Genomic DNA, 125,680 nt, shown 5'->3' with positions numbered 1-125,680 from the left:
GCTTAAAATTGTCTGCAAACCATGTTGTAAACAGATATGATATCATCTGGGCTTTGTTCCATTTACAGCGGACAGAATAGACAGTATAAATCTCAAGGGCCCTGGGGTTTTCAGAATGGTAAGTTAGAAATGGCTTCATTGTAAAAGCCCCAGCTTCATTAAGCCCTAGCAAGAAAATTGGTCGGGCTTTTGAAGCTTTGATAATGGCATTGACATCTCTCTGGCTATAAAAGTCTGACACGGCATCTTCCAGTAGAAGGCTATTTCATCTGTGTTGAAAGCCTGTTGGCTGGTGTAGCCCCCTTCATCATTGATCTTTTCTAGACCTTGGGGATAACGTGCTGCATCTTCTGCATCAGCCCTGGGTGAGTCATTGTGCCCTTGTATGTTATGAAGACATCTTCATTCTCCAAACCAAATGAAGCAACCTCTGCTAGCATCAAATTCGCCTTCTGTGGGACCTTCACCTTTCTCAGCTTTCATAGAACCAAAGATAATTAAGGCCTTGTTGTGGATTAGGCTTTGGCTAAGGGGAATATTGTGGTTGTTTTGACTTTCTTTTCAGACCAATAACTTTCTCCATATTAATAACAGGGCTATTTTGGGTTGTTTTATTATCACTCACGTTAATTCCCTTCAAAAAGTTCTTTTCCATTGTGTTTTTTATTTGCAACTTTTAACAATAAAATAAAAAAAATCAATGTATCCTTTAGAAGTTTTCCTCCATCTTTACAACCCGATTAACTGGTAGAATGGGCATAGCTTTTGGCTTTCTTACCAATCTTAACTTTCCTAGCATTTGGTTTAAAGTTAGAGAGAGGAGATTCTCCTTTCATGTGGGAACTTAGGAGACCTCCATGTGTGAGCATAAGGGTTTCATTTTCGTTACTGTGTTTCAGGGGCTCTAGGGAGACACAGGTAAATGGACTAGTCAGGACACACATGATGCTAAGGGATTGGGCCTGCCATCTTACATGGGCATGATTTGTGGCACTCAGGAACAATTACAGTAGTAACATCAGTGGATACTGATCCCAAATTACTGTAACAGACATAATGAGAAAGTTGGAAATTCTGTGAGAATTACTAAGATGTAGCACAGATGCCCAGAGTGATCACACACTGTCGGAAAGGGGACCAATAAACAGACTTGCTCCATGCAGTTGCCACAGAGCTTTAGTTTGTCGGGAGAGAGAAAGCAATTATCTGGAAAGCCCAGTAAAACCAACCACAATAAAATGAGGTATGCCTAAACTGTACTTGTGCCACGAGTATAAATAACATAAACACTGTGACAGTTCTAGGCAACTGTACTTATGTTTTGTTTTCTCCCCTTGACAAAGTCCATACGACCTGGAAGTTTTCCATTAGGCTGGAAATTGCTTGGAGCAAAGGCTATTCTTTTCTTACGAGTCCTCAATTAGTACCAGTCAGGCTGCTTTTCAGTGAAAAGTCATTAATAAATTAAATATACAATTTTAACTGCTTATTATGATGTGGGTATGATCCTTGGCATTAAACAGTCATGCGTCTATCCATCCCTCCAGCCATCTATTCAAACATATCCCATACTGCATACTCAACATATTATAAACAGGCATACAGAAATGAACAAAGGAGAGATAAAGCTTAGGTACTCATGTATGTAAACAGATAACAGAGATGTGGAGTGGCTCAAAGTCTAGAGTAGGAGACAAATAAATGAGGGATTAATAGTCTCATAAAGGCTTAGCTAAAGTGTGCCCTGAGGAGCAAGCAGCACCTAACAGATGGAAGAAAATGAGTGTAGCTTTCTAGAGGAACTGCTGCTTGGATTTGCATCTATGAAAGTTATCATGGTATAAAATAGAGATATGAACGCCACAGCATGTACAGACAATGACATTCTACGTTGATGACCTTTTCCTTCTCAATTTCCAGCCCTTTGCTTTGACACATGGAAATCAGTTAGGGGCAAAATTCTCATCAGCTTCTCCTGAGGATACTGCTGCCTGCAGCTCTTTCTTCATCTTCATCCACCTCGTACATCATCCAGGGAGGAGGCAGCCATCTCTCTTGCTCCTGGTTGCTTCTAGACCACTGTCTTTCCCTTCTCTGTAAACATGCCAGGCCACCACAGTTCTGAGTTCATGCTCTGCGGGCTGATATCCTGGGAGTTGCGTTTCTCTCACTCATCCTCTTGTGAATGTCTAGAGATGAGATTGGTACCCTGACTTCTCAGTTCCTTCAGTTGCCCTCCAAACGGCTCTACTCTTCAGCCATAGAGCAGCTTACTGATGTTCAGTCTTCAATCCCTGTAATTTGTCAGTGTCTCCACCCTCCATATTTTTCCTAAAACTTTTCTATCTGTCCACATAGTCAGTCTTTCTAGCTTACTCTCTTGTTGCCCTAATTCTGATAGTTTTTTTGAGCTACAAGAAGTCTACTTCTTATTGGTCTTGAGGTTTTTTATGTTTTTGCATTTTTGAAATTTCAAAATAATTACATCATCCTTTCTCCCCTTCTCTTATCTTCCTTCCCTTATCTTCCCTTATTAACCTCTCCCATTCCTTCCTCTCAAATTCATGGACTCTTCCCCCACCCCTCTCTCTCCCTCTCCCTCTCTCTCTCCATATATATGCTGTGCAATAATCCTCTTGTACACTGTAAAGATTTGTCACTAGAATTGGTTTCATAAAATGCTGATTGGCTGCAAGTAGCCAGGCAGGAAGTATAGGCGAGGTGACTAAACTAAGAATGCTGGGAAGAGGAAGGGTGGAGTCAGGAGTCACCAGCCAGATGCAGAAGAAGCAAGATGAGAATGCCATATTGAGAAAAGGTACCAAGCCATGTGTCTAAACATAGATAAGAATTATGGCTTAATTTAAGTGTGAGAGCTAGTTGGCAATAAGCCTGAGCTACCAGCTAAGCATTTATAAATAATATTAAGCCTCCGAGTCAATCATTTGGGAAGCAACTGCTGGGTATTTGAGAGTTGCTGGTGGGACAGAAACTTCAGCTCACACACACACACACACATACACACACACACATATGCATGCATACGTGTTTATATATGTATATACACTTATATGTCTGTACATATGCACAAATATATAAATGCAATTTGGTCAGCCCATTTAGTGTTACTTGTATGTGTATGATTTCAGGGCTGGCCAGTTGGTACTGGATAGTCAATTAGAAGCTCATCCCTAGAGAAGACCATTTCTCCCACTCTTAGCCTATCTTAGTTGCCTATACCTCTTTGTTTAAAGGTGGGGTCTTGTGAGGACCTCATGTTAACACATCTGTTGCTGCTGTACTTGTCTGGGTCTTGTTTAGGCAGCACATTGTTGAGGTGTCATGAGTGACGCTTCCCTGCCATTTGTAGGATTTACAGTCTCACTTCTAGATTTCCTAGAAGTCTACATTTTCATCACCCCTCCCTTCCCTCATGTCCTTCTGTCCTTTCTTGCCCAGTTTGGACCCTTTGCTTTATTATAACAACTCTATAAGTCTGCTTAGTCTGCTTGTCCCCTTCTGTCATATGTACCTGGCAACATTAGTGCTTTTTCTGTGACCATTACCTGTAGTATACAACTCTTGTTGGCTGGCCCCCACCAGGATCCCTTTAAATTCATGTGTCCTGAGGTTAGACCTTGCAATGGTCCTGCTCTATCCATTCCTGATTCCTGAGGTTAGACCTTGCTATGGTCCCTCTGCTACATCCATTCCTGATTCCTGAGGTTAGACCTTGCTATGGTCCCTCTGCTACATCCATCCCTGATTCCTGAGGTTAGACCTTGCTATGGTCCCTCTGCTACATCCATTCCTGATTCCTGAGGTTAGACCTTGCTATGGTCCCTCTGCTACATCTATTCCTGATCTAGATCAAAGTCTTTGATCAGAGGGAACCTTGTCTTCCCTTCCATTACTTGGATACACTGTCTTTATTCTTAGAAAAAGACAATTCCTCTCTATCTGTTCCCTAGAAACTCACCCGAGTACATCATTCCAATGGTTGCTTCCTTCTTTCCCACAGCATCAGCCTGTCCTTTCATTGGCCTATTTCCAGTAAAATAAAATGTGCTATGACTTCACCTTTTTCTAGGAAACAATCTCTTCCCTCCCTTTCAGGTAAGTTCTTCAAAAGGTTGTCCAGCTTCTCTCTTAAAATTTTCTCCTCTCCTTCATTGCTGAACTTTCCATAAGTCACAGTACTGATTTCAAGGTCTCCTTTGACTTTCAGGATGTCACTGGAAGATTCTTGCTCATTACCTAGCTTGACTTTACATAACATTTAATAAAGTTGACCACTCTTTCCTGTTTGGATACCTCCTCAAATTTTCACAAAAGCAGATTGTTCCTCCTCCTCTTCCTCTCTGCCTCCTCATCCTTCTCCACCACTCTGGCCACTTCTGAGTTTCACTTGCCGGTTAGTCCTCACTACCTTTATAGATCTGCTCCTGGTATCACAATGGAAGCCAGTGAGGGTGAAGCAGAGTGAAAATGGTGTGTAGCATGAATCTTAAAGAGTCTTATTAATAAAATCAAACCTGAGCCAGGTATTGGGGTGAACTGCTGGAAGGTCAGAAAGACAGAACAAGCCACAGCTAACCTCACCTCGATGGATCTTCAGCTGGTCTTGTTTCCTCAGACTAGAGGCCTCTGTGTCCTCATCCCAATGGTTCTCAGCTGAACTGCTGCTCAAAAGCCTGAAGCTTAACCAGCCAAATGCTTAACCAGGCCAAATGCTTCTAGTTTCTGGTCCTCACGCCTTATATACCTTTCTGCTTTCTACCACCACTCCCTGGGATTAAAGGCTCGCTTTCTGGTTTTAAAGGCATGATGAGTCACCATGCTTGGCTGTATCCTTGAACACAAAGATTTCTGCCTCTGGAATGCTAGTATTAAAGGCGTGTGCTACCACTGCCTATCCTTTATGTTTACTATTGTGGCTGCTCTGACCCCAGATAAGTTTATTAGCATGCACAATATTTGGGGGAATACAATACCATAACAGTGGGCAGTTGAAGACGATTAAAATGTGAAGTGCTTTGAAGGGCATGTTAGGGCAAGGACTTGAGGTTTCTCTCTGCGTGAAATGAGAAACCATGGAAGGATCTGGAACAAAAACACTATTGGAGCTACTGAGGAACTTTAAGTAGGGTGTGTGGAAAATTATTTTGAGATGTGTTACATTTGTTTATGCTGCAGAGTATTTGTTATGCAAAGGTGTGTTGCATTCTTTTATGCTGCATTTGTTTAACTCAGTAAAGCTATGATACTTTGCCTGTAAAAAACACCTGATTGATCTAACTAAGAGCTGAACAGCCAATAGCTAGGCAGGAGAGAGAAATAGGCAGGGTTGGCAGGTAGAGAGGATAAATAGGAAGAAGAGAGAGAGGAGCAAGAGAAGAAGAGGAGGACTCCAGGGCCCAGCCACCCCGCCACACAACCAGCCACAGAGTAAGAAGGAAAGAAAGGAATATAGAATAGAGAAGGCAAAAGGTAGATGGGATAATTTAAGAAAAGTTGGCAAGAAACAAGTCAAGCTAGGGCCAGGCACTCAGAAGTAAGAATGAGTCTCCATGTATTTATTTGGGAGCTGGATGGTAGGCCCCCCAAAAGAGTAAAAGAGTAGGGGAGTCACATGATGAGAATCTTATTTTAGGGCAATCTTTCTCTTTGGAACAAAATAACAAATGTGACTTGTTAGGTAGGCAAGCCTGGGAAGTCGCATAGCTGTGGCCGTCTATGAGGCTCTACCATGCAGCCATTACAGAGACCGTACTCCAGCCTCTGGCCCATCTGATCATTTAGATCCTCAGCAGCTCTTGAGTCTATTGACAACCCTTGTTCCACACCTCAAGTTCTGTCCAACATTCAGCTGCTGGCTCACTTCTTTAATCTCACTCTGTACTGTTCTCCATATGTCCAACTTCTTTCCATTCCTGGAATCACTTACTGTGGCTCTCTAAACACGATGTCTTCTCTGTCTGGAACACTCATCTTTGCTCCTAACCACTGTCTGGCTAACTCCTGCTCGTTCTCACATCACATCTTTGACTTTCAATAGTTTGTATACCACATGTGTGCATATGATTGACTTTGTACAGGAGACAGGGAACACTTGTCAAAAACATTCACACACTGTTTCTGTTAGCAGCCTTGCAGGGGATTTAGTTTTGTGACTGGGGGCCTTCTAGACCTAAATCTGTCCCCAAATCATAGTTAGCAAGGTCTCACCTGATTTCTTCCTCTCGAGTCTTCTTGCAGAATGCTTTTCTTTCTCCACCTTCCATTTTTCTCCCATGGTTTTGTGTCCATCTGTGCTTCCCTAGATCTGTCTCTCCAGAACTTGTTTTATTAATATCATATTTTTATGGCCTCTTGGTACTTTCATGGAAATACTAGATTTTTACTTTATTTGGTTGTTTCTCATTATTATGGCTTGAAAAGATTCCTTATAACTTTCCATCTCCCAACCATGAGCAGAAGTCTTCCATTCTATCCTTAGTTTCTCTGATCTGCCCAAGGATGTTATTCTTCTGAATATATGCTTCCAACCAGCTCTGCTTAACCTTGTATTAGCTAATGCTATACTTGCCTGTTTGCATACATCCCCATTGGATACCAATTTAGGACAGACCGCCTTGATCTCTACTTAGATTTCAGCCCAATGTTTGCTGCATAGCAAACCTTTAATAAGTATTTGTTGATTATGACAATTAGACCTAATGACCTTGGTGCTTTCACATCTTTACCTTCCATGAACTCTCGACTTAGGTACAACTCACAACTCTGGGCGTTCAATCAGCCTTTCTGAGACACATCTTTGTCAGCCTGTTCTACCTCTTTAGAGCCAAGATGGGCTCCCAGTCAGAAGAGGGAGAATTCAAGAGTGGGTGAAAGAGTGAGACAAAAATCACCACTAGTCACTGCCTATCTATAAGTAAAGTGTTTGTGTGCGTATAAAACAGGATCGTCAACTTATGACTGTCTCAGCTGGTCAGCAGAAAGAACGGCTATTTCCGTCTGCCTTCTTGGATCTTTGATGAGTACTGCTCATCAATCATCCACAGTTCCTGGTATCAGTACCATTCTCACTTTAACACTAGAATTTCTAGCACTAATAAAAACAAACAAACAAACAAAAAAAACAAAAAAACAACCCCTAGCTAGAATTTTTGGCAAACTACCAGGAATCTCCTGACATATATGGTTTTGTGCAGACTTTCTCCCACTGGCAGAAAATAAAACATCGCCAGATTTCATTTACTCCCGTGAATTTTGGCAGTAAACTGAGACGATTATAATGAACACTGACTTTAAGGGTAGAGACTATATCTGTCACTCACATTTATTCACTCGATAAAAACAATCCTAAGAATTTTCAGCAGTTACTTTTGTTTTTGTATGTGATTTAAATTTAACTTTACCATGGATGAGTTCTTAGGTGGGAGAAAGGATGAGAAATGGGTTCCCATTTTTACTCTATTCCCTGCTTTAAGATGGAAGAGTTAGAGGTGCACAGATTGGTTCACAGTCACAGGAAGAATGGAATACCCCTTCTTCTTTTCCTCTCCTCTAGGCCCCATTTCTTGAGAGTGATGTAACCCTCTGTTGAGACTTGGTTAAGGGAAGGAATTACAGTCTAATCACTCCAGTGTGTCTGTCTTAGACTACTTCTGTTAAGTGATCTGGCTTTCCCAAGACAGCTCAGAACACTGGACTATAAATTTACATCCTGCTGGTGGGAGACTAGATTCTTCTCTAGAAACCCAATCACCTCAAGAGAAGGGGCCCACGGATATTTAGTCAGAAAGTCCCCAGTGAAACAATAGGGAGCCCAATGCTATTCTGAAACTTATATATATTTGGGGGCTTTGGAGGAAAAAAGTCTGTCTCATTTCTACTCATGGGGCTTTTATCTAAGGAGGTGATTAGGTGATGATACAAAGAAGTTATTGGTCAGCTGGCTACAGTCCTGTCACTCTACTGAGTAAGAATTGTAGGCTGGTGGGATGCTATTCTGGTGCTGGCAAACCCAGGTGAGTGCCCAAGGCCTACAGGCTGGACCAGCAGACCAGTGGCTTCCAGCTCTGAACCTTGAAAATTGGGGCTCTGGGTCTATGCTGCCAGGCTGAAGGCTTCCAGCCCTGGGGATTAACAACTAGGAGCCCTGGGAATTGTCAGCTTTGGCTTCAGGGAGCAGACAGCAGCGAGCAGAGGTGGGTGACATCATCTAGTGCTGCTCTCATATAGGCTGGGAATGTCCAGGAATAAGGACAGTGTTCCAGGGTGGGAGGACTCTTGGTTCTCAGGCCTGGAGATTCTCTGGAGCTCTTCGAGTGTTCGAAGCCTGACACGCCCACTCACCAGTTCTTCACGTGTCTCCTTTCCTTTGCTTCTGCCCCTCTCATCCTGCGCCTGCCTTATCAGTTCTCAGGAACTCCCCAGCTGCCTTGGCTGCTGTCCTTTCTCCAGGTCACCAGGCCATCCCACTCTGCTATGGGTGAAAAGCAAACACAGGCAAAAGACCTCTCTGGAGCCCTTCTAAGGGCTTCAGGTTGCACACCACGGGGCAGTACAAGAGGCAGTCTTCTGGCCAGCTCAGAAAGTAAGCCCAACAGTGCTTCCACAGTTAGAAAGGGGGCGCATGAACCAATCATAGAAATGATAGCCTGGGTTTGCACCACTTAGAGGCCTTCTGCTGAGCCGTTAAGGGCAGTATTCTTCCTCTGCTCTGGGCAGAAAAAGCAAACCTAGAGTTGATCAAGAGTTTTTTAGTGGCAGAAAGCTCTGTCCACGATGTTTAAAACAACTGTGACTGGGACAGGGCCTTCAGGAGTATAGTTCTGATTTAATAGCAAGCAGCTGTGGTTCCTGGCTAGCTTCCTCAAAGCATCCGTGTATTTTTCAAAGTGGCCATTGTTGGCATGAGGATAATCCAGCTAGCTGCTGAGCTGACGGTCCTTCGCTCAAGGCAGCCAAAGCACTAGGGAAGGATCAAACACTTGTCCATTAGGGAGTCAGACTTCCCTGGCCTCTAATCCCTTAGCTTAATTTAAAGGAGAAATAAGTATTAAAAGGGTGATTGCAATAAGGACATCATTAGCAACGTTGCAACAATGCTTAAGTCCTGCTCTGGGGCTCTGGGAGAGGTAGGTCTTAACCAAGAAAAGGAGGCAAGAGCTCCATGTAAGGTAGACACAAGGACAGTCCAGATCTTGTTCAGGAGACAAGGCAGTGTTGGAGCCTTTATTGAAGTTTTTCTTGTGAAGGCAAGGTGGGACAAACAGTTTAGGACTGACTAGCTGAAATAATTCTGGAGATCCTGAATCTGGCACCAGAACCACCCATTTGTTTGGAGTAGAAACGAGGTAGGCCTCGATCCCCAGTCTTTGCTTAGTTCTGCACACCTTCAAAAGCATTTAAATCTTCTTGAAAGAAAAGTCTACTTTAAAACAAGTCAGGGTATGATGCCACTATCAGCTGCTTTTAATCAACCCCTCCTGGCTTTTTCAGTAAATGACTCAGCACCTGGACTTCTCAAGGCGGTCAGGTTGTTTTGAATCACAACTTCATATAGTCATTTAGATGAATGAATTTAGTTCAACATCAACATTTCCTCTTGAAGCTTTGTTTCTGGACTTGAAAATATCCTTAGAGTTTTGCTATTACAGCTAAAAAAAAAAAAAGACTCGGCCAGAAGTTTTGAGTACAGCAGTTCAGAAAGAGGTTCTGTTTGCCAGCATGAGGCTCACTCTTCTCTCCTTCTTTGATTTCTGCTTTTATTTTGGTGTTAGGGACCAAACCTAGGGCCTTCGATGTGCTAGGCAAATTCTCTACAACTGAGCTACTTCCTGATGTTGAGAAGCAAGCACACACACACACACACACACACACACACACACACACACACACACACACACACTGTGGCTAGACATCTAATAGTCATTGGACAAAGGAACACACATTGCCGAGGAAACAGACATATTAAATGAAAGTGGGTCAACTGTCTCTGGAAGTCCACAGCAATATCCCATAGTTCCATTCAAGCATAGTGTTTCTCACTTTGTTTTTCAGACTAGATTCCATTAGCTTTCCTTATCTATTCTTCTTTAGTGCCCAAGCCTTGTCTCCTATGTTCCTGTGGTAGGAAAGGTTAAAGTACCCTGGTTTCCAACTCAACACCAGAGGTAAATCCTGAACCACATAAAAGCCACCAAGGAGAAAGACCCACCTGGATGTATTAACATTAGGAACTTAACTTTCTCTGCATCTCTTAACAAGGGCTCCAAATGCCACCATGTCTGAAGGCAAAAAGCCTTATTGGCAGCCCCACATCCCCTTCCTATTATGAAATTTTAGGGGCTGGAGGTGACAGATGTCAGGACACGTTAACTCAATGTCTGCTAGAGATATGTAAGCACATTTGATTTTGAGGTGTTTATTCTTCCAGGATCCAAAGAAATTGTCATTTCTAAGACTTGATAGTGATAATATGAAATTATTTCTCTCCTAGGCATTTTCCTTTAGTAGGTTTGAGGAGCATTGATCCAAGGTCCTGCTAAGATTATGTATCTTGGAGACTGTAGCATCTAGGTGGGATGATACAGAAAGGACTCAGTCAATCACACTTCACAGTTCCAGAACTGCTCCTCAAACATGAGTGTAATGTATTTGTCAGGCCAATCCAGGAAGTGGTCAAACCTTCTAAGCAGATGTACATATGACTTGCTGAAAATCATTAATAGACAGAGTAGAACTGCACATATATCTCAGTGAGGGATACTTCCACATCTGTTCTCCAAGAATAGGGTGTTTGGAGAGAATGCATGATCGAGCACTTATCACATAGCTTGAGGCACTAGTCTAAGGAGAATAATCTACAAAAAAATAATTGGCAATGTATATAAAACTCCCGAGTCTAAATATTACTGAAAAAATGATTTTTTTGTATGCTGGATATCAAAATGAGCTATAATACAATAACTATAATAAAATACATCTGCTCTATTTTAATGAACAAAGACTTTGCTTTCACGAGGATTAGTGAAAGAAAGACCAAGGACATATTAACATGAAGTTCATTAAAAAGCAACTTATTGTGGTCTGATTTAAACTTGATGTGAACTAAGAAAAGTAATTTCTTAAGATTAGAGTCTAAACAGAAACGAACCAAAATGAACAAATTTGGTTGTTTTCCACTTCTTTATCACTGTGGTAAAATTCATCATGAGTTGATTCTGGCTTACTTTAGAGGTTGTCTGGGACGGTTTTCTTTTGTACACTGTCTCAAAAGTAGAGATTTCCTAAAAGAGTATTAGAAAGCTCTTACTGGAGATGGCTGCAAAGATTAACCTTCATTTTGGCCAGAGCCTAATCTTGTCTGGATTTTGCTCAATGATAGGATGACAGCTGTGTTTATAAGAAAGATCAAAGTTTTGTAGTTAACCACTATCCTCAGCAAAGCAGCCAGCTGCGTTTGTCTTTTATTACACAGGAACAGAGACTCAATAAAGCATTCTAAATGCAGATGGGAGAAATGTTTATTTCATAAACAATAAACCTATTGAATTATGCGCACTGTTTTCAAAGGTTGAGAAACCTGGTGGCCTCCATTTTGCCATTCCTTGTTCATATGGAGTTTATAAGCTTACATAAGAGTTTGAGTTCCAAGGTCTTCTGTCAAAAATTACCCCAGAATGCAAATAATGACATGACAAAGGCATGCATGGAAATAAATTGACCCAAAGAAATTTCCAGACAAAATGTCACTTGTTCCTACTCAGAATGGCCCTTGTTTTTACCAGGTTAGTTATAGAACAGCTGAAAAGATCAGAAAGTAGATTGATGGTCTGGTTTTCCATAAAGACCATGTCCATGTGTGCAACAGAACAGCCCATGCTGAACATGGCAGTAAACACCTCAGAAAACATGCATTTTCCCTTTTATAAAGGAGATCTTCAAAATGATAGCTTAATGATTTTATTGTATTAGTGTGCTTAGGTAATAGCAAGGGTTTCTATTGCTGTGAAGAGACACCATGACCATGACACCTCTTACATAGGAAAAACGTTTAATTGGAGTGGCTTACAGTTTCAGAGAATTAGTCCATTATCATCATGGTGAGACATGGTGGCATGCAGGCAGACATGGTGCTGGAGAAGGAGCTGAGAGTCCTACATCTTGACTCACAGGTAACATGACCTCAAAGCCCACCCCACAATGACACACTTCTTTCAACAAGGCCACACCTACACCAACAAAGCCACACCTCCTAATACTAAACACAGGTAATAACTGTTCTTTATAAAGTCGTGTTAATTCAAAATGCCTGTCTTCATCTAACAAAAGCCCCAATAGTGGGCATAAGAAGTCCTCTTCTGAGTTGTTTGTCAGGGCTGTCAAATTATCCAAACATTATAGGCTATTACTATTGCCCTTACTGCCCACCAGAGGAGAAAGTAAGTCCCTGTTCTAGAAACAACATGCTCTGGTGGACAAAGGGCTCAGAGGACCTGAGAGGATTAACTTTCAAGGTACCAGAAGGTGCCATGTGAGCTTCCAAAGGAGGGAAGCAACCATCACTCTTAGCCAGTTATGATACCTATGAACCACCATGACCAGAATGGCATGGTAACTCTATGGGCACAATAGTGGCACACGTACCTTGGCGGTAACCAACAGCTCTCGACTAACCTTAGCTCACCACATTGGCGCAGCTTCCCAAGAGCGAGTCTTCCTGTCTAATCTGCGCCTTTATTGCCTTGCTGTTCTGCCTTCTCATTGGCTCTTAACCCAGCCACCTCACTTCCTTGTCACTGCCTGTCTATACAGACCTCCAGGTCTCTATGCCTGGTACTTGGATTAAAGGTGTATGTCACCATGCTTGGCTGTGTCCTTGAACACACAGAGACTCTGCCTGCCATGTGATCGAATTGAGGGTGTGTGCTAAAACGGCCTGACTTCTGTATATGGCTGACTATGAACTCTGATCTCCAGGCAAACTTTATTTATTAACACAAATAAAATATCACATTTCGGCACAGATAAAATATCATCACAGATAAGTGTAGTTCTCAGCCCTCACTAAGGAAACTTCTCTTAGCAACAGATGGAACCATGATAGAACACTACAACTGATCCAGATGCGCAGTTGTGGAGATCAGTTCCAACTGATACGTTATAACGTAACCCCCACACCTAAGGTTCAGGCGAACGTTGCAGAAAAGCAGGAGGAAAGACTGTGAGAGCCAGAGGATCAGGAGTTTGCTGTGAGATTGTGTCTCCTAGGAATGACAGAAGCTATACCCATAATGTCTCACCAACGTGACTGCCTCAGCATGAGCTGGACAAGGACCACAAGAGGCCAGGAGCCCTCAACCCTGCACAAAGAACTCCAGGTAACTAATGAATGCTGAGAGTGGGAGGAACAGTCTTCTCCAGGGAAGAGCACACCCACTGGTCCAAATGGTCAACCTCTAAAACATACACATACGAGTAACATTATGCAGACTGAAGAGGTTGTATTTATGTGTTTAGGGATGAAAAAGGAGTCTGTAAATTTGAAAGAGAGCAGGGGTAGGAAGTGGGTACATCAGAGGATTTGGAGGGAGAAAGGGAAGGGGTAAATGGCATAAATTTAGAAAAAAATATTTAAGCATAATAAAATAACAAACAAACCTGTGTGTTAAGGTTGCAGTTCTTTAAATGTACACTTATATTTAAAGATGTAGATGTTTTTGAATTAACAAGGTGTACTATTAAAGAACCTGCTTGCTCCTGTCCTGTTACTGAGCACACAGGTAGTGTTAAAGACACACCGGAGCAGAATGCCACCTCTAAGGACTCAACTGAGCTCCTATAAGGGAAACTGAGGATGCAGCAATCAAAACAACCATTTCCACTTTGCAAAACATGCTTCTGCTTAGAGCAAAGGTTATCACTGCTTGGGCCACATTGTTTTAACTATAGGAAATTATGGAAATAGTCTGGAATAACTATTTCTTAGTAACATTAAAAGGAGCTTGGGGATAATGATGTCTTATAACTCCCTCAGCATTTCTGGGGTAATGTCTGACTCTGGATAAATTAGAAGTAACCAAAACAACAAAAACAAACAAGCCACATATATGCAAAAAAGACTTCAATGTTTTTTTCTTTACTGATGAGATATAAAACATATCTAGGTCAGTGTCAATACATAGTCACAAATTATCAAAGTAAACAAACACAAGCGTGTGATACTGTGTTTTGGCATGAGACAGACACTGATATTTTCAACAACCAGATCATCAAAAGCAGACTCTGACCGCATCATCCTAAAAGAATAGGATTAGTTCTGACATCCTGCAGGCTTCTGAGATCCTGACTGCTCAACCATGCTGAACAACACAAGTTCTAACATAAAAGCACAACTTCTCTCTCTCCATGATGCCTATGAGTGAAGCTGTCTTGAGGGAAACTGAACTTCAAAAGGAGGAAAACCCTCTCGACATATTTATAAACAAAAACAGAAAACTAAACCTGGGAAACACAGTATCAGAACCCAAGTTACTTTCAAGAATTTCAAGAACCAGAGTGATGACTAACAATTCCCCAAGGACATTTCCTCCCATTTCAGTCCGTCTGACTTTTCTCTCTCTCTCTCTCTCTCTCTCTCTCTCTCTCTCTCTCTCTCTCTCTCTCTCTCTCTCTCTCTCTCTCTCTCTCTCCTCTCTCCCTCCCTCCCTCCCTCCCTCCCTCCCTCCCTCCCTTCCATTGACAAGGTCTAAGTCTGTAGCACAGGCTGGTCCAGAGCTATTGGCAACCCCCTTGGATTATGGCTTCGCCTAATGGAAACACATTTCCAAGAGCAGGCTTACCGAGGAAAGAGTGCCATGTTACTGTTGCAAAGACTATAATATGGTGTAAGAAGTAAGCAGTTGGAAAGCATCCCGCAACCTGTGTAACTAAGGGTAACAGGGAACTTTAATTCTTTCAACTAAGAGATCAAGGAATCCCTCTCATTTCTAGAAAATGTCTTATTGTATAGAAATACATAATTTACAATTGGAAACTGCATTTTCTTCCCTTATAGGTTAATAACTCCTGTGTATTTTTGGCAAAACTGTATTTAAACATCTACGCCTTTTCTCGATATAGTTACTTTTAAAACAGATGGCAATTATACTAGATAATTTCATTAGACCAATTTTACATTCTGGATTAATTTACTCTTGGCAACCCATCCTAGATCCCAACTTCAGCATACTCATGTCACCAAACTGGATCCCTAAATACAACAAACTTTGTTTTTACATCACTTCCTAAGCGTAAGATAACAATTTTCAAATACGGTGGTGCAGCTGATTAACCTTTGGGTTCCCAATGTTTTTATCTCTGACAATTAGGAAAAGGATATACACATTCAAAGTGTAGAAGCTAGGATGTACAGTTTCAATACTCCGTTAACAAAGTCTGTCGTTTGTTCCTAGTCCCCTTTTCTTTGGAGCCGAGCAGGTAAGTTCATTACACAATTCTTACAAGATGATCACAAACACTTGGGCATATGTACACATACATCTGGTATGCGACAAAGAACAACAAGAAAATATTTTTCAAGAAGTCTCCATAATTTTATTTATCAGAAAAGACAACTGAGACATTTTTAGATTTACAGTATATTTGATACAAAAATAAGGATTTCTCCAAAATATATACTAAAAATACAAAGCATAGGATCAAAAATTCAGAGGAAAATCATATTTCTGTCACCCAAAACAAGAGCTTGTGGTCTCCTCCAACTGCACATAGTGGGAGTGTTCTATGCCAGGAAAGACCAGATCCGACAGCTACAGAACCAGTGAGGATGGGCTGAAAACATGTGAAGAATTGAAGAAGCACAGTGAATTCTTAACTCAAAAAAGGAAAAACTACTGTCTTTTTTTTTTTTTTTTTTTAAGAAATGTGCTTTACATTTAATAACTGCTTGGTAAGTGCTGATAAAATAATCGTCATTATTATAGTAAGAGATGTCACTCATCAAACTATTATCTCCTGAGAGTCAGAGGAGAGATCTAAGAGTGCAACAGATGTGGAAGGAGTTCAGACAGACAGCAGAGCTGCTCCTCCCTCTGTAAGAACGATACATGTGCAGAAAAGTAACTACAAAGCGGTGGACTCTTTGCCAGCCCCTAAACTACTTTTATAAGAAAGAAATGGGGCTAGAGAGATGGCTCAGTGGCTAAGAGCATTTTAGAGGATCCACCTTCAATACCTAGCCCCCCCATGGCAGCTGTTCAAAACCATCCCTAACTCCAGTTCTAGGGGATCCAATGCCCTTTTCTGACCTCCACAGGCACCAGGCATGCATGTGGTGCACATATATACATACATGCAGGCAAAACACTCATAAAGTAAGAAATGTACTGAAAACTATGTTTGTAGTAGAAGCTTAATAATGATAAAATACAAATTATCTACTTGTACCTGACTTGAATGAAAACCTAAGCCACCTATGAATAATGGGTACAGTCCAGAATCAGATATTTTTGCAGTCTACACAAACAGAGCAAACAAAATTGATGTACTAAAATGAGAGATAAAACACAGATGGAATAATAAAATTTTATATTAATTTTGGAGAAAAATAATCTGTTGCTACTGGTGATCAAAAATTAAAAAAAAAAGCCTTTCTGTTTAGATAGCAGACATATGTAGTTTTAGTTACTAACTATAAATTTGGGAGCTATGGATAAAAAAAGTAAAAAATCCTGTTTAAAAAATCCCCCCAAAACAACTACCCACAAATGCTATGAAACATTTTCATATTACCTGAGAGTGTCCTAAATGATGAATTTGAAACTGACTTGCCATTTTGCCGGGATATCCAGTGGTTGCAAATAAGTTTTCACTGATTGCAGACCACCTAAAAAATAAGAAAGCATAACAATAAGCATTATCTTACAGGCAATTTTAAGTTTTCTAAGTTAGGCTATATCTGTCCATCTGTGCAAAAGCAATAATTTCATAATTCTAAGTGTTAATATGGCTTTCCATGTAGAGTTCCAGCTTATTTAGCTATGAATACTACCCTGTTCTGCATATTTCTTGAGTGCTCACTATGAGTCACAGGACTAAGTTCGAACATTATGCAAGGTTAACACAGTCTCTACAGATGGACACACAAGGCATCAGTCATGCAAAGATATTCTAAAGATCAAAACAGTTGTGATCTGTCACGTGGGTACTGAGATCAAACCTAGGTCCTCTGGAAGAGCAGCCAGTGTTCTTGCCGGCCGAGCCGTCTCTGCAGCCCTATTCGTCGACATTTCCTTTAAATTCACGCGCTACCTTTGTGGTTAGGTCACTTGGGAGGGCATAACCACTTCAGGTGCTCAGGCCTTCAGGTGTCTCCGGGGAAACAGATGTATTCCCTGCGTCAGCAAACGTTAGTGGGGACACGGCAGGTGACTAGGACTGCCAGGGTGGAGAAGGCACAAGGAAAAGAATTCTTTGACAATAAATGTCCACCTCAGACACTATTAACTGTCCAACAGCTCCCCTGTCCTTTGTCTACGCCAAGTGAATCTCGGCTCTGTTCTGTCAGTGTCCAACTCCAGGGGATGAGATATAATTGACACGAGAAAGCCACAGCACTCCCTAACAAATATGGACGTGCTCCGCGTTCTCCTGTGATCTTAGGCAGTGTGGCACCGGACTAAGATGTCTAGCCAGAGGAACACATCCAACATCTTCTATCAGTCTCCTGCCTAAAGACAGGGCATCTCACTGGGCCAGAAGCTCACCATGCCTTACAGGCTGTCAGGCCACTGAGCCAGGATCCACCTGTCTCCACTCTCCAATGCTGGGGAGGTGCTGGAGATTGGAACTCAGGTCTCAATGCCCGCACAGTGTTTTACCCACTGCACCATCTCCCTAGCATTGTCTGAGTTTTTAATGATATGGAAGGTGATTCTAACTCTTCTGAGAACTCTCTTTTCTTTAGCATTCTCAAAAACCATACATATTCGGGGCTGGAGAGATGGCTCAGAGGTTAAGAACACTAGCTGTTCTTCCAGAGGTCCTGAGTTCAATTCCCAGCACCCACATGGTGGCTCACAACCATCTGTAATGAGATCTGGCGCCCTCTTCTGGCCTGTAGGGATAAATGCAAACAGAATATTGTATACATAATAAATAAATAAATCTTTAAAAAACAAAACAAAACAAAACAAAACCATACATATTCATTGATTTAAAAACATATTTGCTCATATCTCTGAAATTTGGATTATTTGATAATCTATGGAATTTTAAAAATAGACAATTTATTTTTATGTTCATTGGTGTTTTGACTGCATGTCTGTCTGTGTGAAGGTGTCAGAAGCCCTGGAACTGGAGTTACAGACAGTTGTGAGCTGCCATGTGGGTGCTGAGAACTGAACCTGGGTCTTCTGGAAGAGCAGCCAGTGCTCTTGACTGCTGAGCCATCTCTCCAGCCCCTAATCTATGGAATTCTAATACTATGATGAATATATTTCATTCTTAATAATAATGGAGTCTCCATGATTTTATTAGGAATATTTCAGACTTGATTTTAAAAAAAGCACCAAATTTCAGATGTCTCCCTGTTTTCAGTCTGGTTATTTGCTTTTTCTATTACTTAAGCCTGCTTAATGACTATATAATGGAGTAAAATGACAAAAACCAAGAAATATTAATTTAAATGAAAAACAAAACAAAACTAAACTTCAGCATGTTAAAGATTCAACTAGTTGGCATGACCTTGTTTAAAATATAGTGATATTTGTATGTGAACATGGGTCTATGTATATTTGTATTTATCAGCACAGAACAAGGAGGAAGCACCATCTATCCCGACGTTGGGGTAGTACCGGTAGACTACATGTTCTCTGTGAACGATAACAACTTTCTAAGTATTTGAAAAGTACATTTCCTGTTTGCCTAAAGCCAGACTAAGCAACCACGCAGTAGGGAAAACAAGATAACCCGTATGAAGCAACTGCAAGGGCTGGTGAATGACTCCTGTAGTGGCATACCACCAAATCAAGGATTCATACAACCCCAACAAAACCAGTAAATTACCTAAATAAGTGTGCTCGATCCATGTGAACAGGTCTGGTCTCTTGAGGATAACTATAAAACAAGAGTTTGCACTTTGTAAATTATGTGTTAGACTCAAGTAGATAAACTTAAATAGAAGTTTTAAAGGTGTTTTCTCTTTGAAGCCCAATACATTTAAGCTACAACAAAATTCCAAGTAAGCACTCAATTGGAAATAGAAAACAACGGCTATGACTTTGAACCACTCTAGGGCACCACAGGGTTGGCATTTTTCTTTTTTCTAACACTCCCAGAACTCTTGCCCTTCTACAAGAGAGACTGGTTTTCATTTTACAAGGAGGCCTATATGTACAAGAATGACCCAATGGATCATTTAACAACATACTTATGTAATGTAACAGACAGATATACTAAATAGCTACCTGGACCGAGTGATATCCCAAATTATCCAGTCATTTCCTGCAACAGCACCAACTTTGAAGGTGTTTTTCAAGCACCAGTGTGCTGACATTAAGGGTATCTGTTCTGATTGAAGAGATAAAATTGCCTGTTGGGCCATTAGATCATAAAACCGGATCATTCCATTCTTCTCTGCAACCATCAGCTGTAATCCAGGGAGAAAGAAGGAAACTCCATGTTATCTCATTAGCTAAATTTGAGAAAGAAGCAGAGGTTCAATGTCATAAAAATAAACACACACACAAATATACATACATCCATACATCACAAACAAGTCAAATGCTTAAGAATTGAGAGGTTATGTAAAAGTATTGGCAAAAAGAAACAAGAAAGTTCAGCTAAATTTTACGGTATCAGCTTTGTCACTAGGAAGACCAGATTAATACTCTACGGAAAGCTACCTTTAAGTTAGTTATGAAAGGCCATTATGTATCTTTTGACACATCTCCACACAATTTAGATTTTCCCATAGACAAATGGAAGGCAGCATGGAACAGCCAAAGACAGACAGGTCTGGATAGTAAGGTGGCTGCTATTTCCACTTAAAAGTGAATAACTGCTATGTGACTGGCCGTTCCCTTACTTGTAAGATGGACCAAGCTGGGTACCACTGTGTCCTGAAGTTTACCACCTTTGTCCTACCTCTATAATGTCCACGAAAACAAAACAAAACCAAAAACGCTGAAGTTGATACCAAAGGAAATAAGGCCAAGCCACAGAGAAGAACCACATGTCCATCTGCTAAATTGGCTCCTGCAAAGTCAGGCCCCAAGCTTATAAAGGTCTTTACAAAGTATCCCCAGGAAAAAGCTAGTTCTGGCAAAGATGGAGCAACCGTCCAGAGCTTGCAGATGCCCAAACAGAAAAGGCTGATGATGCTGGAGGTACAAATGAAGCATGTGTACTCTTGGTAATTCTACTTCTGTTGGCTATAAAATTTGAAAAGCATATTTTAAAATCAAGTTTATAAAAATGCAATCTTCTCTTTTTAAAGCTATATTGCTAGCACACAGAACCCTTCACTGCTGTGGGGGAGAGAGCATGTGTTACTAACAGAATGTTCCCAACTAGACTGAGTACAGGAGAGAGAGAGAGAGAGAGCACCTCTCCCTGCTAGTTTTGAGACTTTCTCTTGATCACAGGATGAGGATTCCCTCACATGTACACACACGGTTACCTTAGTGAAATGCCTTGTGATGATGCAGGAAAACTCAAATTGATTTTTATGTCTTCTTCCCCCTCCACCATCAACATAGATTCAGTTGTCTTAAAGGCAGACACCTGCTGGGATCTGACCTTTTAAAATTGGCTTAGACAGCCCAGGAGATCTGGACTCTGCAGTGACTCACTGACATGCTGTTCCACCAAAGTACACTGGGTTTCTTTCTGGAATGTGCATTGCTTGTAAATCGACTGGTGGCTACACAATTTGAAAAGGACTCAGGTGGATCTTTAGATTGATATTTCTGCCATTTTCAATTGTCAACTTGACAGGGTGTAGAATCACCTAGGAGACACACCTCAAAGTGATCATCCACTCAGATTAGGCTAGATGAAGTGGGGGATCCATCTTGATCTTGGGTGGCATCATTGCACGTGTTGGGGTCCTGGACTGCACTAAAAGAAGGAAGCAAGCTGAGCACTGGCATTTATCATGCTCTGCTTACTGAATGCAGATGCAATGTGACCAGCAGCCTCTTGCTGTCCAGACTTCTCTAAATGATGACTGTCCCCTTGAACAGTAAATCAAAAGAAATCCTTTCTTTCTCAAGGTACTCTGGCCAGGGTTTGTTGTAACAATAAAGAGAGCAACTAATACACAACCTTAATGTGAAATGTCAATCCTCACTTTAACCTTCCCCATTCAGAACCTCAAGTATAGACTTTATTCAATTTTATGGTATCTTTCTAATTTTGATAGTTGATATATGAAGGGACTTTCAAAATTGTTGTATACTGTTAATGAGTGCACATGTCTTGTTTGAAATATCATGATGGCTCAGGAAATTCATCTTTAGTAAGCAACATACAAGCTCGCATGAAAAAAGTAGTTATAGGCTTGTTGTGCAAAAGCATCTAGTAAATACTGAATTCTTAAATCAAGAAAGATTGGCTGTTACCACCTAAATATTTCCTTGTTCTAAGATTCCAATAATTTTAGATGTTTAATAAACTAATTTTATCAATATATGAAATATGTAATCAAATGCATATTTATACAATGAATCCCAATTTTATAAAAATTACAATATGGAAGTTGTTTCCTAGACTCATGAAAACATGTCATTAGGATATCATCTGTAGTAGAAAAGATTGCTGCTACTGTGTTAGACATGGTATTGACAGCTAATGTCCAAAGAACGCGCTTCATTTCCTCTGTAAAGCTCTTTCTTTCTTTCTGAGAATGTTCTTTCAATTTCGATTACAGAAAGGTGAAGACACTCCTGGAAGTGTGAAGTAATAGTGTCAGAATGCAAAGAGTAGGAAGTGGCATCAGAAATCCTGAGGTCTAACATTTGGTGTCGTTGAGTGGCTTGGAGTTTGCTGTTGAATTATTTATAAAATGAGTAAACACAATTCACTATCGGAATGTAAGAAAGGTTGACATATATATATATATACACACACACACACTCAACAGGACTAGTTTCAAGAAATAAGTGACCGACAATGTGAAAACTGTCTCCGTTTAAGAATGAAGGAAAAACAATCTGCTAATGCATTGGAAATACCACTGGAAATTTGAGAGAATACTGGTAACTAATGAAACTCTGGAGTTAGACTAGGGATGAAATACAACTAAAGATAAAAGAGGGCTGACTTGGATGACCTAGACCTCCAGCATATATACACCTACCTATGAAAGTTCAAATCTAGGATCTGCACCTGGGAGAAAATACGAACCTCAGTCCAACTTATTTACTGAACACAGGTTTCAACTTCCGTCTACTGCCCTGCAAACGTTGTGACTTCCTTTCTCTCCGTAGCTGAACACTGAAGTCCAACTGTATGTACACCACATTTCCTTCATTCAACTGTTGATGGGCATCTAGGCCGCTCCATTTGTTAGCTATTCTGAATAGTGTAGCAGCGATCAGTAGACATATTTATGAAAACACACACACACACAAAGCTAGAAAGAGGGCCACGAGAAGTCAAGAAGCAGAGATATTAAGGGGAGGTAACAGAATACAAGTGACGCGGAGGAACAATGGAGGTGCTGACAGACAGGAAGGAGAGCAGGCTGGAAGGCAGGAAGACAACCGAAGGAGAGTGGGATACAGTGATCAACAAGAACAAACTATGTATACCACAATGAAATACATAAATTTGTATTCTCATTTTAAGAAAGCTAGAAAAAAGGAAAATATATCTAAACATCTAGAAATAAAATGTACAAAAGAGAAAGCTTAAAATTTAAGAAGTTGGAATAATAGAATTGTTAAGAGAAAAAGCTTTGCCACTGCACACTTGCTGGATTTAATCAACACTATCCTATTGTGCTAAACTGAGGACACAGCAATGAACTGAAAAAACCAGGAAGACATCGAGGCCTGTGAAAATGAGGTGCCAAGAATGAGTGTGGTACAGGAAATGCTGAAGGGTTAACTGTGAGATGAACGTGGTACTCGGATTCTACGGAAAACAAAACACACTGGCAAATGAGAAAGCTTGGTGAATGGTTCCCGTTTGCACCAGGAGTTAAGGCTGAACAGTAGTAGTAAGAACTTAGTGTATCCTTAGTATTTGAGGAAGCTTTAATTTGAACAGTAACTGGGTGCCACTAATCCAGAACAAATGTGCCTTATGCCACTGACACTTGTTTATATATGGCTCATAAGCATGGACTTAACTTTTGTTTTTTGTTTTTTAGACCACATACTGCTAACTAGATTGAGCACCAATTTTTTGGCTGTAATCTGCCAAAGGCCAGGAAAAGTATCTTCTGTATATATGAATGATGGTTATAGAAAGCTAACAATTTTAGAGAAACTATTCAAGTGTTGACTCTGTATTAACTCCAATGTGTTTGTGCTCATTTGTGTCTGAGGTGGAGTCACTGGGTCTTTCTCTACGGGGTGTAGAGATCATCCTTGCATGCCCTTTAGGCTTGGTAAGGGAAAGACAAGTTAGAGATAAGAACCTTAAACGTTTCCTCAGGGTGCCAGCACACACTCATTCCAGGAGAATGAAGAAGAAAATGAGCCGTCTGTTTTCCTTCCAAGCTCCAAATCCTAATAAAAGAGTTTGATGTTAAATATTCTTGATACGTCACTACCAAAAAATATAAATGAAACGTTGACAAACATATTCAAAGCCATTAACTATAGATTATTACGCATTTGTATTTGATAAACATCTCTGAGAAAATTAAAATACTGCTTTTGAAAAATGTCAAAGTAGCATAAAGAATTTAAGTTTTACCATGCTCAATTATGGAAACAGAGTCATATATTCTCTAATTCATCTAACATAACATTAATTATTTATGTATCCACTGTAAGCAAAATCAATGTTTCTAGGCCATTAATCAGGTTGAATGCCTACTTAAGGCATCTCAATGAACAATTATTCCCATCAAGGGTGCTTAACACACACACACACACACACACACACACACACACACACACACACACACACACACACACACACGAATACATATAAATCTCTACACACCAGCCTTTCCATTTTCAAAATAACATATGAAGAAGCAAATATGAGGTGACATGAATTTAGTGCCTAGCCATTCCATAGCGCTTATTCCTTCCACCTTTGGGCATGTCTCATCTCACACAAATTCTGAGCCGGCTGACTTCTCTAGTGTTTTCTTCCCAAAGCTGGCCATGCTTATTACTTACCAGAATAAGGATGGGCAAAAGACACAGGCACTTAGTTCTTTCTACCGCTTATCTATGAGCATCAGCTTACTCACAAATAGGTCTCTTCATCTCAGTGGCTTTTTAATCTCAGAAATCTCAGGCATGGCACTGTCCCCAGGAACTATGCGTTTTGGCTAGTTTATGAGTCTCACCCAGCCACTGTTACAGAGTGATGAGTAGTTAGCATGGCAGGAAACAGCAGTCTGATAACTGGGTGGCAAAGTGCCTCGGCATTCTGGTCTTAAAGTGTGCACATTCAAAGCTAAGGGGAGCGACTCAGTGGAGAGTTGCTAAGCATGCACAAGGCCCTGGATTCCATTCTTAACACCCCCCAATAAAAACCAATAATCAAAAGCACTCATTACTCCACCCCCCTTGTAGGTTTTATAGTTCCTACTTTCTTTAGGACTCTAAAGGAGTTTTAAAAATATGGGAATGTAAAGTAGGTAAAGTTTATTTGTAAAAAGTATAGGATGTCAAATTTGAAATATCATAGTAACATACGAACTAGCACACATTTTTAATTAATTTTTTTTATTACTTTTACATACCAACTACAGTTCCCCCTCCCTCTACTCCTCCAGCTCCCCTCCCACCTCCCCCAACCTCCCCCTCTTCACTCCTCAGAAAGGGTAAGGCCTCCTTCCATGGAGAGTCAACAGGGCCTGGCCCATTCAGTTGAGGCAGGACCAAGCACACATATGTTCAGGATCACCTACTTGATTAAATGTTAGAAGCAGATCTTTTCTTTTACCAACAGACACTTTTCATTTATTTTAACTATATGAAGGAGACAGTTTTGATTCAATTGAAAAAGCAAATCACTAAGAGTTTAAGCTTTTGTCCTTCAATATCTAGAATGAGATTTGACATTAAGGCAACTAAATCTTTCTTCTTTATTGCCATTTCCACAGTGAAGTATTGGGCTAGCATATATTTTATCACTATTGGAATAGTAGAAATTTGTCTTCTTAATTCAATGAGTCTCAATAGAGGGTGGACTAAAACATCCATTCTCTTGACTTTATTTTAAAATGAATTTGAGTTTTGTTGGCTATTATATAAATTGAGTAAATACATGCCAAAATAATATGGTGTTTTCCTCCTTCAAATAAAGAAGACAAAAGAAGTGAAAAATAGAGATAGTTATGAAAATAAGTCAATTAACTAAGTATATTGTGGTCTAATCAACCAAATTTTAGTCTAATTTCAGCAGTATTTTATCCTGATCAGAACCTGATGATCCTTAAAAAAAAAGAAAGCTAGCTCAAACATGAGGAGGGTCATATGGATCATATTTCAGAGGACTAGGATACAATGATTTATGGTTTGTAATTATACACTGATTCAATAATTCCCAAATGTTACATAATCCCAGTACTAAGTATGCAAAATACAACAAATTGGACTAAAATAAGTTATCCTAACTAAATTAGCTGCAGATGGTACAATTTAGGTTGTTATGTCTTATTTCCCTTTTTGATAGATTCCATAATTAAGCCCTCTGAAATCCTTTTGTGGAGCTCAACTCATTTTCAACCAAATGGTTCATCTAGCAAATATATTAAGTCCACCTGATAATCTCACATTTCTTTCTTTCTTTTTTTTTAAAAGTATATCAATCATGTGCACAAATGGTACATAAATCCTAATCACACAAAACACAGAATACACTAAAGGGAACAGCAGTAAAATCTGGAGCATTCCCACAGCACCACACATCAGCCACACTCTTTCCTAGCTGTGTTCCTCACTCTGACAAAGGGTAAAAAAGGCTCTAGTACGGCTTCTAATGAGGTAGCTTATTTTTAAATAGCATAAAAAGAAAGCCACATAGTATGTGCTTTTTTGTTTTGGCTTCTTTTACTCACCTTCCTGCTCTGTGAAAATGTCTAACACAATGCATACTGTTATAATTTCTCCATTCACTTCAGAACTCTCAGTTCAGTACACCACACCAGATATTCAGATTGTTCACAAGTTCTTACCAAAAATGTCACTGTTACCTTTCTGTACACATCCAACCTCAGTGAGTACAGACCTCCATATAACACTCCCCTGGCCCCCTCTGCAGCACACAGCTTCTCCCACAATCCCTACTGTCTGCTCAGTACACACCTAGGCATGGCACTGGTGGATCAGGTTTACAAAGGCATTTAGCTTCGGCAAGACAGACATCTGTCAAACAGTTTTCCAAGTTAGCTATACTATATTTTGTTCTTTTCTCACACATAGTTCCTTATAATTACTTTTGTAAAAAGATAAAACTTTCATCTTACGTTCTAATAAAAAACCATCACTTGTCTGAATGCCAAAAGCTGTAATTTTTCAGATGATCTAATTTTGTAAGACTGACTTCATTCTAGGATTATTATTATTTTTATTTAATTGTGTGTGTGTGTGTGTGTGTGTGTGTGTGTGTGTGTGTGTGTGTGTGGTGCCCGCAGAAGCTGGAAGCATCAGCTTTCTCTAGGTGGTTTTGAGCACCCTGAAGCGGGTGCTAAGAACGCAGCTGTTTTCTACAAGGCAGTATGTCCTCTTAACCATGCAGCCGTCTCTGCAGGCCCAAGACAGAGAGCTCTTCCATCACGGTCCTTTCCCTCTGCGTCTGACGTCACTTCCCCCATCTACGCATGGATCTATGTAGACAAAACGGAAAACGCCTTCATCCTGGCCGGTTGTTTGTTTGTTTGCCAATTTGACACAAGCTAGAATTATCTGGGAAGAGAAGCCTCAACTGGGGAAATGCCTCCACCCAGACTGACACAGGCGCGTCCATGGGACGTGTTCTTGATTAGTGACTGATGACTGAGTCGTGTAAGAAAGCAGGCTGAGCAATCCACGGAGAGTAAGGCAGTAAACACCATTCCTCCACGGCTTCTGCTTTTGTTCTTGACTCCAGGTTCCTGCCCTGAGTTCCTGCCCTGACTTTCCTAATGACGGAGTATGACCCGAGAGTTCACGCTTTTCTTCCCAAGTTGCTTTTGGCCATGGTGTTGCACCATGGCAACAGAACCCCCGATGCAGATAGGAGAGGCACAATATGCAGCAGATTCCTTATGATGATCCCTCCTATTTCCTTCCGTGAAATCCTAAGAGGAAGCTATTTCCTAATGTCTTCTCATGTGCAATCGTTGGATGCTTACCAAGATGGATTATGAGTGTTCTGCCTACAAAGCACTGTTTGTATGTGACTTAAACCTTTGCTTATTAGTTTAATTACTTAATTCTATAAACTGACAATATGAAACTGAAAGCTATTTAATGAAGTGATGTTGATGGCAACTAATTAATATTAAAAAAATCTAAATTAGGTATATGAGACAAGCAAGCACAAAGAAAATCATCCAATAGCCGGGTGGTGGTGGCGCACGCCTTTAATCCCAGCACTCGGGAGGCAGAGCCAGGCAGATCTCTGTGAGTTCGAGGCCAGCCTGGGCTACCAAGTGAGTTCCAGGAAAGGCGCAAAGCTACGCAGAGAAACCCTGTCTCGAAAAACCAAAAAAAAAAAAAAAGAAAGAAAATCATCCAATAGTGATGCATTCTGAACTGACTTTTTAAAAACATACTATTTATACTGTAGGTATTTTATTTTATTGTGGTAGTTGCTCACACAACCAGAGGAGAAAGGCATATATATGGAGGGAGAGAGAACATGATAAAGTCCACATAAGAGCAACAATGGTCCAATGGCAGTCAATGGACTAATAACCGAAGGAAGGGCTTTGACCTAGTATCAAATGACTCTTCATTCATGTGTTAGGTATTAAAATGAGTGGCAGGCATGATTTTAAGATGGGTTCCCAGCTTTCTGCTTTTCTAAAATCCATTGGTATAGTCCATCCCAGATTGGAGGGCTTCCCACAAGAAGACATTGAAATCTGGAAACCCAGGTCTTAATTAGTTCCAAATTTATTTGTCAACAATGTGTTCCTAGTCTTTTTCAAAAAAACTGGTCCGCTGGAGAACAAGAAAAGCTTTAGCCAGGAGTAGGGTCTCCCTGTCTTTGTGACAGAATACTTGTTTGCCACGTCTAAGGTCAGACACCCAGCACCTCAAAGGGCAAACAGACAAACAAACAAACAGCATTCTCAGTACACATAACCAAACTCATGGAAAGAAACAGGCAGTGTATAAAAGTATGTGTAAGCCGGGCGTTGGTGGCGCACGCCTTTAATCCCAGCACTCGGGAGGCAGAGCCAGGCGGATCTCTGTGAGTTCGAGGCCAGCCTGGGCTACCAAGTGAGCTCCAGGAAAGGCGCAAAGCTACGCAGAGAAACCCTGTCTCAAAACCCCCAAAAAAAAAAAAAAAAAAAAAAAAAAAAAAGTATGTGTAAATGCTGTCAGGTTAAATTACTGGGACAAAAAGCCAAAGTTGTATGAAATGGACAGGTGCATATATGTGAATGCTTGCAATTAAATTTCAGAGGTAAAGGTTTTAAGGTCCTTATCAAGAAGCTAATCTCCAATGAACCAAAAGGCACTAGAGAACTGGATGATACAGCACCATTTTCAAAGAGAAAGAAAACAGCAGTTTTTACCCAATTTGAACTATAACAAAGAATATCCTTTTCCAACACCATCCTGTAAACAGAAGTTAGATTTAGCTGTAACATGGAGAATCAAAGGTTAACTGGGTCTGAGTTTATGTAATTGTAAAGTAATTGCTTTAGTTTTTCTAGTGTCTTGCTGAAATCATCGCCTCATTTTAGGCTGATTTTCAACAGAATGTTAAATTTCCTTACCATATGGTATTAAAATGTAATTGTCTTACAATTAATTAATTAAAAGATCCCACAACTTGTGTGTTGGCATATGAAATACCATAGATATTTTCGAGGATCTTTTCAGTTGACAATTGGTGGTAGATACTCTGCTGGAGAACTCTAGAGAAATTTTCTGTATAACACACTGTTCTTTTCATTTGTTTATCCTCGACTTCAGCTGGCAGCTCATTGTCTGCTAGAAAGTGTGTCACAGGAGGACATTTCTGCTAGCAAATGTTTTTAAACAACAGACAAAAGAAGGGATGGATGACATTAAGTAGCACATCTGTATCCATTAAAGCTAAAATACAAACCACAGTGTTTCTAAAGACATGAGTAGATCACATGAATCGGTGTGCTGATTAATTAAATAGAAAAGAACAAAAGTAACAGGGCAGAGATGCAGTTGTATGGACGAGAAGGCACTTTCATAATGTTCCTGTGTGCAAGAATGGGACCTCCTGTGTTGAAAAGAAATACATTTTTCGTTGAATGTTGTGATAGCAAAATGAAGATTTCCCTTCTTACTTATCAACTGCCACGTAACTCATGTTAGATGATTAGAGAAAGCAATGGTGTACATCTTTACTGAAGAAACAATAAGAAAGGAGAGCGAGACAAAAGGACTGAGTGTTAACATATCTGGTCTGAGGGCAAAGTTCAGAGGTGGGACTCTTAAAATAGAAACCCCAGCTCTAGGAACTCAACTATCAAATCTTGAAGACAGGCTTTGTCAGTTACAGTGGTGTGCAACTTTGCTAGTTAATAGCTTGGATAGAAAAGTCTGACAGCTATGTAAAGCCTTCAAAGTAGAGACAACTCAATGGTATGATAACTTGAAGCAAAAGTTTTTTTCAAGGGTATATCAATATGTCAGATTTTCAAACATACTCTGAACTTAACATTAGAATTGATTTTTATCTTTTTTAAATACTGAAGTTTACTAAGCAAGTAGTATCAAAAACTTTAATATATTTGCAATATTAATGATGAAAGAAATGGATTGCTAGCCACAGAATAAGAATTAAAAGATTAAAAATGAGAATTGCCTATCTATGCTTCTATTTTATCTTTCATTAGCATTAATTCATTCACTGAATTAATAAGGATATGCAAATGTGATCCAGCTTGTATTTATTTCCTGAATTATTTAACTACAACATAATAATGAACAATACATTGTCCTGATTTCGCTCTATGCTGGGAATTAGGCACTGTCCATGTGGTCTTCAATATTGATTATTCTTAAAGAAATGTTACATTGGCCTATCTTCAGAAGGCTCAGTTTCCCCTTTGCTACTTCCATCAAGGGCTATCTTAAAATACTGCACATATTTTATGGTTCCAACTGAAGAGAGGAAGGGGAGAAACTCCATTTTAATAATGGGTCTTAAGAGACTTTCAAATGTATGTAAACAGATGACTATGGCAAGAGGTTGCTAGTGTGTGGTACACAGAGAAATGGGATATTCTTCTTCTCTTGTGACAGTCCTTTGAAAGACTCTAACCCTGGGTCAATGAACATCTTAGGTCATTCTTTAGTGTTCCTAACCAGTTGTTTGGTCATACTATAAAGACAAACAACAAAAGAGAGGGGCTAGAGAGACACCCAGGTTAAGAGTACACACTATTCCTGCAGAGAACCCGAATTCAGTTCCCAGCACCCACGTCAGGTGGCTCACAATTCCTTGTAATTCCCATTCCCGGGATCTAAAGTCATTTCCTAGACTCTGCAGGCATTGCACTCACATATGGAAATTCCCCACCCCACAAATACACAACATTAAAAATAATAACATTTTTAAATGAGTCTTATCTCTTAAAGAGAAAGTTATATTCTTAGCCAGAACATGACATCTTTAATATTTCATATTTTATAAAGTAAATGGTATATTACATGCCTCATTTGTATTAGTTTTAAACTAAGAATCTCCTGGTTTGTAGAAGTCAATTTTTCCTTCATTATAAATTTTATCCAATATTTTTAAAGGCTAAGGGGTAAGGAGAGAAAAAGGTTCTTTTTGACATTTTTTTGCAATTATAGTGAGCACCAAGTCTATCCCTTTTGTAGCCCCTTAAGTACTAAGTGTTTTCTATAATAATGCGTTTAATAAATAGTTGTTGATCCGACTTGTTCTTACAGAATGACACTGATTCTAATATTCAAGAACATCTGTGATCTGGCACTGACTACGAATGGGATGTTCTGCATTAATGAACTTTTAATAGGCTTAACCCATTGATCACTTAAACACAGGCTGGAGAGATGGTTCTCCAGTTAAGAGCACTTGCTGTTCTTGCACAGGATCAGAGTTTTGTTCCTGGCACGCAGATGGGGCTGTTCAGTCACCTGTAACTTAATTCCCAGAGAATCTGACACCCTCTACAGCCCTCCATTGGTATCTACTCATATGTGGAAATATACTTACACATAAGTAAGTGCATTTAAAAAAATCTTAAAGAACAACAATGAAAAACAGTTAAACTTGTGGCTGGAGATGGCTTGGCCACTAAGAGCACTTGCTACAGAGGTCTAGCACAGTCCAGCAACATGAGGCACTCAGGTACAATGAGGTCCATTTTTTTTCTTCTTCTTTTCTTTGTTGAGAAAGGGTCTTGGTATATAGTCTTGACTGCTTGGCTAATCAAATAGCACTTGAAGGTTTCAAATTCAATCTCCCAAGTAACCAATATAGGTGTGTGCCACCATACCTGGATTATATATTTTTTGGCCTAGTTTTGCAAAATTCAATTTATTAAAAGACTTAATCTAAATTCAAGTTTGTATTGTCTTTTAAAAATGCCTTTTCTTCCATAAGATGGTGGTAATAGAGTGTGAGAGAGCTCTAAATTTTTTATACTTGATAAAAATTTGTCAATTCTCATACTATTGGGAGAATTTGACTAGTCTACAAAAAAACCAACCAAACGAACAAAAACAAGACAAACCAAACCAAACCAACCAAACAAAACCACTCTGTAAGTCTAATAAGAAAAACACAAGTGTTATATGAAAGGAGAGAAGGTTGGCACACCCTTGACAAGGATGGAGGCAATTGGGAAGCATGTGCTTAAGGCACTGCCACCTACTTTGTGGCAACTAGCCACTGTTTAGAACCACTCAGGAACAGGAGACAAAGGTCCAGCTAGACATCTCTTACCACCAGATGAAACCTCCAGTGTCAGGAACGGGCTACATTTCATTGAATTGTTGGCCAAACAGGCCCATGGAAACCAGCAAACAATCCAGGATACTGCCAAGGTTATTGGTTGCTCTCTACAAACTGATGGTAAGGTCCTATTGCTGAAGACAACCCCTCCATAGCTCATCATGTAGGTGTGGACATGGAGAAGCAAGTTGATGCCTACAGAGAGCCATCACTGTTACTGACTAATAATATCCATAGTACTGTAAGGAACTGCATACATACTATCGGAGAAAGACAAACACTAATCCAACTACAAACCTTTCAATCTATGGTGATCTGCCCTCAAGACATGCTGGTACAGCAGTGGAACAAAAGATGTGTGAACAATGAATCACTATCTAATTGGATGTAAGGACCATTCCAAGAGATGGAACCCATGCCTATACTGCTCAGGTAGCCTAGAATCTGAGACTAGACAATCCATGTACCTAGGGACTACTGTTCTGCCCAAGGGACACCACAATAAAATGATTCCTAATGACGTTCTGCTTTACTCAGAGATCAGTGGTTTGTTCAGCCATCAACAGAGAAGCTTCCTCCTGCAGCAGATGGAAACAAATACAGAGACCCACAGCCAGATAATATGCAGAGAGCGAGAGACCTTGAACACACAGTCCTAAATGGGACGTCGCCATCAAAATGTCTCTCCTCGGGGCTCAGGGCACTCTGTGGAGTAAGAGGTGGAAAGACTGCACAGGGATGGGAGACACCAAGGGGAGGAAGCCTCCAGACACAACAGGACCAACACACGTACAAACAGAGACTGTGGCACCATGGAAAGACTGCACAGGGATGGGAGACACCAAGGGGAAGAAGCCTCCAGACACGACAGGACCAGCACACATACAAACAGAGACTGTGGCACCATGCACGAGGCCTGACGGGGTCCCAGAACTGAGAGGGGGAGTGAACACAGCTCCCTACCCCTAGACCAAAAAATTTTCTCCAGCTGATAACTGGCCACAAAGGAATAATTTTCTCCGAGGTTCAAAGGAGTCTCACTATGCATACAAGCCACAATAAAGGGCAGGTCCCAGGCACGACAGCACAAAATGACTCAACGGTGGTTTTGGAGGTCTTTTTCTCATCACACTTTATTTAGACATTTTCTCTCTCCCTGTTTATATATTTTTATGTATGTTTTATTTTAGATATATTATTAAATACACATAAAATATTCTTATATATTATACACAACATATATTAAATAAAATATATAAATATATTAAGTATAATTATAAAATATAATTAATATATATTAATATATATTTAGGTTTACCTTGCAGGCCTTTTGCGTATATATTAAGGTTTCTGGTTTTGTGTTTTTATGGGATTCCTGTGTGTGCCAATGTGTATGTCTGTGTCTATATGTGTTTCTGTGTTTTTCTTTGGCTCTTTATTTTTTTCCTGTTCCTTTTTGTCCTATTTCTTTTTATTTTATTAGCATTGTCTGTTTGTTTTATAGTGAGAGAGCACAAGAAAGGGTGTGAATGTGGGTGGGTGGGTGGGATCTGGGAGGAGTTGGGGGAAGGAGAAACCCTTATCAGAATATATTGTCTATTTTTTTCAATAATACAAGGAAAAACAAACACATGAATAAAACCTAACCAAATCAAATCGAATAGGAAAAAAAAAATCTTTAGAGGAACCAATCACAGACTACTGAGTATGCCTAGCTGCCATCTGCTAGTCACAAGTTTCTCCTTGGCTGGCAAAGACATTGATTTCTTCCTCTTTCAAGTTTCATTTATCCTAAATGCTTTTGATTAGAAAAATCATGTTTTATAGAACTTAATTATCAAATTTTACTTCTACTTTCCTATTATTTTAAATGATCTGTTTACTATTTAGGCCTCTATACAAACGGGTTAGTAAATACTTGGGGCTCTAGGTTTTACGGCTACAAACCTTTCATGTCCCTCACAAGGAAATTTTAGCAGGTGGTACATAGACACAATAGCCTGTAGCTGCAACTGTACCTTTAAGACTGACTGTAAGTCATATGAAGACAGAATATTTAAGAGGGAGCTGGTGGTTTACTTTCAGGGTGCAGTACTACATACTTGGTAGTGGTGTAGACACGTGTGCATTAACAGGGACGGCTCTGAAAGTGTCACCACGCAGAGCACACCCCGTGAACATTTGTTCCGAGTACTGTCAGAGCAAATGAAGCAAGTGACACTTTGCTGACTCCCTCATTTTACTCTGTAGTCTTAGCTCATTTCTACCTTTACCATTGTTCTTCATTTTAATGATTTTTTTTTTTTTTTTGGTTTTTCGAGACGGGTTTCTCTGTGTAGCTTTGCGCCTTTCCTGGAACTCACTTTGGAGACCAGGCTGGCCTCGAACTCACAGAGATCTGCCTGCCTCTGCCTCCCGAGTATTGGGATTAAAGGCATGCGCCACCATTGCCCAGCTATTTTAATGATTTTTGATAGTCTACAGATTTGAACATTATCACAAAGTTATACATATCCCATTCATTCTAAACTGGGAAAGGAGGCCATGGGGGACACACATCATACTGAAGTGTATCCACTGAGAACTTTATACAGACTTTAGGATTTGTAAAAATACTCAAGTTTCCCTCTTAGGCAACACGTGATATTCACAGTTCATTAATAAACACTAACCTAATGAGCCTACTGTGCTTGCTTAATATTGGAGACTTTGAGTCAGCGGTATACATAGGCTTATAAATATGCAAATCCAAAAGAAGAGGGCAAGAGGTACTCAGGGACCAGCAAGGGGAGTGCCCATTAACTGTATGAAAACTTAATTTATTGGTTCTGGAATATTTGTGCCATGTCTATAATTTAGACACAGATTTCATTGACGATATTTCATGGAGCCTATACCGACTACAATTTCCTAATTTTTAAAATGTTTATTAAAATAAAATGACAATTCACAAATGTGGCTAAAACACAAGCAACATACCTGCAGGTGTGGTCATCACTTACACTTGCAATTTCATGGCCTTCCTTGGGATGGAACACCAAGTCATTAATGAAATCTGAATGACCCTCCAAAACCTGGAAGAGAGAGATCAGTAAGGAAGCATGGGTACAAACTACAACATCCTTATCGAATAGTTTTACTCTGTAGTTCTTTTCTTTTTCTTAAGTTTTTTTTTTTTTTTTTTTTTTTTTTGAGACAGGGTTTCTTTGTATGGTTCTGACTGTCCTGGAACTCTGTAGACGAGGCTAGCCTTGAACTTGAGTGCAGCACCACCACCTGGAATACTTTTCTATAAATATATTTCAAGAAATTTGCCCCTTTAAAAGTATGATTTATCTCGCCACTTTCCTAGAAGGTTATCTGGGAAAGACGTCAATCATTCACCACAGTCTTTCTTTTCTAGTATGTATTTCTTATAGAAACACACTATTCTTTTAACTGCACCTGTCCTCATAGCAACTCTGCGCTCAGTGATTATAGAAAGCTCAAATAAAAACCAAAGTTGGGCTTCCTGAGATAGTATTTCTAGGTTTTCATCATGTATCTGTTGCTTTCACATTTACAACCACCTAACAAATATATATATAAATCACGTTCTCCTCTAACGTTTGCAGTCATTTGTTCAACGTGAGTGACAGCACTGGAGACAGCTAATATTCAAGCCCATAAGCCTCAGTCAACACAAAATTCCTCTTCTGGCCCTTAAAGGAACAAATGGGAACTTGCAATGGTCGGTGTTATTCTCATAAGAAAACATGACACAATTTCAACTCAACGTGAGGGCAGCTACTTACTATTAATAGGATATATATATATACACATACACATATATCATTTATGTATCAAGTATTATTCTTTGTTCTAAAGGTCTTTTATGAATTAGCTCACTCAGTACTCACAACCCAGAGGCAGATACTGTACTCGCTGCAGGTAGGACTGAGTTTTGAATGCAAGGAGTGTGATTCTTGCATCTATTTCTCTCTCTCTCTCTCTCTCTCTCTCTCTCTCTCTCTCTCTCTCTCTCTCTCTCTCATTGGCTTCAAGCCTGGTCATTTTATTTATTTATTTATTTATTTATTTATTTTTATTTTATGTACATTAGTGTTTTGCCTGCATGTATGTCTATGTGAGGGTGCTAGATCCCTTGGAACTGGAGTTACAGACAGCTGTGAGCTGCCAGAAGAGCAGTCAGTGCTCTTAACCGCTGAGACATCTCTCCAGTCAGCCCTGCATCGGTTTTCTTTTTTTTTTTTTTAACTTCCTTTTTATTTATTCTTTGTGTTTTTCACATCATGCCTCCCGATCCTACCCATCTCTGTCCAAAAATAAAACAAAATAAAATTTAAGAGGAAAAAAAGAAAAAAACAGGGAAAACCTAGTCATGGAGGCTGAAGTGTGACACAGTGAGTCACACAGTAAACCCTGTTATCCATGTATTTTTCACATGAGGCATTCATTGTAAGGTCTGGTCCGAGGCCCCTGGTCCCTGCTGCACCCTCAACGCTGGGCCATCACAGGACTGCCTGCACACCCCCTTCTGTCCTGCGTTGTCTCATCTGTTTTCTTAAGGAGGTCTGCATTTACTTTTCTAAAAATCTACTTCAGACTTTTCCACCTTTATTGAGGTCCATTAAAACACTTATATATTTAAGCAGTACATACACACTGTAAAATGATTATAGCAACAGAGCTAATCTACCCATTGTCAGTTTTTAGTTCACCTGCTTCGCTTTCCTGATGTGTACTGTGAGAACATCTAGGACCTACTTCCTCAGCAAATTTTAAGAATACGGTCTATTATCTTTCATTTTTGTAATTATCAATGCAGATATCATGCTCATACTCCTTCACCAGCACTCTGTAATCGTGCCTAGGCTACTCTGTACTCAGTATTTGTCCCTTGAAGTTCTATTTCACTTCATCCTTACTATATCTAGCTGCAAACTCCTCTCTTACTTGCTGTTCCTAGCATCTCTAAGTGTTACATTTACTAACTAGCTTCTTCTAACAACCTAGTTACTAGGGAGTGTAACATAGAAAATGAAACCTAAACTACAGACTGTAAAGAGATGGTGAATGATCATCGCCAGCTTGACTGGATCTTGAACTAACTAAGACCCAGGCCTTTGAACTGAAGGGAGAAGACCTTCCTCAGAGTGGCTGGCACCAGACAGAAAACGGTCCCAGGAGAACCAGTGTTGCTGGTCAGCCTGCCGTCACTTCTTGCTGCTGTGTCCAGCCTGCTGTTGCTGCTGTCCCTATTCTTTGCTGACATCAGAGTGCCCATGTGACCTCAGTGAGAAACTTCCAGGCCTTCAAGACCACACTGACTGAACAACAGGGTTCCCAGCCTCTTCAGCATGCAGACTGCCACAATTAGATGACCCAGCTCCTATTAATAATGCCAGTCAATCAAATAAATCCACTTTTATAAATTATATTCATTCTATTGCTTTTGTTCCTCTAAAGAATTCTTGACCAATCCAATGGCCAAAGGTCATTTTAAATCATAATAAGTACAATTTAATAAGCAAAGAAAATGAACAAACTTTAACATATCAATTTATTGTACTTGTCAATATACCTTATATTCATTTTTATCTTGAAGATCTGAAGTAAATAATCTAATTTTCATATCAGCAGCTGAAGTACAAAATCTGAAGAGAAAAAAAAAGCCATTTTTAGCCTTTGTAAATTAAAGTCCTCCCCCATGCCACCTCTGCCTCTAAGTCATCAAATCTTGTCATAAGTCGGGATTGGTGGTGGAGGTGGCGTTACTGTAGTTTGCATTAAAAAATATTATAGCCATTAAAGAAGGTAGGAGACAAATCCAATGTTTTATTGTGGAACATATAAACGCTAGTACATTCTGGATTTCTGTCTTCAACTATAAACACAGGATTTCACAGTAAGTTGGCATGGCAAACTTTGCATTCTCTACCTTTCTCTGAAGTTTTGCTACTTTCAGAGTTTCCCAATCATCCTTTAAGAAGAACAGAAAACCTCAAAGAACTGAAATAAGATGAGAAATCTGCTCTTTACTATGAAAGAAAAACAAGCAGATTAAAAGTGCAAGTCAGGAAGAGAGCAACCAACCAACCAACCAACAACACACTGCATTACCAACCAGACTTCTTTTTAACTATAAACTAAAACTTACAATGAGAGATTCTAAGTCATACCGTAGCCATTTACAGAGCCCACTGTGTAGTCACAAAGAACATTCTATTTATTTCAGAATACTATTAAAAATAAAGCAAAAAATAGACCATATGACTATAATCATATCCAATTATATATAAATCAGGGATATCCAACTTCTTGGCTTCTTTTAGCTCTACTGGATGAAGAACTGCCTTGAGAAAGACATTAAATATATACACATTAGCAAAAAGCTAATGGGTGAACAAGCCTGTGCATAACTTTTATGATATCTGCTGCCACAATAAGCAAGAAGTCTTCACATAATAATCTAATTCTGAAGCATCTGCTTGGAGGGTCTTAAACCCATCAAGCAGGCCCACGTTCGTCACCACTCATGAAGAAGATGGACGTATCTAAGTAACACAACATCGTTTTCTTTTTACATTACGAAAGTAAAAGGGCAACAGTAAATAAATGGACACTTGACATCGCAGTTGAGAAATCATTGAGTCAGTATTTGGTTTGAAGGAAGTAGTTACAATTCTCAGTGTATTATCAAGATGCTTGCCAGGTAGTTTGGCTTGAATTTTACTATTGGTGTTCTATATCTTTTAAAAATAGTGTCCCACAAACATAGATGCTGCCAAACAGTGATGACATGAACGGGTGTAAAGCAAGGGACATTTGTCGCTGGAAAGATGAGACTTACAAAGTCTAGTTAGAAAAAGAGGCTGGCAAAGAGACATGATCACATTTTTACTGAATGTCAGATTGCAACTCTGTGTACTCCATATGTTGATGTACTCTTTCCTGTCGATTTGGTGGAATCAGAATTACCAACGAAACAAATTGGTGGGCATGACTGAAGGTGCTCTAGATCACCAAAGAAGCATAGCTACTCCTCTATCACAGTAACCCCAAATGTCCATTGTCTGCATGGGAACTCCAAACAGTGTTGGCCATCACTGTGTTTCACTCTCTAAGTCACTCTCAGCACATTAACATCTGATGGGGCCAATTCGACTGTGCTTGGAAGACAATACATTAGAAGCCACACCACTGTAAAACTGAAGTCATGAATGCATAGAAATAGTAAGAGCATACACACATTCATTTAGTGACAGTATGACACAATGTTGTCATCCACAAAGTCCTTCTTAAGAACTGCAGGGCCGAGTTACCGGTCCCTCATCCATAATGTTTTATGAGTTTGTGTTGGGCCTACTTCATAGCTATCCTGGGCCACGCACAGCCCCTGGACTGTGGGTTGGTACTCCTGTGAGCAATGAAAAGAGTTTTGATATAAAAATAAGTTTCTCTTTTATATTCCTGATCCTTCTAAATTTTACACATTAAGAATATACTATCTTTATAATAAAATGTGTAATTTGTTTGAAAACAATAAATTTAAGCTGTCAGCTTGCTCTAAAATATTCTTCAAATTATATATATATGTATATGTGTGTGTGTGTGTGTATATATATGTGTGTGTGTATATATATATATATATATATATATTCCAAAAAGGATTAGAGGCAGCTTACTAAAAAACAAGACATAAACAAAATCCCTCAAAAAAAAAAAAAAAGGTAAGCGATTGCAAACCTACTGAAATTTGAAGAAAGAAGTAACAAAGAATGAAGTGAGTGAGTGTCTGATGCAGTAGACTAGGCTACGAGAAACGTCACAAAATCAAACACAAACTGTGGGAACAAGACTGTTTCTATTACTTGCTGTTGTCTAGGTACAGATACTGTGAATTTGCCTTTTAATACAAAGACAAAAAGCGTACCAGCTGTCTACAATCACTTATGTGTGCTGACAAAAGATGCTGGATAGATCATTCAATGTTAGATCAAAGTTGTAAATCTGCTGGGCATAGTGGCACATGCCTTTAATTTTAGCACTTGGGAGAGACAGCCAGGAGGATTTCTGAGAGATCAAGGCCTGTGGGAGCTACATAAACTGTCTGGGAGAAAAAAAAAAAAAGGCTGTAAAATCTAGAAAAAAAGAGAAGATCTTCAAAGCCTTGTAGGCAAAGTCATCTTATAGAGAAAACAAATCACAAAAGGGCTGGAAATTATTAGTCACAAGGGAAATGCCATATCTTAATGACATCAGAAAACCTCAGACCTGAACTAGAGCCATTACAATTCAATATACTAAATGTGGGGAGCAGAAAGAGCAATGTGAACACACACCATTCACTGGAATACACAATGGTAGAAATGCTTCAGAAACGGGACCCTCGTCCCAGGCTTTGGACTGCTCGAGACAGAACACAGCGCCTCAGGCATGTTAGGCGAGTGTTCTACCACTGAGCCTCATCCATAGCCCCAGAATCTGGCACTTTCTTTCTTATTTAATGTGTTGGCTTTGCATGCATGTATGTATGTATATCCCATGCACAGCTGGTGCCTGCTGAGGCCAGGAGGGTTGTGGCCCATCCTGTGGGTACAAGGAACCAAACCCAGGCCGCCTGCAAGAGCAGTTAAGTACTCTTACCTGCTGAGCCACCATCTCCCCAGCTCCCGTGCTTCCTGAATATTAAACATGTATCTCTTTGTGACCCAGCGATTCTACTTGTCAGAGAATAAAACTATATATCCACTAAAGCTAGATAAAGGTATGCACATGAAACTGGAGTTATAATAGCTCAAAACTGGAAACTGTCCTGGTATCCATTACAGAAAAACGGATAAACAAGTTAAAAAAATACAAAGAATGCAGTAGAATGCAAAGGAGTTGAGGCTCAGAAGCCTCGAGCCTGTCACAAAGAACACGTTCTGTATGATCCATCGATGAAGTAACCATAGGTAGAACTAAGTTCTGGTCACAGAACTCCAATTCATGGCTGCTGTGGCGGGAGCAGGGCTTAGGTACTAACCAGAAAAGACTCTGCAGAGCTCCTGGGGGATAGAGAAAGGTTGTGTATTCAAAGAATACAGGTTATGAACTACATGAAGAGCTGGGGTTGCGGCTCAGCTGGTAAACACTGCTTGCTTTGCAAGTGTGAAAAGCTGAATTCAATTTCCAGAACTCACGGAAGGCACGAGTTAAACATGCCAGGCATAGTGATGCGTCTGTGCTCCCAGTGCTGGGGAGGCGTAAGGAGGAGGGTCCTTTGCACTATTTGGCCAGGGAATCTGGCCTACTTGGTGAGACCCTGAGTTTGATGGCATTACTGAGAATGACGTATAAAGTTGTCCACCAGCAACTGTACCCATGCATGTCACACACACACACACACACACACACACACACACACACACACACACCACAGAGCATATGCACTTGTCAAAACTTTATAAAACTGTACTTACAAACTTTCTTACTTTTAGTTATGTGTACGAGTGTGTCAGTGTGTGGGTGTGTCGGTGCCTGTGGAAGCCAGTGGCATCAGATCCTCCTGGAGTAGGAGTTACAGGTGGTTGTGAGCCACCTGACATGGGTCCTGAGAACTGAACTCTGGTTCTCTGCAAAAGCAGTCTATGCTCTCAATTCCTGAGCCACTCTTCAGGAATCAAACTGTACTACGAAGAGCCCATAGTTTCATTAGATATAAATTGTCCCCTAATTACAATTTTAAGTTAGTTCAATAATAACTAGCTTAAACTTATTAAGTACTGTTTTCCAAAAGACAAATTTTTTAGCTTTGACATTTGTAGGAAAGAAGATCAGGGATTTGTAGCACACCTTAAATGACATAATAAGGTCTTAGCAGGCATTAGTACTTGATTTTTCTCAAAGGCAACTATTATTTTTTAAGAACGCTTTCATCGGAACTGAAACCCATTGCCTAAACTAGTGATTTATGTTCCGCTGAACATGAAAATATGACCTTGGTTCACATCTGGGGTCAGAAAGACTGTACTACTGTTTAAAAAAAAATGTTATTTTAGCAAAGTAGCAACTTATCGCCTTTACATTTATTTTGTGTATGTTTGTACACACACACTGGTGGCTGTGTGGAGGTCGGAGGACCGCTTGCTGGAGTTGGCTAGTTGTCCTTCCATCAAGTGGCTCCTGGAAACGGGACTCAGGCAGCCAGGCTTGGCAGCAAGTCCTGCTGCCCACTGTGCCATCTTGCTGCTCTGAAATAGCACTTTAATTCAAAGTACAGATTCTGTGATGACTTTGAATGATCCTGACCAAACTCAGGAAAACAGACTTGGAGTGTGGACCAAACACACGACCAAGGCATCCATCAGCCACAGTCACAAACCTAAATTGCAAGGATGATAATCCAAAAATTATTAAATAATAGCAAATATCAAAATATCTAATCACCTAAGGCCACGGAAAATAGGCACGGAGCACCTGGGATCACTTGACATGAAGGACATTAGAATGTCTAAACTTACTTGATTACTGGAGGCAGTGAATCAAGTCTGGTCTCTGGGCTCCAGGCTATGCCATCAACTCGGACTCCATGGTGAAATGTCCGTAGGGTTTTGTACTGAATTCCTTCAATGTCTGTTTCTTCCTCCTAAATGTATACAGTGAATGTTTTAATGTTATGAAGACAAACAATAAAATACTCTGAATTTCATCTTAATCAAAATTTATCATGAGGCACGCATATGCTTTGTGAAGATAACTAGATATTGAGATCATACTAGTTTAAGAAATTAAAAAGAGGGCTGGCTGTTCTTCCAGAGGTCCTGAGTTCAATTCCCAGCAACCACATGGCGGCTCACAACCATCTGTAATGAGATCTGGCTCCCTCTTCTGGTGTGCAGGGAGAACAATGTATATATAATAAATGAATAAATAAATAAATAAATAAATCTTAAAAAAAGAAATTAAAAAGAATATTGAGGGCTTGAGATGTAGCTTTAGTATTTGTCTAATATGTACAAGGCCCTAGGTTTGCTCCTCAGTACCCTGGGGGAGGGGCAAAAGAAATGTAAATGAACAAACAAAAAAGGTGTTAAGCCTCAGTTACAAAGACAAAGTACCTTTAGTTAGGTAAAACAAAGCAGTAAACATGTTATACTTCACCTAGGAGACATTTTATTTTTAACAGTAAATACACTGTATAACAATTTTTAAAAAAATGAGGTTTTAAAAATCAGTTTTCCTGGGAGAAAGAGGCAATGAGGGAAGACACTTAGGGGTCATCCAAAATAGTTGCTCATCTAATTCTTAGACTTGCAAGAATCTATTTTATATATTTGATTATACAGTTTCACAGTATATTCTCATATATCCTTATGCTGAATCCCAGGAGATGTATTAATTTTTTCAAGACAGCTTTTGAGATCCTAGCAAAGTCATTTCTCAGGCATCCTACCCATGTCTTTATAAATTCAAACACCATCTTAAAGTAACTTTAAATTTCAGGTAAACTTGAGTTAACAAAAAGATTTCCCATTAACCAAAGAAGTGAACAGAAATACACTTAGTGAGAAAAGGAAAAAAATTGACAAATTTTGTTACTTCATAATCTGTGTACATTACAACTGTTCAGCTAACAGATATGTCACGGCAGCAGCCACTAACTAAGCAGTTTAAAATCAAGAGCCTAATCACAGCTGACTTCACAGTCTGACTGAGCTCTAGTTTTCCATACTTTACAAACCTAAAAATGAATTTTTATATAAAAATGCACATTATTTCGCTACTGTAACAAGAGTGATGAAAAGCAGGTCCTGTATTTGTTACTCAAATTAGATATGGAATTACTGAGTGGTCAGAGGGATAATGAAATCATAGGGACTGCATAGACCAAGCTTTATGTATTAACAGGAAGCCTTGCCCTGCCCCTGGCATTACTGGCTGTTACTGAGCCAGCCGATGAAAAGAGCAGTGTGTGTGTGGTATAGACAGAGACGACTGCTATTTTTGGTTCAGTTCGGGGTGTAGGCAGTATTGTATAGGCAGGAAATTAAGAGACTTTGGAAAACTTGCTGTAATAAAAATGATTATACAAGGCTCCAGCAATTTGAGGTTGAGGAACAGCCCAGTTGGTGGAAGGGCTACTAAAGGGTTTTAAAGTGGTAGACCTTTCTACCACACCCAGTTAGAGCCGCAAGCAGAATTTCAGTAAATTAAAGCTGGCTTATCTAATGCAACTCTTATTTAGTGCTTTCATTTTTACTCAAACATCTGAAAAAAAAATGTTAAAAAAATAATAGCTCCTTAAACACTTCCAATGAGAAAGAAATAGCTGCTTTTGGGAGTAGATTCAGTAGTAGAGTTCCTAACATTAAGGCAGAGTGTCTCCATGTAAATTCTACTTAATGCCCGAGTCTATCTCTGGAAGTGTGGAGAATAAGCTTAATTTAGTGATGGCAAGCCTTGCTACAGCAATCCCGCCTAGGTGAATGAACACATTCAGAGCATATTTAGTACCCGTCTTGAAGCAACAACTGCAAACCATTGAGGTGGTAAGTCAAGCTTTGCTAGTCTAATACCTCTTCCATGATTTTTTTTCAAATACACTATCTCCTTTTAATCAGAGTACAATGCTGAGAAATAAAGATTATATAAAACATTACCAATTTATAGAGAACTGTGCTGTCTGATCAAGTAGCTACTAGCCATATAGAACTTAAAACATTTGAAATGCAGCCAATATGGACACTTTATAAGGTATAAAATATATATCAAGATCTCTATTAATATATCAACTATAGAATAACCTTTATATTGATTATATAGTTATTTTAGTTACCTTAATAGTTAGAATATTTGCCTAAAATTAATCCTACCTTTTATTTTTATTGCATGTGAATGTGTGTATGTGCATGCACTATCATGCACATGCTGAAGCCAAAGGACAAATCTTAGGAGTTGGTTCTTTTTTTCCTACATGTTGACTCCAGGGATTGAACTTAGGTCATAAGAAGGCTTGGCAAGAAGTTCCTTTACCCACTGAACTCTTATGGCCCTACTTTCATGTTGTTCCCATAGCATTTAAACTTACATTTGTGACTCATATTATATTCTAACTGGATAGTATTGAGTTAGCTTTGTTTGGCTCCCCATTGTGTTGACTTGTGTTAATATTCAGGTGACTAAAATTTCTAAGTCCTAATTCTCCCTTCCTAGTTCTGAAGTCTATTGTCTTAAGACTTATAGTCACCTTTATTAAATTTTTGCTTGTTTGACTTGGTCCAATCTATTAAACAATGTTTGGATCTGAACAGAGTTTGGCATACAAATGGAACTTAATAAATACTTGCTAAATGAAGTTGGTTATCCAAAGGATTAAGGTATCTCTCTGTTTCATTTTCTCCACAAAAATAATGTACTTGCCTAAATCAATGCTCTCATTCAAGCCCAACTGGAGACTTCTTTATTACTCTAGAGGGAACAAGCTGTGAAACTGTATCTTCATTTGGTCATTTATAAATGAGGCTTTTACAAGAGTGTACTGATTTAAGAATCTCTTTGGGACAGGGTCTTTACCAATTTTTTAGTTTTAAATTCCCTGGCCCTTAGTATACTCTTGACTTTTGGACAAATTTGTAACAATCAACTCATATCTACTCATATTTCTGGTTCCTTAAAAGGACAGCATCAGATTCTAAAAACAGTTCTGCTGAAACTCAGAATTTTCTGTACTTAGTGTTTCCCGATAATCTTACAATGAAGACTTTTTTTTCTGATAGGCATGGGAAAATTGGTTCCATTTATATAATTTTTTTCTTACAAGGTATGAATTTGAATGATACAAAAGTGATACGTGAAGGTTCTAGGATGAGAGAATGGGAATGTTCAACAACATTTAAATAGAGAAAAGAGAACAGTAATTGGTTTTGGGTCTCCAAGGGCAAACTAATGAAGACAAATTCTTCAGGATATGTGGACTAGTGACTTAATTTGAACAGAAATCACACGGGTTTGACATAAGAAAACAGGGTGTAGAATGAGGTCTAATCTTGTTCTCCTTTCTTTGTCATGTAATCTCCTAAACGTCTTTGAAATAGAATGGAAACTCAGAGGAAACAGACAGTCGTAAACTCAGAGGAAACAGACAGTCGTATTCTGCTCTATCTCTAATGTTAGGAACAGAACATGATTTGTGTTCATTATGTGCTAATAAAACAAAAAAACTCTATTGTTTTTCCCTTAGATAATTTGGAAGTAAGACCTACTTTGTCGCTCTCACATATCTGAGGATCAATAAAGACAAGTCTTTTGAATGACATAAATATTTTATGCCTTCTCATTTTGTCAATTTCCTTTTTCCTTGTTACCTATTTTTTTCTATTTTTCCTTCCCTTAATTTTCTCCCTTCTTTTCTTCCTCCAGTACTTCCTAATTGAACTTGAACTAGAGGTAGACATATTTATCAGTATTTGGAAATGCAGTCCTACGTCCACATCTATTAATTTAGAAAGCATGGACAGTAATGAGGGAAAACTCAGTCCTACCACATGGGTTGCTTAGCATTTCTGCACATTAGTGGCCCACATTAGAAGAATAGTTTTTAGTAAGTCTCTCTTAGGACAATGCTACATTATTTGGCTGAGTCACATGAATTGTGATTCTCATAGCCCAGCTGAACTTAGGTCAAGGGTCACAGAAACATAGTTCTGTAAATATTATTTTGGTAAACGAAGAATTGCAGAAACTCCAGAGGATTGAACCTTCCCTGCTGAGGGTCTCTTACACATAACCTAGGTTTCCCTTGAGAGAATGTGGTATGGGGTCTCTTGGAAGCAATTTTTCTTTGGTGATTAAAAACGAGGGTGTGACTGTCACTATTGCCCATATCAACCACAACTAAAATACACATATGGGTTACAATGTGTTAAATATCTTCTGGGAACTTTCTATGTACTAACTCACTATACCTCACAAACTGTATTGAACATCATATTCCTCACATTTAGAGAAGAGAGGTTAATTATCTAATGAAAGTATAATGCTAATTAAGTAAGCCATTCAAAAGTAAATGTCTAGGCATTGTGGCTCCAGAATTCATAGAGGGCTATGAACCGCTTGATGTAAATGTGATTCTATACTCTGCTATTCTACATATATGAGTAGATACAGAAAGTGTGAAAGCAAATTAATAGGAAAGTCAAACATCATGAAAGCTACAAACTCTTTGGAAGAAAACTTTTTAGAATTTCAACATCATCCTGTTTCCTATAAAAAAGTATAATTTAGGTAAATTTGAACTGGATTTCATTTAATTTGACTTTTTTTTTTTGGTTTTTCGAGACAGGGTTTCTCTGTGTAGCTTTGTGCCTTTCCTGGAGCTCACTTGGTAGCCCAGGCTGGCCTCGAACTCACAGAGATCCGCCTGACTCTGCCTCCCGAGTACTGGGATTAAAGGCGTGCGCCACCAACGCCCGGCTAATTTGACTTTTTAATACATGTAAATACATGTGTGTGTTCAGTTACATAATAGCCTTTATAAGAATATTCCACTACTAATCATTAGGTAAAAGAAGAGCTTCATACTTTCCATTTCCATCATCTACGTAATGTTTACAAAAGTCTCAATCATTACTCCTGGGAAAGCCTTTCTCTGTGTATCGTCAAGTCATTTTTTTTTATAATTAAGTGCAATGCACTTTTCAAGTTTAGCTTTGGTTTGTATAAATCTTGTTATTGATAAAATACCTTCACCATCACTCCTTGCAGTTTGTAGACTAACCTGAAATGTGCACATGCCAAGAACCACATAATTACTGCCACCATATGCAATTAGATTTCCTGAATCTCCACTCTCAAAGGGGTTAAATTCTACCACATGGACATAATCTTCACAATCCACAGTGTAGGCAGCATTTCTTGCAGGATCTTGCTTCATCTTGTATCTCAAAAACTTGAGTAGCTGTAAGAATCAAATAGCTTGCTATTGGCTGTCACGAAACTGTGGATCACAAACAAAATTGAAAACTGTTAGTAATTTAACAGAAGAATCAAAACAAGGCTAGGCATTGCAACATCTGGGGTGGCACAAAAGAGAATTCTGCTTATATTAACTAACACACATACACATGCATACACACATTTATATATTCAGCACTTGAGGGTTGAATAATTTTAATAAAAATAGATTTATAAAATTATTAAGTAACAGAGATACAGCATTATTTGTAGTTGGCATGTTTTACATTTTGCTGACATTATCAAACCTAAGAGTTCCATAAAAGCTGGGACTACCAATGGTCCCCATTTTGCCTAAGAAATTTGCTAAGTGGATAAATGGGGAAAGAATTTAAAAAAAACTTAGTATTTATCAGGCCCAAATGCTAGAGAAAACACAGATATACACACTTGCCTTTCTTAATACTATGCTACATTATTTAATTATATGATTTTTAATATTCTAATTTGACAGTCTAGCCAAATTCTTATGAAGTGTGGGATGAACTGGAAACTCCTACCTCTGCCTAAAAAGACAAGGAGTCTAAGAGTCTTGAAGGATATTATGGTCTAGGGATAGTTATAAATCAACATTAACACATGCAATGAGCAGATGTAAAATGCAGGATCTAGATTTGTGCTTCGCATTGCCATAAAAGCTGTATATGCAGTGTGATATCAATGTTATAATGCCAGTCACAAGCCTCAACTTATTTGTAGCGGGATAGGTAGTGTGCACTGTAGAAATAGCGTTCTCACACGATAATTAATAATTTTAATTTGTTGTTAATTAAAACGAGGAGCCATTCCAGGCTCAAAACGAACACATTAAAATATCTTTGGAGCATCTGCTGAGATTCGGATGAGTCCTCCCCGCAGGGGGGCTTCTATGTTAAATAACCTTAATAAACGGGCATTCCAGGCTGGACACGTGTTACGCGTGGCCAGCAGGCGAGAAGTCCACAGTGCAGAGAGGTACAGGACGTGCAAGAGATTCGAGGTCCGGGTGTGATGGCCACCTCTCACCCCCGGGTCTTTAAAGCCCGGTGTGGACACTCTGGGGGCCTCCCGGGGAGGCAGGGACCCGGCACAGTCCAGTCCCCCACGTGGGTCCCCACGCCTCTCCGGAGACAACCCACTCCCACCTCGCCAAGTCCCAGGGAAGGGTCCCCGGGGAAGCAGCATGAGCTGGCGGGGACCAGACACCCCCGGAGCTCCGTACGCACCGAAGGCAGGGAGGCGGGCGACCGGAGCGCAGCTCTCCCGGGTGGGGGCGGCCGCGGCGCTCGCCGGCTCTGCTTCCGGGCCGAAGGGCGAGCGCGGCGATTGGTTCCCGGGCCCTGCCGCGAGATTTGAACGGAGGCTGAGCTTCATTCAAACCCGCGCCTTCCGGCGTCCCGGCTGCTGCGCGGCTCCGCCCTCGGCTCGCACCCGCTTGGCCCACCGGACTAGGTGAATGTCGCCTTTTCTCTGCCCTTCGGTCCCATTTCGGGGGGTAATCCAGGCCGCCGCTGCGTGGAGGCGTTTCGGTGACAGCAGCGGCGGGGTCCGTGCAGGGGCTCCGTCCGCCCTGACTCCTGGCTTCCCGGAGGCGGACTTCACCGGTAGCTTGTGCAGAAGGACCTGGGAGGTCGCCAGGGCTCGGCTGTAGATGAATGAAGCCCATCAGAATCTGCTTTTAGTCCATGAGGCCGGCGACAGGCCAGAGGGATCTGTCTGGCCACACGACGTTAGGCAGACTCCCATTTCCAGAATCTCTGTCAGCTGTTGCATCCTTCACAGGGACATTCAGGACCAGCCTAGGACAGTAAACAGTGTCAGCTGTCATCTTTGTATGGAGTGCTTTCTAAGTGCTTGCTGGCAATAAGGACGTTGTATATTTATTTGTTTCACTGATGCCTCATAATTCTGCTAAGTAGATATTACTGTCTCATGTATGGGCGTGAAGACATTTGTGCTCATCGCGATGCACAGCTAATGCGTGGATGCTGGGCAGTGTCTGTCTCTCTCACTTCACCTTCCAGGGACAATTTGCTGTCTCAGAATTTCTGCCCCAGTTCACCTTGAATCCAGTTTCAAAACAAGAGTCCATTACTTCTGCCTCCTTCTACCTTTGTTTTTCCATTTCACCCTCCCCTCCCTCTTCTTTCCTCACTCCTCTGCACAGTGCACATTTTCCATGTTAGTATCTCATTAATTCCTCACAGCAGACTGGGAGATAAGAACAGAGGGTGAGGCATAGTCCTGCTTCCTGTGTGATAATACTTCTACTTGGGCAGCCCTGGGAAAGCTGGGGCCACAGTAGACGTTGGCAGACCGGCCGCCATGCCTATTTGTGAATAGCCAGTTCCAGAGCTAAACATTGTTTTACTTGTTTAAATGGTCGGTGAATAAATGAAAGGAGAAGTTTTTGTGACTTCTGAAAATAATATAAAACAGGTTTTGGTGTCCAAAAATAAATAAAGTTTTAGTGGGGTCCGGCTATGTTGACTTGCTTGTGTGTTGTTCCTGGCCGCCTTTGTATGACAAGGACAAGGTACATGGTTGTGAAACAGACTGTGTGGCCGGAATGTCTCAAATATTCATTATTTGCCTCCGACTCCTAGACGAGACTTCTGGCTCTCTGACATTGGTAGTAATGCTCTTTCAGTTTTAACTCAAAACAGCTTAAAAGCTCATGGTGCAAGATCGTAACAAATGTGCTTGGCACTGCCATAAAAGCTGTATATGCAGTTATGCCTTGCTTTTCCCAAAAATATATGAGATATGAACCTTTTTTTGTTTTCACTACAAGAAGGTTGGGGCAGGGAGAAGTGATATAAGTTGGCTGAGATCTCCTAGCTTAGTAAATGACAGAGCCAGGGATTCAGGGTGATCTAGTTCTAGGTGAATTTTTATTTATAGAAATCTAAACATATAATACTTTAAAATAATACCAATAGGTGGTCTTTTACCAACAATTTACTTCAGGCGAACTAATCATATCACTGATGATAGCTCATGCTTTTATTACTTCTTAATTTTTTTTAATGCGTAAGTGTGTGTGTGTGTGTTTTTTTTTTTTTAAGAGAAAGAAAACTCTCAGCAATGAAGATTACTGATTATGGTCATCTACTTTCTGTTTTAATATCATCACAGATTATAATATATTATTTCACACCTGACATGTGCCTCTGAAATTGGACAGGTCTGAGATAACTACATCTATATTGCTGCACTATTCACAGCCAAGTTACGTGATGATGTAGATACCCATCAAGGAATGAGTAAGAGCTGGGGAGGTGGCTTCAATGGGTACAGCACCCGCTGGACAAGTATGAGGACTGGAACTTAAATCCTCAGAACTAATATAAATGCTGGTGTAGTAGTCTGCTTGTAATCCCAGTGTGCAGGAGGTATAGACAAATATATGGAGTGAGCTGGCTAGCCAGACTATGGTGAGCTCCAGGTTCAGCAGAGACCCTTCCTTAATGTAGAAGGTATAGAGTGGTGGAGGAAAACACTCAGTATCAACCTTGGGCTTCCATATACATGTACTCACATATAAGCAAGCATACACACAGACACTTAAAAGATGAATGCCATCAAGAAGAATGAGAGGAGAAAAGGGACAACATAGGTTTGCTATGTAAAATAAACATATTGATCGCATCAGATTATTTTGAAAAGGTTTTGTATGCATCCAGGAGAAGTGATAAAATACAGTGATTTAAAGTGCTCAGGTTTTGGGCTTACAAAATCTTAGATTTCTGCATTTGGCTATTTACTAACTTCATGTGGTTGCACATTACTTTTTTCATGTGTCAAATGCGGATAATTGTAGACTGACATCATTAGGCCATGTGAAAATTGAGCAAAGTAATTAATATTGAACATTTGAGAAGCATCTGGCATTGGGTAGCTTCGTGTGTTAGATGATACATGGATTATCTTTTTGCTGTGTAACAAAACACCAAAAATGTGCTCACTGTAAAATAACAACCAAGCATGCTTCAAATTCTGTGGGTCGGCTGGATGGGTTGATTCCTCCCTCTGCTTGCCTTGACAGAGAGGTGACTAGGGTTGCTGAAGCTCCCCTTTCCATGTGGATTGGGCTCTCCACAGAAGAAGGTGTCCTCTTTCCTGTCTGTGAGTTGGTATTTGTTGTCAGCTGGAGTACCTTACTTCTCTCTCACATGTCTTCCTCAGCGGGTTAGCTGGGCTTGGAACAGCAGGAGAGTGAGAATCCCCAGGACTGGCGCTTTGCTAGAGAACCAGGAAAGCCAGCGTTGAGGTGTAGGCGTTTGGGAATTACTTTAGCAAAAGGATAAAGATAGAATCAGTGAAGGGGGAAAAGGTATGTGAATGAAGTCCAGGGAGGCCAGACACAAGCTTCTCAATGTCCTTTTGATAGAGTCAAAAAATCAAACATGTCGTCTACCAAGGAAAGTTATTAGAAACTCCGCCAGGGTTTTTACTGGACTCATAGGCATGCCCTGTCTAACATGCACCAAAATCTCTAGACTCAGAAGGAAATCAGGTGTTCCTCATAAAACATGTATCGTTTATAAAAACAGTTCAGCACAGTCAAACACTCTTAATGGAAACTGCTGAAAGTACATCTCTAGATCCTTGCTGTATTAACTCTTTTGCACAAGCCTCTTAAGGCTTAGCTTAGAGGTCTTATTATCTCATAGTCTTCTAGTTAAATCAAGTCTTAAGATGTTCCAGGTTCAAAGGAGTAGAAAAGTAAACCACTTTTGGGACAATACAGGAATGAGAGCCTTCTCCCCTGACTCTTCACTTATAGTATTATTTTTCTCAAAATAACTATCTTAAAATACAGATTTAATTAGTGATGTCTGTGTCTATAATTATAAACTTGCAGAATTTGCATGTCTGTTTTATGTGAATTCAAAATTGAAGGTTGGATTTTTGTTATTTCAAAAGATTTGGCTTAAGAAAACTAAAGTAGAGGAAAATATGATTGGGTAGAAATTGTATTATTCTGTTTTCCTAAATTTAATTAAAAGCAATCTTGGTAAATATGAAATGACCTCTTGTTCACTACTTATTTTTTTCTAACCATGCTTGCTTACACATGTTAAATGTTAATTTCCAATTAAAACAAGTCATTTTAACATTGTATTCTGTTCTACTTTAAGAGAATGGCTGCGCTTAATCAGATGTCTGTCTTGGATATGATTAAAGAGTTTAGAAGGAATTGGCGTGCTCTTTGTAACTCTGAGAGAACGACTTTATGTGGTCCAGACTCCATGCTCTTGGCATTACAGCTTTCCATGGCAGAAAACAACAAGCAGGTTAGTAAACTACATTTAGTTTAACTTTTTAAAAACTGAATTTCACTTGCTGCCTATTATAATAAGCTTCGGCTTAAGTACATCATTTTTTTGCAATATTTGCCTCCTATCACAGGCTGTTTCAGAGATACTTCTGCTTCTCTTTGTCAAATATTGCAGCTGGAATTTTTTGAAAAAGAAAATAGCCTATGCATCTGAAGTGATTTATTAAATTATTTCATGTGTATAATTTGAACATGGAATGTACACATTTGATATTTAATGAAAAAAACATAAAGATTAAATCTACAACACTTAAGGTTATATGTATTCCTATTTAATGGTTATTCCTTTGTTCTCTAAAAGAAGCTCTCGAGCACATATAATTTTTATTCAATGTAAAGTATTTTATGTCTAGTTTCAGCACCGTTGTTTGGGTTATGTACTCTTAATCAGTTTACGCTGGGCAGTGGCGGTGCATGCCTTTTAGTCACAGCACTCAAAGGCAGGCAGATCTCTGAGTTCAAGGCCAGCCTGGTTTATAGAGTAAGTTCTAGGACTGCCAAGGCTACACAGAGAAACTCTGTCTTGAGAAACAAATAAACAAAAAAATCAGTTTATGCATCAAAATCATTTGGGAGTTTTTTTTTTTTTTTTTTTTTTTTTTTTTTTTTTTTTTTTAAAATACTGGCTCTTTGGAGCTTGGTGGCACGGGCTTGTAAACCCAGCTACTCCTAAGACAGACAGGATGGTCAGAAGTTCAAGGCCTGTCTGGACTAAAGGTGAGTTCAAGGCCAGCCCATGACTTGGGCCTTTGGGACTCTGTCTTAAAATAACATGTAAGAAAGGGCTGGAGAAAGCTCAGTGCATGTAGAGTTCTTCCCTAGCACATGGGAGGTGCTATTTCAGTCTCCAGCACTACCAACCAACCAACCAACCAACCAACCTACCAACTATTAAAAAAAAACAAAAAACAAAGTTGTTGCCTTGTTGCCCTAATCCAGTCTTCAGTGACCTGCTAGAAACTATCTTTTAGGAAATCTCTACAAAGTGATTCTGTTGGAGGAAGCTTTGGGCCCACCGACCTTCCGCTAGAGATGGCTGTGGGTTAGATGCAGGCTCAGGTGGTAAAGAAAGGCTTCTTGTGTTTAGATAGATCCTGGATAGAAAGAGAGGAAGATTAGGGAAGGGAGAAAAGAAAGGGAGGGTTTAGAGGAGGGGTAATCAGTTCTGAAGTAGAGTGCAGGGAGATCACGATACTGGCTGGACTATGGAAGAGTACACTGGCCTCAGTACCTTGGGATGGATAGTGAGATGACATTTTTAGGAATTATTTTAATCTGACATGTCAGTAATTTCCAGACTTCTAGTTTCACAGACCAATAAATCTTCAAAAAGTATTAGTCATTAACAGAAAATAAAAACCATTTAGGAAAAAGGAAAAAAAAACCCCAGTTGATATATAATATGACCATTCTTTGAAAAAGGAAAATTATTTTAACACCTAAAAATTAGGATGGTTATAGTCTTATATCAAAGGATAGTGTGTTAGTTACCTTGTTTTTCTGTCACTGTGACAAATGCCTGAGGGAAATAAAGGGAGAGATGAACTTACTGTGACTCATGGCTTTCAGGTCTTAATTCAGTCCTTCGTTCTTGCTCCATTACTGCAGGGTACATGGTGAGGCATTGCATCCCGACAGTGAGACTGGATGGTAACCACTACTCGACTCATGATAGGCAGGAGGCAGACAGAAAGGGACCTTCAAATCATGCCCCCAGTGACTTATTTTCTCCATCTTGCCCTCACTTCCTAAAGTTTCTAGCACCTTCCAAAGTAGTGACACATATTGGAGGCCAGGTGTTCAGTGCGTAAAACCATGGGAAACATTTCATATTCAAATTCTAACAGTTTTGCCTTTGCATGGAGAGTTGGAAGTTTTGCTTATTTAAATCACTATGTAGATAATTTTGAATGGAGAAGAATTTTGGCAACTTATATCTTATGTATTTGTTAAAAATATTTATTGAGTTTTTATTATGTCTTAGATATTATTATAAACATTGGAAATACAACAATTTAGAAACTCCCCGATTGTGGTGGTTTGAATTGGTATGGCCCCTACAGACTCATGTGTCTGAATGCTTGACCCATAGTGAGGAGCACTGTTAGGAGGTGTGGCCTTGTTGGAGGAAGTGTGTCACTATGGGGCGGGCCTTGAGGCCTAGTGTGGCTCCCTCTCTTTCCTGCTGCCTGAGGATCAAGATGTAGAACTCTCAGCTCCGTCTACAACACCATGTCTGCCTTCTGATGATGTTACAAAGTTATTATTGTGGAAAAGAGCAGCTACTACTCAAAACAGGAGCCTTTTAGGTCATCATAAATGCTGCGGGGATATAAAGACGCAAGCTGAGGAGTAATGGGGTTGAGGTAGAGAGCCTGTGGCAGTTTCAGGAGCAGGACAAAGCAAAGATGGGGAATTTCACACAGACTGCTGTAATTAGCCCCTGCTGTTTCCCAAACGTGCCAGGGAATCCCCACCCTGGGGGTCCTTACTCCTGCTTCAGCCTAGCAGGCTGCAGGCTGCATTTGCAGGCACAGCTCTTTATTTTAAGCATTGACTGTGTTCTAGGCATTGTGTTAAGTGTTGGAGTTAGAATGGTGAGCTGGGGCATTGAATCCTGCCTTGTCACTCAAAGGTGAAGATGACGTTATGCAGATAGTCATGCAGATAAATTCAAATACTAGTTATGAGAAGTACATGGGGCTCTGAAAGCAAGCACTTGATTTGGTAAGAGTGACAAAGGTGGAGATAAAGGAAGGAACAGGATTGACTACGTAAAGGAGAAAGGGGTAAGACAAGGATTGGACACCAGCGTGTGAAGTGCTGCCCGTGGGAGCTTAGAAATCCTAAAGGGATGGGGTCCTGAAGAAGTGGGTGGTGGCATTTGCATGTCCAGTTCTTCTAGTCTTTGTTTTTAGCCATGGTTGCTCAGGGGTAAATTGAAGTAGTACTTATTTTACTCTGTGATTTGGAAATAAACGTTAAATTGATGGGAAACTGAAGGAATAGTGCATTGATTCCCGCATGCCTTCTATTTTAGTTCACAATTTTCTAACATTTGCTGTTAGGATATTGTGCTGGGCCAGGGTATCCCACGTGTGCAGGGAAACATGCCAGGCAGATTCAGCGGCAGACAGTCACTCTTACCCCAGGCACTGCATCCATGTGGAAATAAGTTTATTATAATAGAGAGATGAAGAGAAATATATATATATATATATATACATGTATACATATATACATGTATATATACATATACATACACACACACACACACACACACATATATATATAGAGAGAGAGAGAGAAGGAAAGGGGTAGCGGGTGCATACACCTCCTGAGAATGGAGAGGGGGAGGGGCAGTTCTCTTTCTTCAGGGAGACTTTACCTCTGTACACTGGGCAAATCTCCAAGGGGCGGGTCAGAATACTAACATTTGCCACATTTACACATTCTTTTAAATGTTACCATATTTGGCACTTAATCTTAGTGTTAGTCTCTTTTGCCTGTGTATATTTTGATTATTATACTTTAAAGACCGTTTAGTGAAATTGGACTATAGACCCTTGTTTTTCAGTTACTTTTTGTTGCTGTGGCCAGAAGCAATTTATGAAGAGTTCATTTTGGCTCATGCTTCCAGAGGGGAAGTCCATGTTGGCACAGGTGGCCTGAGCAGGAAGCAGAGAGGAAAATGGAAGTGGATGAGGCTCCCTCCCAAAGTGCATCCCCAGTGGCGAATTTCCTCCAGCAATGCTGTAACCCCCCAAAAGTTCCATCATCTCCCCCAAATAGTGCCACCAACAGGGGACAAAGTGTTCAAATGCATGACCCTAGGAAGGACATTTCTCATTTAGAAATGACTTTTAACAAATTGTCCCTAATCCAAGATCATGGAATTGTGTTAGTTAGTATGTCTTTATGTCCTTTATTGTGAGCAGCCTTTCTGTCCTTTAGGACAGATACCTCTGACACTTGTAGGACTAGCAAGTCATTTATTTTGAGAGTGTCCCTCAATACCGAATTTTTAATTGTTAACTTGTACATAGTAAACGTTTTTGAGTGGAACAACTTACAGATGATGACTGTGTTCCTCAGAAAGCATTGCCTTTGGAAGATTGCATGATGTCATGTTTTCCCACGGTGGGTGATGCTCATCTCTTATTGGAGGCTAGTTGATTTAAGTCTGCTCATTCAGTACATCAGTTCCGGCAATCACTGTCCTTTTATTGTCTCCATGGCCTTGCCTTTTCATGTTTTAATTAATTAATTAATTAAGGTTTTTCAAGACAGAGTTTCTCTGTGTCGCCCTGAAACTTGACCTTCCTGAAACTTGCTCTGTAGACGAGGCTGGCCTTGAACTTAGAGATTTGCCTGTCTCTGAATCCTGAGTGCTGGCATTAAAGGTATGAGCCACCACCACCCAGTTCCTCTTCATTTTTTTAATATGTATGTGCACATATGCAAACATATAGGTAAAAATATTTATATTTATATATAGCACTATATATGAATATAAATACTTAGATTCCTTATGAATCACTTGATAGGAAGTATCAGACAGCTTGAACTTTTATTTCTAAAAACTTCAACCTCTATCTTTTATACCTAATATTATTCTGTTGTATGATCACAGTATAGTTGTTAATTTCAGAAAATTTTACTATGCTGATATTCTACATTGAATTTAGTGTCCTCTACTAGCAGAAAAATAATTACTGGGGAAAAATCTGAGTGAAGAGTACCCAAAAAAGACACAGTACTGAAGCTGCTTCCAGATCACTTCTGTGGAATCTCCCCATCACATTCTTGTGGAGGAATTTTTTTTCCTAGTGGTCATAAAAAGCCTGCTGATTTTAAGAGGTTCTGGCTTTGTGTAACGAAGCGGATGGAGTGGCTCCCTCACTCCGCTGCCCGCCTTTCTTGGGAGATATTTCCATCTTCTAGCATCTTGATTTCTTACTTCAGTGTTTTACAGTTTCTATCGTAGAGGTCTTTTGCTTCCATGATTAGGTTTATTCTGTTACGTTGGCATGCATGTGTTTTTAGGCAATTGTGAATGAGATTGCTTCTCCAATTTCTTTCTCTGCGGTTTGCCATTAGTAAATAGGAAGGCTACTAATTGTTTTAAGTTTGAATCCTGCCACTCTGCTGCAAGTGAAAGAGCTTTCTGATGGGATTTTTAGGATCTGTTAAAATATATTTTGTTGGGGGCTGGAGAAATGGCTCAGAGGTTAAGAGCACTGCTTGTTCTTCCAAAGGTCCTGAGTTCAATTCCCAGCAACCACATGGTGGCTCACAACCATCTGTAATGAGATGTGCAGGGATATGTGCAGACAGAACACTGTATACATAATAAATAAATAAATCTTTAAAAAAAAAAAAAAGTTAAAAATATATTTTGTTATTATTATTTGTGTGCATATGTGTGTGTGTGTGTGTGTGTGTGCACTTGTGTGTGTACGTGTGTACAAGTGCACTTGTGCCATGCTGTGAGTGTGGAAATCAGTCTGTTCACTCCTAAATTGTGGGTTCTGGGCATGGAACTCAAGTCATCAGTCTCGTGTGGCAGGCTCCTTTCTTTACCAGCTGAGCCAATGCAGTGGCTCCAGGGTATTTTGTCTTTGTTTTTGTATAAAATCATATCATTGGCAGATAAGGTCACTTTGACTTCTCCCTTTGTAGTTGTAGCTGTTTATTTCCCTCCCTTACTGCTCTAGCAGAGACTTCAAACACTGAATTAAGTGTGGAGAAAATGGATACTCTTGTTTGCAATTTTCTTGAAAATTGATTTTTTTCCACCTAGTATGATGTTGTCAATTTTTTTGTATACTTTATTTTGTATATTTATGTAGCCTTTATTATGATGAGATGTTCCTCGTGTCTCTCTAGTGCTTTTATCATAATGAGATGTTGGATTTTGTCAAATGCCTTTTCTGCATCTAATGAGATGCTCATAGAATTTCTGTCCATGGGTCCATTCATGTGACGAAGTCCACTTATTGACTGCTTCTGCTGAAGCATGTCTGCATCTCTGGAATGAAACCAACTTGACTATGGTGACAGATCTTTAATGAGTTCTTTAATTCTATTTGTAAACATTTTATTGAGAAGTTTTGCATCTATATTCATCATAGAAATTGGTTTGTAATTTTTTGTTGTATCTTTTTCTAGTTTTGGTATCAAGATAGTACTGGCTTCATAAAAACAGTTCTATCAACTCCTTTTCCTTTCAATTTTATGGAATAGTTTGAGAAATATCCATGTCAATTCATTAAGTTCCATCTTGAATTTTGCAGTGAATCTATCTGGGCCTGGGCTTTTTGGTTGTTGAAAAATCATTTTATTGCTGCTTTATTCTCCTTGTTTGCTGGATCTATTTAAAATTGCTTATCTCATCTTTGTTTAATTTTGGTGGGTAATCAATTTCTTTGAGATTTTCTAGGCTTGTGGAATGTAAGTCTTTAAGTTATATTCAATGACTTCATTGCTATCTGTTATAACATTTCCTTTTTTAATCTCTAAATTTATTAATATGGGTCTTCTCTTTTTGTTAGTTTGGCTAAGAGTTTTTGAATATTTATTTTTTAAAAAGAACCAACACTTTGTTTCATTGACTCTATGCATTAAAAAAAATGTTTCCTTTTCATTCATTTCTGCTCTGCTTGTAATTATTTCTATTTCTTGATTTTGGGTTTGGACCTTTTTTGTTTTCCCAAGTCCCTGACATGTACTTTTGCTTCTTTTTAATCTGTTTGGTGTTTTAGTATCGGTAGCTGTAACTATAAAGTACCCTCTTAGGATTGACTTCATTGTATCGCATAGCTTTCACTGTGCTGTTTTCATAGTCATTCATTTCTAGGATCTTCTGGATCTTCAGTAACCTACTCATCATCTGATTATGTGTTCAAAATGTGTGAGATTGTGTATGTTCTGTAGTTGTTCTTGCTGTGGATTTCTTTTTTTTTTGTTTCTCTGTGGTCAGAATATAAAAGTTATTTTAGGTTTCTTTATTTGCTAAGATTTGCTTTGTGTCTTGTTATGACTGATTTTAGAGAAAGCCTCATCATTCTGCAGTATTTGGATGGAGTGTTCTATGGATATTTGTTATATCAATTTGGTTTAAGATGTCATTTAACTCAGATGTTTATTTTTTGTCAAGTACTTTGTCTATTGATAAGCATAGGGCATTGAAATAATCCACTATTATGTTTGGGGTTAATCTCTGTCTTTATATATAGTAGTACTTGTTTTATGAAATTGAATGTATATATGTTTGGTGCATATAGTTCAAAATATTTAAGGAACATTCACACTGCTTTTCTATAAAGGGTGTACTAATTTGCATATTTATGTAGAATATAGCAGTTCTTCTTTCTCCACATCTTCAATATTTTTTACCTTTCATCTCTTTAAATAAATAAATAAATAAATAAATAAATAAATAAATAAATAAATAAATAAATAGTTAAAAGCTGTGAAATACCTTACAGGACATATTCAAATACTAAACATACAAAAAGATGTTGGCCATCGTATGTCATTAGAGAATTAAAGATAACAAGATACCACTCTGCACCTATCAGAATGGCCAAAATATAAAAGATTGACATCAGATGCTGGAGAGGATATCCATCTAGGCCCAGGAAACATGTCAGAAGAAAAGGAGGAAAGATTGTAAGAGACAAAATCCCAGATTTTGCTGTGAGCTTGTGTCTCCTAGAAATGTCAGAGGCTACATCTACAAAGTCTTACCAGTGTGACCTGAACAAGGACAATACCAATAGATTTGCTAATGTGGAGTGGACAGAGGTCACTAAGGGCTTCAATCGTAGACAGAAACTACAGGCAGCTAAGGAATGCTGAGAGTGGGAGAAACAGTCAGTGTCATGAAATGGTCAGTCCTGAAAAGATACAGACAGGTAACACAATACAGAACGAACAGGTTGTATTTATGTATTTAGGAACACACACCCACCCAGCCAGCCAGCCACACACCCACACACCCACACACCCACACATCCACCTACACACACACTCTTATGCACAATTAAGAAGTGAAGGAAAATGGTGGAAGATTACATTTGGAGGGAGGAAAGGGAAGGGGGAGATGAATAACCATTTCATCTTTTTTGACAGCCTTTCTAAAAGACGTGAGGTGAAATCTCATTGTTTCAACTGGCAATTCATTGATTAGTTATTCTGAGCAGTTGTTCATTTTCATTTCCCATCTGGGATGATGGACAGGGCTAATTGCCCAGCTTCACACAGAGCCTGTATCCCAGCTCAGGTCCTCACCCTTGCACAGCAGAAGCTTCACCCTCTGCTGCATCTCCTCCATCTCTGCATTGGGGACCTTTGACTTCATGCTATGGCAAATGTTTTTTACTTCACTGGGGAGCACTTGCTGTTTGGGCCTTTTCTTTAGAAATGGCTTCAGAGTTCGAATCTGTCTGACAATTATTCTGTAATAGGATATTTGTCACCTTACATAAGGTGAAAGCATGTTACTTATGTTTCATTGCATGAAACAAAGGTACTTAATAACTTTGTACAAAGCAATTATTAGAGCACCCACAATAAACTATTAGATTCAAAGATGACCTAACACATAAGAATAAACAGGTTTAACATTATACATTTACTGACCACCATTTCAAGAATTATTTTACCTTGAAAGGGGAAAGAGACAAAAATAGATGTACAATCTTATTTTATAACCAGAGAAACAGAGTTGGGGTATTTTACATAACCAAGTTCACAGAATTAATTAACCAATGCTCTTTTCTCTTATGGTACCAAATGAAGTCAAATTAATTAAAATTTTAAATTTTACTTAAAAGTAGAGCCATCCTAAACTAATTTTGATATATAATAAGAGTGTAAGTGCTCTTAAAATATGTGATTCCATTAGATAGTGTCCTCTAGGTATGACAGGTAAACTGCACCCAGAAATCTCAACAATATGCTTGCCTGAATGTGACTTGCATAATTACAACTCTGACCTAGTGTAAATTGGGGAAATTCCAAAAGTCTCTTCCCTAGATGGGAAGTCAATTGCTTTTAAGAGAGGGACAATCAGTATTCTTCAGGGGTGAGCTTCTGCATAGCTTGCCCTATACCAAGTGGTTATCCCTGGATATATGTACATTCAAACAATGCTAAATGGACTTATTAGGTTGTGTATACATATGCATGTTACCTTAGGGTTTCTATTGCTGTGGTGAAACTGTAAGTGTCCTGGAGAAGTCTCACAAAAGACCACCATCCACGTATGCAATCAACAAGTGTGTTTATTATCTTGAGAAAGATTCCAGCATACTGGGGCCAACCATTTTACACAAAGGCAAAATGGTGATGACCCCAAGAGAGACGTGGACTCCTTTTAATCACAACCAAGGGGAGTGCCTAGGGCAGCTAGGTAATTTCAGATATGATTGGCTTAAGCAAGTAGCTATCATAATAGCACATTCTGATTGGCTGGGGCTAGTCAGGAGCTGGTTAAGGCTACAGCCTTTTCCATTTTGGGGCAGGACAAGTCCCCGGCTTTGTCCTTATTTGGCTATCACCTTGAGCTGTTGTGGCTCAGGCTGACTATGGGGGCTGGCTCAGGCCTGGTATAGCATGCACCAGGCCTCCTCGTCCTTGTCAGGGGTGTTGGAGATTGATTGACCTTTGTTCATGGCACTTCCTTAGAAACTGCCTGCTCAGTTCCAAGAAGCAGGGACTAAGGCCTAGTTCTTGACTGAGTTATTTGGGCAGGCTGTCATGATATTTGCCTGGCCCTCTCAGAAACACCATGATCAAAAAGCAAATTGAGGGGGAAAGAGTTGATTTGGCTTATACTTCCATATTGCTGCTGAATTCAGGACAGGAACTCAAACAGGCTGGTGTGGAGGGCCCCAAAACAGCTTGACCACACAGCTGCCATGACAGGCTTAGGGGCCTAGACACAGCTTCTGTGACAGGCTTACTGACAGGCAACACCCAGATCCAGGAAAAAAAGCCTTAAGCTGACACCACCCAGGGATCCACCCAGGCATCTACCCAGGGGCGAGGAAGTACCTGACATCCTAAACACTGCAGCCATTAGATAAGTGGCCGGATGTCCCTGAGTCTAGCACACACCTATTTTTGTTTTACACCTAGACAATTGTCAGCCAATCAGGGCCCTGAACCCTGGAAATCCCCTCACCCCAACCTCTGCTATGATTAAAAACTCTGCCCCACCTGAGCTCAGGTTTCTCTGTCTGTCCGACACTCAGAGCGTGAAGATAATAAAGGCTCTTTGCTTTTATATGTAGGATTTGGTCTCTGTGGTGGTCTTTTGGGGGTCCCCGAGATCTGGCATAACAGGTGGGAACTTGGAAGCAGGAGCTGATGCAGAGGATATGGAGGGGTGCTGCTTACTGGCTTGCTTCCCATGGGTTGCTCAGCCTGCTTTCTTATAGAACCCAGGACCAGTAGCTCCGATATGGAACCACCCATAATTGGCTGGGCCCTCCCCATCAATCAATAATTATGGAAATGCCTTTAAGCTGGACCTTATGGAGGCATTTTCTCTGTTGAGTTTCCCTCAGATAACTGTAGTTTATGTGTTGATGTAAGACTAGCCAGCATGTTTGTATGTTTAACAATAATAAAGACAAGATAATGAATTTGGGGGCACAGGAGAAAATGGAGCAGGGGAAGGGGCAGGAATAATGTTTATGTAGTATTGATATTTGAAGTTCTCAAAGAGAAGTGTAATTGTTACAGTTTTCATTTTGTTCTTATGACTATAACTCATGTCCATAGGAGAATTAAAGACTTGAACATTTGCCCTTGCTTCATACATTAGTCAGCTGGCATGTTTTCATAGCAAGCAAAACATTTTCTGATTTGACCACTTACTCTCTCCATCAGTGGTCACTGGTTTGAATCATAACGTATTCTGTCATGATGGGCACCTGATGAAAACTGAATCTGGAATGCCTTTTTAGTTGGCTTTAATTTTTTTTTTTACAATCCCAGTATGAAACACTTTTAATCAAGTAATATATGAGATCATGAACTTGCATAATTTCATTTTAACTATCTCTAGTCAACCCAAGGAGAATAAGTTGTATGCTTTTTTTAGGGAAGAAATCTTAATTTTTTTTCTAGTATAAAAAATTGTCATACTAAAAAAATTTTGGAAATTTTTGAGAAAAATCAATTTAGTGTTGAAACTCACTGAATTTGTTTTATATCACTTAAAAGTGTACTAGATTGTAATCTTTAAGGGATTAGGAAGTATTAAAATATCTAATTTTTGATATGGTGCTGGGAAATAATCTGGCTTATGTTTGGGTTATATATTTAAAGTTTGAGAGTTAATGGTAGGGGTCATTCAGCGAGCTTCATATATTACAGTTGACTTAAATATTTGTGATATAACAGGTCTCTATCCTAAGACAATAGGGACAGTTTATTGTCTCAGTATGGCTAAGTAAAGAGTTAAGTTTTTTTTTTTTTTTTTTGGTTTTTCGAGACAGGGTTTCTCTGTGTAGCGCCTTTCCTGGAGCTCACTTGGTAGCCCAGGTTGGCCTTGAACTCACAGAGATCCACCTGGCTCTGCCTCCCGAGTGCTGGGATTAAAGGCGTGCGCCACCACCGCCCGGCCAAGAGTTAAGTTTTAAAAGACATTTTAAACATGTCTTAAATCTGGATCTCAAATAACATATATGACCAGTTACCATAAAAGATAGAAAGATACAGATTTTTAATAATTCAAATATATATATATATGTGTGTATATATATATATATATATATATATGTTGTTTTGGATACATTGATTTCTTTGAATTATTCTTGATTAAGTAAGATTTAGTTCTAGAGACTAACAGTTGCTAACTACTTAATTACCTACCCTTCTTTAAAAGGAACTACAGTAAAAGTCTTAGTGTGAGCAGAAACTGGGCGAAATTTAATTGTGGAAAGCAGCACATATTACATTTCACAGACCCACATATGGATACTCAAAAATATTTTTTATTCATGCTGAATTGAAAATGAGAAGTTAGAATTTTTTAATAAGTTAAGGCTGGTGTGTTCTGGAAGTAACCATTATTAATATCTTGCATACTCTGTGGGAGAAAGATGCATTGAATAAAAAGCAAGCATGTCTGCTGAAAATTTATCATGTTGCTACCCAGGGAGATACTTTAAGGAAAGCTCTTATACTTAGATAAATATTGACCTGCAACCTGTTGGTAATGGTATTAGGTCTCTTATCAACTACATACTAGTGTAGTTAAATCACAATCTTTCAGTTTCTTCCAGAAACAACAACAACAAATAGAAGCCAAAAAATAAAAGAATAAATTTGCCTGATTAATGGCATATGACTACTCATAGAAATAAGCATAACTTGATTTTTAGTACTTAGTTACTATAATTTAGTGTATGTAGGACCAGGGAAGAAACAAAAATCTTTCCAGGCCCCGAGTTTTGCACTGATACTTTTCTTTCTCTGTAATAGTAACAAAATAGAAATAAGTCATAATAATAATGACCTGAACACTATGACTGAATTTTAAAGCCGGTATTTGGAATATATTTTGTTATGTGGGAATTGATCATGGCATTGGGACTATAAAGAGATTAAAAACACTCTAGCTAAGTACAGTTTATTTTGCACCCATCCTTTTACTTTGAGTAAAAGATACAGTGGACTTTGAGAGAGGAAATATTGATTACACATCTATGAAATTTTTTTCTTTTTTTCTTTCTCTATTTATTATTTATTTATTTTTGTTTTGTCTTTCAAGACAGGATTTTTCTGTGCTGTTCTGCAACTTGCTCTGTAGACCAGGCTAGCTTTGAACTCAGAGATTCTCTTGCCTCTGCCTCTCAAGTGTTGAGATTAAAGGTGTGCCTTCAATATGCCTGACCCCATTTACCAAATTTTTTATCTGCAAACTTGCCTACTTGTATATATTTTATCAAATTTTCACAGCTTTTATGTTTACTATAAAAGAATGCTATTTGTATGTCTTATATCAGTTATAAGCCACTAGATAAACGGACACTGAAGTGTTAAGCACTCAAATTTATCCTTTCTTTTTTTGCATCTCTTTCAGCACAATGGAGAATTTACAGTCTCTCTCAGCGATGTCTTACTGACATGGAAATATTTCTTACATGAAAAACTGAACTTGCCCACTGAAAATATAAAAGTGGTTGATCACTATGAAGACATTAAGAAAACATATGATGATTTCTTGAAGAATAGTAATATGCTAGATCTGATTGATGTTTATCAGAAATGTAGCAACTTGACTTCTAATTGTGAGAATACCATGATATCTTCAGTAAGTATTTTAAAAACAATTCTACTTTAATCAAATTCAAGTTTAGTCAATTACTTTTATTTGAAACTATAGATAGAGTTACTAGTCTTAAAAATATTGGGGAAGGCAGAGGGTATAGTCTTTGTTTTCAGTAGTAATGTAGTGGGTAGAAGCAAAAGATTTAATAACTTAATTTTTTTCCTTTTTCAATCATGCTAAAAATGGAAAGTTTAGCTACTTAAAGGCTAGTTTTTACTTGAAAGACATATTTTTGGTAAGTTTTATTGGGAGCTGAAGAGATGGCTCAGGGGTTAAGAGTACTGGCTGCTTTTCCAGAGGTCCTGAGTTCAATTCCCAGCACCCATATGGTGATTCACAACTATCTATAGTGGGATCTGATGTCCTCTTCTGGCATAAAGGTGTACATGCAGATAGAGCACTGATAAATCTTTTTTTTAAAAAAGAAAAAGATAAATTTTGTTGGGCTTATGGTATTGTTATTTGATATAAGAACATTTTTCTTAATAAATAAAAATTTGGCAAAGAAATAACTTCCAAATACTAGGTTTCTTTTAAATGAGATCAAAGATTGCCTGTTTATAACTTTTTTTCTTCTTTGTTGAATGTATATCTGTTTATTTGGTGTGTATTGTATAAAGTGATTGTTACAGTTCTTTTACATGATTTAATAGCTTCTTAGATAGACATGCCATATATTACTATTAGAGAATAGAATAATATAATGTCTATGAGATAATAGCCTTCATTGTGTAAGCATATTTATTTTAATAGAGTATAAATTTAAAAGCTATAGTGTCCTTTAGATTCGTTTGTATTAGAATTGATAAATTATTTTAGAATCTATTTGTATATGTGCAGGTTTTATTTTTTGAGTGTTGAAAATACTTTAATATTTTCTGTGTGCCAATAAAGTAATAAGTAAATGTTGATAATGGCTGAAAAACTATAGCTGGACTTAGGAGGAATTATTTACTGTATTTTGTGAGATACTAAGCTCTTTTCATATGATAATTAGGAATAGTATTTAAGTTCATTGTAATAGAAATCTCTAGCATAAAAACGTATGTGGAGAAAGTAGAGGTTTACTTTACCCCCTATAAAATGGCCAAAGGTAGCTGTTGACGGTCCAGCATTAGACAATGCTCTTTGCAGGAGGGAGGCTGTAGGACTGGGGAATGGCACTCTGCTTTTAAGGAAAAACAGCTCTTTTGCTTCAGTCGAATTGCTTAAAGCTTAGCTGAGGGAGCGTGGAGGACATGGTCTCTGTTCACAGTAGCAGTGTGGCAGGGGGACAGCAGGCATTCATTCTGTCAGGGAGAATGGATGTTGGTGGCTTGTCGTCTTTTCTCCGTTGGTGCATCCTGCAAACCTTCGCCCATTATAACCTCTTCAAGCACACCTGCACATGTGCTCTTTTGTGGCCACGTGCAACACTTTGCAAGATGATTTTTTTTTTAATTTTCTTGCTTATAGGGCTGAGTTTTGACTAGCCCTCTCACATAGTTGATGTATACAGCTGATGTAGGTAAGCACTGAGTTGTAGAAATGAAAAAGATAACATGCCTGAAATCTTGGGCACATTGTTTTCATCCCGTTCTTTCTCCATCTTAGGTTCTGTAACACATTTCCTCACTGAGCGAATGAGCCATGTAAAGGTTGCTCTTCAGGCTAGTTATGGAGGATTGTCTGCAAATGTTAATGTGTCTCTGCAGAACACCAAAAATTAAACCGAAGCTGCCATGATGGTCGTTCATGAAGAAGACTCTGGAATTCTAACAACTCAGTCTCTGATACTTGTTTTCTCCAAGGGAATTTCCACCAGCAACAAAATTGTACAGCAAAATGTATCTTGGGTTGATTTTTTTTCAAAAGTGTCTTAAATGTATCCCTAATTAGTTTGGACTGTGTCTTTAAAGTTAAATATCAGAATATTCCAAATAGTTCTGGTTTTCATGCTCTTAAGTCTTCATGGCCTTAATAAGGTTGCTTTGTTTCTTACTTGTAGTTTAAATAATGCAGATATTCCTGGGAATTAAGATAGACAAAGATGTAGTAGTTCTGGAGAGGTGGTAACTTGAACCTTTACTCCCTAGTTTATAATTCTCCATCTGGGAGCATATAAGGCTTTGGGTTCTAACTGGAATATCGGGGAGAGAGATTTGGGACAGATTTGTTTTCACGTGAACTTAAAGTATGTGGACCACAGTATCAGTGAGCTATGGCCAGCAGAAGGGTAGATCTCAGAAGAGCGTAGGCACAGAGATCTGTGAACCCTCAGGGCAAGATCAACAGATGTTTTCTGTGGGCAGGCAGGGTTCTCTGTCTCTCTAGCTGAGAAGTAGTTCTATTATTCCCTGTTGGTAAGGCTTGGAGAACACAGACTTCCTCAGCAGGTGACTGACAGCCTCTTCGGTACTTTCTTCTCCGGCTGCTGGGCTGCTCAGAAGAGCACAGAGACCATGGCACCTTTCATTACTTGGAGAAATGTCATGTCAGAGAGAGCCTGAAGGAGCCAATCAAGAGAAACAGCAACCCAGTCGAGGGTTACCATCAACCAGAGAAGGATGAGTCAGTGGTAACACATTCAGAACAAAAGAGAGCTGCTGGAGGGAGGAAGAACGCCTTAAATACACAGAACTGTTGAAGTACTTCAAGAAATCCAGGGATAACACATGAACTCAAGCCTTGCTAGGTCTTACCTAACAAAGAAGCCAGCTTGCTGGGGGCACCGTGGGAGTGACGTACTGATGCTAGAGTGTCAGCAAGGGCCGGCACAGGCACGAGCTCCAACTGTCCAGGCTGCAGGGAGGACACCGGGGTGCAGATTCCTACATTGACTGCAGCTGGGAGAGAGCCCGCTGTTCCTGATGAGGCCACGCTCAAAAAGACTCGGACAGCACAGGACTCCTGAGGAAGCTCCTACACTTAGCTGTAGCCAGAGACCTGCAGGAGATGCCCTGAACCTTTGTGAGAAGAGTGTGGGAGGTGGACGCCTGGTGCCTTCAGACCTTTCCCAGGACATCCCCATCCACACGGCAGAGGCCGACGCCCCAGCAGCCTCTAGGAAAAGGAAGCCCATTTCCAGGGCTTCCAAGCGGCCCCGTGGACAGTTAAGGCCCTGCCAGGATCTCTCAGCGCCTGCGGAAGATCCCTCAGCGTTAGCCTCATTGGCCCAACATCCTCAGCAGAAGCCCCTTGCAGGCGGGTCTCAAAACTCAACGTTGCCCAAGGTTTTCCACAAAACCCGCAGGGGGAGGCGAGACCCCGCGAAGCTGGCAGCTGCCATGGAGCGGGTGAGGCAGTGGGAAATTGGCCTGCTTCAGAACCTCGAGGAAGCCGCGCAGCACCACCTCACTATAGAAACCGAGTCTAAGAAACCAGCGAGCCAGGAGCGTCAGTTTACCACAGAAGACCAGCCAGAGCCCTTCTCCCAGGCCCACACAGGGCACAGACTTTTGCGTTTTTTGGACACATGATCATTAAATGTAAAACTGGCATTACTCTTATAAATGTTTGTACCACTCACTCTATCCAGAAGCGCTTGTTCCTTTATTGTAAAACCGTAAGCACCCTAGCGTGTCAGCCCCATCCGTTCTCCCCGGCTTGATCCACCCCTTCTTCAGGTACAGGGGCGGGGGCACTGGCTCTTCCCCGAGATGCAGGCAAAAGCCTGTTGCTTGAGTAGACTCAGAAAACAGTTCCCGAGAGAAACTGAAAACTGACTTGTTCACCGCCTGCACTAGATGCCAAGGGCGTGTAAGGTCTAGGAGGTGCTAAGAGGCAGGTGATGTTGATTCTGAAGCTTCAGGTTGGGGGGAAAGTATTTCCTTCAGTTTGTGTCAGAAGTGGAAGCGTTTTTTGAAGGGTTACCAACCTTCAGGAACTCAGGAAATCTCCCACAAATGGGTCAGGTGCAGGCGGACACCTGCAGTTGTCCGGACACTCCAACATTCCATCTGCTCCAGTCTGGGTGGTAGGAGTCGACTGTGTAAGATGTTCCAGCGTTTGCAACTTTTACAAACGTCCTCCTGTGTAAACCGACTGTTCATTTGGCTCATTTTTTCATAATTACTAAGAGGTTATAAAATTACCAGTTATAAAAATGATACAAGTCTGTTAACTTTTCAAAAAAAACAGGAAAATAGAAGCACAAAAACTTATTATGTAATGATATAAAGGTAAATACTTCCAAGTAATTTCTAATTTTTATGAAAAATAAGCTGTTTTCATGACAACTTAGAGAAAAAATATGAAGATTTCCTAATACAAAAGGCATATTGACACAAAAATTAGTATCCTAACAAACACCAAATTGAAAGAACTTAGAGGTAGAGCTATAGTTCTTAACATGAAGATACTAGTAGTCCCAGGAGGGAAAAAACTAAATAATAATATATTTGTCATAATAAATAGAACTGTTAGCTGAAAAGAAAGTGTACTGATAATTAGTGTTTAAGTTCTAGGCTCTATTGATGAGAAAAGATACATAGATATGACCTGATAAAATTCCTGGACTCTTAAATATTATAAAACTCTTTAGTTATAATTTATTGCTGAATTATAATTTAGATATGTTTGTTATTTAGCAAAAGATGAACTAGAATGTCCCTTCCCAGCCACAGTAATTGCTTATCATTCAATTTCAAAGGTTTTGTGAGAATATGCAGAATTGTGTAGAAGGAAATGTTATGTTCATTTATATTTGTCCACAGATGTCAAGCAATCCTTGGTACTGGACCATCTGTGACAGCATGCAGAATTTTATATAACATAATAGTCTGTTTCCTGTGCCTTTATTGTACTGTGTATTATTTACAGAGTCAACTACGGGATTTTCTGTCGGGCACACAGTGGGCAGTAAATGATGGAACTAATTCTCACGTCCCAGCATCCCCAGTGAAATGCAGCCAGGATGGCGAACAGGTACTGTTAACACTGCCAGCCACTTAAAGCAGGGGGTGACCACTCAGATCACGAATCTGTCGGTTCATTGCAGTTATCACTGTTTTTTTTTCTTTTTTCCAAGTTTTAAAGTTGTTTAAATAAAGCTGAATTTGTAAAGGATACTACATTGGGATTGGTAAAAGTGTCATCTTAATCCACATCTTCATGGTTTGAGCCATGGTAACTAACTGCCCCGAGCAAACAGGCACAATCCACAGTGCCAGAGACATAGTTAAGTTTCAGCTTGTCCGTTTTTTTTTTTTTTTTTTTTTTTTTTTTAAACCTTCTACTAAGTAAAATTCACATCTGCTGTTTTAGATGATTGATTCTTGAGAGAATGTGTTCCATAATGGATAATGTTCCTTTTTTTTTTTTTGATTTTTCGAGACAGGGTTTCTCTGTGTAGCTTTGCGCCTTTCCTGGAACTCACTTGGTAGCCCAGGCTGGCCTCGAACTCACAGAGATCTGCCTGGCTCTGCCTCCCGAGTGCTGGGATTAAAGGCGTGCGCCACCACCGCCCGGCCCTATGGATAATGTTCTTATGGCAGAGTATATTGTACAAGTATGTACTCAAAATTAGTATGGTTGCTGGTTTGTCCTAATGAGGTTTACCTTTAGCTGAATATTATGTTAGGTACCTGTTGCCTCAACTAACCATGAGCTCTGTTTATAAAAGTTTCTATGTTTAATAGAATCACCATTGATGAGAGCTTAAGGATGTTGTCAAAATGAGTAAAATTTTATTGAATGTATTTTTGAAATCCCACTTTCATGGCCATCTACTCCAAAAAGTTAACACATTTCATGAATTCCTCTCAGTTTTTCAGGAGAGAGACTCTTCTGAAGTCTGGTGTTAAGCAGCTTGAACCTTAAGGAACAGATTCTATCGCTGTTTCCAACTAAATGCTTACTCACTTCCTGGATTTAATAATATACTCCCCCCCCCCCCCCCCCCCGTGTTTCCCTTTTTTCTGTCTTATTTAAGGGTTACCAAAATCCTGTGCCATATGTATGCCCGAAATTCTTCAGCATGCATTTCCTGAAAATGAAGGAAGGATAAGCCAATGTCTAATTTCTCCATGTGCTCCTAAAATACTTGTTGTCTCTGTTGACTGTTTTAGTCTTTAAGGGTTCCCTGTTTCCCTTTTCCTTTTGTCTCCTTAGTACTCTGCTGTTCTTTACCTTGTCCCTTGTTTGTTGTATCTAACAAAGGCTGTAAGTTAAGATTTAGTGTTAATATTTTATTAGGAAACAGAAGTTCAGGCTGTACTGAACTGGCCGATCTCTCTAGTATAAAAATTAGTTTTCACTTTGCAATCATCACCAAAGACCTGTGAGAAGGTCCTCTGGCTTTACCCTGGCAATCCTGTTTCCAGCAACCCTTTCTTTACCCAGTGGGTTTTTTAATGCATGCAGTGATGGTTCTTGCCTGACTCAGGTATTTATTTTTCTCCCAGCATTTGTAGCGCCCTGAGTTTCTTATTTGCAATGTCTTCATTAATCACCTTCAGTCACCCAAAGCTTTACCTTGTCTAATGGGATAAATACACTTCTCTAAAATTGTGAAGGTCATTGCTTAAACTCCTCTATCAATTTAGGAGTTGATGTGATGGAGCTACATTAGAGGTAAACTAGATATATAATTTTTCTATTTGTCTTTGTTTGTTTATTCAGTGCTTTAAAATTTGCTATACTTTAATGCTAAAATTGAGGGAGCCTCATTAAGTTAGCTCCTGTGTCTTTTTTTCCATATTCCCTGTAAGATTTTTGAGTATTTTCTTGTTTCTGGTATAAGAAAATCCCAAGCCTACCGTGAATATTCCTGTCCAGAATACCAGGTTCTTTTTAGTGTTTTTATCACTATTTTCTCTTGCTTAGAATTAATTTTTTTACTTGCTTTCTCTTTGTTTTTTATTCTTGTCCTAAGCCTTTATAAAATACTAATCAAAATTTTCTTACTTAATGAGTATATTCCTAAATGTCAAATGAGAACAGAGTATTGTCTTACAGACCTTGCCTCTGATATTTCTCATAAAAACTGTGTGTGTGTGTGTGTGTGTGTGTGTGTGTGTGTGTGTGTGTGTGTGTGTATGTATGTATGCATGCACCATACATGCCTGTGGGTGTCCGAGGACAGCTTGTAGGAGTTGGCTCCCTTCCCCCCAGCCTGTGTGATCTGGGGATCACACTCAGGTCTTCAGGCTTGATGGTGAGCACTACACCTACCTCAGTAGCCCAGTGTCTCCGTTCTCTCCTAAGTACTCTGGAAGGAGGACACAGTAATTGCTGTTGTGGTCTTTCAAAAAAGAGGAATGTCTTATATGTGAAAAAAATATAAGCTTTATCGTTTCGACTTAAAGATATACACCAGTGTCCCAAAAGACTAGCTGTCACAAGGATTATACTATTCAGAAAGTGACGGGATTTCACTATTTCCATATGGTTTCTTTATATTAAAAACACCAAGAGTGCCTTGAGGTATAGCTAAGTGGTAGAACATGTGCTTAGCCTCTACCTGGCCTTGGGCTATATTTCACTTATTAAATATATAATTTTATATTTATATCTATAATCATGATATTTCAGGCAAAACATAGGCAGTCATTAACAGCATGCCACTTTCAACCTTCTTTATGTGTGAAGACGACCGAGAGCTTCTGTAAAATCCGATGAAGGCTTCACTTAACACCCTGAACAGGCAGCTGAGTGAGGGCCAATTTTTGCACATCAAGCTTACCAGCTTTTCAGACTGACCCTGACTTTCAGGAAGTGAATGAAAATGGCAGAACAACCAGTCATCTTCCTGAGGAGGAACACCATCTCTGACATTACCAAAGCTAGTTTTAGGGAATCAGGCCTTAACGGATCTCTGCTTTTAAGGGAGTTCTTTGTTAATGGGGGGAGGAGATGAAGACATAAAACTGAATATGATCACATCACAGGGAATTTGTGCCAAGTGAGCGTCAAGAGATCAGTCAGCTTTGGAAACATTCTCTGAGGAACGCATGCTCCCTCTGCCACAACAGCGAAGTTGTGCTAGCACATAGCTCAAAACAGAACTCGAGGAAACAGTAAAACAGACTGCTTTTTATAAAACGACGTAAAAAATACCCTTTCATACTGTTCAGCCACCCAAAGTAGAGTAACCCAAGTGCATACTCCTCGCTGGGCGCCTCCAGAGCCCTCAGCTGACTGTGCCTTCTCCGTTCTAGCGCGCCCATGTTCTGCAGCACTGTTCCTGTCCCTGCAGACATCTCCTTCCCTCTCTGCAGTTTGGGCACTTTGTCTCCTTTCTAAGGACCCTTTGAGGCTTGTGCCTGACTTAAAGGCGTTTTTAGAAATCAGCTTACTTAAATTCCAAAGTGACTTTTGGGGATGCAGTCTTGCAGAGGTATATTCTGATTATCAAATACATTTACTAATGGCACACCAAAATCTTCTCATGGAACTGTAAGATGAATTTAAGAAATACTTTATTTTCTTATTTTATTTTCCCCTAAAGTGTTAAACTGTTGCTTTAGAAATTCTGAGGTAATATACAATATACAATATTCTCTTGTCAGGGCATTAAGCAAGAAAAAATTATATCAGTATATCAGTTTTAGTTCAATCATTTGTCTTATACAAGCATTTATGTGTTAGCAAGGGAAGTTTTTAACAAGGAAATTTTTTTTTTCATCTAAATTCCTGACTTCAAATTAAGGTTGGATATTTGCATCTCCGTAAAAATTAAAGTAAAATAAGCGTGAAGCAGTCAAGAAGATAAATGAAGTTGTTTAGCTCCCAGAAACTGCAAGTATTTTGTGATATGGGTAGAACTGGCGTATTAAGCAAATAGAGTAGTACTCTCCTTTTTGGTGCCTTGCTAAAGCTTTAGTCTTGTGGGTTTTTTCAATTTACGTTCTTGCTTCTGGATGTCATAACTGTATTTATGGACTGCTTTTTCAAGGAGGCTTTAAAAACTAACTTGCACATACAAGAGCACAGAAACCATAACTGCCATGTTATCTGACCATAATGAGGGGGACACAGTCCAGCTGCAGCCAGAGCTTAAAGAAGCCCTTCATCTGTGAGAACTCCAAGATACTCTTCCCCAGTGTCTGCCCAGCAGCACAGATCAGAGAAATGGAATTTGTAAGCCTTAAAGAGCAAGTTATAGGTGTGGAAGCTTAAAGTTTGACTTTGAAAAAAAAGTATATATATATATATATATATACACATACATATATGCATATAATATGCTTTGATCAAATCTACTGTTCCTTCTCATCAAATTCCTCCCCTATTCCCCCACCCTTACTTTTCCTTTCCAACTTGATGTTTTTTATATATATGTACATATATATATTTAAAATATGTATATTTAAACCCACTGAGTCCACACAGTGCTGCCTATATGAGCGTGGGTGTAGGATCATCTGCTAAGGCATCAGTAGCCTTTTAGGGGCTCAAGTTCATTTGCACATTTAAATAATCCAAAGGCTTGTCTTTAAATTTTCTTTTAAAATGTAGGCTTGTAGTAGGTAGCTATTCCAGCTTTGATCTGGAAGTTCCAACCCCCATTGAGGCTTCAGTAACTGTCACACCTACAAGGCAGGGCCGAGAGAGGACCCTGAAGACCTGAGATCTAGATATGCCGGCTCTCTTGGTTCCTGGACCCTGGACTCTGGAGGTAGACCGAGCGGAGTTCTCCAGAGAACACCGCCGGACTGCGCTACAACTTTCCCAGACCCTGTTACCTATCTCTTCATTTGTGAGTTACCCCACAAAATAAACCTCCCTTTTAACTACGTGGAGTTGCCTTAATAATTTCATCAATATCTGACACCCAACGTGGGGCAAATTCTAAAGGCCTGGGTGGCTGCTACCCTCAGCTTCCTCCCTGGCTGGCGGGCACTTGAAGCTGCAGGGTACCGCCTGCAGAGTAAAACCAGGAAAAACCTACATATCCTTCTAAAACATTTCCACCAACTGGGGACCAAGCATTCAAATATATGAGCCTGGGGAAGGATGGTGGTGGTGGTGGTGGTGGTGGTGGTGGATTTTCATTCAAGCCACTACATATGCATAGGATGCATTTTAATAATATTCATTCCATTCCTATTCCAACTCCATCTATAATCTTCTCAATACCTCCCTCCCCCAATTTCATGCATTTAAAAATAACCCACTGAGATGAATTATGGTTGCTTGCCTGGTAATGGGTATGTGGTTATTTACCAGGGACTATCCTGAAGGAAAACAGCTCATCTGACCCAGCATCAATTAACTGCCCATAGTTCCTCAGCTAGGGGTGGGAATCCTGTGTGTTCCTCCTTCATGATACTGGAATGTTGTATGGTGTAGGTTTGGTGGAGATACTCACAGTCCCTGTTGGTTCGTGTGTGTAACAGCCGTACCTTGTTTGAGAAGATAGTTTCACATTCTTGCCCTCTTCTCAGACTTGTACAGTCTTTCTATATGTACCCTTTTCCTGGGATGTTCCCTGAGCCCTGGGAAGAACTGGGGTGGCGGCTGATGCAGATGTCTCATTTAGGCCAGAGCGCTCACCTAAACTCAGTACTTTGACCAGCTGTGAGCCTCTTCATTAACTGCTGTTCCTTGCAGAGACACTCTCTGATTTGGGCTGAGAGCAGGACTAGTCTATGCATACAAACATAAATATTTAGAGGGTAGTTTGGCAACATGACACCATATGCATTTAGTAAAACAACATTAATAGTTCTCTCCCACCTCTCTTGGCCCTATAAGCTTCCTAGTCACAGGCTTTTGAACAGTTTATAGTGCCAGGCATGAATTCCTTCCTGAATCACGAAACCAGTCAGAAAGTGTCTGGTTGCACTCATAACGTTCAAACCACTATTGTACCTCTGGACACATCTTGCCTAGCATGCCAGTATTGTGGCATGCACACTGCTAGCTAGGTAAGACCATTGGCAACCTTTCCCTGCTGGTATCCTGCACAGCACCTTCTGGAACTGTGAAACCTAGCAAGTAGTCCAGTTCCAATTTGATTACTCCGTGTCCTGCAACCAAACTTTTGTGTCTTCAGCAGATGATATAGTTCTGATAGGCAACCAGAAGCAGTGTTGGTAGCCTGTATTGTTTTGGAGGTGTTGTGGGTCTCCTTGGCAAACATAGGGAGGTATTGCACTTTTTATACTGGGCTAAGAAAATTTAAATAAAGAAATGCCTTCTTAGAGTTTGGAGATGATACATTACTGGGGCTTCAGATTTCTGGTGTTATTGGAGCATTTATGAATTTCTTTTTTGACCATGATTTGAGCTCAGCATCTGTAAACCTGTTATGTGGGCGAAGGATCGCGAGTGTATGATATGAAAGCGAGAACTAGAAACCAACAATTCGGAGCTGTAGTGGTGGTCATAGTTGAAACGAAAGGAACTTGAGGAGAGTCCATAAAAGTTTCATTTTTCCGAGATCTGGTTGTTCTTTTCTTTTCATTTCTTTCTTTTTGCCCTTGAATGTGCTTTTGATGTCAACTCTAAGTTCTCTGCCTAAGTCTGGGATTTAAGGATTTTCTCCTGTGTTTTGTTCCCACAGTTGTCCAACTATATTGTACGATTAAGTCTATGGGCCATTTTGAGTTACTTTTCATAAGAGGTGTGAACTTTTGGTTGGGGTTCATTTGTTTTCATATGAATGTTTGAGATGTGTTGTCCCAACTCCAGTGATGGCACTTCCTGTTTTGTACTTTCGGTGTGGTGTCTTTGTCTGTCTGCTTCTGGGCTCTTTTCAGATTCCACTGAGCTGTGCGTCTGTCTTTCTGTACATACTTCTCTCTCTTGGTTACTGTAACTGTGTAGTAATTCTTAAGAGTTTTCTCATATAGTTAGTATGTTTTTATATGGCTTACATTTTTCCTAGTACATCTGTTAACGCTACCAAAGGTCAGTTAATGTCAACACTTACTAAGTGTCATTTTTTTTTTTAACAGAGCTGAGGACCGAACCCAGGGCCTCGCGCTTGCTAGATCATTGTTTTCTAAACATTTGTTTTATGTTATTCATTTTGATCTTTAGTTATTTGATAGTACCAGTCGGTATCTAGTAGATCTCAAAGACTTAAGCATTTAATTTTAGCTCTGTGTCTGGTGATGCAATGGGATGTAGACTTGGGGTCCAATGGCTGGACTGCTCTCACTCTAAGGTTCCAGAAACTGCAACATCGGCTGCTATTTCCTGGCAGGCTTCTGCAGAGGAATAAGATGGAGCCTCAGCAGAAAGGCCTCTGTGAACTGTATCTTTTATGTCATTCTGTAAGAGCATTTTCCCAATAATCACCATAGTTAGTATTTTCTTGTTATTAAGTTCATTTTCATAAGAAAGACTATGTTGGTTATCCAACTTGTTCCTGGTTAGTTTGGCTGTTCTTTTTGCCTAAAGAATGGGATGCAGTATCGTTATTACATGGTTCTATGTATCCTTCCTGTAGATAGAAAAGAGGTCTAGAACAACTGAATAAAGAAAATAACGAAATACTTTACTGTACAGGTGCGGCTGTCGGCAAGGAAAATCTTCTTTTCCTATTTGGGTCTGCTGGTGAATTCCAAGAATGACCTGGCTCTGGCTCGTGTTCTCAATGTCCCTGACCGAGGACTGGGGAGAGAGGCCTTCACCACCTTGAAGCATGCTGCCCGAGAGAAGCAACTGTCTATGTTTTTGGTATGGGTGCTTACATTTTCAGGATTCTTACATTTTCAGGATTCTTACACTTCAGGATTCCCTGAGCAGTGAACTTTAATGTAGATTTCTTGTAATCATAATGAAACAATTTTTAAGTAGTTAGTTTATGTTTTATCTCTGTATTTGAAAACCCATTGCTTTTTTTTCCCCTGTGACTTCCAAGTTTAGCAAGGGAGAATTTCTATAAAGCAGTATTTCCTACATAAATATATTCTATAGACTGTTAGCACTAATAAATAAATGTACACTTTTCCTCTCCTGTTCTCTTCTTTTCTCCTTCCTTCTTTCCTTTCTTGTGCTTTGCTATGTGGCCCAAGTTGCCCACAGATTCTTGGTTGTCTTGCCTCTGTTTCACAAGTGCTGGGGTTACAAACATGTATCACTGTGCCTGGCTCTGATAAACGCTTCTTGAATAAGTGTTTCTGAGGGCACACTCTTCGGACATGGTATACATGCTGCTGGTTTACACAATGCGTGTCTGCATATCAAGAGCTGTGAGAAGTCCTTCCATGAAGAACTTTCTCCTGCCTTGTAGACAGTCAGACTTGTTACTTCGTCTGTTGTTCTTCCTCGGCCTGTTTGACCATAGAACTTTCCCACAAGTCACTGATATTCCATAATGTGCCTTTCTTAGGATAATTTGGAAGATACTGTTTTTAGAACATGTTACCTTTTTGATGGGGATGTTCTTGGATATAGCTATCAAATATGTATTTTTATCACTGTAAAGACAGGTCTTTCAACTGCTTATCCTGAAATGTGAAAATTTGCTGGAATTTAGTGATTATCTAGTACAAATCTTTTTTTATAGCAAAGGTAAAATAAAGGTTTGGACCCATATAAAACAGAGTAGTTGACACTGAAAATGAATTTTTTCTGTGTAATGATTTCAGTAGCCATTTATCTATATAAATGAAACTATTCATAAACGAAGTCTGTATAGTCAATGCCCTTAAGAATATTACTATATTCTTTCGTCCTTGCTCTTTCATCTGACTTAGCATCTCAGTTTTCACCTGCAGCTAATTGCTGTTGGTTTCATCCTGCCTATGTAGCACAAAATCCACATGGCACTTACTCCTGTGATTATTTGCTCCCCAAAATGTGACATGATACATAAAATATTCTTCAATGTAACTGTATGCCTGGGATTACACAAGTGTACTCAGCTTTATTAAGCATATTGTAGTTTAACCTTCACAATCATTAAAGATTGCTAAGTCATTCTTTTTCATTCACAGATGGCCACATCATTCATTAGAACATTAGAGCTTGGAGGGAAAGGATACGCACCATCACCATCAGATCCTTTGCGGGCACACGTAAAAGGGCTGTCCGATTTTATCAATTTCATTGACAAGTTAGATGAAATTCTTGGAGAGATACGCAATCCAAGGTAATAATTTATAAATTATAAATGTTTGTTGTCAGTCTATCTTTAAAAGGTTACAGAATCAGAGGTAGGAATGAAGGTAATATTGAAGTCCCCAAGCATCAGAGCAAAGCATAGATAAGGAAATAAAATGTCAAAATGGATAAATCATACCTGCATAACCTTCCTCTCTACATTTCTGCCTTGCTATGATACTTGTGTGTGTGTGTGTGTGTGTGTGTGTGTGTGTGTGTGTAAACAAAATGTTGTGTTTAAATTAAATTTGTATAGTGAAGATGGTTGTTATTTATCTTTATATGGAAGAGACAGATTTTTCAGAACTGGAAATCAAGTAATTTTTTAAAGTGTTTTACTTATCAATAAAGGAAACCCATACCAAGAATGAGGAGGAAAATTGAAAAGATAATGAATTTCATATTTGGTTTTTGCTATTTTTTTATTTTCTTACATCTACAAATCTTTGGTTTATCTAGGATTTGTTTTCTATATTTGAGATAAACATTCTTTTTAAATCTGATAGACTTTCATTAATGGTATAGCTATGTTAGATGTTTGGTGCATAATAATAAAAGCCTCACATGGTAGATAACATTACTATTCTCGGTTTAGAAATGAAGAGACTGAAGCATTTACCCTGGATTACACTGTCATTTTGTAGCAGAGCTTGGACTTGAGTTAGTTCAGTCTGCAATAGACATTTGTAGCAGGCTTTCTTGAACTGCCTGCCAGCTCCCAAATCAAGACACAGAGATTTATTATCAGTTACGAATGCTCGGCCTTATCTTATGCTTGTCCCACCAGCTCTTATAACTTAAATTAACCTGTTTCTCTTCATCTACATTTTGCCTTGGGGATTTTTACCTTTCTTTCATTCTGTATGTCCTTCTCTGTCTGTCTGTCTGGCAGCTACCTGGCTGGATAGCTGTAGGAATCTCCTTCTCTTTCTCCCTTGTCTCTCTCTCTCTCTCTCTCTCTCTCTCTCTCTCTCTCTCCTTCCCTCCCCCCTCCCTCCCTCCCTCCTAGATTCCTTCTCCTACTTATTCCCACTGCCCACCAGCCCTGCCTAACCCTTTCCTGCCTAGCTACTGGCCATTCAGCTTTTTATTAGCCCAATCAGGTGCCTTAGGCAGGTAAGGTGAAACAGCAACACATCTTTACATAACTAAACAAATGCAGCATATCTTTACATAGTTAAAGTAATATTGCACAGCAGTTATTCTTTTATCTCAGTCTGAGGAACTTCTTTCCAAGATTCAAATTCCATATTTGTTTTCTTTTTTTACATAATGTGTATGTGTGCTTATGTGGATGTTGTGCGGCACATGTGTGCCATGACATGGGAATAGAGTCGGGGACAACTTCCACGAGTTGGTTCTCTACCATGTGGATCCCTAGGGTTGAACTTGGGCTTTCAGGTTTGGCAGCAAGCACCTTCACCCACTGAGCCATCTTGTCAGCCCTAAAGTCCATGTCTTTAAGGATTTTGTTCTCGATTGTATTGTGTCTTCTATGGACACCTATTCCAGAAGAGCAGGAAGTGGAGAGAGTCCAAAGGAAGTGAGGCCATAGTATAAAGCCTCAAGACCCACCCCCAGTGAACCACTTCCTCAGAGAGGTTTTGCGACCTTCCCAAATAGCTTTACCAGGTAGGAACCAAGTGTTCAAATATGAGTTTAAGAGAGAGATTTCACATTCAAAACACCTACTTTTTCTTGTCATTTGCTTCCTACTTTTATTGATCAGTTAGTTATGAAGCTTGACAAATCCTGCATTGCTATTGGTCCATCTCCCGAGTCACCCTTTGCCTTGCAGATATTCCTTCTGCACAGTCTCATCAGCACCTGGTGAGTTTTCTTTGCCTGTGCCCTGCTCCCTGAACCTCAATGGCTTTACTTCTCACTGGTAAGCTCTTCTTCGCTCCGAGGCTTTCTTCTGAAAAGCAAACACATGGACCAGGGAGATGGCTCAGCAGGTAATGGCACTAGGTGTATAAACCTGATGACTACGTTGGGTTCTTTGAGGAGAGAATCAACTCCTGAAAGTTGTCCTCCGTCTGCCACATGAGTGCCATGCATGTCCCCCCAGTAATAAAGATAAAAGAATAAAATAAATCAAAGCAAATGGGAGCAAACACCTTCATTCTCACATTGGACTTTATATGGTCTTATTGTATTTTATCTTTCTAAGATTATTAGTCATATCAAACTTTAGTTGGGCATGATCACTCATACCTGTTTGAAGCACCTGGGAGGTTGAGACAAGAAAGTTGCCTGGAGTTCGAGGCAAGCCAGTGCTCCAGTGAGACCTTCCTTTAATGTGGGGGAAAAAAGCAAGAAGAAAAGAATTTAACATTTTTTATCTGCTTTCTAGGAGTTTTTGGTTAGAATTTTTTTTTTTTTCTTTTTGGTCAGTATTCTTAGAGGGTATGGTGATTCCAACCCTTCTTTTCCTGTTTAAAAGTGAGGCCCTGTAAAGCCTATCAGCAGTTTTGTGTAGTGGGCTTAATTATAGCATGGTGGTCAGCTGGCCCTTTTGTTAGGGACTTAACTCTGCAGATGTCAGGTGACTGTACATGATTTCTTTGTGTCTTTCCAAAATTATCCACAGATCTACGCCTTAGTCTCTGAAAGCCAAAATTCTGGCTGTGTGATGTGCTTGTTGACACTGAGCTCACAGTTCATTGTGTACCATTTTATTGCCTTTATTTTCAGTCCTCACTGCCCCTGGGTCTGGGCCCTCCCTGGCATACTCTTGAGTGATCCCGCCTTCCATGCCATGGTGGAAGAGGCACACCGGCTTGTCTGCTGAGAACGAGGGGGGAGCTCGGGGGGTGTGCGTCTTTCATGTGCACATGTCAAGTTTTCAACATCCTTGGTTGAAAACAGGCCCTCCTATGGGGTCTTCTGTTTCTGAGGGTCTTCCATTCTCTCTGAGCAGTGACTTACATTTATCTGTCTTTGTTCTGGGTAGTCAGTGCTCGTCATTCTGCTCTCTGTCTTTCCATCCTTTGATAGAATGTCTGTGCTATTACCATTTTGTCTTTTATTTTATTTTCCTGTAGGGGTTAAAAAATCTGGTGTACTCTTTTTTGACTTCAGTAAGGTTTGGGGAGAAAGCTAAAATAAATGCATACATTCAGTCCAGTGAATCTGTTAAAATTTTAATGGACTATATGGTTGGGAAAATTGACTAAATGGTTAGAAATGCAATTATTTTACAGGCAGTCAGGATGAGAGAATATATTTCTTCAACTTAGCAGCCATTTATGTGAGGTCTTCAGTTTGATCACAATGAATACTTACTCCATATTCTGAGGAAGACACCGAGGAAGTTGGTACCTAATAGTATCTTGAAGTGGGAGTCTAAATAGTCCAGTTAAACCATTTTGTCTTCTTTTTAAACAGTAAGTATAGGTTAATTTGTAGTTTAAAATAGTAAAACTATAAAAACTAAAAACAGACCCTATTTATGCAACATTGGCTGGAAGAGATACAGGGAGGACCTGGTTAACCTGGCTTCTGGGAGCTTGTGATAAGGGCGTCAGGAAAGCAGGCCTAAAAAAAAAGTTACAATTGAGCTTCATCTAAAGGGTAACCACCTTGCAGTGAGCCAGATGTGGGGGTGTCGAGAACCTACTGGACCTGCGCTCCATTGGCTATGCCTTTTGTCTTTCATTTTTACTTTTTCTTGACTTGCACTTAGGCCATAGTCTATAAAGACAGTAAGAAAAACCCAGCAAACTGTTTTCTGTCCAGCTCTCCATCCTTTTGCTCAGATTCATGAGAAATCAGTGCTCTTCTTTGTCCGTCTTCAATCTTGATGTACACTTCTCCCTAAACGGTAACTGTTGTAAGAGCTCATGTCTTCACTGATGTGCTCACCACAGCAGTCTCTGACCCTGTATGATGTGCGTGTTTACTCTTGAGTGGTTCACACTATTCCAGTTCCCTGCTCTTCTGTCAGTGTCCTCTGTGATCTTGCATTTATTACCATCTGGAGTGCTTTGAATCCTCGTATTTAATCACTTCTTAGAACTTCTCATAACTTCTGTGATCTCATTCTCTTATTTTCTACCTCTCCAACTTCATATGTGGAAATTCTTACTAAACTGTTACTTGGTGAAACCCGACTTCAGTGCTGAGTGAGTTTCCAAGGCATGTCTTCAGGCATCTCCTAGACGGTGCCTCAGAGTAGCTCCAATTTAACATGCACCAAAAATTAATTTTCATCTTCCTCCGAAAAACTGCTTGCCACCTGGGTGGATTCACCCTTTTCTCCTCTAGTCACCCACATCTCACACATCTGTAAGTCCATTCCCTCTGCCGCTGCCTTAGCTTACTGGTTTTTCTTAAACATTTTCACACCTTCTCTTGTGTGTATTCCTATAACCACTGCCTTATTTCCAGTGTTTGCTGTCCTTATCTGTCTTAGCCTGTTTTACTGGGCTTTGGCCCCTGAGTTGTTCATTCTGTCCTCATCCTGCATTGCTGTGTCCTGTTAACTCACTGATGCCTGTGTGATCTTCCAGCAGTGGCTTTTGATGTACCGTGATTCAGACCTTCAGTGATTCCACACTTGGTACAGGATAAAGTCTCAGGAGTCTTGGCTGATGTGCACAATTGTGTATAATCTAACCCCTGCCTTCCACTCCTGTTACTTCATCCTCTTTGTTTCTCTCGCTACCTTACAACTTAAGAGATAAAGGTATCTATCTTCTTGCATCTGAGGAGAAGTTTATGCTTCTCTTATAAAGGAGGCGTTATAATAACCTTTGGGTCTAAGGAAGAAGGACAATAAGTAGTAGGAAAGAAGGGGAAAAAATGGAAAAATCCAAACTGCCACTTAGTGTCCTCTGCCAGCTTTTCATGAGGCCATCTTAGGGAAGCTGGCTGCATTTCTGCACTTTGCCAGTAGGTGCCACCATAAAATGCATGCTATACTTTACCTGAAAAATGTCTTGGAAACATCACCTTATACAAATTAGTTAGGTTCTATTGTTAGGAATTTCAAAATGTACTTTAAACTTACTACACAGCTTTTTAATGCATACCTGTGTTATATATATATATGGCTACAGAATATTAATTTGACTGGAAATTACCTGTCTCCATGTATTGTTAATTATTTTTGTTTGAAAATACTTCAGAAATGTTTTGATATTACTTATGTGCCTTTAATCATATTTAATTTTTAAATATTTTTAAAGATATTAAAGCAAATAGTTATCAAATTCTTGAATATATAATGGAAATAAATTTACATTATTTAGTAAAATGAACAGTAATCAATTATATGACAGTATTTGTCCATATTATTGCTGAGTATTTTCTTTAATTTTTAATTGTGCTTTTCATTACCTGCCTCGTTGTATTTTCTGCCCAGGGACTCAAGTGTGATGGAGTTAGGAGCTACAGTTTTATTCTTTCATCTAAATGTTACTTTTAATGTTTATCTAAATTAGCAAAAAAAAAAATCTTTTGGGAATAACTCCTTCTTCCTTTCATTTTCCATTCAAGTTCCTTCTATACTTTTAGTATCATTCTACTTCCCCCAAAAGTTTTTTTTTTTTTTTTTTTTGGTTTGGTTTTTTTTTTTTGAGACAGGGTTTCTCTGTGTAGCTTTGCGCCTTTCCTGGAGCTCACTTGGTAGCCCAAGCTGGCCTCGAACTCACAGAGATCCGCCTGGCTCTGCCTCCCGAGTGCTGGGATTAAAGGCGTGCGCCACCACTGCCCGGCTCCCCCAAAAGTTTTTATTCATCTTAAAAAAAAAAAAAAAAAACACTGCATAGCATGGATGGCCTGTAGCATTGGATTAAAAACCTGTGGAGCTTCTAGGTTCTAACAGTAACAGTGTGAGGGAAGCAACTGTGTTGCCAGCTAGACACTGGGAGTCTAATGGCTGGCTTTAGTAGGAGGTACAGAAATTAACCAGAGCAGTGTTTAGAGTGTTTGCTGGTGGCCAGTGTTAACCTTGGCAAACAGTTAAAGCGTAAGTCTTATAAAACCTTTCCTAGATACAATTCTGGCAATGAATTATACCATCTTGAGAATTTAGCAGTTTTGTTCTTATGTAACTAATGGGGGGAACCAAAATGATAACCTTTTCCTAATATTATTTGAAATTTTTATTCTTATAATTTGCAGCTAAGAAATTCTTTCACAGTTTATTATCCTTTGAATCTCTACTAAAAATGTTTTTGATAGTTTATTTGTAGCTTTAATAAACATATGCAGTTGACCTAGCTACTTCAATAAAAGGATAAATTTAAAAACCACTTGAAAGATCATTTTTAATAAAAAGGATTTTTATCAGGCTGGTGACTGAACTCAACATTACCTTAATTGGCAGAGGTCCTGTGAACTGTAGCTGCTGTCTTAAAGTCCCCCATTAGTGTTTACATTATCAGTTTGAAGGATGTTTAACTGTTGAAGGAGGGATCGGGTAGGGTGTACTATGCATAGCATTTCACAACTCTGAGGACAAGTGTAGTCTAGTTAGGAGAAAACCAACCAGGATTGGAATCACACAGACATTATTGACAAGACTCTAGTATTTGCAACTATAAAACATTTAGTTTAAAATGGTGGTACAATACATAACATAGCTATACATGTGCATAGTGTATTCTATAGCTGTCACTTTTTTGATACTCATCCTTAGTAGCCCTTAATCAAACACTATGATCAACTAATACTAGTTTTATTCCAAAAAGGCCAATATATATTTGTCAGTTCTAGTACTTTAGTAGCTAGCCACCAAGTCATTAACATATGTAAGCTTTCATCATCAAAAGAAAAATCAGTTGCTGTCCCTTACGCATAGTAGTAGCAGCTTGTCACTACCAGGCCTCATTACTCACATCACTGAAGTCTGCAAAGCATGACATTCATATTCATCCTGAGTGAAAGAATGACGTAAGAACATATATAATGTATTCTAAACAATATTCTACAGATTAAGGAAACTAGAGGACTTTACAGATTTTACTACCAGAGGAATTCCCAGAAAAAGCAGAAAGTGCCAGTGTGCTAATTATGGATTGATTTGGGTTACATTTCATCCAGTTCGTCTGTTTCTTTTAAACAGAAATATGTTTAAAGTAACAGCTGAAAAGAAAGTTTTTATGTAAGTGAAAGTATTCCTAGAATCAGCCTAGACTTCTGGTTGTAGAAGTAGGGCAGACAAATTCCCTGGAATGACCCTTTCATTGACAAAAAATAATAATTCTGGATAATAGTTAAGTGATTCTTAATGCTTTGAATGAGTAGGCAAATGTAATAAAAATACAGGCCAAGGATCAGGTGAAGAAGAAAAGTCAGAGAGACAAGTCAAAATTGAGCAAGCCAAATAGAGGTCTTGGTGAACCGGATTGTATTCTGTGTGTGCGTAGATTCTATTCTGTGTGAGGGAAGGGTGAGGATGTGTGTGTGTGTGGTTGGGGGTGTGGACATGTGTGTGGAAGCCAGAGATCACCCCCCTTAGGAGCTGTCCACATTGTATTTGGAGACCAGGTCTTGCTGGCACCTGTGGAAGCCGGCCTGTGTGCCCCAGGGATCTGCCTGTCTCCACCTTCCCAGATCTGTGACTACTGATGCACCCCACTGCATCAGGCTTTTTATGTGTATGCTGGGGATCAAATTCAGGCACTCATGTACAGCCACTGATGCCTGTGGGACAGCTTACTATAGGCCTAATAGGAAGACATAACCACCCTGCTGAGATGATCCCTCAGCAGAAAGATGAACTAAGAACAAGGACTGTGTAATGTAGCTAGAGGTTTCCTGCCTTGCCCACAGTCAGGACAAATCTTTGTCACCCGCCAGTCCCACAGCTGCTCAGACCCAACCAAGTAAAAACAGAGACTTATATTGCTTACAAACTGTATGGCCGTGGCAGGCTTCTTGCTAACTGTTCTTATAGCTTAAATTAATCCATTTCCATAAATCTATACCTTGCCTTGTGACTCGTGGCTTACCAGCATCTTCACATTCTGCTTGTCCTGGCAGTGGCTGGCAGTGACTACTTCTGCCTTCCTGTTCTTTCTTTTCTCCTCTCTGTTAGTCTCACCTATACTTCCTGCCTAGCCACGGGCCAATCAGTGTTTTATTTATTGACCAATCAGAACAACACATTTGCCATATAGAACATCCCACAGCAGTGTAACCTGATAAAAGAGTTCCTAGAAAAACCTAGTCAACTTGTGGAACTTGGTGGCACATACCTTCAGTCCCTGCACTAGGCAGACAGAAGCAGGCAGATCTCTGTGAGTTCAAGACCAGCCAGGTCTACAAGGTTCTAAGACAGTTAGGGCTGTCACACAGAGAAACCCCGTCTCAATAAACCAAAAACCAAAACCAACCAAACAAAAAACAACCCCCCGCAAAAAAGACCAAAAACCCCCTCCAAAAACAGTTAACTATAAAATGTTTTAGCATTCAATTTAAGATTCAGATGAGAGTTCTTGCTATCATCATTTCTTTTCAGCACAGTATTTGATGGTCAATTCAAATCAGTAAGGCGTAGTAGGTAAAAGAAACAAAACTATTCGATTGTGATATGATTATATTGTTATAAAATCCAAAGACTCTAGAAGCAGTAGTGTTTAAATATTAAATATTAAAGTAAGCAGTAGAGTTGAAGTGTTGCTCTGTGTATAATGAATAAATTCAAAACAATTTTATTTCTTTATTACCACTCTATAGGAAAAATTTTAGAAAAAACTTCCCAAATTAGAAAGTAGGAGACTAATAAGAGTCATCCCAGCTCCCCGTCTCCTGAGATTTCTATCGAGTGTGGAGCTCTGTCTGTCCCGCCACCTTCCTTCCTCCTCTCAGTACAGACCCCGGAGGCAGTACCCCAGGACCACTGGCCGCCATCAGGAGAACGCCATCTGTCCTGCTTGCTTGCCACTCACAGCCTGCCACATCAGCTCTTGTTAGTTATTTTCAGCAGGAAAGACTTGCCAAGCTCGGTGAGATTAGACCATGATAATGTAAATGCAACCCCCAAAGTACTATTACATTGCAAATAGTAATATGAATAATAGTGAATTACACTTTCTACTATTAAAAACTTCAGAGTACCTACTTTTAGGACTGTGATCAGAGGCACTCACAATGTACAACATTTAACATACCATTATAGACTTTCTTACAAAACTAGGTTGTCCCCAAACTCTTGGTAATAGAATTATTTATCTTTATATTATACAGACTTCAAGGGGCTACTCTTGTGAGACCTAAAGTCCTTAAGAGAGTGCCAGGACCAAAGCCAAACGAAAAGAAAGAAGGAAAAACACTTCATGGGCCTATGGTTCCATGTGTGCAGCATGCTTCCTTATTAAGGAACAGAGCACCATTGTGAACCTGTTGAAGGCACGAGCACAGTTAGAAAACTAAATAAATACGAAGCTTGCACTAAGTAGTAAAAATAAAGGCTCATTCTGCAGGGGGGAAATACCCTGAGTGTTTTATTATTAAAGTCTTCAGATAGAACAGGGTCCATTCGTTCGTCAATACCAGGCCTCTCTTCTGTATGTCAAGTGGAAACTGATACTGAAGAATGTTGAGTGGAATTCCCCTCTCAGAGCTGAGTTTTGCACAAAATGCTTCCCGCCTTGCTTTAGCATAAGAGTCCCCTGTGGTACAAATGCAGCTATGTAGCACCCTTCTTGGAGAAGGTAATTCAGTTAGCTAGGATCAGGAGCTGGGAACAGAACTGAATACGATTCTTATGATAGGAAATGTGGGAGAGCCTGAGCTAATGAGTTATTATTGGACTTGCAGTTCTCTGTGATTGCCTCATAAGTTTCCTCTTCTATTTGGACCAAATACTTACCCAGTCAATCTTATTTTCACAAACTTGTTAGAATACCTGACTAAGATGTATAACCTGGTGATAAGATATTGAGGATGAAAACTTCAGTTTATAGTTTTTTCTTAATGCTACTACAAAAGAGAAGTGTAGTAGCATTCCCAAGGTAGAGAAAGGCAGAGTTGCCATGACTCCACATCAAGCCAGACATGTCTTCCGGGGCACAGCCTTTTCAGGGGTATCTCATGACTTCAACAGAGAGCCCTCTTGTATTGTTGGACACCTCTAATTTCTTCTTTAGAACAGACCATCCTCTGGTGTGTTTCTCACACTGAATCTGGGCCAATCCCCTACAGCAGGAGCTGCAACCAAAATTCAGGCTTATAAAGAAACATTGGCTTCAGGTGTTGAAAAACATTTGTCTATTGGCCCTAGGTTTAGGTTTTGATTTGTTTGGATCAGTACTGACTAGCTTACCTTCTCTTCTGTATATAATAGTGCTTCATGCATGGTGAAATAGTATTTATTTCAGGTCAGACTTCTTTCCTCAACAGCATGTGATCTAGGACACATAAAGGTATTTCATCTTTATGAGACGCAATAGCAGCTTACTGAGTTGGTTTTAAGATTAAGGTAACATATGCATTCATTGAGAAGTGGCTGTTTTTGTTGTCTTAGTAAATACATATATCAGCTATATAGGAATTCATCTGATCTGTCATCATATTTCATACATAATTAAAATATTTTCTCAGCTTTCAAATCAAGGAAGCTGTAACTTGTGGCATGCTGGATTTTAGAAAAACTTTATTTTGTTTCTCATGGTTTTTATCTTTTCCTTAAATGTTTTCTATTTGATCGAGAAGGTCAGAGTTATGTTCTTTGAAAGGTGTTAACACAGAGAAATAATTTTTCAAGCTTATAAGCTTACTGCCATTTACAAAACGATCACAAGCACATTCTTATTTCTATTTTCAGCCTGGCAGGGGGTCGGATATTGTCAGTGATAAAGATGCATCTGATCAAAGGCCACAGCAGTGGAGATCCTTTCTATAAAGCAGTAGAGGAAGTTGTTCGGGATTTGGATTTGAGGATTAAGAATATTATCAATTCTCAAGAAGGTGTAGCTGTCAGCACCACCAACATCAGTCCTGTGCCGGTAATGGATTTATTCTTCATTGTTCTTTTATATAAAACATAATCTCTTCTATTCATTGCAGGAATTGTTTGCTGTTGCTACTTGAGTCAGAAGAGTGCATTTTCTATGTTTTAAGATGATTTAATTTCCTCAATAGGATTATGTTCAACTTAGGTAAATCATAACATCTTTGGGGAAAATGCATTTGTTAAAATAAGACATCAGATAATCTCTAGTGTTCAGCACTGAATACTTAAGGTGCTTAGAGCTACTTTTTAATAATTATTCTTATAATACTATTCTTTTTCTGTTTACTTTGATGTAAAATAACAGTCTGGTTTTTGACCCCAGTACTCATCTCTCTGCAGGACAGCAGCAGCCCTATTAGAACAGGATTTGTCATCAGAAGTTAGTTTTCATTTATAGAGCCAAGTAAGTTTTGTTACTAACTACATCTCCAGTTGATTACAATTCAGTCTCCCTTATACTGGGGAATCTTTTGATTATACAACATATACTTCTTCCCTGACTTTCTTGCATAGATAGTTGATTTTAATAGATCATTACTACAGAAATGAACTACCATGATTTTAAATACAGAACAGAATTTTAGACTATGTAGTATAGTGGGTCTATCTTTTTCCTTTTCCTTTCTTTGTTTTTATTTGAGACAAAGTCTTTCCGTGTAGTCCAGGTTGGTTTGGAACCCACTACATAGCCCAGACTGGCCTGAGACTCCTCTCAGCCCCCTGAAAGCTGGAACTCCATGTGTAAACCGTTGTGCCCGTCTACGTTGTGGTGTTTATTTGGTTAACAAAAGGCCCTTTTCATTAGGTGTCACCATGGCAGGCAGTGCATGAAGAAATTCTTTTGCTTTTGCTATTTATTCATTCTTTCATCCACAGGCCTTGGTGATCATTTTTATATATTTCCCTACAAAAAACCATGTTCTTAGATTGACTTCAAAGGCGTCATGGGTAAGATTCTGGGATGCTACCCCATTTATTTCATGTGCATGCCAACATTTTGAGTGACTAGCTTGGCACAAAACTCAGGGGAGCTATCACAGCAAGTGTAAGCCAGGAACCATTGCCATCTCAGATCACTCAGAGTGCCAGCTTCCCATTTGTAGGCAGACAAAAGCCTGACACAAACCACCTGTTCTTAGTTTTATGTTTTCCGCTAAATCACGAATCTTGAAATCACCATCAAATAACACTCAGTGAAGGTACTAATAGCATTGTGGCACTCTCTGATAGTGATGTAAACTGTGGTAAGTACTAGATCTGGTAGGCTTTGGGAAGGTACTAAAGCAATGTGGCACCCTCTAATCGTGATGTAAACTGTGGTAAGTACTAGGTCATGGTAGGTCTGGGAAGGTACTAATAACAATGTGGCACCCTCTGATAGTGATGTAACCATATGGTAAGTACTAGGTCATGGTAGACTTGTGGCTTTACTTTGAGCGAGGCTGTGCATTACAGTTCATCGGTAGCCCGAACTGAGATGGGGGGAGGAGGAGAAGGAGAGGGAGAGGGAGAGGAGGGAGAGAAGCCGAAACTGTGTCAATAAATGCCGAGGGGACTGGCACAAGTGCCCCGAGGGCCCCAGAAGAGCAGCTCTGGTATTTGGGCACAGTGACTGTCACCTCAGTGGACAAGGCACTGCCGTCACTCTTTTGCAGGTGAGTACATCTTGGACACAGGGAAACTAAGTCTTTCTCAGCATCCTGTAGTACATAGTCAGTAGGGTGTTTCCAGCCTAAGAAAAGTCCCCAGGAGTTTACGTTCATATGTACCTATATGTGATACTGCATTGTCGTGTATTACCTACCACATTCTTTTATTCTCTGTCTAATTACTCTTTTCCCAGCTCTTCCTTTTTAACCTGTGTTAGCACTTTTAGTTCAGACCATTTCATTTTAAAACTAACTCATTGTAATCTTTTAATTTGTTGTAGCTGTGTCCATATTTGACAAATTTTACCCTAAAGTATATTTAATCATTGCTATTGTTATTTTTCTAGAGTCTAAGTAAGATTATTGTACTTACTTGTTTAGTAAAGCAAGAGCTTTTACCTCTGTAGCACACTGCCCTGTAACTTGCGTCCATGGGATGCATAGTTTCTTCGGGCTCCTTTGGTGACGTCTTCCTGCTTATCTGGATACCTAGATCTGCCCTTCTGCCTAGTCTCTGCAGCTCCTTCCTCTCTCTCTGAGACTCCTCTCTGAAGCTAGCCTTTTCTCCACAGTGTTCTTACCATTATCTTTCAGGTGCTTCTACCACACTGTGTATATGTGTTAGAAATTTCACTGCACTCTGTAATGGAAATGTTTGCTGACTGATTCGTCTTATCAAGGGGACTGTGATTTTTTTGAAGGTTGTGCTTTTCACCTTTGGAGCTTTAGTTCCTTAAAATTAATGCTCAGAACATAGAGTAATCATGAATTTTCATTTGATTAAGTCTTGTTTTTCCTTTTTTGAGACAGGGGTCTCATTATAACCCAGGTGGATCTTCAACTTATATAACTGAAGCTAGTCTTGAACTCAAACTCTTGCCTCTGCCTCCCCGCTGCTGGGATTATAGGCGTGTACCACCACATCTGGCTCGTGATTAGATCTTAAGCACATCTGGGTTTGTTTTAGATTGCCAGACCGCCCCCCCCCTTGCCTTTTGTCTTAGAGAAAAAGCACACACAATAGAGAGCTGAAGTCATGGGGCTGAGGCTACACTGTGCCCTACCTAGATAATGACTAGATTGTTCCTTCTTACAAGCCTAATGTTATTCACATCAGAAACAAATGTCTTCCTTTGATGATATTCTTATATGTCTGAAAATTGGTAAGACTGATTACAGTGTGGTATAAGGAGAAATGTCTACATACCTTATATCCACTTTTTATAGCTGTTTTTCTGTGATTTCAGCAATAAAGAAGAGTGGCATTGAAATTAAAATTCGTGGCTGACTCACATAAATGGGGTGATTATTATATATAACTCAAAAATATTTTTTGTTCTAGCCAAAATCTTTTGCCATAAACCATGACACTGCATACTGTGGCAGAGATGCTGTGAAAATTTTCCTGGTTCTTTTGGATGAAGACGCAGCCAGTGCTCCCACCAGAAACAGAGCAGAGCTTTTATATAATGACGAGAGTACAGTTCCACACAATGGAACTTCTCTTCTTACACTCTTTAGGTATGGAATATGCAAGCTATATGTGTATAAGGATTAACATGAGGTGTATATGTATATGTATGTATGTATGTATGTATATATATATATATATATAAATATAACCATATATATTTATATATAATGCCTTGTTGATTATCAGAGAAATTTATACTTCTGATAGGATACTTGGAAGCAGCTGGATAATATGGAAAAGTGAACAAAAGCTAAAGGAAGATTGGGCATTTTACTGTATAGCACAGTTATATTTATAATGTAACATTTAAGAGTGTGGTAGGTGGTTTGGGTTTTAATATTTTCACTTAAGTGTTTTGCTGTAAAAATATTTCTTTGGTTTGGTATGTGTTAAATGTCAGCCCTTACAGCAATTCCTTTTAGTAGTTTCCCCACTGTCTAAGTGAAGACTTGAGACTTGTGAGTGATTGCATAATATCCCCAAGAGAGCTCAGTTAACAAGTAGCAAAGGTTTCTTCTCCCTAACTTGAAGTCGTTCTTTGTGACCACTGTTTTGCGTAAGAATAGGACGGACATGTCCACCATGTTTACAGCAGAATCAGCATTTGTTGGCTTCCTTGTATGTTACGGAGACAGATTTGCTAAGTGAACATTGGTGTCACATAAAGACCTTGACACGGCCTCATTGTTGCTCCAGCAGCCGTAATAAATGCCATCGGCTGATCCGACTGCTGTTAAACACCAGCCATGTAGTGTGACGTGAGAACAGCATGGCAGCGTAGGCGGCGTAGGCGGCGTAGGCGGCGTAGGCGGGTTCTGTTAAGAACTCTGCCTCCTTAGAAGATGACGGCTGTGTGCACACAATGTCTTCTTTCTTGTCCCTTTCTTACCAGGCATTTGTCCTACCTCGTTGAGGGTTTGCCCTTATGAGCACCTTTAGCTGTAATTGTCTCTTCAAATCCTTGTCACAGGATCGCAGGCTTTTTTTTGTAAATATGCTGCTATGGGAGTAGGGAGAAAACTAGTTTAAAAGCTACTCTGGCTTATAAGTGTCATAGTTCATTTTAGTTGCTACCAAAAGCTATCTTAGATTGGATAATTAATAAATAAATTCATTTCTTGTAGTTCAGAGGCTAAAAAAACCCAAGCTTGCAGCATCAGCAGGTTGGTTGCCATTTATGGGTGGAGGCCCATTCCGCATGCTTTGTACCTGCCCATGCATCTTCAGAGGCCGAGAATCTGAAAGGACAGCCATGGCCAAGCAGGGTCCCATGCTCTTTTATAAGAACACTAATCCAAACTATTAACCTGAACACCTTCTAAAGGCCTTCCCTCTTAATATTGTCTCATTGGCAATTAAATGTCAATATAAAATTTGAAAGGGCAGAAATATTCAAGTTCTATTAATATGTGTGTCTTTTTTTTTTTACACAGGTCTCCCACACAAGTGAATAATACATCAATTAAACCCCTCAGAGAGCGAATCCATAAGTCAGTGCAAGCAGAAAAAATTAAGGTATAAGATTTAATTGTAAAATGTCAAATATTGATTTATTTTGGAAGAAATAAGTATATAAAACTGGGCTGAATATTGTAAATATGTAATTCATGTAACAATAAGAAGGAAATGAAAAATAAGCAATGATAATGACAGTTGGTATAGAAACACATTGCTTTCTAATTTACTGGAGCTGAATGAAAGATAGAGATAAGCACTTGCCGTTGTGAATGGTCCATCAATGGCTATCGAGTGAATGAAAGGAAAAGTGAAGAAGCTGTGGCCTTGTTTGTACTTCTCATGTCTCAGTGGATGGAGACTCAGTGTGTTGCCATCACTGTAACAAGGACTGAGATAATCAGCTGTTATCAATTCTGAAGACATAATGCTGGGAGATCTTTAGTTATAGATACCATGAGAGTCTTTACATTGTTTCTTAGTGGTTGTTTATGTTTTCATTTAACTTGAAGTAGGTTTTCTCATCTTCCAGTGGAACATTTGTGTGTGTATGTATACACACTGTGTATATGTATGTATGTATGTGTATACACACACACACACACTGAGCAGATCGTATGTATATATATGCATACAACTAACATGTATATATGTATACATCTAACATACATACACACATGCATATACAGGTATATGTATATGCACACAATCTGCTCAGTCTGTATAATGTTACTTGTATGTATTTACTTTCATGGCTGACCATTTGGTATTGGATAACTAATTGGTGTGGTTTTCCCTGGGGAAGACTAGTTTTCCCTCTCAGCGTTCTTGAGTTGCCCGTGGTTCTCCATGTAGAGGCCTCTTGAGAGCCCTTCCCTCTCTCCCCCCTTCCCCCCTCCCCCTCCCTCCCTCCCTCATCTATGTTAGTGTGTCTGTTGGTGTCATCCTTGAGCAGGTCATATGACGCAATCTCACCACAAACTTCCCGATCCTCTGGCTTTGAAAAGTCTTTCTGTCATCTCCTCTCTCGATCCCTAAGCCTTAGATCTGGAGTTGTATTGTAGATGTATCCCTTGGGATTGGACTCCACAGCTAACCGTTCTGATTGGCTATGGTTTTTTGTAGTAGTCTCCATCTGTTGTGACGAGAATTTTGCTTGGTAAGTGGTGAGGACTACATGTATATGTGGGTATAAGGACAAATATTTAGAATATAGTTTGGGATTGTGCCTTTTTAGAAATCTCAAGGCTCAGCTAATTACTATAAAATGAAAACAAATTCATGTGTGCTAGATAAATAGGAAAGATCCTCTGATTTAGTGTCATTTATATAGGTGGATGCTGTCTAATATTAGAGTGACCATGCAGTATCTGATGTCACCTTGCACATTCATGAAATTAAACTTACATTGCTTTGTTATTTAACAGCGAAGTCTAGTCTACACAGCTCTGGAACTAAAAGACAATAAAGAGTTCTTAACTGTGTTTTATAATAAGTAGCCTTTGTAAAAGCAAAATGTGCAATCTATCCGTGTAGCCAGACATGTAACTGAAACACGGCCTGGTAAAGTACTTGTCAGAAATAACAAGAAATGTTGCTAACATTCACTCCTAGAGTGAATATATATATATAAACTCAAGTAGAGGACCCCGAAACCAGAATCTTCTTTAGACTGTTGCCTCAGATGACCTCAATATCTACCCCCACCATTCCTTGGGCAACAGAGAAACAAGGGCCAGAAAATATGTGACTCTGGGGAGAAATAAGATGCTTTCAAATAAGAACCAAGGAACAGAATTGAGTAATTAGCCACAGACTGGAGACTTCTGTTCCTAGCTATGGTGTAGTGGGTTGTGGCTGAACACTTCTCTTTCACTAACATGATTATAAAAGGCAGATAAGCTTGGAAAACACATTTTAAAGACATGGTAGAGCTGTGAAGCAGAAGTGTTAAAATAAAGCAAGAATCCAGAGAGAATGAAATCCTGTTCAGATAGACAGTCCATTGTTGATTGTTTCCTTCTGGCATCATTTGCCGACTGGGCTATATGCTGAGGATTGCTACTGGCCACTTAAAGGGCCTCCGTGGAAGGAAGGAGACAAGTTAGCGGAATTGTGGTGTTTTGAGAGGCTGGTCACCATTTGAAATCTCAAGACCACCTAAATATGCGACAGGATTTTTCTTCTACCAAGGACACTTAAGAATTTTGTCATAAATAGAGTTAACCCTTGTTAACTCTAGAAGCTATTTTTCAGACCACACTGCCAGCAAGCAGCAGGGCGAAGTTTATAGTTAGGTTCTAGAGTTCAACGTTTGATTATCACTGAAAAGTAAATAAGAGGTTCATTTAAAATATAGAATTATAATGTTATTGCTTCAGTGATTTTTTTTCTATTTAGCTCTGTAATTTAATTTGCTCTGATAGAAAAATATGTATGTATAAATTCTTCAGTATCAAATAAAAGATAATAAAAATCTCTATTCTTTTGAAAATGTGGTAATGTAAGAATAAGATAAATTTGGACTCATTTACTTTAGATACATAGTTAGCAGGTATTTTGAAGACAGTTTCCCCTTTCAAGCTTGTTAATAGTACAGTGGTAGCATAAGACTTCCATTTTCTGGCTAACTCAGTGTCTCTTCCTGTTCAGTGCTTTGACTCATTCATCTTAATTTAACTAGAGTCAGGCTTTCCTATGTAAAGTACTTTTTCCTCAAACTGGGAACCTCCTAATAATTTAAATTTAAAAAGAGCTGTGGCAAAGGACTTTTCCAATGCTTGGCAAGTCTGAAGTTTGTTGCAATTTCACTGTGGATAGAAATCTTCCCAATGGAGGGAAATCACTCCACCAAAGAACACTTTCAATCCATTTCTCTCTTGTGACTTGAACATAAAATGATTTTAACAGCCATGTATGAATCTGGACATTATCTGGGTTGTTTAGTACTTCAAAAGCACTTTCAGGAGGGAATTGTTTTGCTTATTTGTGATTCCAAGTCAAATACACAGAGAGCTTTGGAAGATTTGTAACAGGAAGTAATCTCAATTCTATGTGACCACTAATCTTGCGCAGAAAAATTCAACTTTTATGAACAAAGGAAAAGCATTTCCTTTCAAGTTATAAATACAAGCCACTTTATCTTGCACTGTTTTAATAATTAAATGAAGACACTGATGATAAGGTCCTTGTCCTGAGCTACATTCTAGAATCTCTTTAGAACTGACCTGGACCTGAGAAGTCTGATCCAGCAGAACTTATTTTATATACCCACTTCATGTGTGTTATAAAAGCTATCCAGTATCTTTATTAGATCTCTAGAGTGTACATGTATATATCATATATATGTCTCCATATGTGCATACATGGGGTATATTCATAATCTCTATACCCCTGACTTTGGTGTTTGAAACAAGCACACACACACACACACATGCACGCGCGCGCGCGCGTGCGCGCGCACGCACACACACACACACACACACACACACACACACACACACACACTTTTTTTGTTGTTTTGAAACAGTGTCACTGTGTAACCCTGGTTGGCCTAGAACTTGCTATGTAGACCAGGCTGACCTTGAACTCATAGAGATCTACCTGCCTCTGCCTTCTGAGTGCTGAGGTTAAAGGTGTCTACCATGCCTAACAATGACTACATTTTTTTACTTCTCTAATGCTGACAGTTCTGTGAGGTGAATATTACACTGAGGTGTGAACACATTAGAGGTTGATGATTTATTCAAGATTATCTAGTTATCAAGGTCTGGCAAGGTGGCTCAGTGGGTAAAGGTGCGGCCACCGAACCTGAGAGCCCGAGTTCAACCCTAGGGACCCACATGGTGGAAGGAGAAAACTGACTCCATCAGTTGTCCTCAGATCTGTAAAACCCACGGGTCTGTGATTTCATAGACTGCCCTAGAGCCAATTTACCTTCATCTTGTACATCTATACTTGATGGTTTTTAATCTAAATGTAGAACTTAATTTTTCTGAATCTGTTTTCTTCCTTTTATTTTTTATGTGGTTAGAGTCTGGAAGGTTTCAGTCTTTGAGATTCCTTCCCTCTTGTGTCAACAGAAGATTTTATAAATAAACTCCTCTTGTGATTGTAGACGCTGTTCTGGTTATCTCTTGAATACTCTGTGCCTATCATGTAGTATAGAGACTCAATAAATAGCACTTTATTTGAAAAGACTTTTGTAGAGGAAGAGAATAAGGAAAATCCATATACAACACTTCACAAATAGAAAAAAACAAATTTGAGTTGGGTATCCTGGGGCATATCCATAATCTCTGCAGCTTTGCACTGTGGGGTCTAAGACAAGGAGGATCTCAGGTTCGAGGCCAGCCTGGGTTGTATGGTAAGATTGTGTCTTAAACAAGCATACAGGCAGAAGACCCCTCAATGTAGCTACTCATTGCTATTTTAGACACAACCATTCCAAGGTCACATAGAACTCTTATGCTTTTTGTATTTTAATATGTATTTCATGGTTGATATTTTTTTTCCTTGCCTGTACCTGTCCTTCTTGCTATAAGAACATGCTGCCTTGTAGCTGAAGTTTTCTGAATGTGACCTGTCACTGAGGGCTTTGTCATTTCTCTGTGGGGAGCCTGGAGAGGAGCTCTAGCAGGAGAGATGGTTACACTAGTTCTTGACTGCATGTAATGGGAAACAAGTTTTTTCTTAGATTGTATACTAAAAGTAAATAAAGAAATTATGAGAAAATGTATGTTCTTGCTAAACATGCAACTGAGAAGACAGACTATCCTGAGCAGTGTGATCGTTGTCTTTTTATTGGCATATCGTATAGATGGTGCCGAAGGTCTGTAAGGGGCAGTAGTGATGTGTAGGTGCACCGCTCTCTGGATGCTAAGGGAATGACCTAAACCCATCTCGGCCTACACGGTCTTGCCATACTTCCTATAACTCGTTGTTTGTCTGAGGAAGGCAATGAGACGGCGTCACCATGTAGCCCAGGCTGGACTAGAACTCTGTACTGCCTCAGTCTCCAGAATGCTAGTATTAAATGTGTACATCATTTGGCTCTCTATAACTTTATAAGCAAGTTTATAAATCTTTGTAAGCAGTAGAAAGAGTTACCCAAAGTGTTGTGCTACGGGAAGGCTTGAGGTGAAATGATACAATAGGAGGTGTGTTCCTGGGGATTCACAGATGCCTAGTGAGTGGTGCTGCTGCTGGTCACTGTCAGCAGCCTGCTCTTTTCTACTTTCTGTAAAAAATAGCTTTTCACTTCTTTTTGATTAACAAACTCCAATTGTCTAGTTCTTCATTGAAAAATATGGAACACAACTCGTACTAATGGGGAAATGACTTTCATTAGTTTTAAGGAGAATTTATCACTCTAAATGAAATTGGCTTTTATGAAGCAGCTGGGAAGGAGGACATTCTCATATCTTTTAAACTGTGGTCAGTGATTGTATTGCTATCATCTTTGCAAACATCTGCATGAATTAGGACACTGGTCTCTGATTATATAACATAAAATGTAATTACTGAATATAATGTATAATTACATTTTAATCAATAAATACTCTTAGTAATAACCAACATAAGTATAATTTGAAGGGTAAAAGGATATGAGATAGCTTCTAACGACTTGGAGACATCTCCCCGTAATAATTAATGGTTATGGACCAAGTGTGACTGATGATATATTCACATTTTATGTGTAGACTAGATGTTCTGAAATGTATTCCTACTCCTATAATAGCTCAGCAGTCTCATATTTGCAGAATGCATCTCCAAACTGCTTGTTTTCCTGTCCTGCTTCATAGATTAACTTTTCCCCTCTCCCTCCTCCCTTCCCCCTGCCCTCCAGTGTCTCAGTACATAATCCAGGCCGTCCTTCAACTTTTGATCCTCCTGCTTTAGCCTCCGAGTGTGAGGACTACAGTTGTAGGTCGACATACCCTGCTTACAATTAACTTGATCTGTCTGATTTTCTTCTGTTTATGAGAAAGTTGGCCTTTCATTTCTTATCTCTGAGGTTAAAGACAAGTGTATATTTTGAAATCTTGACCATTAAAACTCTTCGTTGAGTCTTTCTCGAATGATATAGTTAAAACCTCTTTCTGGTTTTCCCAAATATTTGTTTTAACCAAGAAATGATGTCTTTCCATGTTGTTTGTGGTCCTCTTGCTCAACATTTGCTATTTCTGTTTCTTCTAACTTCTCAGTTCCCATTTTTGTCTTAGTATTTCTTCTTCCACCAATTTCCTTTTTTTATTATTATTAAGAAATTTTCTGTTCATTTTACATAGCAACCACAGTGCCCCTCTCCTCCCTCCTCCCACCGCCCCCTCCCCAGTCTTCCCCTCCAACCCACTCCCCATTCTTGCTTCTTCCAAGGCAAGAACTCTCACAGGGAGTCAGCAGAGCCTGGTAAATTCATTGAGGCAGCTCCGAGCCCCTCCCCTGAACCAAGGCTGTGTAAGGTGCCCCACCTTAGGCACTGGGCTCCAAAAAGCCCACTCATTACCTGGGGCCCCTTAAGCAGCTCAAGGTAAACAACTGTCTCGCCTATGCAGAGGGCCAGTCCGGTCCCATGGAGACTCCACAGGTGTTGGTCTAAAGTTCATGAGTTCCCACTGGTTTGGTTCGTTTGTCTCCATAGGTTTCCTCATCATGATCTTGATGCCCCTTGCTCATAGAATCCCTGTTGTCCCTGTTCGACTGGGCCCCTGGAGCTTGGCCTGGTGCTTGGCTGTCCTTCCACCAATTTCTTTAATGGCGTGTACTACTTTTTCTTATGGAGTGTTGTGCTCGTTTCTTAATATAGGATATAGAACTCCCATTTTTTTATGATTGTGTGATGTATTCAGTTATCATAACACTCACTCCAATGCAGCCCAGAGGACTGTTACAAAACCTCTCAAGAGTATAAAATTGCATTTTAGAAAGAACTGTTATAAAAATATAAAATATATGGGTAATGCTAGATATTGCTAAAAAGAACTAAGAGACTGGCCATAGTAACAAGTGAGTTTGAAAACTGAAACAAAATGTAGACAAAAGTCCCCAGTGAATGGTGGGATTAGTAAGAGCAGTCTTTATATTATGTGTCACTTACTAGGGAGCATTTATATAACTAAATGGAAAATAAGACCAAATATAATTGCATCTTTTTTCTTTGTGTTGTCAGATGAGGCAGACCTTAATTAGATCCCAGTTTGCTTGTACTTACAAAGATGACTACATGACGAGCAAGAGTAGATGCAATGTTAATTCACCCTCGAAGCTGTTGCGTACTCTTCACTTGGAAAATGATATCGCTGGTAATTATCCTTGTTTGAATAATTAGCCCTCCAATTCTCTTTGCAAATACTCAGAAATGTAAAGACTTGTTTTTTAAGGCCTGGATTTGTTTAAGAAATTGAACCTAAGTTCAGATTTATGGATAGGAATAGGATATAATTTACTCTAAGTGGATTTAGAGAACTATTCATAGTCCTTACCCATTGTATTTTTACATAGATGTTTGTTGTCTGGGATGAGAGGTGACATAGTAAAATGAAATAATAAAAAGAAAATATAGCTACTTCTTGGCATTTAATTGGGTAGGATTATTATATTGTAAATAATACGTCTTTAAATACTCTAGCCATTTTAATGATTATTTTATATGTCTCATGACTTATAGTACTAAATATTATATGAATCCTCTCCCCTTGTCATTCTTCATAACAGAAGGTGCACACTCCTCTGTTGGAAGAGCAGGAATTGAAACAAGTTCTGAGAATGTGCATCTGGACAGAAGTAAAAGTGACAAAATCCCAAGAAAATCTACAGAAAATAGAGTATCGAAAAGGAAGCAGGTGGACGTAGACAGTGACAGTGTTCACCGGGATAATGGACGCGAACCATCCCGACACAGAAGTGTGAAGTTCCCTAAAGTGCCCGATGACTCCCACACGAAGGCTGGTGGCAAACTGGCCGGGGGAGCGAAGGGCAGAAGGTGTGCTGCCAGGAGCAAGCTGCTTCCTGGCCAGACCCAGCTAACTCAGTTTTTCAGGCTGTGATTTTCTCATCTCTGTGCTTTAGATCTAGATTCACCAAAGCCATGAGCTGACCTTTAAATCTCAAGATGTAAATTCTGGTGCTTTATTACTTTAATAAATGTATGTGAGGCTCACATGTTAACCACTGATCAAAAATACCAGGAAGTCAGAATTATGCAGAATCTATGAAGTTTAATGCACAAATCAAAGCACATCATTTAGATGATTTGATTACGTATCTTATCTATTTAAAAGCAGACATTTGGGATAATGCATAAGTCATATTAACATTAAGGGCTTTTCTCTCCACTTGCAATGAGTTATTTTCTTCGGAAGGGATGATGTGGACCAGCAGGTTTCAGACTTGCCAGCAGGGTCGGTAGACTCTTCCCAGCATACACCTGAGCACTGGGAGGGAACAAACAATGACTATAATTACCACACAGAATTAAGAAAAATTATGGTCCTATTATACTGAATTCTCAACAAATCAAGCCACAGTTACTGATTTTTAAAAATTCCCCATTTTGGCAGGGTCACCTGCTGTCTGGTAGAACTGAACCATGGTCTTATTAGATTTTGTTATGGTCAGATCAGTTAAGCTCAGAGCTCTTTTATAGCATTAAAATGGAGGAATTGAATTTTTAAAAGGCTACTCACTGTCAAAATCTCTCCTTCCTATAGGAAATTTAGCTGAGTTTTCTTCATCCCCAATTTCTCTCTTTTCCTGTGTTGACTCAGTATTCTGAACTCCATTCTCAGCTGGAAAAGCTACCGATCCTTTCAGAGCGAGATAAGGTTTGATAGCCAGATTCAGTGGCAGACCATGATTTATGAGGTTCTGTTTGGAGCCTGTGTTCTGTAAAGAGAAGGTTGGTTTGTATTCCAGCCATCTTCTTCAGAACAGAGTTAAAATACAGTTGCACAACATTCTTGCTAATCAATTCTAAGATGCACTACACTGTTTTCCACTTCTAAAATATCTTAGATACAAGAAACAAAGTTTTTGATAAGATGGGGAGGTACCTGGCATGTATGAAATTATTTTATCTTAACACACACTGTGTGACTCTGTTTGCATGTATTCCCATTTACAAAATGAAAATACCAAGTTTCCCTTTAGGTTATTTATAACTATAAAAGCTGTTTTCATTGCTATTGTAATAAAAGTCAGACTGCTTGTACTTACCTTTGAATTCTTGTTTTCCTCATCGTTCATGAAGCTGCTGTCATCATTTTTGTATTGTTCCAGAGAAGGAGCAGCAACTGATCTTTCTGCAGTATCCTCCTTCTGAAAGGCTTTTCCCATCCTAAATGTATTAAATACCATGTCATCTTCTACATTTCTTATGGACTTTGAAGCTGAAAGTAAAATACCTTGAGAAAACAAAGAAAAAGTCAGCATTAATATGTAGGAAGAGAGACTCATTTTTGCCATCCTTAGTTCGATGCTTGCATAAAGCCAAATGTGTAAAATGAAGAATTCCGCACTCTGCCAGTGGCCAAATGGTTCCCTACCTTTATATGTTTCCACATGAATAGAAAACACTTGAAGGACTTATCTTTTCATCATTTAGAATTGACTCATCTAGCCTTTTGTAAAGCTGCTAATGCCTGATTGTTTGGGGTTTAGTGGCCTCTTGTTTATTTTGTGTGTGAATTTTCTCAGAATCTGATTAAGGCCTTTGATAGAAGGCTTTCTGTTGAGTAGATTATAGGCTCTTGAAAGTGGGTTGTTATTAAGGAAGACCACAGGACACCAGGCTCTTTGAATATTACTGTTTCCTTCTTTGTATTTTCTGACTAAGCTATTAAAACACAAGTTATTTCATTCACGGATGATAAGGATAAAGTTTTATGCTCTTTTAATCCTTATTAATAAAAGTTATCTCCAGACAAAATTTTTATTTTATAAATACTTGATATGATCTTTTGTGATTAAAGTACATATGCTTGTCAGTATTAACAAAAAAGACCAAAAAATGGTTCATTCTTCATCTAAAACTGATCTGTCTGATGTGTTTTATCTTAGTTCCAAGAGAATAATAAATTATTAGGAAATTTAGTAACTAAATGATAAAAAGTCTGTGAAAAAATATTTATGGTTTCCATAGAGATTAATTTTAGAAGTTTTATGTTTTTGCTTTGTTTCTTATTTATTGAGACAGGTCTTGCCTTGTAGCCCTGGCTCTCCTTTAATCTATGGCAATCCTCCTGCCTCAGCCTACCAAAGGCTGGGATTACAGGTATGTGCTGTGCCACCATATCCATCTTAGAAATTATGTCTTTGAATCACATATTTCAGACTTAATTTCTAAGATTCTAATGTATTCTCATGCATGTCTTTGTGTGTGTGTGTGTGTGTGTGTGTGTGTGTGTCTATAAAGCTGTGATTCTAGGGGTAGAATTTTAGGCCATAGAATATGTATATCTTTGGTTTTAGAAATGCTTTCATTTAACAGGACACAAGAATTCCTGTTGCCACATGTTTGGACCTGACAATGCTTGAGTATCTTGTTATGCTTTAAGTTTTCACTTTCCTAATTACCAAAGATGTTAGGCTTTTCTTTTACCTATGATTTTATATGCTCTTTCCCCTCGTCCTGAGATTTGAACTCAGGGCTGTACATGCTAGCCTCATTCTCTACCACTGAACTGTATCTCTAACCTTTTTTTTTTTTCTTCTAGTTTTAATTCTTTAGATGGTGTGGCACTGTTTTCCAGTGTGGCCTCGAACTCACCCTGTAGCTGAAGCAGGCCTTTAACATTCAGAGTAGCTAGAAAAGCAGGCCTGACTTTTGGTTCTCTTTTGATAATTGATTACTAGCACTCTTTATACACTATTCTGGACATTAATTGTTAGATATGCATGTTGGAAATATGTTTCTCAGTTTGGGGCTTGTTATTTCAACTTTTTTTGTGGTGTGTTTTGATGACCTAGGCTGCTTAATATTAATATGTAATTTTTTTTCATGTTTAATTATTCTTTTTTTTTTTTTGAGCCAGTCACCTTTTATTGGACACTAGTTCTTAGGACATGAAGACTCAGCCACAGTTGGATTCACGGATGGGAGTGGGGCAGGCGGTAGTCCGGTGTGCAGCGCCCTCCACAGTGACCCTTCTTCAGTGGTACTTACGTCGCCGCTCATGTTTGAGTTCCTTGTAAGAAAGGCAGTCGCTGAGAACCATGTAGGCTGCCAGCACCATGTTAATTCCCCGAGATGCTGCCTTTCCGCACGTTGATGTACTTGTTGTAATACCGGTCAGAGCCTCTCTGAACGGCCCCCACCATGCCGCTGGGGGTGAAATCCCGCATCATTATCTAGCTTGGCAGCTCTCCAAGATTAACCTCCATGAGCTTCTTATCCTTCAGTGGCACAACTGACGCCATCTTGCAGTCCCGGCGTCCGCAAAACCCTTTAATTATTCTTAATATGTGCATTCTAAAGTAATTTTTCCTAACTCTGAGATTATTAACATATTTTCATATATTTTATTTTTAAACTTAAATATTTTTATTTTTACATTTATTATATATTAATTAGTTCTAAATTATTTAGAATGTTGCAAATGGTAGAATATTTAGGCTTTTAAGTTTCCGGCGTCTACATGTTTCCTGGGTCATTATGCATCCTCTTCCGCTGATTTGTGGTATATCTGTGCAGTATGCCAGGCTTCCTTGAATGTGTGGGTTCTTTTCTGAATTGCTCACTACTGTCACATTGACGTCTTTTCAACTTAGATTTTAATGTCTAGTAGATGACGCCCACCAGCCATCTCATCTGCTGCATTTTTTTTAAAGCAGTTCCTTGGCTATTCCTGGACAATTCTTACTTCAAAAGCACATGGACTCCTTATGGACTTTTTATGAAGACACACTAGCCCAAACCTCCAGCCAGTGTTGAATGGAGGGAACCTGCATCTCTGCATAGTAATGGTTTCAAAGAGAACAGGAACACGTTACCCTTGAGCATGACCATAGGTCTCTTGTAGACTGTCTAATGGGTAGGAGATTTTCTTCTATTTCTGCCTTACTGACAATTTTTACAACAAATTGTTGGATCTTATTGAATTCTTAATACTATGTATATTTTGGAAATGATCATATAATTTTCTTCTTTCATCTTTAGCAAGCTAATAGTTTTTTTTCTAGTATTAAAATTTTCATGTGCTTGTAAAACCAATTTTTATTTATATTCAACCTAGAAATATTTCATTCAGTTATTTTAAATTCATCATCATGAATGAGATCTATATGTTCTCTTTTCAGTATTGAATTTGAGTTTGACATTAGATTATAATAATTTCATAAAATGGGAGAGTCTTTTCTTATCCTTTACTGTTAAACTATTTGGGTGTGATATTCTCTTAGTGTGATTAAAAAATTTTTTTTTGTTCTTTTCAGCTGTAGAGAGGTATTCAACCTCTCATTTTTTTTGTCTTAAGAATTTACATTCTATGATATGTACAAAGAATATTTCATCAGATAGACATAGTTAATAATGTCCAGTCACTTGGGGCTATTAAAATCATAATAGACAAGTGTTTTCTGGGTGTTATTTAAACAGAAATCTCTGCTCTCTTTGCTCTTAGAGAGTGCTTATCTGTTATTTACTGCTGTTCGCTTGTTGGCTTTTAATCTTCTTAATGCTGCTGCTTGTGGCCTGGTTTGTTTTCCAGCATTTAGAACCTGCTTTAAGGTGTGTGCATGATCTATAGAAGTGCTTATTAATACTAACCTTGTTCTTTTCTTCTGAGCTGCTGTCTTGGAGTATGGTAAACATTAATAATTGTGTATTTTTTTTTAAGTTTCCACTCGGTGAATTGTTTTGGCTAGGCTTCCTCTAAGATTGGGGCCAAATCCAAACTATTCTGACAGTTTAAAAAATTAGTTAGTGTTTTCCTTTATTTTGCTTAAACTGTTCTAGCCTCTGAGCAATGTGAGGTTTTTTTTATAACCATTTAATTATGGAGATAGTTTCCAAATTTTAATGATAACTATTTTTTTTTTTACATCAGTTACTCTGATGTGCAATAGAGCATGGCAGATTTCCTTTTCATTGATGCTGAAAATGAAAGTTCTCCAAACAGTAGAAAGCAACTTTGAAGAAGAAAAATTATTGTCAGATGGAATTGTATGGTTCAGGAAACCTGTGTAGTACTAGGTTTCTATCAAATAAAGAACTACTATGAATACTGTCTTTGTTTGCAAATCATTTTATTATTAAACTTCTCTTTTTTCCAGTTAGCGTACTGTTGCTATGTGGTGAGAATAATTGCTGAGAATCATGTCACTTAGCCACTGGTTTACTACGAACGAGGAATTTCTGACTAAGTCTATCAGTGTAAGCCTCAGGGTTGTTTCGGAACTTGTATGTGTAGGAAAACAGTGCTTAGGGAAGTTCTTTTTTGCTGAACTTGAAAGATACAGTAAAAAACAAAATACTGTGGTTCTTCAAATACACAGAGAAACATTGACCACCTAAAAGTTATTCCTCACAGAAGAAATCCACATGCAGGTACACTGCTAAAGGAGTCTTGAAATGTACCACATCTGTACCAAAAAGATCCACATCTGATTCTCTGGCCCAGGATGTTTCAGACTCATAGAGGCTTCTCTTGTGAGTCTTCTATTGGGACTGCTGAGAACATGGGCTATAGCCAGGTTAGTCTTTGGATTCACTAGCAGGTTTAGTTTGAAAAGACATGTTTGTTTTTTGTTTGCAGTTGTACCTGTACAAAATACTCAGTTATTTTCTTTATTGCAGATGCAGTGAATAACCTGGATATTTCCACCTAGATTTTATCACTGATATTTAAATGTATCCCATTATTTTCTCTACCTTTTTTTTATACAGGATGATATATTAATTTTTATTAATTAATTAATTAATCCTTTTAATTGAGTTGAAAGAGTTAATTATTACCAGTATATTGTGTGTGTGTCTGTGTGTGACTATTATCTCTCATTCTGCTCTTAACTTAGTTGAATTTTTGATAAGCATAAAATTTTTCTTTTGATTAGACACAACTTATCAAATTAAGAATTGTTACTGCACCTCATGGTGGTGGCGCACGCCTTTAATCCCAGCACTTGGAAGGCAGTCAGACAGATCTCTGTGAGTTTGAGGCCAGCCTGGTTTACAGGAGCAAGAGTGGGGGGAGATTGTTACTGCTTTTACCTTCTAAGAAATAGTTGCATATTTCTAACCTGCAAAGATGTTTTCTTACATTCCTGAAAGCTTTTGTTTTTTGTTTTACATTTAATTCTATCATCTTTCATACTAATTTTTGCAGTTTTAAGTGGTAGGACCTGGTTCTCTGTTTTTATCTTTCCACATGGAGGCCCAGCTGTGTCAGCACAGTAGCTGAAAAGTTTTTCCTCCCTCTAATTGCTTTGCTTTGATGTATATGTCAGAAATTAAACCCCTAGCAGTAAAGAGTTGTCTGGGACCTCCTGTCTTATTTGTTTATTGGCTGATGTATTTGTTAAGATTTTGCTGCTGTATTGTCTTGGTGCGTACTTGACTCTTGGTAAGAGAGCAGATTTTGAGGGTTCTGGGATAGCTTTGCCATATTTCAGCTTGTCTTTATAACAATATTGGATTCAATTAGACAGTTTGTTTCATTTTCATGATTGCTAGATATGCTAAGCTTTGTTTTTTTAAATCATAGCTTATACTTTGGAATCACACTGGAATTAAATTAGAAATCAATAACATTAAAATCATGTAGTTTAGGAAAGTAACCATAATAAAAATTAGAGGATAGTTTGGATTGAAGATAAATATGACATAATTTGTGGAACCAGGTAATGTGCCTAAAAGGAAATGTGCATTTTGTGAAATAAAAAAATCAGTTTACACCTTAAACTTTCATCTTAGTGTTGGTAAAGTGCCTGCTGCGCCAACATGAGGACCCAAGTTCAATCTCCAGCACCCACAGAAGAGTTAGGTGTGGTGACGCACCCTGGTCATCCCAGCACTGGGGAGGCTGTAAGAGTTAGGTGTGGTGACGCACTCTGGTCATCCCAGCACTGGGGAGGCTGTAAAAGTTAGGTGTGGTGACGCACTCTGGTCATCCCAGCACTGGGGAGGCTGTAAGAGTTAGGTGTGGTGACGCACCCTGGTCATCCCAGCACTGGGGAGGCTGTAAGAGTTAGGTGTGGTGACGCACTCTGGTCATCCCACTTGGGAAGGTGTGCCAGGAGGATCTGTAGGCCTTGCTGGCCAGCCATTGTAGCCAAATCAGTGAGTTCCAGATTCAATGACAGACTTCATCTCAAAAAATAATAATAAAAACAATGTGGAGAGTGATTGAAAAAGATACTCAGCATAGATCTCAGGCCTCCAAACACACCAACATATACAAACACGTGTGTTCATACACGTGTATACACTCAAACATGTATGCACATACACATATACAAATGTATACACATATATTTGTACACAAACATGTACAAGCACATGTACATGTGTCCACAAAAATCACATACATACAAACATCTATACATATATACACACATAGAAACATGCACCAAGAAATGAAAACCTTCAACAATATTTTACAAATAAATGAATAATAAATTGGCCAACATTTTTCTGCAGAGGGCTAGGTAGGACATGCATCGGGCTTTCTGGGCCTGCTTAGCTCTGCTGCAGTGGTGCAGAAACAGCCATGCCATGCACTGATACCTGCTTAGCTCTGCTGCAGTGGAACAGAAGCAGCCATGCCATGCACTGATACCTGCTTAGCTCTGCTGCAGTGGAACAGAAGCAGCCATGCCATGCACTGATACCTGCTTAGCTCTACTGCAGTGGAACAGAAGCAGCCATGCCATGCCCTGTGTACTTTGTGAGGGGGCTAACTGCCACAACAGAGCTTTACTTACAAATATGGACAATTTTAAGGCTATAGTTTTCTGACTCCTCTTGTAAACAAATATTAACTATCACAAGATAAGTCTGGCACAAGAAAAAAAACTAGAAATATAAATATTTCTGTGTTCATTAAAGGTAACTGGATGCATGATTTAGAAACTGTTGTCACAGGGGAAATGCCAGGGAATATGGCTTTACTGATAAATCCTTTCACACAATGATACCAGTCTGGTCTGGGGAGAACTAGTTCAGATGTCAAAGTCCTAACTGTGGAAGCCTGAGAACCTAAGCACACATTTGTAATCTCACTGGGAAAGAGGAGATGGGTGGATCCTTAGGACTCACTGGCCAACCAGCCTAGATTACTCATTGAGCTCCAGGTCAGTGAGAGACCTTGTCTTGAGCTATAGATACGGCTCAGTGGTTAAGAACACTTGCTGCTCTTGCAGAGGATCTGGATTTGGTTCTCAGCACCCAGAATGCAGCACGCTTACATACCTGCAGGCAAAACACTTATGAAAAAAAAAATCTTTTAATAAAGGAAGGGGGAACCTTGTCTCAGGAATAAAAATAGATAGAGGGCATTTGAGGAACAACATTACACCAGATTGTTCTGGCTTCCACATGAACTTGAATACGCACGCACGCAAGCAAGCGCGCACGCACCAGTCTTATAGAAACTCCCTTTAGAAAATAAAGGAAATAGCATTCTCTTCTCTGTTCCCCCAGATCCAATCCTTGAGTCTCATCCACAGCTCTGCAGCAGAACACCCTTGGCAGCCTTTCCTGTCCGCTGCTCCAACCCTCTCTGGGTCCCACACATCTTCCCCTTCTAATCTCCCTCCCCCCACTTCCTGGTTTTTCCCAACCCCCAACTCCAGCAGGCATCCTCAGCTACCCCAAGGGCTGTTCCTCTCAGGGCAACAAGTAGGCTGAAGGCAGACCTATGCCTCTCCTACTGCTCCTGAGATCCAATCCCCCAGTCTCATCTCTAGCTCTGTAGCAGGAAACCTGCAGTGGTCTCCCTTTTATATCTGACCCGGTCCCCAGGAGACCATAAGACGCTAGTCCAACTGTCCCTCTCCCAACTCATCCCAGTATTGCAGCCTCCAACACCAGCAGGCATTCCCTATGAACACGCCACCTAAGCAGGCCAACAGGCAACACACAACCATCACACTCTGAAAAACCTGAGAGGAAACAGAAACCAAGGAACAAAACACCCACCCAAGAAAGACACCCAGAAATCAGCACCTAGACCTATAATCGTCCCAAACTCAGGTGCCTAGACACCACCATAAAAACACAGTGACAGTCAGAGCAATATGTCTCAAGTAGAGCCCAGCTATCCTACCACAGCAGGCCTTGAATATTTCAATATTTATGAAACACACACACACACAGAGAAGACCTTAAAACCAACTTTACAAAGATGATAGAGGTTCCCAAAGAGGAAATGAATAAACCCCTTAATGAAATCCAGGAAGAAACAAACAATTGGAAGAAATTAATAATCCCCTTAATGAAATCCAAGAAAACACAAACAGTTGAAGGAAACAAATAAAACTATTCAAGACTAAAAATGGAAATAGAATCGATAAACAGCAACCAAGGGAATTCTGGTAATGAAAAATTTAGGAATTTGAACAGGAATTGCAGAGGAAATCTTCACCAACAGAATACAAGAGATAGAAGAGAGGATCTCAGGAAATCTGTGGCACTGAAAAGACCAAACCTAAGAGTAATAGGGATAGAGAAAGAAAAAGAATGCCAACACAAAGGCCCAGAAACAAATTTGGAACTCCCTTTGGAGACCAGGTTGGCCTCGAACTCACAGAGATCTGCCTGTGTTTACTTCCTAGTGCTGGGATTAAAGACATGCACCACCACAGCAGGTCAGAAAATATTTTCAATAAAATCATAGAAGAAAAATTTCCTAACCTAAAGAGGGAGATGCATGTCAAGGTACAAGCAGCTTACAAAACACCAAATAAGTGGTCCAGAAAAGAAAGTTCCCTCACTACATAATCAAAACACTAAACATATATAACAAAAAAAGAATATTAAAAGCTGCAACAGAAAATAACCAAATAACATATAAAGGCAGACCTATTAGAATTATACCTAATATTTCAGTTTATACTATAAAAGCCAGAAGGGACTGGGCAGATGTGCTGCAGACCACAGATGACAGCCCAGGCCACTCTACTCTGCAAAACTTTCAATCATTGTAGATGGAAAAAATAAGAAATTCCATGATAAAGTCAAATTTAAACAATATCTATCTAAAATCCAGCCCTACAGAAGGCAATTGAAGGAAAATTCTAACCTAAGGAGGTTAACTACACTCATGAAAATACAGGAAATAAATAATCTCACACCACAAAATCAAAAGAATGGAACCCCCCACCACATGCACACACATTACCACCAACATCCAATAACAACAACAACAAAATAACAAATCAACAATTATTAGTTATTGATATCTCTCAATATCAATGGCCTCAATTCCCAAATAAAAAGATACAGATGAATAGAATGGATTAACAGGATGCATTCTTTTGCTGCATACAAGAAACACACCCTAACATTAAGGACAAAACATTTCCTCAGGGTAAAAAGGTTGGAAAAATATATTCCAAGCAAATGGACCTAAGAAGCAAGCTGGTGTGGCCATTCTAAGATCTAACAAAATAGATATCAAACCAAAACTAATAAAAAGAGATAGGGAAGTATGCTACATACTCATCAAAGGAAAGATCCACCAAGATGACTTTTTAATTCTTAACATCTATATCCCAAACATAAAGTCGACTAAGTTTGTAAAAGAAATAGTGCTATAGATTAAATCACATATTGGCCCTCACACACTGATGGTGGAACACTTCTATACCTTACTCTCACCAATGGACAGGTCATCCAGACAAAAAGGAAACAGAAATACTGGAACCAACAGACATTATAATCCAAATGGACCTAACAGATATCTACATAATAGTTCACCCAAACAGAAAAGAATGTAACTGCACCTCATGGAACTTTCTTCAAAATTGACCACATACTCAGACACAAAGCAAGTCTCAACCGAAACAAGAAAATTGAAGTAACTCCCTGCATCCTGTGAAACCACATGGATTAAAGCTGGATATCAACAACAACACCAGAAAGTTTACAAACTCATGGGAACTGAACAGCTCTCTACTGAATGAAAAATGGGTCAACCAGAAATCAAGAAATTAAAGACTTTCTAGAATGCAATGAAAATGAATACACAGCCTAAACCAACGGGACACCGTGCAAGTGGCACCAAGATGGCAGTTCATGGCACTAACACCTGTATAAAGAGTTTGCAGAAATCTCACACTAGTGACTTAGCAGCAGACCTGGGAGCTTTAGAACAACAAGAAGCAAACTCACCCAAGATGAGTAGATAGCAGGAAATAAACTTGGGGCTGAAATAAATAGAAACAAAGATAACAATACAAAGAATGGATGAAACGAAGCGTTGGGTTTTTTAAGAAAACAAAATAGACAAATTCTTATCCAAACTAACTAAAATACACAGAGAGGATATCCAAACTAACAAAATCAGAAACAAAATAGGGGGAATAACAGCAATGGACAATGAGGAAATCCAGACAAAGTTAAATAAAGATCGAATAAGCAATTTTTTTTTACAACCCCTAGTGGAATAGAAGCAGTCATTAAAACTCTCCCATCATCCTGAATGCCTAAGGGAAGTTCCTTGTCTGTGTATCCTGAATAATGGGCATTAACAGCTTAGATGCAAGATTGTAAAACATCAGTAGTGAACTTCTGCCCTCCAGGGTCCTCCCATTGTGCTGTAAGCCTGTAATTAAGACCTCCTATTCCCTTCAAGAAATGACATTCAACATTTAAAATTATATATATATATATATATATATATATATATATATATATATATATATTTGAATGAATACTGTGAATGTAATCTATGAATACCACAAATGTGATTAATATCATGAGTGTAATGAAAAAAAAAAAAAACTCTCCCATCGAAAAAGAAGTCCAGTGTCAGATGGTTTTAGGGCAGAATTCTACCAGACTTTCAAAGAAGAGTTAACACCAATATTCCTCAAATAGAAAAAATAGAAACAAAAGGAACATTGCCTAATTCATTTTATAAGATCACAGTTACCCTGACACCCAAACCATATAGTCCTAACAAAGAACAAGAATTACAAACCAATTTCCCTTATGAACAAAGATCCAAAAATACTCAATAAAATACTTGCAAAGGGAATCCAAGAACACAGCAAAAAGATCATCTGCCATGATCAAGTAGGCTTCATCCCAGAGATGCAGGGATGGTTCAATATATGAAAATCAGTAAATCTAATCTACCATATAAACAAACTGAAAGAAAAAAAACCCAACACAATCATCTCATTAGATGCAGAGGCCTTTGACAAAATCCAACATACCTTCATGATAAGAGTCCTGGAGAGAGTAGGGTTACAAGGGACATTCCTCAGCATAATAAAGGGAATTTACAGCAAGTCCACAGCCAACATCAAATTAAATGGAGAGAAACTCAAAGACATTCCACTAAAAGCCAGAAATACACAATGGGAAAAGAAAAAGAAAGCATCTTCAACAAATGGTGCTGGTCTAGCTGGATGTTTACATGGAGAAGAATACAAATAGATTCATACTTATCACCCTGCACAACAACTCCAGTCCAAATGAATCAAAGACTTCAACATAAACCCAGATACACTAAACGTGATAGAAGGGAGACTGGGGAATAACCTTGAATGCACTGGTACAGGGGACGACTTTCTGGACGGAACACTGATAGTGCAGGCACTAAAATCAATAACTAATAAATGGGACTTCATAAAACTGGAAAGCTTCTGTAAGTCAAAGGACACTGTCAATAGGACAAAGTGGCAGCCTACAGAAAGGGAAAATATTTTTACCAACTCTACATCCAATAGAGGACTAATATCCAAATTATATAAATAAACAAAAGACTAGATATCAAGAGAACAAATAACCCAATTAAAAAAAAACAAAAAACAAGATACAGATCTAAATAGAGAAATCTCAACAGTGGAAACTCAAATGGCCGAGAAACAAAGACATGTTCAATATCCTTAGCCATCAGGGAATGCAAATAAATACTACTGTGAGATTCCATCTTACACCTGTCAAAATGGATAAGACTAATAATATGTGACAGCTCATGGTGGTGAGGATGTGCAACAAGGGGAACACTCCTCCATTGTTGGTGGGTGATAAGTTTTTTTTGCACCCAATAAGCCTTTCTGCCGACGCAGCAATCCAAGTCAGACCAAATCAGACCGAATTAGAAAAGCCCCGGTTTAATGGGTAAAGCATTCCCGGGTGATTCTCTGGCCCCCAGAGAGGAGACAGGGACGAGAGACTGAAAAACCACGTGTCTGTTTTCTGGGATGCAGCTTATACACCCTGTGGGAGTGAGTGGTCTTGAGCCTCTCTGGGGGAGGAGCTGTGTTTCATGGGCTTTGAAGGGGTGGGTTTGGGGAAAGAGATGGGGGAGGGGAGTTGAGGTGGATCTTCCACCAGAACATTCCCGACTCTTTGAGTATATAGATGCCAGGGTGCCAGGGTCTGGGTTGGAGCTTCCGCTGGAACAGTGGGAATGCAAACTTATCCGGCCACTTTGGAAATCAAGGTAGTTGTTCCTCAGAACATTGGGAATTGATCTACCTGAAGATCCAATTATACCCCTCTTGGGCATATACCCAAAGGACTCTCCATCATACCATAAGGATACTTGCTCAACTGTGTCATTATGGCTTTATTCATAATAGTCAGAAAGTAGAAACAACCTAGATGTCCCTCAACAGAAGAGTGGATAAAGAAAAATGTACATTTACACAATGAAGTATTACTTAGCTGTTAAAAAGTGACATGAAATTTTCAGGCAAATGGATGGAACTAGAAACCATCGTTCTGAGTGAGGTAACCCAGACCCAGAAAGATAAATATATAGCATGTAATCACTTATAAGTGGATAGTAGCCATTAAGTAATTGATAACCAATCTACAAATTGTAGGTTAGAAAGGTTAGGTAAAGAGGAGGGATCTAGGGGAGACACATGGATCTCCCTGGGAGAGGAAAATAGGATGTATTTTATGAGTGGACTGGGTGTGTGGGTGGGGACAGTTGAGAGTATTAGGTGGGGGAGGGAGATGGGGTGGAGGGAGAGAGTATGGGGAGAGATGGCTGGAATTAGTGGGCATTTGAGGGTGAGTGGAAACCTAGTGTAGTGGAAACGTCCTAGAATCTATGAAGGTGATTCTAATGAGAACTATAAGTGGGGTATGGAGTCTCCACAGGTCATCATCTCTCATTGTCAGGCAAGGCTTCCAGTGATGGGACTAGGTTGCAATCCATTGAGATGTTGGCCAACGGGGCTCCATGGAAATTCCCAAACAACCCAGGCTGTTGCTAAGACAACGGGTTGCTATCTGCAAACTGACAGCAGGCCCCACTGCTGAGGACAACACCCACACAACTCTTTGAACATGGAGAAGTTGAGCTGGAGCCTACATGGAGCCTTCACTCCTACATTCTAGTCTCTTTGGTGAGGATAGGTACTCCGCAGGCTACCCAAAGAGAAACATGGAAACCAGCCCAGCCACAAAACCCTTGACCTACAATCTGTCTTGTCTGAAAAATATGCCAGGGCAGTGGCGGCACAGGACTAGTGGGGGTAGCCAACCAATGTCTGATGTGACTTAAGGCCTACTCCATGAGATAGAATCCATACCAGACACTGCTTGGGTGACCAAGAACCAGAGATTAGATAGCACAGAGATCTAGAGTAAAACCAAACAATACTTATTTTTTAAAAAGTAGAATCAATAAAATGACTCCCAGTGATAGTCTGCTATACTTATAGGTCAATGCCTTATTGAGTTATCATCATAGATTCTTCCTCAGGCAGCAGATGGGAACATATCCAGAGGCCTACAACCATGCATCACACTAAGAGAGGGTCTAAGTGGGAGGTCTCCATCAAATACCTCTCCTCAGAGCTCAGGGAACCCTTGGAAGAATGGACAGAAAGATTATAAGAGCCAGAAGGGATGGAATGAAGGACACCAGGAGAATGAGGCCCTTTGATTCAACTAAGCAAGATGCATATGAGTTCCTAGACACTGAAGCAGCAAGCACAGGGTCTATCTGGGTCTCCACTAGATCCTCTGTGTATATATTATAGCTATTAGTTTAGTATTTTATGGGACTCTTTTTTTCTTTTTTATTAAGAATTTTTTTATTCATTTTACATACCAACCACAGATCCCCTCCCCTCCCTCCTCCCATCCCCAGTCTTTCCCACCCCCACCTCGACTCCTATTCTCACCTCCTCCAAGGCAAAACCTCCTGTGGGGAGTGAGTACACTCAGTTGAGGCAGGTCCAATAACCTCCCGCTAAACCAAGGCTGTACAAGGTGTCCCACCATAGGCAGTGGGATCTAAAAAGCCCTCTCATGGCCTAGGGCTGGATCCTCATGCCATTGCCAGGGGCCCCTTAAACAGATGAAGCTACACAACTATCTTGCTTATGCAGAGGCCGTAGTCCAGTCCCATGGAGGCTCCACAGCTATTGGTCCACAGTTCATGAGTTCCCCCTAGTTTGGTTCGTTTGTCTCTGTAGGTTTCCCCATCATGATCTTGATGCCCTTTGCTCATAGAATTCCTCTTCTCTCTCTTTGATTGGACTCTGGAGCTTGGTCCGGTGTTTGGCTGTGAATCTCTGCATCTGCTTCCATTGGTTACTGGATGAAGGCTCTATGATGACAGTTAGGGTATTCACTAATCTGATTACCAGGGTAGGCTAGTTCAGGCAACCTCTTTGCTATAGCTAATAGTCTAAGGTGGTGTCATCCTTGTAGATTTCTGGGAACTACCTTGGCACCCAGTTTCTCCTTATTCCCATGGTGTCTCCTTCTATCATAGTATCTCTTTCATTACTCTTCCATTCCATCCCTGTTCTAGGTCAACCATCCTATTCTCTTATGTCTCATCCCCCATCCCCTACCCTCCATTGGCCCCCTCACCACCAGTCTATTCATGGAGATCTCAACCATTTCACCTTCCCAGGGCAATCCATACATCCCTCTTGGGGTTCTCCTTGTTAGTTAGCCTTTCTGGAGCTGTGGGTTGTAGTCTGGTTATCCTTTTCCTTTTATCTAGTATTCATTTATGAGTGAGTACATACCATGTTTGTCCTTCTGAGTTTGGGTTACCTCACTCAGGATGGTATTTTCTAGTTCCATCCATTTGCCTGCAAATTTCATGATGTCATTGTTTTTTACTGCTGAGTAGTATTCCATTTGTATATGTTCCACATTTTCTTTATCCATTCTTTGGTTGAAGGGCATCTAAGTTGTTTCCAGGTTCTGGCTATTACGAACAATGCTGCTATGAACATAGTTGAGCATGTGTCCTTATGGTGTGATTGAGCATTCCTTGGGTATATGCCCAAGAGTGGTATGGCTGGGTCCTGAGGTAGATTGACTCCCAATTTCTTGAGAAATCGCCATACTGATTTCCAAAGTGTCTGTACAAGTTTACACTCCCACCAACAGTGGAGGAGTGTTTCCCTTGCTCCACATCCCCTCCAATAAAAGCTGTTACCAGTGTTTTTGATCTTAGCCATTCTGATAGGTATTAGATGGTATCTCAGTGTTGTTTAGATTTGCATTTCCCTGATGACTACAGATGTTGAGCAATTCCTTAAATGTCTTTTAGCCATTTGAGATTCTTCTTTTGAGAATTTTCTGTTTAGCTCTGTAGCCCATTTTTAATTGGTTTGTTTGGTATTTTGATGTTTAGTTTCTTGAGTTCTGGGACTCTTGACTGTGAGAATAAGTGGGTCTCTGATTCTTGTGTCTACTCTTGGGACTCTTTCTTCCTGTGTCCAAAGTCATGTCCAATTTTGATATGATAGTTTTTGCTTTATCCTATTATATTTTATGTTGTCATGTTTGGTTGTTGTGTCATGAAAGCCTATTCTTTTCTAATAAGAGAAAGAAACAAAATGGATCTGGAGGGGGAGGTGAGGCAGGGAGGAACTGGGAAGAGTGGGGGAGAGAAAACTATATTCAGGGTATAGTGTATGAGAAAAGAATCTATTTTTAATAAGAACAAAGGATTAATAAAAGAAAATAGAAAAAATATTTTTGGTTGTGGGAGGACAATTAGGAACATACTGATGAAGGAGACAAAAATTTTGTTAGGAATAAGTTCAAATATCTACTGTATAAGGTGGCAACTATAGTTCATAATAATGTATATACTTGTAAGTTGCCAGGAATAAAGATTTTAAGTTTTCTGTTGTAGATTTTTTAATGTATCTACTTTCCTTGACTCAAAATGGATTTTCAGAATTTCACTTTCTTTATCTGTATGTTTCCAATTGGTGTCGGATACAGTGGACATTCCTATTTGAGAATTTGGTGGTGGAAGTAAAGGAAAGATCACCTATAATTCATACATGATGCCACTTGTCTGCAGGCTCATCTCATTGGTCATGTTAGCAGTCATACCTACTGTTGCTCTACTTTCCCTTGGAACAATGTTCAGTTTCTCTGGCTTTCTCTCTCTCCTCTTTCTCTCTCTCTCTTTCTCTCTCTCTCTCTCTCTCTCTCTCTCTCTCTCTCTCTCTCTCTCTCTCCCTCCCTCCCTCCCTCCCTCCCTCCCTCCCTCCCTCCCTCCCTCCCTCCCTCTCTCTCTCTCTCTCTCTCTCTCTCTCTCTCTCTCTCTCTCTCTCTCTCTCTCTGTTCTGTGTTCAGACACAGGAAAATCTGAGGAGTTTCATTATGCTCTCATGGGTTTCAAGTCCTGCTGGTAGATTATAGTTTTTCTTTACTGTTTTGCTCCTTGGTTTTTAATTTATATTGATTTGTCCTCTGCTTGCCTAGTCTGTGGATGGCAGCATAAGATGGAGTGATCTTAGTAGGGATGTGGAATTAGCTACCACAATTGCATCAGATCAAATCCTTATAGCAAATCATGTATATATTTCTGAATATGATTGTATCTATATGTATGGTTTAACTTCTGAATTTTGATATTTATCTCAGTTTTTTTATAAGTCTGGCATAAACTTGGTTACCAGAACCTGAAAAGAATATTACCAGAAGGGAAAATTATAGGCCATACAGTTTTTCTTACAAATATGGGTGTAAGCTCTCAACAAAATATTCCCATATATAATCCAGTTACATGGAGGACATATGTCATGGCCACATGATATTTATTTTAGGAATTGTAATTTTTAATTTTCAAAAATTCAAATATAATCACTTAAAGTAAATAAATGTAGACTAATGTGTGGAATGACTATCTGTACCAAAGCTACTATGTTTATGAGAACTAAGATTGTTGAATTCATCATCTGGCTGTCACTCATGGCCTTGATCAAGCATGTTCAATGACCCCAGTAGGTACTGTTTCCTTATGGGAGGAGATTTAATGAGGAATGAGAGGGAATCAGAGGAGACATTGAATAGAGACACTACGCTAATGATTTATACTGTAGAATGCAGAAAAAATGAATTGTAACAAAAGGTGCGTGATACTAAGGGAAGATTTCTGATTAAAAACGGAAGACACATCAAGGTGACCATGGTGCAGGGCAGGTGAATTTGTGAGACAAATAGTAGAAGGTTTCATCTTCTCCTGACAGTGCAGAGCGAAAGGGGCATTCATCTTGCTTCCCATTCTTCAGCATGGGTGATAAAGATCAGGGAAGCAGAATAACTTCTAAATGCACTTGGTATTCAGATAGCATAGTTTAAAGATCAGGGAAGGGAAAAAGAAAACAGCTTTTTTTTTTTCTTTCTTTTTTTTTGGTTTTTTGAGACAGGGTTTCTCTGTGTAGCTTTGCGCCTTTCCTGGAAGTCACTTGGGAGCCCAGGCTGGCCTTGAACTCACAGAGATCCACCTGCCTCTGCCTCCTGAGTGCTGGGATTAAAGAAAACAGCTTTTTCATGGAAGGGAAGGTGTGGGAAAACAGCTAGCAAAAATGATGTCTGTAGGTAGAGCAGGGGCTACAGAGCACATGGTATGGTTAAGTTTGGCTTGCAGGACAGTTCACCCGCCACTCCCTTTTCAGGGCCTCTGGGTTGTGTTATATAGCTAACAGGAAAATGTGGTCATTTAGCCACTCAACAATAGTTAGCAGAACATGTTGGTTCTTACCTGCTATCCCAGAACTCTAGAAATGTAGGACCATGAGTTTAAGGCCAGTCTCAGCTCTACATGTGAGGCCAACCTGGTCTTGGGTCTCATTACCAGAGGGTATGTTGTGTTTAGTGTCATGTAAATAGAATTAAGGAAATCAAAGAGCTAGATATGAGGAATGTAACATATTCAAATATTAGAAGTTTAATCTGCTAATTTAGAGAATCTCCTTCATGCTCTTGTCACAAAGCAAGATTTAAGTAACATTAAAGGTTGATGAACATGCTTAAGATTTTATATTCATGACTGTTTTTTCTAGTTCCTTGGAAAGATGATTTTTGAATTTTGTTTAAATTCCTAGCAATTTTGGAGTCATCTGATATCTTTCTTCCACAAAAACAACCTGATGATAGCTTTCGACATTGGGTTACCAACAAGGACTGTTATATATATACATTGATTCATAATTCCACGTTTCTTCACATTATTTACTGTAAAGCTACATTGAGTCTTCATTGTTATGCATGTTAGGAATCTTAGGTTTGTACTCTTGTGGATGTCTTTAGCCCTCAGACATTCCTACGTATTATATTTTGAACTCTAGTCTCCTAAAACATTTTAAAAATGGAGTGGTTTCTTCTATATAGGTTAAATGTGCATTTCATTTGTAAGACTGCATTTTCCTATGTGTGATAGATTGAATAGTGAAAGAATCTGGATAACTGGTATACATGCTATCTTTTAATCATTTCCATGTTAAATACTCTTTACTATCATCATTGCTTTACTCACAATTATTATTGCTCTTAAAATACCTTCATCTTGTCTAGTCATTTATCCATCCATCTATCCTTCTATCCAAATCTAAAATATCATTTGAGATCCTTCTGGTGTTGGGATGGTGGTTCATCCCATAAAATTTGTTCCATGCAAGTATAAGGACCTGAGTTTGTTATCCAGAATTCAGCGAAAGATCCAGGCATAATGGCATCTAGTACTGGGATATGAATATAGGCAGATACTTGGAACTCACTGGCCACCCCAGATTAATTAAATTGGTCAACTCCAGGTTCAGCAAGAGAACCTGTACTCCAAAGTAAGGCAAAGAACAATTGAGTAAGATGACCTGTGTTGACATCTGGTGTCTACACATGTGCACTTGTATCTGCACAAACATGTGTACCCACGTACATGTACATACCACAAGTATATACCCCATAAATACACCATGCACATAAATATATACATATATACAAAGACCCTTCTGGTTGCATCTTTGTTTAGGTACTACAGCCAAATTTTATATTTTGAGTCTCCACTCTTGTAATATATTATTATAATTAAAATTAATTATGTATTTATTGGTCTTCAAAAGCTATACTTGTCTACAGAATCTTGCCATCATGACTTTATTCTTTGCAATATATATGCCATGTAACATTGTAGCCCAGTCTTTGACTCTGCTCTCTGGTTTAGTGATGAGCCTTCTCTAAGAGTAGACTTATGAAATATTACATAGATACTAGGAATAGGATTATATTTGGGAAGCCTTTCTCACCCCAACTTTTTTGTTTGTTTGGTTTTTTTTGAGACAGGGTTTCTCTGTGTAGTTTTGGTGCCTGTCCTGGATCTCTCTCTGTAGACCAGGCTGGCCTCGAACTCACAGCGATCTGCTTGGCTCTGCCTCCCCTGTGCTGGGATTAAAGGCATGCGCCATCGCCGCCCAGCTCACCCTAACTTTTGCCATCATCATGAGAACATCATTAACATGAGGGTCCTGTCACTCCAGGCCTTCTCGGTCAGCAGCATCTATTTAATCATAAGATATTAGAGCAAGGTAAGTTGAGATCAGCCCTTGTGCCTAGCTGGTTCCTAGTTGACCACAAAAGCATCAGCAATAAACATGTGTTGTTGAGTGCCTTTGGAAGCCTTGTGTTCTTTTGTTACATGAA

General features: G+C 39.3%; 4 protein-coding genes and 2 pseudogenes across 6 annotated transcripts; 3 read left to right on the top strand and 3 right to left on the bottom strand.

The window, feature by feature from the left end:
• Nucleotides 1–15,584: 15,584 nt before the first annotated feature.
• Nup37 (nucleoporin 37) lies at nt 15,585–49,628 on the bottom strand. Of its 2 annotated transcripts, none has more exons than XM_006979851.4 (10): nt 49,539–49,628; nt 48,098–48,316; nt 42,843–42,967; nt 37,919–37,991; nt 35,314–35,408; nt 23,663–23,753; nt 19,482–19,663; nt 19,081–19,131; nt 16,807–16,900; nt 15,585–15,846 (listed from the first exon to the last, which is right to left on the bottom strand). In XM_006979851.4, exons 2-10 carry the CDS (start codon nt 48,251–48,253, stop codon nt 15,733–15,735), a joined length of 981 nt encoding a protein of 326 aa, XP_006979913.1. In that variant the 5' UTR covers nt 48,254–48,316; nt 49,539–49,628; the 3' UTR covers nt 15,585–15,732. The 2 variants fall into 2 exon arrangements, with proteins under 2 accessions (XP_006979913.1, XP_015853960.1); XM_015998474.3 differs by having other exon boundaries at nt 49,458–49,580.
• Nucleotides 32,168–32,279, top strand: LOC121823868 (U6atac minor spliceosomal RNA; annotated as a pseudogene).
• Parpbp (PARP1 binding protein) lies at nt 49,623–105,803 on the top strand. Of its 2 annotated transcripts, XM_015998477.3 has the most exons (12): nt 49,667–49,764; nt 52,361–52,440; nt 53,457–53,612; nt 66,759–66,989; nt 71,808–71,912; nt 79,446–79,616; nt 80,879–81,033; nt 91,822–92,002; nt 95,002–95,180; nt 96,567–96,648; nt 103,760–103,892; nt 104,305–105,803. In XM_015998477.3, the coding sequence occupies exons 3-12, from the start codon at nt 53,460–53,462 to the stop codon at nt 104,634–104,636; spliced, it is 1,722 nt and encodes a 573-aa protein (XP_015853963.1). In that variant the 5' UTR covers nt 49,667–49,764; nt 52,361–52,440; nt 53,457–53,459; the 3' UTR covers nt 104,637–105,803. The 2 variants fall into 2 exon arrangements, with proteins under 2 accessions (XP_042119272.1, XP_015853963.1); XM_042263338.2 differs by lacking the exon at nt 52,361–52,440 and having other exon boundaries at nt 49,623–49,764.
• Ccdc201 (coiled-coil domain containing 201) lies at nt 68,059–70,519 on the top strand. The gene has a single exon (XM_076554574.1). The coding sequence runs from the start codon at nt 69,857–69,859 to the stop codon at nt 70,463–70,465; it is 609 nt and encodes a 202-aa protein (XP_076410689.1). The 5' UTR covers nt 68,059–69,856; the 3' UTR covers nt 70,466–70,519.
• Pmch (pro-melanin concentrating hormone) lies at nt 104,909–106,113 on the bottom strand. Its single transcript, XM_006979853.4, has 3 exons — nt 105,805–106,113; nt 105,276–105,474; nt 104,909–105,023 (listed from the first exon to the last, which is right to left on the bottom strand). The coding sequence occupies exons 1-3, from the start codon at nt 106,051–106,053 to the stop codon at nt 104,974–104,976; spliced, it is 498 nt and encodes a 165-aa protein (XP_006979915.1). The 5' UTR covers nt 106,054–106,113; the 3' UTR covers nt 104,909–104,973.
• Nucleotides 106,114–107,612: 1,499 nt separating this feature from the next.
• LOC102915992 (ATP synthase F(0) complex subunit f, mitochondrial pseudogene) lies at nt 107,613–108,011 on the bottom strand (annotated as a pseudogene).
• Nucleotides 108,012–125,680: the final 17,669 nt, after the last annotated feature.

Source organism: Peromyscus maniculatus, chromosome 18, assembly GCF_049852395.1.
Source record: "Peromyscus maniculatus bairdii isolate BWxNUB_F1_BW_parent chromosome 18, HU_Pman_BW_mat_3.1, whole genome shotgun sequence".
In the NCBI taxonomy this organism is placed as follows: domain Eukaryota; kingdom Metazoa; phylum Chordata; class Mammalia; order Rodentia; family Cricetidae; genus Peromyscus; species Peromyscus maniculatus.
The sequence above is the reverse complement of the archived record's forward strand: the minus strand, read 5'-3'. Positions and strand labels throughout refer to the sequence as shown.

Excerpts from the sequence above, each read along its gene's own strand:
- Parpbp (XM_042263338.2), top strand. The coding sequence starts at position 53,460 with ATGGCTGCGCTTAATCAGATGTCTGTCTTGGATATGATTAAAGAGTTT. Across the intron at positions 79,617-80,878 it reads AGCAACTGTCTATGTTTTTG|ATGGCCACATCATTCATTAG; the intron begins GTATGGGTGCTT and ends TTTCATTCACAG. Across the intron at positions 96,649-103,759 it reads TGCAAGCAGAAAAAATTAAG|ATGAGGCAGACCTTAATTAG; the intron begins GTATAAGATTTA and ends TTGTGTTGTCAG.
- Ccdc201 (XM_076554574.1), top strand. The coding sequence starts at position 69,857 with ATGAGGCCACGCTCAAAAAGACTCGGACAGCACAGGACTCCTGAGGAA.
- Pmch (XM_006979853.4), bottom strand. The coding sequence starts at position 106,053 with ATGGCAAAAATGAGTCTCTCTTCCTACATATTAATGCTGACTTTTTCT. Across the intron at positions 105,475-105,804 it reads AGGAAAACAAGAATTCAAAG|AACACAGGCTCCAAACAGAA; the intron begins GTAAGTACAAGC and ends TTCTCTTTACAG. Across the intron at positions 105,024-105,275 it reads AGGAAGGAGAGATTTTGACA|TGCTCAGGTGTATGCTGGGA; the intron begins GTGAGTAGCCTT and ends GTTCCCTCCCAG.
- Nup37 (XM_006979851.4), bottom strand. The coding sequence starts at position 48,253 with ATGAAGCAAGATCCTGCAAGAAATGCTGCCTACACTGTGGATTGTGAA. Across the intron at positions 23,754-35,313 it reads AGTGATGACCACACCTGCAG|GATTTGGAGCTTGGAAGGAA; the intron begins GTATGTTGCTTG and ends CTCTTTTATTAG. Across the intron at positions 16,901-19,080 it reads GATCGAGCACACTTATTTAG|GTGGTCTGCAATCAGTGAAA; the intron begins GTAATTTACTGG and ends CTTATTTTTTAG.